Source organism: Astatotilapia calliptera, chromosome 9 (genome assembly GCF_900246225.1).
Source record: "Astatotilapia calliptera chromosome 9, fAstCal1.2, whole genome shotgun sequence".
Classification (NCBI taxonomy): domain Eukaryota; kingdom Metazoa; phylum Chordata; class Actinopteri; order Cichliformes; family Cichlidae; genus Astatotilapia; species Astatotilapia calliptera.
In genome coordinates, this window is record NC_039310.1 from 16,928,678 (window position 1) to 17,072,193 (window position 143,516).

The 143,516-nt window shown below is 41.2% G+C and overlaps 8 protein-coding genes and 2 non-coding genes across 15 annotated transcripts in view; 4 read left to right on the top strand and 6 right to left on the bottom strand.

The window, feature by feature from the left end:
- The window catches only part of LOC113029784 (SH3 domain-containing kinase-binding protein 1-like), a 3,470-nt gene extending 2,131 nt beyond the window's left edge, over window positions 1-1,339 (bottom strand). Inside the window, exons 1-3 of the mRNA XM_026180794.1 lie at window positions 1,172-1,339; window positions 880-911; window positions 259-426 (exon numbers count right to left, since the gene is read on the bottom strand). Coding sequence (XP_026036579.1) covers window positions 259-426; window positions 880-911; window positions 1,172-1,238 — 267 coding nt within the window. The 5' untranslated portion in view covers window positions 1,239-1,339. The remainder of the gene's footprint in view (window positions 1-258; window positions 427-879; window positions 912-1,171) is intronic.
- Window positions 1,340-4,221: 2,882 nt separating this feature from the next.
- rrs1 (ribosome biogenesis regulator 1 homolog) lies at window positions 4,222-5,564 on the bottom strand. Its single transcript, XM_026180793.1, has one exon. The coding sequence runs from the start codon at window positions 5,509-5,511 to the stop codon at window positions 4,477-4,479; it is 1,035 nt and encodes a 344-aa protein (XP_026036578.1). The 5' UTR covers window positions 5,512-5,564; the 3' UTR covers window positions 4,222-4,476.
- Window positions 5,565-33,668: 28,104 nt separating this feature from the next.
- On the top strand, window positions 33,669-35,322 carry crhb (corticotropin releasing hormone b). The gene is made up of 2 exons (XM_026180445.1): window positions 33,669-33,873; window positions 34,437-35,322. The coding sequence occupies exon 2, from the start codon at window positions 34,457-34,459 to the stop codon at window positions 34,958-34,960; it is 504 nt and encodes a 167-aa protein (XP_026036230.1). The 5' UTR covers window positions 33,669-33,873; window positions 34,437-34,456; the 3' UTR covers window positions 34,961-35,322.
- Window positions 35,323-36,455: 1,133 nt separating this feature from the next.
- trim55b (tripartite motif containing 55b) lies at window positions 36,456-41,565 on the bottom strand. Its single transcript, XM_026180444.1, has 8 exons — window positions 40,978-41,565; window positions 40,566-40,735; window positions 39,122-39,299; window positions 38,876-38,971; window positions 37,993-38,226; window positions 37,858-37,880; window positions 37,347-37,471; window positions 36,456-37,251 (listed from the first exon to the last, which is right to left on the bottom strand). The coding sequence occupies exons 1-8, from the start codon at window positions 41,095-41,097 to the stop codon at window positions 37,079-37,081; spliced, it is 1,119 nt and encodes a 372-aa protein (XP_026036229.1). The 5' UTR covers window positions 41,098-41,565; the 3' UTR covers window positions 36,456-37,078.
- A 375-nt stretch (window positions 41,566-41,940) lies between these two features.
- Window positions 41,941-42,013, bottom strand: trnaa-agc (transfer RNA alanine (anticodon AGC)). Its single transcript has one exon. It is a non-coding gene; the product is annotated as a tRNA-Ala (tRNA).
- A 432-nt stretch (window positions 42,014-42,445) lies between these two features.
- On the top strand, window positions 42,446-42,531 carry trnay-gua (transfer RNA tyrosine (anticodon GUA)). Its single transcript is given in 2 exon segments — window positions 42,446-42,482; window positions 42,496-42,531. It is a non-coding gene; the product is annotated as a tRNA-Tyr (tRNA).
- Window positions 42,532-50,808: 8,277 nt separating this feature from the next.
- On the top strand, window positions 50,809-76,917 carry pde7a (phosphodiesterase 7A). Of its 6 annotated transcripts, XM_026179517.1 has the most exons (14): window positions 50,809-50,854; window positions 54,808-54,958; window positions 67,458-67,518; window positions 68,974-69,006; window positions 70,191-70,280; window positions 70,849-71,012; window positions 71,126-71,189; window positions 73,303-73,499; window positions 73,830-73,961; window positions 74,072-74,163; window positions 74,303-74,447; window positions 74,526-74,622; window positions 74,727-74,807; window positions 74,910-76,917. In XM_026179517.1, the coding sequence occupies exons 2-14, from the start codon at window positions 54,821-54,823 to the stop codon at window positions 75,182-75,184; spliced, it is 1,569 nt and encodes a 522-aa protein (XP_026035302.1). In that variant the 5' UTR covers window positions 50,809-50,854; window positions 54,808-54,820; the 3' UTR covers window positions 75,185-76,917. The 6 variants fall into 6 exon arrangements, with proteins under 6 accessions (XP_026035302.1, XP_026035301.1, XP_026035303.1 ...); XM_026179516.1 differs by lacking the exon at window positions 50,809-50,854 and having other exon boundaries at window positions 53,938-54,958; XM_026179518.1 differs by lacking the exon at window positions 50,809-50,854 and having other exon boundaries at window positions 53,938-54,958; window positions 70,194-70,280.
- On the bottom strand, window positions 51,841-54,257 carry LOC113028808 (protein ANTAGONIST OF LIKE HETEROCHROMATIN PROTEIN 1-like). The gene is made up of 3 exons (XM_026179260.1): window positions 54,213-54,257; window positions 53,504-53,709; window positions 51,841-52,965 (listed from the first exon to the last, which is right to left on the bottom strand). Exons 1-3 carry the CDS (start codon window positions 54,255-54,257, stop codon window positions 52,068-52,070), a joined length of 1,149 nt encoding a protein of 382 aa, XP_026035045.1. The 3' UTR covers window positions 51,841-52,067.
- Window positions 76,918-78,390: 1,473 nt separating the features above from the next.
- On the bottom strand, window positions 78,391-85,089 carry mtfr1 (mitochondrial fission regulator 1). Its single transcript, XM_026179522.1, has 8 exons — window positions 84,884-85,089; window positions 84,180-84,272; window positions 83,922-84,020; window positions 83,107-83,240; window positions 82,761-82,996; window positions 82,304-82,547; window positions 80,590-80,770; window positions 78,391-79,601 (listed from the first exon to the last, which is right to left on the bottom strand). Exons 2-8 carry the CDS (start codon window positions 84,192-84,194, stop codon window positions 79,554-79,556), a joined length of 957 nt encoding a protein of 318 aa, XP_026035307.1. The 5' UTR covers window positions 84,195-84,272; window positions 84,884-85,089; the 3' UTR covers window positions 78,391-79,553.
- Window positions 85,090-85,179: 90 nt separating this feature from the next.
- Window positions 85,180-94,238, top strand: armc1 (armadillo repeat containing 1). Its single transcript, XM_026179523.1, has 7 exons — window positions 85,180-85,497; window positions 86,475-86,680; window positions 87,195-87,286; window positions 90,200-90,392; window positions 90,913-91,029; window positions 91,394-91,468; window positions 92,061-94,238. Exons 2-7 carry the CDS (start codon window positions 86,519-86,521, stop codon window positions 92,250-92,252), a joined length of 831 nt encoding a protein of 276 aa, XP_026035308.1. The 5' UTR covers window positions 85,180-85,497; window positions 86,475-86,518; the 3' UTR covers window positions 92,253-94,238.
- The last annotated feature ends 49,278 nt before the right edge of the window (window positions 94,239-143,516 follow it).

Sequence of the window (143,516 nt, forward strand, 5' to 3'; positions counted from 1 at the left end):
TTACCCTTTATAAATATCCCTTATTAAATGTGCAACAATTCAAGACTGACTTAAGGAAACAGCTCTCATAGGCGTTTCTAAATTCTGTCATGACTGTAATATGTTTATGTAGGCACACATTTGGTTCTGGCTTATTTAAAACATACATGTGACAAGCAGAGCAGAGAGGATAATATAATCTGTCATCTGTAAGCTGCAGCAGCAACAGTTCTGTCCACTTTCTCTGCATTACTGAGCACATTCAAGAAGCCAACCAACCTGGCGCAGCTCCATCACGCATGAGGCGGGGAAATAACCTCGCTGCCCATTCTGCAACTGCCCAAACCACCTCCCTTCCTCGTGTTTGGACAGCACCAGGGTGACGTCACCTGGAGACAGCTCCAGCTCGTCAGGCCAGTGGGGCCTGTACCTGTGCACCACTACCATCTAATGGACAAAAGGAGAATTACAATAATTTTTAACTCTAATTTGAATATTCAATATTGCAAGATTAAAATTCAATGCTACATTTATGTTAGGGCAGAACTTGTTCATGATCAGCGTCCAGCTCCTTTTTTTTACAGCCCGCAGATCAGAGTCGGTGAATGGAAAGGATTACGTGTGAAGACTTGGATTAGTTGTTATTTAGTGTAATGGTAACTCTTAATCAGGGTTTACCCTTCATTATGTTACACCTGAATATTATGTGAGAGAAAGTGGAAAACTAAATGCGTAGTTTTGCAGGAAACTGATTAAACTGATGCAATGTCACATTCATATCCATTAGTCTTTGACATATATAAGCATACATAAACCTGTGAATTGAGTTCTCATTTTCATATCAGTGCAGTTAAACATGCAGATTTCTGTTGATGAAAATTAAGAAAAAAGTGAACTTGCCTTTTCAGCTTCTGCTCTGTATCGATACCTCCCTGTTTATCATCAAGAGCAGAAATGAATCAGCAAAAAAGGGTTATTTTCAACATTTTTCATTAATATGCAAATGTCCATAAGAAGACCTCGACATTAATGCGCGCACATAAACATCTGTGCAGCTAAATCTTTATGTACACTGTCCAGAAGGAGGGAAAACAAGGCATTTATCGGTCAGCTGGCACTGGGCTTGCTCTTGCTAACCACATAAATAATGTCCTGCTAAGCCACACTTCCCTGCAGATATGATTCCACTCACCTTGTGGAGCAAGGACAGTGGTGAAAACCTCAAAGTGTTCATTGCTGTGCATGTAGATGCGCTGCATCTTGAAGATCGGACGCTCTCACACTGTCCGGGACTACTCAGCTCTCACTGCAATACCTTAAATAAATGCAGCTGACTAATCCACTGCAGCACAGACTGGAGCTGGACACACACACACAGAGACACACATACACGTGACCAGGGACGAGTAAAATCTTACTTTATGTCAGAAAATGTATGATTGTTAGAATTTTCTTATCACCTGACGCCAATGCTTTTTATTTTGGAATAAGAGGCGGCATCTTTCTCATATGTCATGCTTGACCACTCCATCTTGCTGCCAATGTCTATTGTTCTTTGACCATCTGGCCACATGCAAAAGAAGTTTAGTGCTTGCTCAGATGTGAATGAGAATTCATAATTTCACCTCATCAGGAGTGCTTGATTGATTATTGGCTGTGCCCCACTTTCCTGTGGCCTGGGTGAGCAGGGACAAAGATGATAGGGCTGGGGACAGAGTGCCCGACCGCTCAACAGATGGTGATTGAAACCCCACCACCGCCTCCCCTCTCCAGCTCTGGTGCGAAGGCGCTTGGCTGCGAGCTTGCATTAGTGATAAAAAGGCATCCATCACTAAGATGAGAGATGACTCAGCTGGAGCTGGACAGAGCACCCCGCAGCCTTGGCGACAAAGTGAGGATACAGCACACGCAGAAGGATTTGACTTTTTGTTCTTCTAGACAATCCAAACAGAAATTACGCGCAGTCAATTTTCACAAATAATTACAATCAGTGTCAACAGGAAATAAGGTTGTCAGAGGATCATGGATTATCTAGGTGAACAGAGCAAGAGGTGCGTTTGTGTGCCGTCTGAAAGTGGAAACACCTCTAAATGCAGGAGACTAATAAATCTCATTATCTGAGGCCTTAGCAGTCCAGGAAAATGTCTGACTAGACTGCAACCACTCTGGCTCCAAGACCAATCTCTTTCAAAAGGGTGAAGACCGTGGAAATACACACCTCAATACCACCACAAAAGCAAGACATGCTCAACTGGATGAGAGAAAAATCCCACTCACAGTTTGCTTTGTGTTGTGTTTAAATGTACTTAAGTTGCAGATTCTGGCTTTGTGAGCTATTTGTTACACTATACACTGCTCCTAATTCAGAACGATGGCTCCAGTCTAGACATCAAGCCCAAACCGAAGCCCTTACATAACCAAAAAAAACACAGCTAAGCTGCTAAGAAATCCGATCTGATGCTTCTCGGAAGAAGAAAACTGATGAACACTGAACAGCTCAGAGTCTGTAAAGACAATCTGTGGCAGCTTAAAAAAATATATTCTGAGCATAAAAACCTCTCTGCTGTTACATGAATGATACATCTGATCTGATGCCGACATGCATTTACTGGCTGGAGCTTGTTGCTGCAGTTAACCAGCCTCATTTAATATGAATGGGAAGCTTTGAAGCTATTTCCCAAGACCATGTATATTAGTTAACAAGTATGTATAAAAAAACCTGTTTGAACGTTTCCATTAAATATCTCTGGGAGCACTGGGCCATTGTAGGCCACATTTTTAACTAGCAAGAATGTGCGGCACCAATTTTTCCCCCATATTCTTTCAGAAAATACACCTTATATTACTAAATACACACAAACAAATTATTAAATACACCATAAGAGGTATTGTTGCACATTACCAACCCTGGCTGAGTTTTTCTTAGCTACTGCATGGCTTTTTATGCAGTCTCATATTCTGACATGCATATATGTTCATATCCAGGAGCAGAAAATTCACCTATTAACTCCATTGGTTTTACAATAAATTGAAATAATGATGAACATGCATATTGTTGTACTACTTTGCTGCTGCGTTGGTGAAATGTTCCACAAACTAATTCTAATAAATCAGAATTAGTTTGTGGATAAGTGTATAAAAATATGCTGTAGATATAAACACTCTTGTAATACTTACACTACATGCGCAAAGCTGCAGCAGCTGCCAAGAAGCTCCCACCGTAGTTTTTCTGTGGATGTTAATGCCAGACGAAGGTTGGAGGTCTGCTGTTACTGAGTCAGCAGAGCACCTCAGCGACCTTAACTTCACACAGAGTTCCTGTGGTTCCTAAACACTTCTACTTTAAATGAACTCATTGCATTCCCACTACAGATCCACGGTTAAATTCAGGGAACGACCCACTCTTTCAAAAATGTTTGTAAAGACAGATGCCAGATGGACTTTTCTCCATACAGTCTAATTGGCTAATAAACAAAGCTAAGCAGCAGTGGGAACATATGGAAGCTTGTTTCTGCCAATGAAAAAACAGATTTTTCTGTCATCCATATCTCAAAATTTAAAGTTAATAACTTCAAGTTTTTTTAAGTTACCAAGTTGATAACCTGAATTTTTGACTTATGGGTGGCACATTTTTGTTCTTCTTTCAATTGGAGCAAGAAGCTTCCAAAGGAACGAGTTGATGCAGAGAGCGAGCTAATTAGTTTGACATGATTAGCCACAATCACGTGAAAAGCTTCATTTGAATAACACTTTTTTAATCATTCAGCAGCAAACCTTTATGATTTATAGGAAATTATCTCTTGACCTCCTGGCTACAGATAAATGTGGGTCCCTGAGCCCAATTTAAAGAAATTTATTTTTTAAATATCAAATAGTGCTTATAATCCCAATTTGTTTTGCACAAACACTCTGGTTTTATCAGTACTATTAAAGTATTTCCCCAAAGTTACATAAACTACATTAAACTTCTGTTAAAACTATGTAAATCATATGAAAACGTAATGAAATTAAAAATTAGAAGTCAAATATTTTGAATGTATATATATATATTTTACAAAGTAATATGTAAAGGGTAACAAAAATAGCCTTAAAAACAACCTATTTTCAAATATGTCTCATTTATCAAGGATCTAAAACGCTTTACGATACTTAACGTAACCGTTTCAGACTTGAAGCATCAATTTACTCACACAGAACTAAAAAATCACTTCTGCAATAATTAAAGACAGAAAAACAAGTCACTCGTGTTCTACTCGCTGTAATATTAAAGTATATTTGTGAAATTCTTTCATGAATATTACACATACATCGAAAAGAATCATCATGGATGCTGCAGTCAAAATGTACAGTAAACATAGTTTACATAGATGGAGGGAGCATCCCACCCGTGGGCCACAGATAAACCACATGTTCTGTTCATATTGCATCATGAATGTCCAACACTTTCATGCCAAGGCAGGCACACACACAACCACACACAGGAAGACACAAGAGTCCTCAGCGCTTCCCAGGTTTGCCTCTTCTCTTCCCTCCTCCCCCTCCAGCTGCTTTTCCTTTCCCACCTTTTCCTCTGGCCTTTCCACCCATGCTGCCGCCTTTACGTCCCTTCTTCCCTGCTGCCTTCTTGTGTTTTGCAGCAGCCTCCTCTCGGTCCTCCTGCCTCATCTGTTTATTCACAGCTTTGGTGATGTCCAACTTGGGCTTCTTAGTGTCCATGACTTTCAGGAGCTCCAGCTGCTTCTGCTTTTCATTAGAAAAGTTGCCAATGAGGGGCTCGAATTTCCTCTTCTTGCCCTTCTTTGCTGGGTTCTCCTTGGGCAGGCGGTCCTGAAACCTCCCCAAGGATGCTGTGGAGGTTTTGGCCACACTCTCGGCTCTGGCCAGCTCGTCTTTGGACTGGCTGGCTTTGGGGGTCAGGGTTACAGCAGGGATCTTGACTTTCTGCGATCTGGCGATGTTTTTCAGCCTGTTGAGCTCGTTTTTGGCCACCCTCTCCTTCTTGGCTTTGACGCGTTTGGCGAACTGGTCCTCATTCGGGTCTGCGCTCTCGGGCACCTCGATCAGCCACTCTTTGGTGTCATCGCCGGCCCTCTTGTAGCCCCAGCGCCTCTTCCACTCCTTTGCGGTTTCATCCCACACCAGGTTGGTCTTCTTCTTCTTCTTTATGCCTTTCAGCTTGGCGAACTGCTCCCATTTTGTTGGAGGTCTGGGTTTCGGTGGTAGCTTCTCTCTGGGAAGCCGGGTCGTCGGCTCCGGCAGTTTGGCCACTATCGCCTCCTCGACCCTCTCCGTGGGCTGTTTCCATATTTCGTTGACGAGAAGCTGCGTGTTGTCGCGAGCGAGAGCGCGCAGAAAGTCCTCTCTGCTCTTCTCCCGGAGGTCGCGAGGCTCGATGCGGTTTTTGTCACACGCCAGCAGGTTCCCGATGTCAAACTCCAGGTCCAGCTCTTTCTGGACTGATATGCTTTTCAGCGTTTCCGCCTCTTGCGCCTCAGCTTTAGCCAACAACTCCTCTACACTGCACGCTGCCATCTTGCTCAGTGCTGAAAACCCCACGTGTGAGGCAGGAAAAACACACGGGTCAGTGAAAAGAGCTTCCGGGTCAAAGTCGGCGAGCTGCAGTTTGACATGTGACCACAGGAGTGCGCTGTCGTTTCATTTCTTTGCGTAACAGCGACGCACAGATACAACAGACGGTATCTGAAAGTCATGTCCTCAAGACACATGAAGAAAAATCCACAAAGACCTGATACTGGACCCGAGAGATGGATCTGGCCCGTCAGGTGATCCATTTAGTGTTCACTGAAGCCTCACCAGAAATGGTCTCAGTGGAAGGGTGGCTGTCAAGAAGCTGTTCTTAAGGAAGGGAAGCAGGGAGAAAAGGCTGAAGCATGCCAAATTACACAAGAACTGGACTGAAAATCAGTGGCAGCAGATCTGATGGAGTGATGAATTCAAATATGACATTTTTGGTTCAGATTCTCATCAATATGCAGGAAGGTCGTCAGGAGAGAGGCACGGCAGTGAGTGTCTACAGTTATTTGTAAAACACAGTGGAGGCTCTGTCATGGTTTGGAGCTGCATTTCATCCAGGGGTGTTGGAGATCTTGTCAAAAGTGATGAATTGTGACCTCAGTGGCATCAGATACAGGTCCACCACCAATAAATGGATTGAAAATGGAGTACAAACTCAATCTTTGCTCATATATGCTGTAAATACATGTATTTATATATATTTTCACATGCTTCAGTAAATCACTCTGCCAATTCCCTTTTTTTTCAAGCAAAATATAAAGAAATGAGAAGTGGCACATGGACTTTTTCTCATCACTCTATACAAAAAATGATCCACATGTAAAAACGATCTGTCTTTAACAATAAAAACATTTCCAAAATGAAAAGGTCTAAAGGTGTTTTTAAAATTGGCATGTGCGTGTGAAATAACGAAACAAACAAAACAAAAATAAACAAAACAAAAAACCCATCTGAGGTTCTATAATGTTCTTGTTTTAGATAAAAAATACATTTATTTTCTATAGAAATTACATTGAATTGACAAGAAATGGTGTAAATGAAAATTAATGGAGTCATTCATAGTAAATCATTCATGATTTTAATGGATTATCTATACAGAGGCACAAAAGTGTCTATTATTAGCAGTCATTCCTGTGTTTCAGTTAAACACTGTGTTACCCAATGAAAATTTATTGGGGGCTAATTTATGTTAGCATACTTGAAAATGTTCCTGCTGTTTTTGAGCAGGAACATTTGTTAAATCACATGTGTGGAGGGTTGGAGGGGGTCTAACCTTAGAAAAAAAAAGAAGTGGGAGACCCTGGTGTCTCAGCTAAGCAGCAGAACATCAGATTACATCAGAACCTTGACTCTGAGTCACCTTGCAGCTCCAACTCCACCAGGTTTCTCCAGGTTTCTATATTGTGTTTTCTGTGTATCTCATGTGCTTATGTTTTGCTGTCCCAAGTTTAGCTTTTTGTTAGTTTTTTCAGTTCCCCTTTACTAGTTGTTTTGTAGTATTTTCATGCAGCCAAGAATAAAGGCTATCTATTAAACTCTCGCCTATCTCGCTGTTTGTCTGCCTTGGGTCCACTCTCTCTTCTCCACACGATCTGCCCTTGCAAAAAATCTGACCACACTATGGACCCAGCAGACATGGACCTGTATGAGCGCCACCAACCGCTCAACCGCCTGTGGCTGCCACATCAGGCCACCAACCGCACAACCGCCTGCGACTGCCACGCCACTAACCAACTGCTCAACTGCCTGCGGCCGCAAAGCCAAATACTCAACTGCCTTCAGCTGGCACACTGTGCCACGCCTCCAACCGCTCAACCGCCTGCGACTGCCACGCCACTAACCAATTGCTCAACCGCCTGCGACTGCCACACCACTAACCAATTGCTCAACCGCCTGCGACTGCCACGCCACTAACCAACCGCTCAACCACCTGAGGCTGCCACGCCTCCAACCGCTTAACTGCCTGCAACTGCCATGCCACTAACCAACCGCTCAACCGCCTGCGACTGCCACACCACTAACCAACCGCTCAACCGCCTGCGGCCGCGAAGCCAACTACTCAACTGCCTTCAGCTGGCACACTGTGCCACGCCTCCAACCGCTCAACCGCCTCCGACTGCCATGCCACTAACCAACCACTCAATCACCTGCAGCTGCCGTGAAACCAACCACTCAACTGCCAGCAGCTGGCATGCTATGCCACACCGCCAACCGCTTGCGGCTCCCATGCAATACCGACCATTCCTCAATTGCCTTGCAGCTGCCGCGCCACACCATTTCCGCCAACCACTCAACCGCCAGTGCCGCTTTGCTTCCTCTTTGTCTTATGTGTCAGATTAGGTTCAGCTGTGTCTACCTTGTGTCATATTCTCCCTTCTGTATTCCTTCGTTACCCTCTGTCTTTATTGTGGGCATTTTCCTTTGTTCCTTGTTGGATTATCTGCTCATCATCCACTGCTTCACTTCACTTCTCATGTTTCCAAGTCCCGGGGTTTCTCCAGGTTTCTATATTGTGTTTTCTGTGTATCTCATGTGCTTATGTGTTGCTGGCCCCAGTTTGAGGAAAACTAACAAAAAGTTTTCTATTCTGAAAACTTTTTGTTAGTTTTCCTCAGTTCCCCTTTACTAGTTGTTTTCTAGTATTGTAAATGGGAAATATTAAAAATTTAAAAAATACAGACTTTGGATGGAGGAAAATTTAACAGTGCTAACACAAATGGAAAAGTTGTTATTTTTCCTCAAGCTCAATAAGTCTTTTAACATCAGGGAACACAATATGGCTGAGGAACACTTGAGTGATGGCTGCTGAAAATGGATTCTTGATGAAAAATCAATAAGGATGAATAATTCAATGAATCATTAATAGTCACTTGCATAATTTATGATCAATTTATTGTTATTTTAAATAAATGCAAATGTGTTGTTTGTTCGGAAACACAGATCTGTGTACGTAGTGCCAAACCTTTGAAGGTAACATACTTACAAAACAAGCTAAAATAAAATAGAAATACATGAGAAAAATTTAAAATTTAAGCATTTGTCAATTTGGTTAAATTGATCAACACAACATGCATGATGCACCGCTGATCTCAAAATTATATCAAAGTCGTATCTTCCACTCCCACTTATCCGAGTCTGGATCAGGGTTGTGGAGAAGCAGAGAAGACCTCCCTCTCCTCAACCACCTCCTTCTAGTTCATTCAGGGGGACACCAAGCCACCCGAGAGATGCAATCAAGTTTTCCTCCCAATAGGACATCTCCAAAACGCCTCACCCAAGAGGTGTCCAGGAGACATCCCAGTCCAAAACAACTCAGCTCTCCTTTGGATGCGAAGGATTAATGGCTGTTTCTGCTGAATCACTGAGCTCTGCATCCCATCTTTAGGGGAGAGTCCAGCCACCCTCTGAAGGAAGCTTTTTTCTGCTGATTGTGTCTGCAGTCTCCTTCTGTCAGTCAGTATCAAAAGCTTGTGGGCATAAGTGAGGGTATGAATATAGATCAACCACTAAACTGACAGTTTCACTTTCATCTTCACCAGTTCAGCATCGCTGCAGATCTCCCCTCACTCATGATGCTAAACTGCTCCACTTGTTCCTTACCCAGAGTGGGTACTCCACTCTTTTTCCACCCTCAGACTTGGAGGTACTAATTTTCATCCCAACAGCTTCACACTTGGCTGCAAACCACCCCAGTATGAGCTGGATGTCATGGCTCAATCAATCCAGCTGAAGCACATCAGAGACAAAAAGCAAAGGCGAGATCCTGAGAACCACAATACAGAATGAAACCATGTTGCCCACAGGTGGCATTTGATTTTAGCACCTGCATCTGATCTTTAATCTCCATTAACCCTTCATAGACTATGTCTGTGTAGAAACCTCCTGGATGAGAGGTGAAACATCTTCACCTTAACCTTAAGAAGTCCAGGCACTGTATTTCCAAGCTCCTTAAATTGAAAACACAACTTCTCAATAAACTCTATTACCATAAAATCAGGAATAAGATAAAAAAGGAAAAAAAAAAAATGAAAAAAGAATAACTGATAAATAAACATTTTTCCTGGTCTACAATTAGAGGTTATGTACTCATTAGAACCCCCTCCTCTATAGCCACCTGAAACTTTTTCAAATGTTTCACTCACTAATTTAAACAGCTTTGCCTCACATCACCTCAGGGACAAATTAAAATAATAATTTTCTGTTGACCTAACCAAACACGCCATAATAGGATATATTTTAATTCCAAGAGCAGTAATTCACCAGTATCAGCTAAAATCTCATAAACCTGCTTGTTGGGCGACTTCTTTCATCTTGACAGTGTCAGAGTTAATCATGTGCAAATATATGCTGTTTACAAAGTGATGCACCTTCATTACAGATGCTGAAACAATAAAAACTAAATTGAAACAAACAAACCCAGTCCAGACGCTAATTGAAACTAAACTGAGCTGAAAAACCAAATTAATTAAAAACAAATTAAATTATTAACAAACCCAAATAACTCTGACACAGTCAAACTTTCACTGTTTTAGCAAAACACCTCCTCAGTATGAGACTCAGCTCATACATCGCTCTACACTCTCAAACTAACACAACTTCATAAGAAGTCCTAAGATTAGGTAAATACACCCAGGATGAACCGCAGCACATGATGTATTAAACAGTGTCATTATTTATTTAAGTAAAAATGAAGAAGCAGCGTGTGAAAAACGAAGCACACTCGATGATTCAGTAGCTTGTAGAAGCATATTTAGCAGCAATAACTTGAAGTAATGGTTTTCTACATGACTTTATCAGTCTCACAAGTTGTTCTGGGGAAATATTGTCCCACTTTTCTTTAAAGTGTTGCTTCAGTTCATTGTGGGTTACGAGTGTTTGTTTGTGCACAGCTCTCTTAAGTCTTCCCACAGTATTTTAATCAGGTTGAGGTCTGGACTTTGACTGGGCCATTGCAACACATTGATTCTTTCCTTTTCAGCCACTCTGCTGTAGATTCGCAGGTTTGCTGTTGGACATATGGATCACATTTGACTCTAGAATATTTAGGTATAAAGAGGAGTTCATGGTTGGCTCATCGACTCCGTGGTGTCTGGATCCTATGGCTGCAAAACAAGCGCAAATCATTGCCACTACACCGCCGTGCTCAACAGTCCATATGAAATGTTTTAGCTGATATGCTGTGTTTGTTTTTTGTTCCCATCTGTCCAAAAGACATTGTATCAGAGGTCTTGTGGTTTGTTCAGATGCAACTTTGCAAACCTCAGTTGCGCTGCCGTGTTGTATTTAGAGAAAAGAGGCTTTCAGCTGCCAAACCTTGCAAACAAGCCATACTTGTTCAGTTTTTTTCTGACTGCACTGTCATGAACTTTAACCTTTTACATGCTTAGTGGACCCTGTAGAGTCAGAGATGTAGCGCTGGGCTTGTTTGCAGTTTCACTGAGCACTGCAGCTTTTCTTTCTTTGGCCGTCATCATCCAGAAGAGTTTAATCAGTTCTCATATAATTGCAGGTCTTTCACGTTTTTGAAGGCAGCTTTGCTCATTGAGCACATTTAATACATGGAAAATACAAAGGTAAAGGTATGAAAGCGCATACGTTGCACCAGTATAATGAACAAGCATACATGCACGCATACACACATGTATGCCCACAAGATGAGATTCAAGGACTCATGTATTCTTTGTCTATGTTTGACTCCAAACATGAAATTAAAAGCTCATTTCAGACCTTGACACACCAGTAATAATATCGTTCAATCAACGCTCCACAGCAGTCTGAGTTGCTGTTTGAAGGTCATAACCTAAGTTAGAATCAGAATACAATGATATATAAATTGATTCGTGCTCCTTTTAAATCGCTAAACCTTAAAAAAATGTAAAAATCCAAGCAGTACAGAAGGTGCGCGTGTTTTCTCTTTCTTTAATTACTTTAAGCAGTTCTTCCAGAACATAAAAATGGAAATAATTTGAGGGGAATCCTGTATAATGAACTAGGCAAGTGACAAAAACATCAGGTGTGGGAACACCTCAAGATCCGTGATAAAACTAAAAAATGGAGAGTTGTGTATGCATATTGCATACTTCTCTTTGACTTCTCTTTGCTGGGTGTCATTTTAAAGTTGTGCGCCTGTAATAAACTTTATAATAGGATTACTATAAGTGTTATCGTGAGAGATTAAAATCCTGAATTATTAATATCCCATCCCTTCTCTCCAGTCTGTTCTGAATGGGTCTCTCCCACAGACCCAGGACGATAATGACTCTATTTTTGTCTTTGTCTCATGTAATTTGGAGGAGGGAGGGTGGGACTCTGTTACAATTGACTGGCTGCTGGTCGCTCAAAGACGATGGTGTTATTATTTTGGGCTCCAGTAATTACATTCATCGCCACACTTGCCATGTGAATGCTAACACTCTGACAGGCACAGAGATAAGGTCACAAGCGATGCTGTGTTTGTTAGATGTGAGGAGGAAATGCGCAATTAGTGGCCCAAAGTCCCTGTCGTGATTTAGAGAAGGCTATAAGGTCCTGTGTGACGTGGATATATATCATCTAAAATTACCCAATTTAAGCACAGTCCACCCGTTGGCTGGCTGGCCTCCTGTGCTCGTTTCCTTTCTTGCTGACTTTTGATCCAGGGTGAATTCAGGCAAGTAGGATTACTTTTCCATGGTGTTTCTTTTCTGAGAGGATACACAGTCACAGGCAGGATAAAGTCCTCTATGAGCTGTGACCGTGGAGCAAAGACATTCCCACTTTCAGCGCTGCCATCTCCCCAGATTTTAAATGGGCTTATAGGATAAGATTTAAAAAGAGTTCTCTCCATAAAACATTACTGCTTTCATGTGAAAAAACCCTTTAAGGTTTAGATTTCTTTATTTTTATTTGTTACTTTCAGTCTAATCCCCTTTTTTCTTTCAATGCGTCTGGGAAAGAGAGGCATTTGGGACTTGCAGGGGACATTTGATGTTCTGCAACCGAGTGAGTCTCATCTGAGTTTGTATTCCAGTTAATGCAAAGTGTAAAATAATAGGAAAAAAGACCAAATGAGGAAGTTATTTTTTTATTTTATGACTTCTTAGTCGATGTTTATTTATGGTCCTGATTTTTTGCGTAGTGATTCAGAAACTAATCACTGTAATATACAGATATTATAATAATATACAGAGTGAAACACTGAAGGATATTCTGCGGCTTTGTTATGTTTGAGATAAATCTCACCGCAGAGGTCTGTTCCCACTTGTCTCCTTGGAGAGGGGAGTTGCTACAAATCAATACCCAGTTGCTCTGAGTGATCACCTTTATCTTATGACGTAGAGTCAATGCCAAGATGCAGTTAGGCTGTTCTGGCAGCAGCTGGTGGGCAAGAACACTTTAATTTGTTACCTGTCTGTATTTTAGTTTTAACTGAAAGGAGCTTGTGAAGATTATGAAGGCTACCCCGATGTACCCTTTCAACTTTCTGATCACTTTCTTTAGCATGAACGTCCCTTCATTTTATCCATTCACTTTTTTATCTTATTAGTCTCTATTGAGTGTAAATTGTATGATATTTTGCTCAGAAAGAGCCCATTTAGCACTGTTTTCCTGCAGAAAAGAGGTGTAGTGTATCTGTGGGCACCTTCTGTGTGTAAAAGTTAAATAAATCAAATCAAATTCATATATTTTTCCTGAATTCTATATTGAATGATCTGTTAGTGCATGGCCTCATCTGTCCTGTGTAAGTTGTGTAAAACACTAACGCAACAGATGAGATGACGATGCTCTTTGTATTAAAAATCCAAAGTAAAGTAGAAAGAGAACACCTGAAGTAATAATCACGAGCACAAAAATCTACTAATAATAACAACCTAATTATAATAATAGTTCTTTACTGTAAAATACATCCGGACATGTAATAAACAAAGACCTTGATCACCTTTGCACATTTGTGTTTTTTTATGAATGAGCACGGCTTATGAATGGTTCACTAAGCAGGAACAAACTGCCTGACAGGATCAGTGCCTTGCATTATTTAAAGAGCTTTATAATTTAGCATTACAATATCGCATTCACTGAATTTATTTAAAGGGTTTTTTTCCCCTTTTTTCTAAAAAACATTGTATATGTTCCAGCAACAACGCCGGTTATTTAAAGATCTGCATGCCTCACTTTTTAAGGCATCCTTAAATACTTACTGACTGGTAAACGCTATGATCCATGAGTCACAGGGGAAAAGAAAGGACACCCATTCATGCAAAAATGGGCCTGAGGCTTTAAACTCCTTCTAAAAGTTGACCAGTTAGCATCAGAGAGGTGCGAGCGCTGCGGGCCCAGATACAGAGGAGAAAAATAGTCTCATCAGCATCGTCCCAGCGTAAATCAGACATGATTAGCTGCTGACAGTTTGCTTGTGTATTTATAGTCCTTGCGTTATTACGTAAAATTCTTTGACCTACTTAGCTGGAGGACAGAGGAGGTATTTCGTTAATAGATTTAGTCAGGATTGAGAGGAATGTCGGTTATTTTTAAAGAAAAACATGATTGTAAAATGTGTTTTACAGGGCGAAGTCTGCTTTTTCTACAGGAAACAAAAGTGACTGAGCACGCAAATGAGAAATTTTCAGATTCAACATGTGTCAAAGAGGCCAATGGGAGACTTAAAATATTCCCCAAAGACCTAGCAAACATTTGATTTTATCACCGAGGCCAAAAGAAATACCATCATATGACAGGATTTTTCTGACAAGAATCAATAATTGCCGCCCTTGGGTGCTCATGTCAGACAAAAAATTCAAATGACCTAGCTGCTAAGCTCACACACTATTGTGCGCTTCCTGTTTCATGAGCGTTCCCTTTGCTAACAGAGTTGAGCTGGCTGACAGCCGAGGTCAGAGCTTTTATTGATCTGCTGTAGTCGAGACAGAGACATCATTTGGCATTGAGTAACGCCTCACAGCTACCTGCTGCTCCCAAACTACCGCCTGCACCGCATGGCATCTCACACTCTGAGAAGTCAGAGGATAGACTGCAAAATCTGGGTGAAAGGTGGCAAGTAGTGGCAAGTATTACCCAGCTCTCTGGAGCCAAGACACATCAGGTGTCTCATTTGCAGGTGAGCAGGAAACAAAGCCACAGGCTCCCGGAAGTGCGCCCCCTGTTTGTCCAATTGACTCGAGTGAGACAGTTCACCCCAAAACCTGGCCTGCTTCCTAGACCCAGCATGGTGTGGAAACCGAGTCCTTGAGATATCATTCGAGCCACATTAATTCTGTGTGTGTGTGTTTATGTGAGAGGGGTTATGATGATGCAAGCGAGTGCATTACGCATGTGTTTGTGTGTGTGTGCTGTAGAGGCTTCATGCTGGATGCTGGAAGCCGACAGAGCCGGGTAGTGCCTGGTGTTATGGAAGCTTGCAGAGGTCATCCCTCAGTTTTGTATTCAGCAGCACTGCGGGGGTCTTATCACAGTGACATCATTGGTTATACCTTGCACACTGTTTAGCCAGTTCCCTCACAACCTCTCCTACTTAAGCTACAGCCAGTAATCGTTCTTGTGTCGTTTCCATCAATCATTTAAAGTGAACAAAGAGTATCGTTTAGCAGGTAACTACATCTATCCAGACCAATGAAAGGCCTTTTTATTTTTAGCTCAGGACATTGCAGCAGTACTCACTTCATTACCTGCTGCCTAAATTAGCATAGCTGTTGTGACCATCGTGAAGCCCCAACGTAAAGCTGATCATCGCCGTTTTGTTATTTTGACACTGGATCTGATGAGGGATGGACAGATCTAAAACAAACTGAGTGCAGTGCATCCTCATCGCGAGTTACATGACTTGCAACTGACTAGTTGTTAACTAGTAATTGAGCCCATAAGGAAAGTGTTTACCTACATTATACAGGAAAAGAGGCGACAACAGTCTTTCCATAGACTTCAGTACGACCACAAGTCTTTGTGCAACCGCAGGAGTTGAAAGTTTACGTTATTCACACGTTTGCTTTAGCCTGGACCGGGAATCTGCAGTGCTGTGACAAGTATTTGTCCTCTTTCTTATTTCAGATCATCAAACGAATTTTAGACAAAAATAACCTAAGATACCCCCACATCAAAAATCATGAATTAACTGATTAACCACATTTTTTGGAAAGCTAAGTTTAGCTTCACTGTCCACACCCAGGCAACACATCATGACATAATTTAAATAAACACAGTCACTATCAATCTGGAAAGGGTTAAAGCCATTTGTTACCCTTTAAGACTCTGGTGAACCTTGGAATAGCAGTGACCCTTCCCAGGATTGGCCAGCCTACCAAAATTACTCCAAGAGTGCATCAACAACTCATCCAGAAGGTCACAAAAGAAACCAGAACAACATCTAAAGAACTGCAGGGAAAATAACTTTTTGGAAGGTTTGAGTCCTGTTACGTCTGCATAAAACAAAACAGGATTTCATAAAAACATCATAGCAACAGTCAAAATGTGGTAGTGGTAATGTGATGGTCTGTGTCATGACTGACCCATGAATTCTGCTCTCAACCAGAAAATCCTAAAGGAGAACATCCAGCCATCAGTTCATGCCCCCAAGCTCAAGCACATTTAGGTTATTCAGCAGGACTGCGATAAAAAACACACACGAGCAAGTCCATCTCTGAATGGCTAAAAAACACCGAACTAAAGCAAACAAACAAATAAAAAGTCAAAAAGATGATTTTGGTCTGCCCTAATCAAACTGAGATGCTTTGGCACAACCTTAAACAGAATGTTCATGCTTGAAAACTCTTCAATGTGGCTGAATTTTTTAAAAATTCTACAAAGAAGAGTGGACAAATTTACAAATGTTAAATTATATTTGATGATCTGCAATATTTAAGTGTGACAAAATGCAAAATTGCAAAACTATGAAATTAGGAAGGGAAAGCCTTTGTTTCCAACTTTTCTTTTATTATGTTAATGTATCGTAGCCCTGACTAAGCCCTATCTGCACTGTTTTGACAGCTAATCTTTGCCTTTATGACAGCTGTGCAGGAGGGGTAGAATCACTTTATAGCTGACCTGTTTAAACCCTACAACGGATTGAATGTTGCATCATTACAGACATGGCCACTGTATCTGACAGGTGAGTACCAACACAGGCAGCTATATCTAATTTGTATTACTGCTTGACTGTGTTTGTGATGCCGGTGTGATGTTAATACTCTTATATGACATATTTCCAACAGCTTGTCTTGTATTTTATTTCTACGTCCTTTAACTTGAATTATCAAGAAGGCCTATCGATGTCGTTGGTCGCAGGCTTATGAAAGTAGCATGCTTTATACGTATGCTTTTTACCTTCAGATGATAACTCACCTAAATATAATCTCGCTTCAGAAAAATTAGATTTGAATAGTAAAAATTGAGGCAACAAGAGTTCATTAAATAATAGGTGACGTGACAGTGGCTTTATAGTGTAGTTAGACACAGACATGATATCCATCTGTAGCCAGGACAGATTCACAAGGCACAGTCTAGCCTAGTCCATAACCTCTCCCTCTACACAGATGACCTTTATTAAATGCATTTCCAACTGTCTGCTTTCTCTCACTCTAATATCGTCTAGCCTGAATTCAAAAGGTAAAAGGTTACGAACCAAATAGGGAAAAAAGAAATGTATCTTGAAATTGTTTAAATAACAATAATAACAGTAATAATAAAAATAATATTTTTACATCTGAGAGGATTTGTCAAACTGGGTTCAAACCGAAATATTGTCTACATAAAGCTCATTGCGCCTTTTAATTTACTCCAGTTTGCATAGCCTAACCGGAAGAGGACGGAAAGATATTACAAAGTATAAGAAATAGCTCGAATCACAGTTATCAGTAAAATTTTTAGTGTTTGGCTCAAATGAAGATCCAGTTCGCACCTCAAACAGCACACAGTTTCCCCTGTCCTGTTTAGTCCCCACTGTGCGGTCAGCGGCTCAACAGTACTCAATTCTTTACACAAGGATTTGCTTTCCTTTGTTTTTCATTCACTTCAGCCACTCATAATTAGCTGAAATGTCATTCCACTTCTTTAAAATCAGGCAGTCTGCAAAAGCAGTTCCTCAGTTTCCAACAGCAAACTCCTAAATTCTGAAATCGAAAGATGCCTTAGCTTTGATTAAAAGCACATCAATAACTTGCATAATTGACTCTCTAAATCATGCAGCACTGTATCCCTTAGAGGCTCCTGGGAGATGCCATGTCAAATCATCTCTGACGTGACATACCCTGCCTGGTGCGTTCCTCCTCCATTTGTGGCCAGCGCTTTCCACAATGCTCCTGTCACCAACACTTAATTGGCCATGACAGTTTCTGATAAATGCTATACCTGCAACAGCTGTCACCAATCTGCAGCTGGCTGCTAAAGCCTCTGCAGCTAAAGGACTTTTGGTTAAATTTACTTAATTTCAGAGCTAAAATAATCTTTAAAGGGGCGCTTTATGAAAAATAATGATTGGAGGGGAATACTGACGCCACTCAGGTGAATGTGAGGCTAATGCTAGCAGCCAGTGGTGCTGATAGGCAGATGTATTGTACAGCTGATTAAAATCCTCTCAAGAAATCAAAAAAATATATTAAAAGGTGGCTGAACTATTCCTTTAAATTCAGCGCAGTGCCGACATCATGGCTAAATCTGTGCTGTCACAGGTCCTTTCAGCCTTTCATCCATAATCATGTTAAATCTCCACCGGGCCTGAAGACTCGTAGAGCACCCTTAAATAGTTTGCCATCTTCTTCTGGAGCCTGTGGTAATTTTCACATGCTTATAATCAGTTTGCTTGACACGCATTAATGCAGAAAGAGAGGGAGAGAGAGGAGGAGAAACACTAACTTTTGCCAAACCCTCAGCCTAATGTGTCATCCAGCCCCCAGGAAAGAGCCAGAGAAATCCTCTTTGAAAACTCGGTGCACCCCCATTAATGAGGGGGGTGAATGTTGGGGCCCTACGTGAGAGGCATCCAGGGCCCTTATTGATCCCCTGTTAATTAGTCCGTAGGTGCTCACTGGCGCATAATTAGACCAATACTGAGCTTAATGAATGCAGACAGCCACTAATTCCACAGGGAAATTGTTTTCTGCAGAAGGGATGTAGAATTCGGTCAATCAGACATTATTTAGTGAATAAAGCATGATTACAACAGATATTATGTGCATGAAACCCAGCTGAAAATTAGGTATGTAATTTCATGTGCAGCACTTTTAATTTTTAATTTTAATTTTTTCAGCAAAATTTCAATCACCAATGATGAGCTCGTGTGAAACGTGGCTTCGAAAAAGAAAAAAAAAGCAAGCGAGCAGCCCTGATGACGTACCCTTCACATGCTTTATCAAAGACAAGAGGGCTTTTAGCCACTAAGTGCTATTCAACGTGACGCCAAATGATCTGATGGCAATGGACCATGGGGGAATGTAAAAAAATATTACCGAAAGAAATTGTTTCAAACAAAAATATGCGTTCTGACAAGTGACAAATTGGCCTTTTCAAGATGCGCTGAGATGCCGTGGAAGTGCTGCTGTCTCCCTCGTGGGCTGCGAGTCAAGCACCACTAATATTTCAAAAAGGATCTGCAGAGACATTTCATCTGTCTATTAAACTTCAGAAACTCTTATTCATCTGTGAACGCAGCCGGAAAGTGTTGAGTGGGAGACTCGAGTCGGAAGGACGTAAATGACGATTCTAAGTCAGTGACAACAAAGTGCAAGTTTAGGGATAAACTTGACTTCTCATTTTCATGAGCTGATCAATTTATTTGAGCAGCAGCAGCAGCTTTGGAGTTTGCCTTTTTCCAATTCTGCCTCTTTGTCCACCGACATCTGCAGGAGTTGATGGTCCTGCTCTTTGCGTGTGTGTGTGTGTGCATGTGCATGCACCGCTGTCACAGGCAGAATGGAGTGAGATTCCAAGAAATCCACCCGGGAATAGGGACTTTGTTCCTGCGGCATTCAACAGGAGCCACTCATAGATCAGTCTGTGGTGTTAGAATGAGCCACAGGAGCGGTGCTCATTAACAAAAGGGCAGGAGTCACCTTGCTCCACTCATTCTCTCAGCCTCTGTCACTTATTGCTAACAGAGTGTCAGTTTGTCTCCGGCATGCTAAACATCCCAGTGTGATCACATTCATGCTGGAGCAGAAAATCGGAGATATAATATAAAGTCCACCTGCTCCGTGTGTCTAAAACCAGCTCCTGTCAGCTGCTTCGCTTCGTTTTCCAAATAGTTGCCGGATCAATGGAGTGATTAAATGTTGGTCACACACTGTGGAACCCTTTGGCTCACTAATTGCAAACTACATTCACCTAACTGTCCTCGCTTGTGGCCTGACAGATGCCGAGCAGCATCAGCGTCCCGGGGGACATTCCTGAGCTATAAATAATATGGATCGCATACATCTATGCAAGGACCCTCAAGCCTTGGTATGTTCCCTTTGAAATGTAAATGTAATCTCTACTTTTTTCCCCCTTCCACACCCTGAAGTTTGAGTAAGTAAAGCAATTTGGTTGAGTTTCACAAGGTGTCTGCAGGTTTAGAAAGCTCAAAAAGCACATTTACTTTAATTTTCAGCATTGTTACTGTTAAAATGGTGATTGCATGTTAGCCAACTGATGTGAGGCTACTAACCAGACTTCCAGAAATCAGAACAGCAAGTACCCAAAGTGGACAAAAGTGCATCAGCAAAGCAGCACGCTGGTCATAAATGGACACTTTGTCGTGGTTAAGTGCCTCCAATGTGCCGCCTCAAATAAGACCACTAAATTGAGCCGGCACCTCGGTCGCTCATTCCAGAGAAAACTGTATTTTGTGACCTTGGGCATACAAAGCTCGAATGTATGGTGGTGCTGCCTTTCAGAAACCACTTTTATCTAACGCCTGTGCACAAAGACGAGAGAAACCTGGCGTAAGGAGCTCAAATTCTGCACCCCTGAGCCATGAAAAGATCTGAGCATGAATGAACCTTTATGAGGAGTTTTTGGATCTCAGCGTGCAAAGCAGATTTCCACCTCAGTTATCCTTCAAAGGGGGGGGGGATCTTCTATTGAATGAACAGTTTCAGACTGTGACAGCATCTAAAGAAGGCCCGAATCTGTTTTCAAAGCAAAGCGCGACGCTCCTCCACCTCACCACCCCTCAGGTGCTTGATATCATTTGGTGTTCCTCTTAATTTGTCCACACTTGCTCGCGCTCTGAGGATAGATGCGAGATTGTGGTATTTCAAAGGCGGGACTCCCGCTGCTCTGTTGCCATCTTAGATTCAGCAGGAAGTGAAGAGAGCTATTATAATGAGCTGTGATCAAAATGGTCAAAGTCAGCAATTCTTTTGAGAGGGTCTTTCATTTCCATTATATGCAGCCTCTACAAACACCCTAATGAGAATACATAAAACACACACACACACACACACACATCTGCACTCACATCAACTTTTCTGCTCTGCCTCCTTCCTCGAAGAAGCACCTCAAAGTGAAACCGACTGCCGTGCTGCTTCTCAGGTTTATTCTGAGGGTTTTAAAGTGTTTCCTCCAGAGTGGGGATTTGTGGATAATTTACACTACAGCTTGTTTTACTCCTTCCTGCATACGTGGTGCCGGTCACGGGTAATGCAGAGTGACAGCCTCAAGGCGTCGACTCCATATGCACTTCCAAATAAAACATGATGATTCAGTGTTGGAGACGATTTAGGAAGGATAACAGATGCCGAATCTGTTTTCTTATCCTTTACATGCTCTTACAGGCAGGGTGTAGGGGTGAAACAAAGCAGCATCTTGACTGCAATTGTGTGAATCACCTCAGGCTATGTACAGCCTACTTGTGGTTAGTTAGGCTCCTGATCCTTCTGCCCTGTTTGAAAAATCACTGCCAAACCAAGTTAAACTAAACTACATCCACCCTGAGGCTCAGCGTTATATCACACAGCTCAATCAGGCGGATGGGTGCATATATTTAGTCGTTTTTTGTACTGTAGGTTTATTTATGTGAAGCAGACGAAAGAAATGTGCACATACACATGCACGCCAATGCCAAGACAACAAACCTGAGCACGGTGGAGAGTGATGGCTTCCAGCTCAGTGCAGAAGGAAGGATTGGGTTTGGGCCAGTATCCAAAATCCCTCATCTAATTAATGTTTACATAACTGCAGGTAATGAAATTCACTCTCACTGATGTTGAGAGGGGTCAAGGAGCTTGGGGAAGCCCACCGGAGTTGACAATCGCCTGTGTGGGAGTTGTCTGCACAGCCCAGTGAGCTGGACACATCGGGGAGGGGAATAAAGAAAACACCCTAATTACAAATCATTGGTCACAGAACAATTCAGTAGTCAAACAGAAAGTTCTTGGATGGATCGAGTGTAGCCTTCCAGCTATGATCATTGAATATTTGCTCACTGCAACCTGTCTAATTTAGCTGCCAATAAAACATTTTTTGCACTGAGGTAAGGATGTTAAAGCAAACCTTAAGCATGAGGCAAAGTAATCAGACAAACACTGCTGATTAGTAAAAGTGGAAACAATAATTAGATCTGAAAATGCAGGTACTCAAATATAATGACCTGTGAATGAATTCTTTGCTTTTTTTTCAGTCATGCTGCAAAGAAAAACTCCCATTGGAGAGCACTTAACGAGTTTTTAAAGGCACTGTGATTTAATTGCGAGGAAAGGCAATTTAAGTCGCTGGCTCGACAGGGATAAACTTCACCTTTACTCCATGTGACATATATTATTTTTATTTTCAAGTCACCTCATTAGGCAAACATTGTCACTGTCGGCCAAATGAGAGCTAACTCGACTTAGTACGAAGTAATCAAAGGAAGACTTTGTTGTCACAGTGGCAAAAAATAATGGTGTTGTGACAGGAACAATTTTAATTTGATTAAAAAAAACAACAACAAAATAAAACAAAAAAGACTTACTACATTGTCTGTGCTAATACAACGACTGGCCACTTCATTAGGTATACTTTGCTAGTACCAGGTTGGACCCCATGATTCTTTGTGGGATATTTTCCAAGGTGCAGGAAACATTCCTCAGAGATTTTGGTCCATGTTGACGTGACAGCATCACAGCTGCTGCAGATTTGTTGGCTGCACATCCATGATGTGAATCCGTGTCACCAAAGTAGCGCTATTAAACTGAGATCTGGTGAATCTGGAGGCCATCTGAGGACTGTCACGTTCAAGAAACCAGTTTGAGATGGTTTGAACTTTGTGACATGAAGAGTTTTCCTACTGTGAACAACAATCAGAGGATGGACTCACTGTGTCATACAGGGATGAACATGGACAGCAGGAACACCCAGGTAGAGTGTGGTATTTAAAGATGCTCAGTTAGTAACAAGAGGCCAAAAAACCCCCATATCATACTGTATTGCACCACCACAGCTGCCAGCCTGAACCACTGACACCAGATTCTGACCCTACCATCTAAATGTTGCAGCAAAAGTCAAGACTCGTCAGATCAGCGACATTTTTCTAATCTTCTGTTGGCAAATTTTGGGGAACCTGTGCAAAATGTAGCCATTGTTCTTGTTCTTAGCTGACAGGTGTTACACCTGGTGTGGTCTTCCGCTGTTGTAGCCAATCTACTTCAAGGCTCAATGCGTTGTGCATTCAGAGATGCTGTTCTGCATACCTTGGTTGTAATAACTGGTTATTTGAGTAGGTGTTGCATTCCTAGCAGCTTTGAAGCAGTCTGGCCATCCTCCTCTGAATTGATTGATGATTGTACAGGAAAATCCCAGTAGATCAGCAGTTTTTGAAGTACTCAGACCAGCCCGTCTGTGACCAGCAACCATACCACTTTTATAGTCACTTAAATCACCTCTTTTTTCCTCCATTAAGTTCAGTTAGAACTTAAGCCACTCTTCGTGACCATGTGTACATGCCTAATTGCATAGAATTACTGTCATGTGAGTTGCATTAATAAACAACTTAGTGTAGACTGAAGTTAAAGATCAAAAAGTGCATCTAAAAATTACATTTACAGGTTACGTCAAAAACAGTTATGATGCAGTTTGACTGGGAGTAGAAATTTACAGAAGGCTGCCTATTAAAGTGAACTGTAATGTGTTATGCATGGCAAAGATACAAGTGTGGAGATACTGGATAGGCTTTTTTAAAGCTTAGGATGATGGTATAATGTGAATCATACAACAAAGAGCAGATTTGGAGGTTGAGGCAAGATGTTGTAAGCAGCTTACACATACAGCGACCGGCGTTAGCCAGCAAAATTCAAGTGTTAAATCTACAGATAGAACTATTTAATTCTAACAAAGGCTTCAAAAGTTCAAAACTGGATGCTAAGACAGGCCAAAAGTAGAGAGTCTTGTAGCAAAAATAGGACATACGGTAAGAAAAGGCAGTAAGAAAAAGGACAACAGACAAGTAGAGATCTAGCTTTTGTCACAGTTTAGTTTTTATAGCGCAAAATTAAATTTGCCTCTCACTGGTGCATCGGCTCATGAGTGGCAGGATATTTTAAGGTATGCCAAAGCTGCCAAAGTAGCCGAAGCAGCGATGGTGTATAAACTCAGGCAATATATGTAGAGAAGAACATGAAAAGCTCACGTGATAGCTGGACTCAGACACAGCAGTGCTCAAATGTATCATTATGCTCTAAGTGAAACTAGTTTTGTAGGAGGAGGGAAAGAATCATCACTAATATCAAGGCAGCCCAGAGAAGTAGTTGTAGTCTATGTGCCTTACAGAATACAACTTCTCTTACATCAAAATATAAAGTGCAGGTCATTGATGCCTTCGGCCTGTTGGTGGTTCCTCGTTCCTGACCGAAAGCTAAAGCATTCGAGGTTGCATCTTCTAAACCACAGAATGCACTTCCACTATGCTACATTTGAGATCTATGGACTTGATTTTATTTTAGCTTTAGACTTGACTTGAAACGTGGACAAATAAAGCAAATATTTTTTCCAGGCTTACCAGCAAGCTACACTCACTACACATTACGCATACAGGAGTTGCACAACCCTGGAAACACTCATCATGAAGCTCCCGGTGCACGGTTTTCGTGTTGATGTTAATGCCAGAGGGGTTTGAAACTCTGCAGTCACTGAGTCACCAGAACGCTGGTGACTTTTATGCAGTACACTACAGCAGTTTCTGAAATACCAACCCAACGATGCTACGTTCAAGATCACTTAAATCGCCTTTCTTCCCCATTTCTAAACTCAGTTTCAACTTCAGCATCTGGTATTTACCATGTCTCCATGCCTAAATATAGGTATGAAATTAGATATTTGTGTTAATCAGAAGTTAAACAGGTGTATACTATGAAGGTAGCGAACGGGTGTATACTATGAAGTTGACGCCAGCAAGTAGCTAGGCTAGTGTTGCTAAGCTAGCTTAACTTAGCAAAACGACTGGAACACAAAGTAAACAGTGAGCCTTGAGTCCATTCATTGATAACTTTGCTCTCCCTTTAATCAAAAAGGGTTACAGTGTGACTGGGTTTATTGCTAACATCTGGCAATTTTCATAGAATATCAAAGTTTTCACCATTAACAGTCTCCAATAAAAACTTAGTTTAACTAGCAAAAATACTGGTTGCTCCTGTTTTGAAATGTGACCAGATTGTAGAAAGGTGAAACTCATCTTGCTTACCTCACTGCCCATAATGGCGTACTTATGTCTGTGTGCTTTCTACGTCAAAGGGTGTTTTCTTTGTGCATTAGCAGCACCGGGGGACAGTTACATCAGAACCTCAGTGTTGCTAAATATTTGGATGACCGCCCATCACCACTGCATCGAGAAGGGACCGGTGAAGGACAGTGCAGTTCCTGGCACGTCTCCTCTGTTTGTCAGCTGTTTTGGCGTTGCTCAGACTAACTTGTCCAGTCACTCATGCTGATGAATTTAGTAGACAAGGCTAGCTTCAGTGTCCAACCACCTGCCATAAATGCCTGTATCTTCCTCTGTTTTCTCTAACCCTGTTCCCTCGGACTCTTTCCTCTTTCCCGGGAGGGTTAAGCTTGGTGGTGAGAGGTTTCTTACAGAGGACCTCTTCAGATTAATGTGTGTATCTCTGCTGATTGATTCATTACATTAGTTTTATTCGACTAGTTCAGTAGATTGATGTGGAAGCTCTGGAAGCTTTTAAATTACAGCCACTCAATTGAATTAATCACGAAGTACAAGGTTCACACCAGCAGTGATTCTCTCTGACACAGTTAATGCTCTCAGCATAACAATATATTTATGAAAACATATTATTCACTGTACAGCAACAAAAGCTTTAACACGCTTTTTCTTATTGTATTAGGAGCCGCTTTCTTTCCAAGTTCATTTTTGTGCCAACCGTTTTTAGGGTAACACGATTTGCTCGGGTTTCTGTGAAGAAAGGATGAATATCTTTTGGTTCCCCCCTTTTCCCCCCCGAGTGCTGCTGTCTGGTGTGATTGTCTCATTTTTTATTTTGGCCTGCTGCCACTGTGTGATCAGTGCCTGTTAGCTCCTCAAACAGGCTCAGGGAGAAGCCAAAGAGGGAATATTGACACCTACACAAACAATTAGGGAAGAGGAATACTTCCCAATTTACAGTAGAAAAATCTCAGTCATCTTCTGATGTTAACAAGTAAAACAGGAAAAAAAAGAAAGCAATGGATGAGTCACTCATTTTGCTCTGGGGTAAAACATGTGCGGATGTACAGAATGTCTTTATTTGAGAGACACTCTCTTAATGATCTTCTAATGTGATAAACACCAAAATCAAGACTGTGGGTTCTTTATGGTAAAGATAGTTTCTGCAGAAGGGTCTCAAAATATTTTCTTGACCCAATTTGCTGCTCCATCGTTTTTTTTTCCCCCTCATTAGACTAGCCACTTCCTGAAAAACAACAATGCATCTCATAGCTGATTTCACTTCATCTTCAGTGGCTTGGGTTCTGTCTAATGTGATGGAGGACATTCGTTATGTGTGCTATGGGGCAAATGCCCAGCGTGATCATCTGAGAAGACTCAGTTTGTGCACAAGGCATGAAGAGCCATGAAGACACACACATATATAAAAGCGGACAATCTCTGTTAGAAACCGGGAACTTGGAGTCAGTTTGATGAAGGGGATGCCAGCAGCATGTTTGCTCTCTGTTCGGGAACTTTACTACACTATTGAAAGTAAAATGTGTCTTGCTTGACACATCGGTGTAACTTTGTGCTGAACATTGGGGGGGGGGTCAAGATCTCTGTCTAAATAAATAAATAAATCTAGGTAAATTCCCAGATGATTAAACATGCAACTATTTTTCTGGTAATAACTGAAATTAGTAAAGAAAATCAACAGCCTATTTATGCAACATAACTCATAATATTATTTGGGGGGGTAGGTTGTATTGGTTGAGTCTGATTATTTGGGGGGGGGGGGGGGGGGGGGTCATAACCCCCCTGGAAATTCCCCCTCTGGCTTGACATAGGACTTTCAGCTCCTCAGAAGCAGTAACAGGGCAGTTTTCTGTGTTTTTTTATTTTATAATGTGCCAAATGTTTTCAAAGGTCTTGACTCCAGGCATGCCACTTTAGCACATGGATCCTTTTGGAGCTACACTGACAAAACGTAGTTTGGCATTTTCTTGCTGAAATAAGCAAGATACTTCCCTGTTCTTCTTCATGCATGCCTTCCTCGGTCCACAGATGGTACCCATGCATTGTACATTAATAAATTATGGGCTCTGGATTTTGATCTATACCGTGGTACAACCTTTCAGTCCTCTTTATCTCCTAATTTCCACAAAAGTATTTCAAAAAGTTTTATTTGTAAGACCATAGGGTGGTTTTATATATATGTCTAATAGACTCCAGTTTCTCTATGTGAATGGGGAGTTACTTAAGAAGTTCCACAGGGTTTATGTGCTAGTACCAGTTTTATTTACATCATACATGCTTATACAGGCACGGAAAACATGTTTATTGCTATGTGACATGATACTGAACTTTATCTATCTGTGAAGCCACATGAGACAGACCAATTAGTCAGACTACAAGTGTCACGGGTTGCCGGGGCAAGCCGTGTGTATTATTAAAGGACCCAAGATGCAGGTGGCTTCTGAAGTGAGCAAGCTTTATTGCGACAGTGATATACCAAACAAAGGAAAGGGTGGCAAGAAACAGAACTGAAAACACTCTAAACTGGGAAAACTAAAACTTAAAAAACAAAAAAAGAACATAAATGAGGGTACCTTGCAGGGAGAACAACGTGGGGAGAATGCACAGGAAGATGGAGGAAGATACACAGACGAACCAGCAATGAAGACGAGGGAACTCGTCTGGGAAATCAGGGAATGGGAAACAGGAGGGAGGCACAGCTGGGAATAATTGGACATAACGAGACAGGGGGAGTGAAACTAGAATCACTGACGAGAGACACGAACCTTCAAAATAAAACAGGAAACACCAACTGAACACACCACACACAAGAAAAAAGGAGAGTACAAAAACCCAGAATAAACAAAACCACAGAATAATAATAAACTAAAACATAAACACGGAGTCACAGACAATGCATATAAGATAATGCATATAAGATGTTTCAGCTGGTGTAAATGAATACGCATATTTCAAATAAATATAGGCTCATTGAATTCTGGTTTTATTTAAATAAAACCTTTTTGTTTCCTTTGTTTCTTTATTTGTTTTGCAACAAGATTTTTGCTGTAAATGGTTTAATCAAGAAAAACAGAAACAAAAAACACACAAGATGCAGCAAGCATGCTTAGGTAAAGAAAGGGAGAAAAGACCACACACTTCTATACACTGACAGGTTTTATCTCATTAGCCCACCAGTTGACATAAATAGATGCTGCAGTTTTTGAAACTGATGGCATCTTCTCAGCAAATTCCAAAACACCGCCACAGACATTAAAAATATTACATAAGAAAAATATTACAGGGGTATAACAGCCGTTATAACCATTTGAATCCACTTACTGGGAACTAGCTCTGTCTGATAAACTTCCATTTGGTCATAACCCACATAAAGAGCCCTTATGTAAAAATACCTGAGGTAACCACTGATCGCTGTGAGACAGAGCAGCATGATGGACATTCACAAAGACAAGAAGAAACCTGTTCAACCATTTCAGCCTTTATGCCTCTGATTGCTACATGGTGTGCGGAGAGCTGTGTTGAAAGGAAGAAGAGTGCTTTTAAGGTTGTTAGCGCTCTGAGACAATCCAAGATTAGAATAAAGAAAGCTGTTTGAAATGTTTCTTGCCTGGCTGTTTTCTGTCACTTTGATCTGTATAACTGCCAGCATCAATGTATTTGATGTTTGTCAATCTTGAAAGGAGACGTGACTTTTTATTTTTTTTGAGAAATTCCTGCCACTGATCACACTTTATAGCTGCATAACGATTAGACAAAATTAATGAATTATAGATGATTCGCAGCTTAGCCATGAGGGTGCACAGCGAAGACAGCATCAGCATATATGTTCAGATTAAGTGGCCCCAAAGAGACAATTATGGTCAAAGTGTATTATCAAAGAGAAAACTGGGTTACAATTTTGCTAGAATGGCTTTGGCCTAGATTTCTCCAGAGACAGTTTTTTTCCTTTCTTTTTTTTTTTATCACACTCTAGGATTGGAGATTTGCTGTCTCATGCCTTTGAGTGAAATGTTAGAACAGTATGTCACGTATCACTGAAATAAAGTTTCACTAATAATAACTTGAAATCATGCACAGAAGCAGAACATTTAGTATTTCCTGAAACGGAGACAGGCCCCTAAATATGTCTCATTTCACAGGATAAATCTGAGAAAACTGACTGAGCCAACATATTCAGTTCACATAATGTGACTGCTGGACAAATGACAGGAAATTACCAGTCAAATCAAAGTTTAGCAAAGAATGATGCGTCAACATCTCTGCAAGCATTGTACTAACCCATATGACATGTCTGTGAAAACATTTACAAAGCTGGACCCCCTTCAGAGCTGCTTCATGCTGTAGATTCAACAAGGTGCTGGAAACATTTCTCTGGGATTTTGGTCCACATTGACACACAGCATCACGCAGTTTCTGTGCATTTGTTAGCTGCACATCCATGATGTAACTCTCCCATTCCACCACATTCCAAAGTGCTATGTTGGATTGAGATCGGTGACTGTGTGGTTGTAATCAGTAAGTTACTGTTGCCTTCCTAGCAGCTTTGAAGCAGTCTGGTCATTCTCCTCTGACATCGGCAGGACATTTTCACCCAGAGAAGTGCTGCCCGCTGGATCTTTTCTCTTTTTCAAGTCATTCTCTGTAAACCCTAGAGATGATTGTGTGGGAAAATCCCAGTGGATCAGCAGTTTGTGAAATACTCGGACCAACAACAGCCATGTCACATTCACTTAAATCATCTTTCTATGCCATTCTGATGCTCATTTTGAACTTCAGCTGGTTGTCTTGACCCTGTCTACATGCCTGAATGTAATGATTTGCTACCATGTGACTGTATATAAAAAATATAATTTACAAACCTCCTCCTTGGTCGGCAGTCATATTTAACTGGTTTGTCACACTGAAAGTGACAGTATAGTATGTAGTGTCCAGATTAGAAGATAATCTGGATTGTAATTTACTGTACAGTCTCATCTTTTCCTACGTATAAACAATACAAAAGAATTAATGTTACTAATAAGCCTTAGGATTCTATAGGGCTCTTATTTAAAATGCGTGACCCTCGTGCTCACTATTGCACTGGTTTACACACTCCCTCCTCCTCTTTTACTGTTATTTGAGTGACCTTTGCTGAAAACCTTAGACCTCAGCTGTTCCAGGGAATCACTTAAAAAGAATAATGAAACTACGTATCAGTGACATCTTTAAATATTTTATACCTTTATGGGAGCAAACAGGGTCTCGTGGCAAAAGGCAATGGCAGCCAGCCAGGTGCACAGCTGATTTTGGTGTTTTTATGTGATTTATACAACAAAAAAAAGGCTTCAAACTCTCCAATCGATCCTTTTAATTACAGGTATTAAATATTGTCTATTTAATTTTTAATCGAAATATAAAATTAGCTTTTTAGACGAGCTCTGTGACAAACTGGCGAACTCACTTCTCGATCTATGACAGTGAGAATAAATGGACTAATGGATGGAGGCTTTTTAGATTAAAGAACTTAGTATAGTTTATGTCTTTCTTAACAAACAGAAAAGAGATTCTAAACTTAAAAAAGACTCAGTATCTTTAAGATATCAGGACAGAGTAAGAACAAAGCTGGCAGAATTATCTCTTAAAATGACTATAAGCACAGAATATGAACTCAAACTTTTGGTTTCCCAAAAAGTAATCTGCAGGTATTCTGTAGTTACAAAAACACATACTGTAATTACCAATTTGTTACTTGCTTATTCAACTTAAACACTGGAGCTATTCTGGGCTCTGTTATGAGTTCCAGTATCATCCTTACAGGCATTATTTCCCTTTCACAACGTTTGTGTGACAAGACTGGCAACCACTATGTGAACGAGTAAAAGTGAAGCTTCTGGCCTGCACGTGCTAGATCGTTACAGACAGATGGCCCTCGGGGGGCTTCGCTGCATTACAGAGAACTTTGCGTCACACGTTCTCATACGGGTTACCGTACACGGTCTTAGGAAGAGCCAGAGAAAGCCAGCCGTGTCACATTTAATTTTTCAAGATGTGATGACATTGAAACCTTCAAAAGATTGCTTTGTGTCAAATCCTGAAACATTCATCAAAACAGTTCTTTTCAAAAGCAGCTGGGGTTCACTGAAGAACACTTTAACATTAAGCCACCCTGTGGGGGTACTGGCAGATCTCCTCTTGCATAGCAAATTAAACTTCTTAGCCTTAAATAGCCATGGTTGAAGCGTATATGTTTAACAATATAACTAGTTGGCTGATTGTATGAAAGCTTGGAGTAGTTTTGTGGTCAACTGTAAAACAAGAAATGCCATTTCTGTAAAATTGTCCATGTCTTTTTTCTTTGTAAAATGAAAGGCCAGGCTCTCACTTCTATTAGAGGTGTTTTTATAACAGGTTATATCACTGCACTATAAACCAGAAGGACACCTCAGCAACAAGACTGAGGTCAGGTGGTAGTCTAGCCCTGGGCTCTGCAGTCCCAGCGATCGCACTCACTTAAGCAGCGAGAGTGACTTTGATTATTAAAATTTTGTTTGTGAAAGTCAAGCATGCATTAGGAAAAACACGCTTCTATCCACTGGAGAAAGCTGTCCAATTATTCACAAAGGGAAAGTTCACCGAGAAGCACCGGAAAGGCAAATGATCAAATAATGAATCTGCTGCAGAGGAGAATTTGCTCTTCTGACAGTGATTCTGTAAAATACTTTTTCTTTGGCAATTTGCAGTTTGTGTGCTGTGGAAATCCAATTTCATCTATTCATTTTGAGTGTCTCACCAAAAGATGCCAGCGGGAAAGGTGGCAACATTCCAGTTTTCCAGGACAAATCATTTGGGTTTTATCTAATGTAATCATCTAAAAGACTCGCTCTAATTGAGCAAAGAGAGAGATAATAATTTAAGCCCAAGTCTTTTCCGGGGTTGCATCACAGAAGAGGATTTCTCTCCCAGTGATCTGTCCAGGGACGGTGATTTGAAAATGAGGTGATGTGAATTGACCACGAGCAGTCCCTCTCTCATGGCGGTGTTTTCTATTTGTGTCAGCCAACATGTGTTTCTCATGATGGGACCTGACACGTCCCTTTGAGCGGTAACGGAGCATGAAAAGTGACAAAGTCGAGAGGCTAGGGGAAACAAGGTTTTTGCATATTATCCTCTAATCCACTAAAACCAATATAGGTAATGCATGAATCTTGGAAGACAGGACTTTCTTTCTGAAGAAAAACCATCCTGCACTTCATGACTACATTTACACAATCAAATGTTCCCCCTCTGCTCTCTCTTCCTTTCTCTTTCCAGAGTGGTTGATTTTACTTGAGTGCACACTACCTGTTAGGTCACTTTGACCTCTACATATGTTTGAATCGTACTCTTTCCCGGTCTGAATATCTGAATGAAATGGATTTACTGTTAAGGATTAAATGGAAGGGTTGCCTTACAATGCATTCTAATTTTAGTTGCAAGTATGAAAGAGCCATCTTTTTATCAACATATTTTGCCATATGGGAATCCACATCCTCTGTCTCTGCCTTTGTGGAAGAATTAGTGCTCATTTAATGGCATTGCAAACTAAAAGGCCTCTCTACCAATGCCAGTGTCCTAGCTCATCATTTAAAAGAAGGCCATCTGGATCCAACCAAAGTATAATAGCCAACTTTCCACCAAGTTTCATGAATTTCAGCCAGGTTGTTTTTACTTAAACTTGCTTACAGACAAACTAATAAACAAATGGAACTGAAAAGAAATCATCTGCCATTGTGGAGGAATTGCTTGTTTTAAGGTATTGCACAAATGTTTGGGTAAATGTAAAGCAGGTAAAGCAGACAGAAACACAAAGTTAAAGATTTGAGCTTTTTAACATTCTAATCGCTTTTCTAATACTCGGATAAGCGCTTCATCTTGCAAGTGTGGCTTGGCGGTGGGCCCCTCTGGAGCAAGGTGGCCAAGGCACCGATTGGAAGAGGTGGTGACGTATATATGTGCAGCAGCAATGAATCACTGGGAGACAATACCTCTCTCTCTCTCCCAGCCTGATGTGTTTGCAAATGCACTTTCACTGAATGCAACACAGGGCAGATGGAAAACTGCTTTGGAATACTTGTGGTGTAAAATGCAGAGACAAAGTGAGTCCTGAAGATTGCACCAAAATGTCATACCTGAAACTACCGCACTTCCACAGTGTTACATAACTTTTGCAATTTTGTAGGCAATAGCAGTCACTGTATGGTGTCCTCAGATGAGGAAGGTTTTTTTTCCCTTTGTCTTTTATAAGACACATGATGAAAATGAGCAGTGACTGATAAGAAGAAAAAACATAGTTCCAGACTTATCTCGTCTAAATATTACTTTTTAACTTCTGATTATTTGCCACATGGAGTCCAAAACCCTTGGAATTATTTTTCAACTAACAAACTCAAGTGAAAATGCCGGCAGGTGTGTCACCTATAGGCCTATTCTGAAAGCGCCGAGGTAGACGCTCGTGCACGTGCGCGCGCACTCACATATGACTCATCTCATCTAAACTAAAGCACTTTGTCAGAGGCGTCCATTCACGTTACACCCATGCAAGAACGCGCAGACTCAATCTCAGCTTGGAGCGCGACACTTATAGTGAGGGTGGCTATATAAGTCCATTCAGCATCTATCCTTTAAGTAACTATATACTTGATTCCTCAAAGTGAAGTGAAGGAGGGCGGCATCTCGCCAACTACCTGGCAACCTACACGGCTGTAGCGGACCACCTCTAAAGCCTGAAGGTAAGAAAAGTTTCATTAATTTTACCCACATTTTGAATTCGTATTTTTCCCTCTTTTAGCATTTTAGTTATTCTTTTCCCAAGCACAGCTCAATGCGACTTTGCTTAATTAAAGACTTCTTTGTGCTTCACAGCAAACATTTAAAAACTGTATTTGTAGATGATAAAGTGGATTTGTAGATGATAAAGTGGATTTTTGGCTTTGCTGATACCTTTCTATTCTCATTTCTGATTTCATTTTTGGGGATGGACTAAGTATAATGATAGAAGACAATAATTCCTCATTCTAATCTTCGAGCTTCCTTTACGCGTAAATATTCCACATCGCTGATCAGTTGTACAATATATAGTCTCCTTACTAATAACAGGTGGCAACAGATCGCAAAATATCTTACAATAATAAAAATAAACTGCGGCAGCAATAGTTATAATTTGCCCGTTACATTATTGCAACGTCTCTTTTACGTGCGTAATTGCCTTTTTACGCGGCACATCTCGCGCCACAGCAAAAAAAAACGAGCGTGCCAAAATTAAATAACCCAATGTATTTCTTTTTCTTCCCAGATTCCTGTTGAAATCCTGACATGAAGCTCAATTTATTCGGTACCGCCGTGATTCTGCTAGTTGCCTTCTTACCGCGCTACGAATGTCGGGCTATTGAGAGCCCTGGCAGTACTCTGCGCGTCCCAGCTCTACAAACCCAAAACTCCCAGCAGCTGCAATCCGGCCCGATTCTGGAGAGGCTTGGGGAGGAGTATTTCATCCGACTGGGCAACGGGGACTCGAACTCTTTCCCATCAACGTCCATGTATCCCGGCGGATCACCTTCCATCTTCAACAGAGCTTTGCAACTCCAGCTGACGCGGCGTCTTTTACAGGGTAAAGTTGGGAACATCAGGGCGCTCATAAGCGGCTTCGGAGACCGCGGGGACGACTCGATGGAGAGGGGAAGAAGGTCCGAGGACCCGCCAATATCCCTGGATCTGACCTTCCATCTGCTCCGGGAGATGATGGAGATGTCCAGGGCGGAACAGCTGGCTCAGCAAGCGCAGAATAACAGAAGAATGATGGAGCTCTTCGGGAAATGATTTCCCAGCCCGCCAAAGATCTCCCTTCCCTTTCTTTTTCTTTTACTCCTTCTGTTGTGCATTTTTGCCATCAGCACAAAACATGCTCTGTACAATATAGTGCTGCTTTATCACTTTATTGTTTATAGCTTTAACCTCAAACTATGGAGCATAAACGGGCTTGACTTATAATGAGCCGATTGTACCTTGCCATTTCAATGTTGGTGTCAGATCTGTAGAGATATGCCGTTCTTCATATTTGAGATGAAATACTTTCGTCTAAGACATGAATTGCATTCACAAAATTGGCATTTTGTTTTAGATTATGAATCACTGTATTTATGAAATTTATGTTTGTTAATAAACTTATGTGCAACCAGTCATTTTCTGTTGTGCAACAGAACGTCTTATATCTATATTTTTAATAAAAAAAAAATAAAAGCAATGCTTACATTTCTCTGTGGATATCCTTACATATTAGTTAACACTAACGCCAATAAAAATAAATAAATAATCCCATTAACTTTGACTAGTAATTTGATTAAAACGCACTTTTCTAATGACTTTTAACACATGGATTTGTAGTCCCACATTAAAGAAACTTTGAAAAAAAAAGTAAATAACAACTTTAAGAGTGCACAAATGGCCACAGAATCTCGAGTCTTGCCTATAAATGCTGACTGGTAAAGGTTTGCCTAACTCAGTGCAAACAATTGCATAGGTCTAACCATGGCATTGCTCTGGAGCCAGTTCATGCCTTCTGTCTAACACAGACGCACACAAAAAAAGCTCTAACTGCAGTACTTTGCCAAAAATCTGAACAACCCTTCAGCGCAGTGAACATTCATACAGCGTTCTTCTTCCAAACCCTTAATCCTCAAGAGGCAATTCTCATTATACCAGCAAGAGGCAACCACGCTTAGCTCAAAGATGCACCACTGATAGCTAATTAGTGTCGAAGACACTGTGTGTGTGTGTGTTTATGTGTGAGCGTGTGTATGTGAACGCTGATTCTTGACCCCCAGTGTCAGGCTACGCTAAACAAGAGCCGTGGGTGTGAGTCATCCTATTCTTTTTGGCCCGCGAAGCATCTTGAGGCTTAGTGTGGGATTGAGCCCGTTTGTAAAGGATCCAACTCACCGAGACACGGTGTAAAATAACAGATGGTCGTTGAATGGTGGACTACCTGAGCGGTGGAGTTACAGCAACGTGAGGCCATCGCAGGGCAGCAAATTATTTGCTTTGGTCTAAAAATATGGGAGCACTCATATTTGCTCACTGTGGTCTCATATGTATATGCAGGAGTGTTATCCTGATCATGCAGTGGAGAAGGATGTTAAAAATGTCTGAACAAGCCAAAAAAAGGCACTCACGCATTGAGCTGGATTTCCTTCCACGGAAATATGCCAATAGGAGTGTGGAAAGACGAAGAGGGAGGGAGAGAGAAGGCATTACGAAGAAACAAAACTGTTTTTTTACATCTAGTGTCAAATAGCGATGTGAAAAAGTATGCTGATGGTATTTAGTCAAATCATTTTTAATGTATATAATATGCATGTATCATATATATCATCATGGGAAATAATACCTGTGCCACATTACAATGAAGAATATTAAACATAACGCAAGCAGCCCGATGTAGGAAATACTGAAATGTCACAGTGCTCATTTTATCACTCTGCTACATTACTCACAGAGTTATATCAGTCATCAAGAAGTATACAACAGGGAGGAGAACCAGCGGCTCTCCTATTATGTTTTTTTAATGATGGAGTTTAAGGAGCAAGTCTCAAAAGGTCAACCACATAAAAAAAATATTTGAGTACATCTGAATTCTGCAAAGAGCTGAATGACAGTCAAAGTCCCTCTGTCATTAAGCATGTTCAAAATGAAAAGGAGGAACTAAAGCATGTTTTTTTAATAAGAGAAAAAGAGATTAAATCAGTCCGAATGCTGTGATAGACCAATCACAACAAAAGAGGCAGAAGTAAAACATCTCTGCCTTCCTTAAGATCTACATACACAGATTAGGTTCCCCTCGTGGCTAAAAATGTATCACAGCTGACCTGAGGTCAACATTTAGGAGCAACAATCAATCCTGCTTCTGGTTTAGGTGTTGTCAGGGCCGATGGCTGACAGCTAAGTTGAGGGAGTGCTCGTGGGTGCGCTGGGGGAGGAGCTCATCTGCTGTGGGGGTGCAGAAGGCTGGGCAGAGGTGGCTGAAACAGCACCTCCAGGAACAGTTTGTGATCCTTCTCCTTCCTCAGCACCGGCTCCTGCAGCCTCATCTTCTTCATCCTCATCTTTGTCATCTGTGTGAGAATTAAGGCAAAAAAGGATGAAGGTTAGAGAACTACAACACTGAGGGGTGTGAAGCAAATTAAAGCCGCGATCTCTGTTCCTTTACCTTGGATGAAGTCGATGCTCCGCAGGGCCTTGCCCTCTTTCTTGAAGTCGACTTTGTAGTGATCCATACTCTCGTAGCCAAGCTCTACTTTATCCAGGTGCGCTGCACTGGATGCCTCTTCAATCCTGAGCACATAAGTCTCATTTAGGATATTCACAGGACTAAATGTTGCCTCACAAAGTCATGGTAACACGTCTTAAATATATTCAATCTGTGATGTTTAGCACGTTCGGCAAGTTATTTCAGGATGCCACAGCAGAAGATAGTGATTTGCAACATTTCACAGGATTATTTTCCACAGCTACCAGAGGGGAGGTGTGACCTTGCTCTATTAGAGTTCTGGTTTTATGTGTAAGTGCAGATGTACTCATTCATGAGAATGATTAAAAAACATTAGCTAGAAAGGATTTTGACTTTTACACTGGCGGTGTAGTCTCTCTCTTTTTTGCAAAACCCCTTCATCCTCTTACCAGTGCAATTATTATTATTGAAAAACAAACAGCATACTTACTTTTTGAGGAGAGGCTTTGTGTTCTGAAAGACACAAGGGAGAGTTCAACTGAACATGCACATAAAATACTGATAAACTTTTATGAATTGGCTAAAATTATGTCAAATTTAAACCCCATGTGGTAGCAGCTCTGACCTGCAGGAATAAAGCCATTTCTGGCTCATCCATAGTCTGGATCCCCATCTCCAAGATTTTACAGCTCTCCTCCAGATGGTCTCCATATTTCCTTGTCAGGCCCCGGATATAGTTTACCTTCTCTTCCTGTTCGCCTGTCACCTTCTGACTCATCTCCCTCTTTTTCTCCTCCAGGATAGAGTACAGGTGGTCAAACTTTTCACAAACCAGAGTCTTCTGTCTCCGACTGTTCTCCTGTACGTGCGTGAACAAGTGAAGAAAGCACACACCCACAGGGAAAGATTGTAAATTCTGCAGGTCCATTCTTTATTAATGAGTTCTGGGTGGGAAATGTAGGCAATTCAGTTTCGAAGTACATTAGAATTTCAAAATGAGAGAAAATGCGGTAACTAGTTGTTGTTTTCATTCTTCGGATGTCTAAACACTGCAAAATTCCTTCCGTTCAGTTGGTGCCATGTGCATGACGCCACAGCAGTGACACACAGGGGACTGGAGTCACTCCAGCTTCCTCTCTACTACATCCAACTGTGGCACGTGAACCATAAGAAAGCTGCCTGTTCTCGCCCTATCAATTACACTGCTCGTTTTATTGTCCGTGGAAGTGGGTCGAAGGCAGAATAGGGTGCTCTAACTAGTGTATGTGCACCCAGCGTAGGAGAAAATATGAAAAGGGGAGATTAAAGCAGTCCGTGGAACCAAAACATTTATTTTCCTCTTACTGCCTCTCTGTCTAAATCTCGCAGATGGATAAAAGCAGAAAGAGTGGCCGTGACAAGGACACATTACATCAGTTTGGTTGTCTGTGCAGGTGCATTAGTGTGTGCACGGAGTGAGGCTTGCTGCGTGAGTGAGCGGCCAGGCACTGCAGCAGTCGGACACTGACCTCTATGGCACGACAGGCTTCCTCTAGCTGACTAATGATGCCCTGCATCCTGTCGTTGTTACCAACCACCATGGCAATCCCGTCACTCAGCTCCGTCTAGGGGGCAAGGACACGACAGCATGACTACAGACTCAAATCTGGGGCAAATCTATGATTATACTACGACATACTTCATGATGAAACTGTAAAAAACACATCACCATGGCTGACAGTATTCGTAGCCTTTGTAAGCGTCTCGGGCCTCACCTTCTTCGTCTGGTAGATGCTGCTGAGAGGAGCCACCTCGCACTCTTTGTGGGCTCCAAAGACCTTGCACATGGAGCATATGGGCACACCGTGGGTCACGCAGTAAATGTTGATCTTTTCGTCCTCGTGAATATCACACATGGGCGTTTCTTCCTTTTTCTCTGGTGCTGGTTTGCTGCTGTTGAGGTGCGATGAAAACAGCAGTAGTGTCCTGTGATGCTGCACATTTGACTGCATACTGATGTGACATGCAGTGTCAGTTTGATAATGTCACTGTTACACATCTCGGCATCTCAACAGCTTATCGATGACCCATCAGGTGTGCCCTGCCATTCACATGCACTGCCAGCACTGTAATCAATAGGTCATCATCATTGCTGAGTAGTGTGGGAGCAAGCATACATGATTCATGTTTATATAGCTTAAAAGTTTTCCCCCCTTCCTTATTTCTTAAGTTTATACGTCACACCATCAGACAAAGATAAAAAATGCAGTTTTTAAATAATGATTTCATTTTTTAAGTGAAAAGTTTATCCAAATGCACCTGCCCTGTGTGAAAAAGTAATCGTAAAGCTTTTGGCGATATCTGACAATGAGTCTTTCACATCACCGTAGAGGAATTTTGGCCTGCTCTTCTTTGCAGAATTGCTTTAATTCAAACACATTTAAAAGGGTTTTTTGAGCACGAACAACCTGTTTAAGGTCCTGACTTTGAGTAGGTGGTTCCAAAACCTTACATTTGCTTGTTTTTAAGGATAAAGGTAACTCTTTGGGGGATGCGAATGTTTACATTTTAGACCGAGGAGATGGTTTAAAAGACGATGACGGATCATTAACTACACCAACTGTCAACCACCTACAATGCAGTCTCGAGATCCGTTTCCCACGCGGCTCAACATCCACTCACACGTTGCATCGGTTGAACTCAACGGGTCACATAATGTGGTCTCACGCAAGATCTCACAGTGATTTCATCTGAAGCCTCAGGTGGTAACGACCCACTGCTTTCTTCCCAGTTTGGCTCGTGTGATGATGGACATGACTACTAGTCAGGCAACGATCTCCTCTTAAGGGGAAATCCCCATTAGGGTTTAAATACCTGGCACTCTCTACGTTTTGGTTTCAGAACTGAAGAAGCATCTCGGTCATCCTATAAACTCTACTCAGGATAATTGTAATGAAATAATGTCACAACAGCAAGAAGTGTTGTGGATATCATGTCATACAAGCCTTTCAGTCATCTGCTGGATAAAAAAATCTGTGTGGATGACTACTGCAAGTAGAAATGCCCTCTCACCCACTGCAGATCTCTGACTCAGAAGCCAGTGTTTCACTTCCTGCTATTATACTTTACTGCAGTTTCACAAATGAAAACATCCTCCTGTCAGACATGAAGAATTCTTTTCATTTTCTGTTATTTTGACAAATGTCTGATCTGTCTCACCTGCTGGATTCTTGTTTGAACATGTCAATGATATTCTCAACCAACAGGTTCCTCTGCAGGCCGTAAACACCATGCCTGTCCAGAATCACCTCGTGTCTGCAGGACGGGCATCGGAAACGGCCACCAGAGGTCAACGAGCCGCTTCTTGTTGGAAGGTACGGGTTTGAAGCCTGTAAACAACAAGTGAAGCTCTGAATAATTACATTGTTTCACTCGGCAGTTAGGAAATATTAATCCAGGGGATTAACAGTCCATAACACAAACTTCAAACCACCATCATTAACATTCAGTCCACATGCTTGTAAACAGAGCCTATGGGTGTTAAATTTATGTCACTATTTGGGTCTTTGATATGTGAAAATTCAGACCAACTTTATAAATAATTACCAATTTGAGCCATTCAATAGCTTACCTGGAAAACATCATTGGCACATTTTCTGCACAGGTTGTGCTGGCAGGGTAGGATGACCACAGGCTTTGTAAACATTTCCAGGCATATTGGACAAATCAGCTGTTTCTCCAAGTTGTCCATGGTGTCAACGATTTCAAACACAACTAAACAACTTAAAAAGTCTGAAAAGTTTAGTATGAAGTCCTTTCTAAAAGCAGTCTATCATAGGCCCAGCTTCAGGCTAAGTAGTAGGCCTGTTATGTTTGTCCTAGAGGGTGTAGACTCCTATCTCCTCTGTGTCAGTTCTGTTTTTAGCAGCTACTGCTGTCACGTCTAAGGTTGCCATTTTTGCCTTGTCCATATTTGAAACTAAGTAGGGCAGTGCTGAACAGCAGCCCATCCCCAGCCTCTTATACGCTGGGTGCAATGTAGCTATGCGTTTCATAGGGTGGGGGCGAGTGATTTAGCAAGAGATGCAATCATATGACCCATGTGACTTTTAGATCTAAAATTATTGATAGCATCTGAAAATCTCTACTGAAAACACGTAGTTCTCGACACCTTTTTACCATGTTGCCAATCAAGTGCCAGCTTTGCATTAATGTTAACTTAGCAGCAGGAAGCTATCGAATGTGACTTCCGTCAAAGTTTGGAACAGACCATTACGTTAGAGGGAAGATAACAGCGCACAGGAGAGGTTTGTTACAATAATAGGTTCGCTGGCTAAGTTCCTAATTAAAGGAGTGATCGTGATTATACCTAGCATTAAACAAACTATGGCATGTGTTAAGCGTTTTTTGCACATGGGTATTTACACTTAGAGAACAGCATAAGGACGACAACCATAACATTGGGTGTATTCACCGCATCCTTAAATGTAGGTGATAACTGCTACTATTTTAAAAAACAGAAAAGAACAATTCAGTTAAAACATTTTGGTGTTTGTTAGCATGTTAAAGGCCTTACATTGAATGAAAATGTTATTGGAGAATGCGGGCATCGATCCCGCTACCTCTCGCATGCTAAGCGAGCGCTCTACCATTTGAGCTAATTCCCCGGTACGGAAGTCACTCGTTGTTTGTGTATTTATTGCTCGTGAGATACGTAGTCGGTCCAATCTTGCGGTGTAGTGTTTGATATATTTCGCATATCATGCCGAAATACAGTGCGGTAAGGTAGCATTATTAAGCTGTCTAGGTTAGCTCTAACGAATATGAATAATAACAGGGTTTAATAGCTGCTAAGTTATTGAAAGGCTTGCAATGTTAAAGTTCCTTTGGGGGACACCAAGTTACTTGAGATATGTGGGGAAACTCTTACACACAACCATTTAGCTCAAGTGGAAAACAGTAGCGAATGCAAATTTCCCGAAAACACGTTAACCGAACAGGGCGTCCGCCATATTTGTGACTTTACGCAGAAGCAGAGCATAAAGCGTTTTACGAGCCGATCTTATAAATACCCATGGGTTAGCTGTAGTCGTCAGCTCCCTTCGATAGCTCAGTTGGTAGAGCGGAGGACTGTAGTGGTTTCCCAGACATCCTTAGGTCGCTGGTTCGACTCCGGCTCGAAGGAGAGAGTGTTTTTTTCCCCTCCACCTGAAATTCTGAGCGCTTTTACAAATTTGCTAAGAATTGCTGTTCTATGAAGCTTCTCTAATCATTTCTTTTAATGAAAATGCATATTTCAGATGTTGAAAAAAATGGCTAGTATTGGCAGTTAATGTATTTTTCTAAAAATAAATGCTAATCCATAAAAACAGATTTGATGATTTTCTTAAACTTTCCCACAGAATCGAGTAGATTTTTTGGGTGGATGAAAGATAGAAGTGAGCTTGAAAATGTTTGGCACTGCACTGCCTGCAGTGATGGTCTAGTCAGCACAAATACACAGCATATCCTGCAAATCTGCTGTGCATGTTAAATAAGAAATGATCACACCTGCAAGCACTCTGTTCAAAAAGGGAATTTAAAAGTGATTGTTTAGTGTTTGATTATCTCTCCACTCATGATGAAAACAGACTTTATCACTTTGTTTGACTGTGAAATGACTTATAAAGGTGCTGCGAACACATTCAGATGGATGACTCAGAGACCGTAATTAACAGTTGTGTGGAGGACTGTGGCAAGCGTCACACGCTAATAAAGCGCCTTTGTTTATTTCTGTGCTGTTGCACGATTGTTATTCCTCCGTCCACTGATTCTCATTATTTCAATTACAAATTAAAACCCCTGTCCTCTGCTAATGGAGTGCTCATCTTCATGAATCTGTATGAGTTCCTCACTTTATTTCCAAATATTTGTCACGTCTAAATGTCCCACGCAAACGAAGCAATTAAAGATGCACTTTTTCAAAACATTTGACCTATACAAAAAATATTTACATACTCTTTAATTAGAAACTCAATGTCAAAGCGAACGTAGCAGGATCCTCATAGTGGAAGCTTCTGACCCATTTAAGCATACCTCATCTTTTTCTTTTTTCTTTTCATCTGACTCATACAATATGACATCTGCCTTCCTCGCACCTCTTTTCCTTTTATATAAAGCCACATAGATGTGCACACAGTGCTTTTCATGCAGAATCAATGAGTCATATTTAAACATTTTAGACAGATGTCAATAGTGAAAATGAATGAATGTCTCTCTCACACTCTCTAATTTGTCTCTTTGTTTCATTTAGTGTCCCCTCCGGGGTTTGCAGGTTAGGAATCAACTTTAAGAAATGAGAAAAAAGGTGAAAAAAATAATAATAAAATGGGGGGAAAAGGATGAGAAATATACACATTCAAATAGTAAAGTTCCCATCTCTTGTGATTTGCAAGTCTATGTAAATGTAAAACACCGCTCTTACTAATTTTTGTCATTTAGCTTTTCATGTGTGTCTCACCCAGTTTTCCTTTCTGTTGATGTGTTTTTTCTCTGTGATGTACTACAACTGAAGTTTTTTGTCATTTTGTGATGCTGTGGGCACACCACTTTATTCAGTTTTAATCAGTAACCTCTAAAAAGGCTGAACTAGCATGATTACATATTCATTAGCGACAAGCACAGGCTGCTCAGATGCTCACCATTTAGATAAAAGTGAATTCAAATGAGATCAATTAAGAAGATGTTCTGGGTTATGTCTTTGTGATTGAAGTGAATTCATAATTTTTCAGCCATTACTATCTGACTCATAATATTGCAGCGCCTGTTAGTAAAAATCCAACAAAGATTGACAAATTAAGAGCAGTGTGGAGATTACTTGGAGATGAAAGGCCAATATGAATGCCAGACAGTGCTGCCTTTGAGGCTAAAAGCTGCCAATTTAAAGAGCACAGTGTGAAACTCCTGTTCCCCTCTTTCGCTCGGCGTTGGTAAGCGGTGCTTTGCGTGAATCGTGAAAAAGGTCTGCATGCACTGCCAAGGCCATGAAATACACCTGCGCTCACACATAACCCCACACATAAGATGTCTACAAACTCATAAGCAAGATGAAAGTGTATAAGGGACCAGAAAAGGGAGCAGAGCAAAGGGTGCCATCTGTTCACTTGTATGAATATTTCAGTTAGGTGGAAGTCATATTGTATTCACGCAGATGGCAAGCAGTCAGTGCCTGTGATTTAAAAACTCTCTGCGAGCAATTCCAGATAATGTCCATTTCTTCTTCATCTCCATATCTGTCCTAAATCATCCACTGAGCTGAGAGTCTTTGGGTCAGAAAAAGTATGATCATACCCTAGAATGAATAGTAATTTTAAAGGTAGCAGTAATTCACCGCGGATTCGCTTGGGATGAAGAAATATTAACGTCGAACAGTAATTAGCAAGACTTAAAAGGTATTCCATCTGAAATGAACACAGACACCATCAGCTAGGCTTCACATTATTTTTAAATGCCAAGGATGTAGTTAAATAAAAAAAAAGCAAGGTCAGATCTTTATCCATTTATGCAACTTCTGGATAGTTCAGGTCTGAACTAGTGATACTCTGGGCAGTTTCGAGGATTTGCCGTCACTGTGTTAATGTTGCAAAAGAACAAAATGATAACGCAGGCCTGTTTATGATACTGTGATACTATGAGCAGTACTGCTGAGGTCATACTGGGGTTACATACAAAGAGATACAGCAGCTGTACACCAAATATTTATAGTTGATTTAGCAGCAGCATTCACATTTATTTTCTCCAAGAAATAGAAGATCCAGTGCTCGGTGATTACCCTGATTACATTTTTAGTGAGTCCTCTTAGTTATCCCAGCTAATAGATCTTTTCTCTGGCGTTTCCAGATGCACAGTGATGATAAGTTATAAAAGAAAACTACATGTGGTCCTGTGTACTGTTACAGCCAAGAGTCTGGATAATATAAGAGGTACTTCATTGTAAAAGTAAGCAATCCCCTGTCATATGAATAAATGAGCAGGAACCTTCAACATGCAGTGACCTTTAAGGTTAGCAGTGAGGAGGCGTGCCTCTACTTTTTGGTATTTTTTTTAAAGAATGCATGTCAGATTATCCTCTAAAATGCTTCCAGGTTCACCTGTGCCTGTCGGACTTTAATAGCTTCTGGTCTGCAGATCAAGAGCGCAGTACAGTACCTTATTCTGTTTCTTTTAAATGAACAATATCATGAAAATCTAATTGGGCATAATGGAATATTGTCACACTTTGTAGATATAGCTTACTTGTTTTAATCGTAATAAATAGAAACGTTTTCTAGTACTTCATTGCTGTGTATATATTTAGAAGTTATTTTTGACCATACCTTCAAAACACAAGTAGTAGTGTGTAAATGAATACAGATCATTTAAGCTATGAAAATGTTTTAATATTTCTCTATATTTTTTGTTTGTTAGAGGGATTAATGGAAAAATTACAGACTGGGATCCATGACAATATAAGTAAAGGTCAGGCTTGACTCAACTTAGACGCGATCTCATTATGTTGAGATCACGTCATTTGTGTCATTTGTGATCAAGACACAAACTCACCGAGTCACTTTCCAGCCATGATAAATTACTTAAAAATACTCAAAACAACCCACAAAACTCAAAGAGTGACTCTGAAAAAAAGGCTCAGTCAGCATTTTTCCAGTAGCCACATTATCTTTGGCTTTAGAGTCCGTCCCCTATACAGGCCACTAACATCTGTGTTAAGATCTCATTTAAAATGCACCTTTCATGCTGTTGTATAATATGGCTCAAAATTGCACAACTTGGCTCAGTTGTGTAACAAAACATGTCAACCTACAATGTTTTAGAGCGGAAAAATCCCAATCTTGTCATCCACAAATTGATTGAGCTGGACCGGGTGATCCTGAATCCGTCCTTAGTTATGCTTAGTGTTTGTTCTTCACACTCTTTGTGTCCTCACACACACACACGCACCACTCCTCATTTAACTACTTATTATTACTCCCCTGCTCTCTTCCACAGTGTGTCTTTTGTCCCGTCTTCTTCTGCTCACACCCAACGCGTGGCAGATAGCTGGCCCTCCCTGAGCCTGGTACTGCTGGAGGTTTCTTCCTGTTAAAAGGGAGTTTTTTCTTTCCACTATTGCCAAGTGTTTGCTCTAAAGGAGTGTTTGATTGTTGGGATTTTAACTCTGTTATTCAACATTACAATATAAAGCTTCTTGAAGCGACTGCTGTTGTGATCAGTTCAGTAAAACTGAACTGAACTAAATGAAAATGAAAATGGAGTTAGAGTAAAAGTGTGCCACACTCTTTCTGGGAGATGGATAAACAGATGAACGAGATGCGATAACTCTCACTCACATATAAATGTCTAACATCCTATTCGATAAAGCCACTTGATTAGAGGAAAGATGAAATCAATCAGCCTGATTTTCACTCCTAACTTTATGTAACATCCTCTGCCGTGCGGTGACGTAAAAGAGACGTCAGCCTGTTTTAACAAGCACCGCTGCACCGCATGGTCATGGGAAACTGAGATGCACTCAGCATTCAAGTGCTTGTCTCAGCCTGGTTTAAACCTCACAGCCTGTAAACCATGAACAGTGCAGTCCTTTAAAGCTTTGTTTCATAGGATAGTGAAGCAGGGTGATTTTAACAGCTGGTAGCTGATTGTTCAAATATCAGGAGGTATCTGGTTTAGACGAAGGGTAAAGCATGAACACAGTATAGTGGGATTATTGTGAATATTCATTCTGTCATTGAGGTAATTATTCATGCATCGTTACAGGAGCTTGATCAATAAACTGTTTCTTAACTTCTGTGCTGAGATCTTAATGAGGGGGAAACAGAGGTGCAAGGTGCAAAGATCATTTTGTAGTTTTTAATGCAGAGGCAGACACAGTATTAAAGTATTTGAGACTACCCACTCGCCAGTTAACAAATCAAGTTTTTGTTATGCAAAATACCAGCCTTATGGCCAAATAACTTACGAGGTAATTTCTTAGATAGCACAGTTACAGAGGGGAGAAGCAGAGAACCTTGCAGTTGTTGGCTAATATTTTATCTCCACCTGTGCCAGACAATGAATGTCAGTGTTACATCTAATCTGTTAATTGTTGAGTTTTGATCCAATTGCTTAATAACATTTGTATAATAAATCAGTTTTTACATATTTAAATAAATAAACAATTCAACTCTTAATGGTTACCAAAAAAGGATAATACTGTATCGTACTGTACTTGTACTATGGAGCTGTCACTGTAACTTGTGCAGGCCTTCAACACAGTAAAAGGGTGCTATCTAGTGGCAGAAAGAAAACAGGGTATGTCCAGCATGTTTCACAGCTGCATATTGACATCATTGCAGACGTCAGCACAGCACAGACACTGCAGTCACAATTATGCTGTTACACCTTGTGATTCACACTCTTTTTTTAATTAGATATATTGTGCACAGCGTAGATGGAAACGAGAGATGAGGCGATTGGGAAACATTCGGGCCTCGGTTTAAAACAATTGAAATGATCGTTTTATGTAGTTTGTAGTATTTATCTCGACATATTCTTTTCCACATAAAGCATAAATGTTTAATTAGGTGAGCTATGTTTGTGTGATCTTTGTATTAGCTTGTCATACTGAAAGATTTTGCGGTATTTGTAGAAGATATGCAACATTCAGAAAGCTGGTAGCAGTAACCAGATATTCTATTTTATATTTTTATATTATGTTTGAGATGCTCTTTCGTTTAAATGAACATCATTTTTATTTTTTTGTTTTAAATCTAAAAGCACACTGTCATTGTAATGGCCCTTTTTTACCACAAGATGGCTCCAGATACATACAGCGATACATTTTCAAAAGCATGCTGTTCATTTCTTCAGTTTTAACCTGATCATAAATACAATCCAGAGGATGAGCATTAAAATTACATATGAGCATCATAAGCATCTATCAGAAATCCGCAGTTTCTTTATGTTTTTGTGTTTGTGTGTGCACATAATGAACCTGCTTTTCAAAGAGACCTATAGAGGAAAGAAAAACTGCCAGTAAAGGAAAATAAAATGACTCCAGTGATTCTTGCAGTGTAGTAGAAGATTATTAATTAGGGATACCGTGGTACATTGTCCTCAGGGAGTGGAGTGTTGGGGGTTCTCAGAAGCAGACACTGCACTTGTGGCACCGAAGGGAATTTGCAGGTTTGCACCTTACCTGTTTTATTAAAACTCCTGAGACTGATGCTCAGTGCTAGTATATAACACCATGCATGGTGTGTGGTAGTTTTTGTGTGAGTGTGGCAAAAAAAAAGATGGCTGAGGAGCGAATTAATGAATGAAAAAGCTTTCCAAGATGTATATTTAAAGCAGTAGGGGTAAAGCGTGTGCCGTCGTGTGCTTGCATGTGTGATGTGCCACTGACACCGTCACATGCTAGATTAAGCAGTTTCAGAAACGTGCACTTAAAAACAGTACAGCCTATTTGTGGCTGGCCATCTCTGTAGTGTTTGCAGCGGCGGGTATTTTTTTAAAAAGCAAGGAGTGTTATTTTAGACATTTACACGTGAAACGTCACATTAAAAACTTTTGTGAATGTATTCTCAGCCACGAGGTGTTCCATGAACTCTTCACAATATTACTTTGTTAATCATCTGCCTGGGTTTGCAAAGGCCAAATTTGCTTTGAAAACAAAAGCCCAGAATATTTAAATAGAAATTTCACTTATTTTCTTATTCCTCCAAACAAATCCTCTGAAAACAAGCACATTTGTGTTTCCTACCTTTTTTGTGTTATTTCCCAGAGGTACCTGCACTATCAGATCAGCTCCAGTACCACCATGAATACTAGCGGTATGGGGATACTGCAGTATCCATCCGATACTAAGTAAATATTGTATTGCCAGTATTGCCAATAGCAATACCGATACTGATGCTTTTAACATATAAAGGCAGTGTATGTAGGGGTGAGCAGTGTATCGAGATTTATGGCATGAGTCAGCATAAGTTTGCAAATTCTAAACACATTTTAATGATCCCTGCGATTCTACAATAATCATTTAATAGAATAAAAACACACCTTTCAGCTTTTGATGGGTTTTGAAACTGGGTTTTTGGAGACCCGGAATTTAAATGTGCCTGCCTCTAGAGCACAACTTCTGTTGTTTAAATGAGCTATAAACTATAAATAAATAGGCTCAAGTCCACCCACTGAACTGGATAAGCAGCTAATAAGATGGATGTCTTTTTCAACTTTTTAAAATCCATTTCCATATTTATATTAAAAAAGATATCCCCTTGCTTTTATCATTTAGCCAACAAGTAGCTACAGATATTTTACCATTTAATTGAATGCTGAATATCTGATACTTTTAGGCCAGCCTTTCACTATAGTGAGTCTTTTCTAATCTTGACATATCCCCTGGAAAACACAAATGTACCCTGGTGTATGATGACTCTTTTAGATGAACATATATAAAATTTAAGAGTAACTCTTATTGTGTATTGCTACTGAGCCCTATAGTTTCCTTTAGTAGTGTTAAACACAAAGGAAATGATCTGAAAATAAAACCCCAACCCTTAGATAATGGGATAGCTGTGCTTGAGTTAGGTATTCTGGTACTCCGTCGTCTCCTGCTACTGTCTATGACACATTTGTTGTTGTGTTTTTGCAGTGTTGCCTTAGTTGCCTGGAAAAGATGCCAGGACCTCTCTTTGTGGGGGGTACGGCTGTGGGGAACTGCATTCAGACCATTCAGGAGCGTGAAAATGGGGGATGGAGGGGATTATACATACACTGGCACTGGGCCTGGCTGTTACCATGGCACACCCATTGTCCCCGAGCACACGGGCATGGCGGAGAAACCTCGAGTGAAAATGTGAATGTAGTAATTTTTCACTTAGGGGTTGATTTGAGTAATTGCAGCTACACTGTATAGTGAAAGATAATGAATTGCCAAGTGTGTTAGAGATATCTGGGGTAGACGGAAGGTCCAAACAATGCACGCGGACAGTAAAACACTCAACTCAAAGTCATCCTTTTGTACTGAATTTCCTTTTGTCTCGCAGTCAACACATGCACTCATATATGGCCACTCTTTAACAAAAGATGAAGGTTTTGCAGCTGTTCTTAGGCTGCATTTTAAACTCCCGGTAAGTCTCAGCTCCAGAGTAGTATGACTCATGAGAGGAAGGTAATCACAGGCAATGATGTCGACCGCTGCAGGGCAAGCCCCGTTGTGGAGGAATACCCTTGAGAAAGTCCACGCCGTCTGCAAACGACTGCTCATATAGGTCTTGGGATTGCCCTGGCCTCACAGCTAATCATAGCTGTCCTTCTATACCGTCTAAGCGTCACTGTCCAATCGACGTGTAGCTTGGAGCAGCTGCTTTCACACCATTGGTCGAGCTAAAACAAGGGCGGTTTTTTCCCCCTCTGCTCGCTCCAACAGCACCATCTCTGGCAGGTGGTGTGCGCTCTTAAAGCGTAAAGTAGGCTAATGTGTAGGACGATAGGTAGGTAGTCGTAGTGAAAAAAACCCGCCGCGTAGGGTATTAATTTTTTTTGTTTTTTATTATTATTATTTTTTGAGAGGGTTGCCAGATTTGCAGTGCGCGTCGCTACGTTTCCTTTACACCCAGCGGAGTCGCAGTGAGTGAAATGAGCATCGGGGTTCCCCTCTCTGAGCCATCCAGAATTATACGATGCTACCTATTATGCCGCCTCAGACACGAGAATTCGTGAAATTCCAAATTTATAAATCAGTTTTTGAAAACAGCACAGCTGTGCTAAATTTGGAAACATTGGACCCTAATGATCAGTAGTTTACTGATGAGGCAGCAGCTCTCCAGGGCAGAAACAATGTTCTTATGTTTCTCCTCCTTCTCCCTGAGGCTCTTCCACTCCAAGCTGGGTCCTTTTTATCCCTGTCTCTCTGTAAATAGTTAGATCTCATATATTTATGTTATTTATGTCCTTTTGTTACTGAATTTGTATATTTTATTCCTGTCTGTCTGTAAATAGTTGATGTCATATATTTATCCTTTTGTTACTGAATTTATATATTTTATCAAATAAACATTTATACTGACAAATGTCTTTGTTCTACTACACAGCAAATATTGGCACCGGACTTGACAAAAGTAGAATTTATTTCATATTACACCAATAACAAAACATACTAATACAGTGGGATGCATAAGTTTGGGCAACATTGTGAAAAGTAATTATTTTCCTGTACAAATCGTTGGTTGTCACAATAAAAATTGTCAGTTAAATACATCATATAGGAGACACACAGTGATATTTGAGAAGTGAAATGCAGTTCACTGGATTTACAGAAAGTGCAATAACTTTAAACTAAATGAAGCAGGTGCATAAATTGGCAACACAAAAAAAGAGGAATAACATAAATATGTAGTGTATATCAATGTGTGTGTCTCCTATATGATATATGTAAGTAACATTTTTACTGTAACAGCGATTCATACAGGAAAATAATGACTGTGAACCTTCACAGACACTAATAATAAGGTTGCCCAAACTTTTGCACCACACTGTATATAGGAACATAGTGAAGACAAGTTGCAGAGTAAAAAGAGGTTAGTTTATTTTGGAATAGAGCTCCATTCATTAAGAAAATGTTAAAAAGACAGGAACACTCTTTAGAGGTTTGTGGGTGGCTCTTAAAAGAGCCGTTGTGGGGAAGTCGTTCAGACTTCAAACAGGCTACTCCTTTGGTTGCCAAGACACAGCTCCCTCTGCCGAGAAGTGAGCCATGAACTTCTCCCTCACCAGGACAGCCTCTCTGGAGGAGTTGTTTGCTGCCACACGACCCAGGCCTTGCAACGGCTCCACCACAGCAGGCGCCACACCTCCCACAGCAGGTGCCCCTCTCTCGTCCACACAGCGCAGAAAGTTGTGGAGAACACACGTTGCCTTCACACACTTCTCGGCAATTTCAGGACGGAGCTCCATGGCGCGCCGATACAACCTCCACTGTGAGGAGAGGATACCGAAGGCACCCTCCACTATCATCCTGGCCCTGGAAAGGCGATAATTAAAGACCCTCTTCTGTAAAGGGAGGAGGCGTCCAGGGAAAGGTCTCATGAGCTCACGCCGCAGCGGGAACGCTTCATCAGCCACAAAGACGTGGGGCTGGGCTCCACGGTGTTCTCCACCAGGTAGAGGCTGGTCTGGAGGCAGATGGAGAGTCCCAGCCCGAAGAGCCTGACCAAAGGTGGAGTTGGCCAGGATACCACCGTCGCTGGTCCTCCCGTACCCCCCAACATCAATGACGCGGAAGCGATGCTCTGCATCCACAACCGCAAGGAGAACAATGGAAAAAGTTCCCTTGTAGTTGTGGAACATGGATCCTGAGTTGGGGGGTGCCTTCGTCTGGACGTGCTTCCCATCCAGAGCTCCACAGCAGAGAGGGAAGTTCCAGCGCTCCTGGAATCCCTCTGCAATGGACCGCCAGTCTTGAGTTGAAGGCACAGCCATGAAATCGTCCACTAGACAGTCCCAGATGGCCGTCGCTACCTGGGGGATGATCTGGCTCACCGTGGACACACCGACTCGAAAACTGAACGCGATGGTCCTGAAGGAGTCCCCGGTGGCAAGGAACCTGGACAACAGTGTTCAAAATGAGTATTATGTGTACTTCAGTTACAAAATACATTATAGAAATTACAAAACATGAATCTTGCATAGAAAATTTTGTAAATATAAGGATAATTACATGATATATATTTGGTATAATCTGGAACAATCTGCCGTGATTTTAAACAAATATTCAACTATCCCAGAATTAAACCAGGTCTAGATGTGAAAAGGAGTGAGTATCACTACAAAGGTTAACCCACATTGGTCCTAGTACAAGTTTGATATCAGCAAACACCGAGAGCATACCTATGACACCACAGCCATGCTATCATTCAAACACTGATAACAGCATAAATCGAATTAAATCGGGACCTGATGAGACCGTCAGTGTATCACTACAAATATTGTGAAGTCGTGTCGTACCAGTTTGCTATCGGTAAACACCGAGAGCATTCACTCTTAGCATAGCACATCCATGTTAGCAGTGTATAAATGGATGGTTTAGCATATATTAGCGCAGGTATCATTACAGGACTACCGTATTAAACACTTTTACTAACCTCAGGCAGATGGACAGGCGCTCTGCTGGTGGAATTGAGCGCCTGTAATTGGTGTCTAGGCGGGCAATTCTGGGACCGACGCGGGAAAGCAGGTCCTCAAACTGGCCGAGTGACAGGCGATGATATCGCTGGAATCTGCCGTCATCCAGGCGCAGCTCCTGTAGCAAATGGTGAAACTCACCAAACTGATCACGCGTCTCGAGGACCTGATGGACCCAGGTACGGCGAGGACGTCTCTTACGCCGCTGCTCTGCTCTCCACAGTAAATAAAGAAGGGAGACTCTCTCTTCAAGCGCTAGCTCGACAGCTGCCATCTTTCAAAGATACCGGTCTAGCACAACTTCCTCCCACATCCCTCCCACATTTCCGGTTCACGCGCGTGAAAATATGATATTTTGGGGCGCGGGCGATTTTTCTTGGACACGTGTAGAGGTCGCGAATGTGCAGGCGTCAAGTTAGGGGCGTTTTGGCGTTTTTTTCACGCGCCCATCGCGTTCGGTGTGAACACACGGTTAGTGCTTTACGGTCAGCGGCGAATTTAGACAATTGCTCCTTCATCATGCAGCTCCAGATAAAAAGACGGAGAAGCCCTACGTGTTGATAAAATCTCGCCGGCGGTATAAAGTGTGAATGAGAGAAAGCCTCCCCCCTTCCTCCTTCTCCTCCTCCTCCTCCTCGTCCTCCGGGCCAACGACCGACGAGCTCTCACATCCTGGAGCTGCCTCACTTCGTCCGCCGGCGTAGCATACAACATGATATGTTGATGACATTTTTTGGAAGTGGTCGTGCCTTTTGTTTACACGCCGGGATACGTGATATGCGGATCTGCGAGCGCCACGAAAGCCGAGCGAGCGGGCGTTTTTTTCTGCTTTGAAAATGAGGAAGCAATTTCATAAAGACCCAGAAAATGGCAAGAAGGTCTCGTCGTCCGTGGGCCCGGATTTGAGTAAAATGAGAAGGAAAGAGGCAAATGCAACAGCAGCATGATTTATTACTGTTATCATTATTTTTTAAATCTGACAGAATGACACCAAAGGTGGTAAAACTGGAGGTAGATGAGACACAGCATCAATGAAGGCGATCTGCACAAGTTTTAAGTCGCTCATGATGAACAGAAATACTTTGCAGCTCGATATCAGATCGTTTCCACAATAGTGAAAGATTTTTTTTTTCTTTTTCTTTTATTTCTTGCCCCGGCAGATTTTCTAGTTAATCACTCATCTGCTTTTTTCCGCATTGCATCTGCTGTCTTTTTTCCCATTAAATATTTCATTTTTTTTCCTATATTTTTGATCCGGATTCAGCCCTGACTATTCAATGGAAGTATGTTATCAGCTGCCGGTTTTGCCTCTAGACAGGCCGGTTCCCAAGCATGTCCTCAGCCGAAGGGGAGCCATTAGTTTCAGCTCCAGCTCTTCTCTCTTCGGGGCTCCTGATCCAAGACAGCTGTCACAGGTAAAACACGTATCATTTCCTATCATCTGATCACAGTGGGCTCGATTATTTTATTTTATTTTATTTTTATTTATTTTTTTGGGGAGGGGGGGGCACATGCGTCTTGAAACCCACATCATTTTCAGAAACCATATAAATAATCCACAGGAATCTTGCAGGTGGTTGCTGGATATTTAGGCCCCATTTCTCTCACTCACTCACACACACACACACACACACACACACACACACACACACACACACACACACACACACACACACACACACACACACTGCGAGAGCTCTCCACCAGAGGCATACTGTATATTCTTATCTTCAAGAGCCTAAGACACACACCAAGTCATCACCCAAAGCCAACTTTACATTTGTGTATGTTTCCCCCTGATAAAGGCCTCTTCAGTTTAAACTTTGTAGCCTTCCTCAGAACCATGATGCTGAGGTGTACCAGCTCACTCCTGGGAGTCAGAGGGAACGTGCCACACAGTTATTTATGTTAACATGCTGGGAGGAGAGCTTAAATCATTGAGTCATGCTTGAACTTCCTACTTTCTCAGAGTGTTGAATTCTTGAAAATGTCCCTCTGGTGAGCCTACCTTTGTTTATTCCTCTTGCTTCTCAAAACAGCCTGTGTGTGTGTGTGTGTGTGTGTGTGTAGGGCAGCAGGGGTCATGTTCTGCTTGACTGCCATGTACACACAGACACTGGCAGGCAGCACAGTGCATTTTGAATACATTAGCCAATCGCTGAACCACATTTGAGCACGTGTCTGAGGTAATGGTACCATCTCTTTGGCCTTTGTCCAGCGCACTAGTTTAATCAAGGCATGTGCCTGCGATGCCAGCTCACAACAAAAAGCTGCACGTCATGTCACCAGTCAATGAAGTCCCTTCTCCACGGTGTCGCTCCTTTTTAAAAGGGAAGCATCGTTACTATTGATTCAGTGTTTCTTGACAAAAGTAGCAGCGGGGTATATTCTCGTGCCGTTGGGGTCACATCCTGCTAGTTGCTTGTGAACAGAAACTCCCACGGTGTTGCACGGCACCTCTCAGCCCATTAACTGAGCATTAAGCAACTGTCTATGACTACGTGAGCGTCCTCTTCAATGGGCCATCCATTAGTTCTTTGTACAGGACCCTGCTCCACATATCCACCCATGTGTGTCTCTGCTTTGAGCCTACATCCATCCTCACAGGCAGCCCCTTCAAAGACCGATTCATAGGCCTGTTGTCAGCACTCTTTTTCTTTTTTTTTCTCACTGGGTCATTAGTGTTTGTCCTTTGGTGACCAATATCATGCAATCTTGGATAAGTTGGCTGGACCATGTGGTCACTCAATAACACTCTCTGAACACACTGTGCAAACATCTCTCTCTGAGTCAGTCAGGAGGCTTTTCATAAAACCAATTCAACATCCTCAAACTGTCCTTGCACAATGGTGGTTTCTGGACCATAGTCCAAAGGAGGATTCCTTGGGGGAAATCCTAAATCCTTATAAGGAAATCAATATAAGTATAATGCTGCATTGTTCCTTTTATGTACAAACAGAATCCGTGAAGCCGTTCTGTCTCCTGCTCACGTTGATCTCTCAGTTCGGCCGGTCTGCCTTCACAGCCTTTGCTTCTTTGTCATAAAAAGTGCACTGTTTAGTGTTAAAATCATTTCCCATGAAACTGGACTGGAGAAGGCTTACAAACACTGCAGACAACATTGAGACCAGCCTACGTTGTAGTCATTTGTCTTTATCCCTTGTGAACATCGGCAGAATTGGTGAACCTGCTTGCATACGGCAGTGTCACTCAGCCTTTGTCACCAAGCAATTACACTTCTACAAATATTGTTTTTTGGGCCCTATTTATGACCATAAGGGTGCATTTGTCCTTGGTGGCTGCTGTGTTTTTGTGTGTGGTTCCACAGGCCTGTTGTTTGTGGAAGCGGGGCTGGACTACCATTGCAGAAAGAGGCAGTTAGGCATGGGCCTCAGCTCTGTGGGCAGTGGTTTGGCTTGCTGCCAGGCTCACAGATGGTCGAAGTCTCAGTCCCTTTTCTTTTCTCTGGCTATCTTGTTCCGCTCGCTCACAAGCTCCCTCTTTTTCTTTCTCCGATGCACCCCTCCCCTTCCCTCGCCGATGAAGACATTTCCTCTCGTAAACAGTGGACGAAAGAGTAGGGTCGGAGTCTCTGAAGAATATGTCACTCTGTGACTGTGGAATTGTTATGATTGGGTGTAAATATGCCGTTGAAGAGGCGTTGAAAACAGCAACGGCATTAAATAAACGGGGCCCATTTATCCATTACAATGCCTCCATTGTCTTTAGCACAATGGGTGTTGTAAGTTGATCAAATCCCAAAAGTGGGGTGAAAGATGAATTAGAATTTTCCTGGAATATGGCGTCGCATTGGCTTCTCTTGGAAAAAGAGAGAACCAAAGACACGAATAAGTCAGATTAGGTTGATGCAAAATGAAAGGACCAAGAGGAGGACGCTGCAAAGAGTCATGTGGTTCTCATCTAAACTACAAAGCACAAATGCATTTGCACACAGCTTGACAGTATGTTACTTGTGTTATTACATACATCTCATATTAAGAGATGATGCACAGGGTGGGAACGAGAGTTTCTCATCTTTTTGTTTGGCTGTCGTGAGCTGCTGCCAGTAACGCACGGTCACACGGTTGCGATAAGGCTTTAAACTTTCAGAAAGAAAGATCCTGCAGAGATAAAAGGGGGTCAATAAACAAATACGGAGTATTGATGAAGCCTGAGCAGTGCGATGATTTTTGGTGATAAAGGGAGGAACGCAGCTTTAGACTGGGAGAACTGATCTGCTATCAGTTCGTCATATCACAGTGAGAGATATCATCAGTGCTGTAGTGGCTGCTGACCCGAGATTGGCTCCTCATTTGAGATGTTTACGCACAAGAGGAGATGATGATGATGATGATGAGAAGCCCGTGCATAAGGGTGGAGGCTGGCACTGCTTGTTTCATTGCTGCTGTGGGTGTTTCTGTGGAGAGGTCGATAAGGGAATACAGTGCCGTGCTTTTTTTTTTTTTTTTTTTTTTTTTTGTGGGAGTTACTTTGTTGATTTTAACTGAACCGATAAGGTTTTTTTTGTTTGTTTTTTTTTCCTCCTGTGCAGTGCCATCAGATTGACGTCGTTTCAGGATGTGGTAAGAATGCTGAAGGAGCCGTTCAGACTCTGAGCCTGGTGTTTCACAACCTTTCACAAAAACATTTAACCCCTGCGCCGCCAAAACTTTTCACGCTGAATTCACACAGTTGAGCTGGAATGCACTGTGCTGCTTGCCGATAAGAAGGCGGGGGATTGCGGGTGTTTATTAACCCGCTGATTAATAAAGAGGAGCCAAATATTGCACCCTGTCTTCATTCAACCATACACACTCCTCACCCTTTCTGTTTGCCTCCCTGTCTCTGCAAGGGGCCCCCTCTTATCACGTGACTGATCTGTTTTTGTGCTGCAGCGTCGAGTGCTGTCGGCCACGAGAGTGTGGCTACGCACTTCGACAGCCACAACATCAGCGCTGCTTGATTTTTATTCTTATTTACTGTGGCTTTATTGACGTATGAGCCTATACAGGAAGGGAGTCTATTTCTCAGTGCTACTGGTTTCAAACCTCAGACAGATCGCGCTGGTTGGTGACCTGGGTTTCGTTTGTTTTCCTCAGAAGGCTCTAAGGAGGGACGGGGCATGAAGTTGGCCCCGAGAGGCAATTAGAGCCTGGGGATGATGTTTGAGATGAATGAAATTCCTGTGCAGCGTAGACTTACAGTATGTGTGTATATAAGGCCCTTTTAAGCACTCGGTGTAAAAAAAAAAAAAAAAAAGAATTTATGACACACTTGGCGACTAGTTAAAAGTTAAATAACAATAAAAAATCACTGATTGTGGATATATGACTGCTTGACAGGCAGGCCGCCTTGTAACACTGCTCACTGCTACACTCGTCATCATTTGCTGGCCAAGATATCAGGCCAATTCACCCCAGGCCTCTCCTCCAAAGCAGCGGGCGTCTCGCAAAAACTAACTGCAGCTGCAAAAACTAACAGTGGACACAGTACTCATAAAACACTCTTCCAGCAGGTAGACTCTATCCAGGGTTTTAGTGTATGTAGTGGCTAAAATATATATTATACACACATGCGCACACACACTCCAGATCTGCTTTTGTTTATAGGTTAGCACTCAGTTTCTGGAATTTGGCGTCCCACACAGCAGAGCGCTGCAAGAGGCCATAAGTCAGAAGGAAGCTTTTGGTTTATGAAAAACCCGTCCACCTGCTTTTTATCTCGAGCATTTACATATATGTGTGTGTGTGTGTGTGTGTGTGTGTAGGGTTTATGTGTGCACTGCTTTGTTTTTTGATATGTCAGTTTATTGGAATACTGCTGGCTTCCTCATTTGCTTGGCCCCAGCTGACTTGCTTACTGGAATAGGCAGGTCCTCAGTTTAAGTCAAATTCTAAGATCTTTATAACCTAGTAAAAGCCAGTTTTAGGCCTGTGTTTCAAATCAGGAAGTGTGAGAATGTTTCATTCGATTGTGCCATTGAAAGGGCATCAGGCATCTGTATCTGCTCTTTCACGGTGCTCTGGTGAAAGTGCTTTTTGAGCAATGATTTTGAATTTCTGAGTGTTTTGAAATGAGTGTTTTTGGGTTAATTCTGCATGCATTAATCATACTGCATGTTTTCTGATATTTGTTTGTGTCTGTTTAACTATACGGGTGAGAAAATGACAAACAACGAAGCCCTGGGGGTCAGCCACATAGTGAGGAGTTTTCACATTAGGTCCTGACCTCAGAAACCTGAGTGTTGTGCCCCAAGGCAGTGGCGCTAAGCCGAGATAAGAAACAGAGCTGTATGTAAACGAGCTTAGATGGAATTGCAGGGAGAACAATGGTTGCGCTGTTAGGCCTAGTGGTTAAAACGCCAAACAGAACTAAAGCTAGCTTGTTCTCAGACTGCTACAATCAAAAACCAACAGACTGCAACTCATTTAAAGGCACTGAAAGCAATAGAAGTTTTGTTAAATTTTTAAAGCTATGTTGAAGTAAATTGAAAAAACCTTCAGAATGAGTCATTGTTACTCATTTAAGTTTTAATAAAGTGTATAATTCAGAAGATTTGGTGCAAATTAAAGGGAAAAACCAACATGCGTGTTAGTAAGATGTTAGGCTCACATGTGCCTCAAGAACGGCTTTGGTGCATCTTTGCTACGATGTCCCAAGTCTCTTTAGTCACTGGAGGGATGACTCTTCCGAAAAATATTCCCTCAGCTAGTGTTTTGATGGAATGGAGTGGAGATACCGATCCCTTTGGTATAAAAATTGATAAATTGACCTAAAAGTTACCGAAAATATTTCTGCAAAAGGCATTGTAGAGTTTGTTTTTCCTTTATTTTCTCTTTTGTTTTGCTTAGTTTTTTAACTGGTAAATATCTCTATATATACTCATCTGACACTTTATTAGTTACATCTTGCTAGTACTGGGCTAGACCCTTTTTGCCTTTAAAGCTGGCTCGACACATTGATACAGCGAGGCGCTGTGGTGGAATGGGACATTCCACCACATGCCAAAGGTGCTCTATCTGATTGAGATCAGGTGACAGTGGAGGCTGTTGTGAACCTGTTGTCATGTTCGAGAACACTACGCTGTGGTCATAACAGGATGGACATGATCAGCAAAAACAATTCTCAGTTGAGGCCCAACATGTGCTAAGAAAATATCCCCACACCGTTATAGAGCATCACCACCAGCTTGGACCATTGACGTCAGCTGGGACGCATCCTTGCTTACATGTCGTTTACACCAAATTCCCAGTAATTCAGCAGTTTATGAAAAAATAAAAAAAGCCTAGTTCAAAGTCACTCACATCACCCTTTACCCCATTCTGATTCTCAGTTTGAACTACACCAGGTCATCTTAACCATGTCTGCATTCCTGATTGCACTGTGTAGCTGCCATGTGATTGGCTAAAGAGATACTTATGTTACTGAGTAGTTGAGCAAGTGAACCTAACGAAGTGACCAGTGATCGAAGTGATATGTACTTCTGTAACAACCAGCCACGTTGATACCAAATACTGATACTAGCTGATGAAATCTACCTTTTGACATGCAGACTTGCGTAACTTTCCATGTTCTCATTCCTCAGTGTTTTTGGGCAAGAGTAGCCTGGGGACCTGAGCAACTGTCATTACTTACAGGTTCTTTAACAGCAAGTGGGAACTGGGTAGAAGGGGGTTCATTTTTTGCTGTTAAAATATAATGATTTGTTTTGTTTCATAGGGGCTCTGTGATTGACATGTGCCAGCTAGTCTTTAAACTAGATGTCTATATACCGAAGGTGTGGCCAGCCCTGTTGTTTGTGTGGTGATTTGTTAACGTAAATGTTTGCTCACTCACATGCCATCTGGACTTGTAACTGTCCTCATTTTGCCTCCTTATGCAAAGCTAACAACTTCACACTGTGTTTACTCACTCCATTTGCAGTTATTACAAGTTATTAGAAAATCTAGATGGCAAGATTAGCATATCCTGTACACACGTATCTCTGGTTTTTGGTAGCTATAATGCTCGGGGTGATCAGGAGAGAGTACAAAAGTGTTGTGTAAAACTATCTTGAACACACCAGAAATGGCTGGATGGTGACTTCATGGCTTTCCAGCCCAGTGAGTCACGTTTCACCCATCACACCCCTGTTTTGCTTTAACCTAATGTTTAAAGAAAATGCTAAAGAGGAACAGAAACTTGCAAGAAATTTTAATCTGGGCTCTGCCTTGTTTCATCCCTGAGGCTGTTGGTCAAATGCAAACTGGCACTGCTCCAGAGTGAAGTCAGAGTTTGTAAAGCTGCAGTTTCTTGGAGGACAGCTCGAAGCAGCTTGGAGTAACTTTAACTGTATTAAAGTCATTGGGAAACAAATCAAGCAAGTTTTGGTCATGACATGAAAAAGGGCATTCACTAGTATCTACCTGCCACTCTAAGGCTTGTATTGTTACGTGCAAGAAAATCAAGACCTCTTGTTTTTCTTGTGTGCACCATATACAGTGGGGCAAAAAAGTATTTAGTCAGCCACCGATTGTGCAAGTTCCCCCACCTAAAATGATGTCAGAGGTCAGTAATTTGCACCAGAGGTACACTTCAACTGTGAGAGACAGAATGTGGAAAAAAAATCCATGAATTCACATGGTAGGATTTGTAAAGAATTTATTCGTAAATCAGGGTGGAAAATAAGTATTTGGTCAATAACAAAAATACAACTCAATACTTTGTAACATAACCTTTGTTGGCAATAACAGAGGTCAAACGTTTACTATAGGTCTTTACCAGGTTTGCACACACAGTAGCTGGTATTTTGGCCCATTCCTCCATGCAGATCTTCTCGAGAGCAGTGATGTTTTGGGGCTGTCGCCGAGCAACACGGACTTTCAACTCCCGCCACAGATTTTCTATGGGGTTGAGGTCTGGAGACTGGCTAGGCCACTCCAGGACTTTCAAATGCTTCTTACGGAGCCACTCCTTTGTTGCCCGGGCGGTGTGTTTTGGATCATTGTCATGTTGGAAGACCCAGCCTCGTTTCATCTTCAAAGTTCTCACTGATGGAAGGAGGTTTTGGCTCAAAATCTCACGATACATGGCCCCATTCATTCTGTCCTTAACACGGATCAGTCGTCCTGTCCCCTTGGCAGAAAAACAGCCCCATAGCATGATGTTTCCACCCCCATGCTTCACAGTAGGTATGGTGTTCTTGGGATGCAACTCAGTATTCTTCTTCCTCCAAACACGACGAGTTGAGTTTATACCAAAAAGTTCTACTTTGGTTTCATCTGACCACATGACATTCTCCCAATCCTCTGCTGTATCATCCATGTGCTCTCTGGCAAACTTCAGACGGGCCTGGACATGCACTGGCTTCAGCAGCGGAACACGTCTGGCACTGCGGGATTTGATTCCCTGCCGTTGTAGTGTGTTACTGATGGTGACCTTTGTTACTTTGGTCCCAGCTCTCTGCAGGTCATTCACCAGGTCCCCCCGTGTGGTTCTGGGATCTTTGCTCACCGTTCTCATGATCATTTTGACCCCACGGGATGAGATCTTGCGTGGAGCCCCAGATCGAGGGAGATTATCAGTGGTCTTGTATGTCTTCCATTTTCTGATGATTGCTCCCACAGTTGATTTTTTTCACACCAAGCTGCTTGCCTATTGTAGATTCACTCTTCCCAGTCTGGTGCAGGTCTACAATACTTTTCCTGGTGTCCTTCGAAAGCTCTTTGGTCTTGGCCATGGCGGAGTTTGGAGTCTGACTGTTTGAGGCTGTGGACAGGTGTCTTTTATACAGATGATGAGTTCAAACAGGTGCCATTCATACAGGTAACGAGTGGGGGACAGAAAAGCTTCTTACAGAAGACGTTACAGGTCTGTGAGAGCCAGAGATTTTCCTTGTTTGAGGTGACCAAATACTTATTTTCCACCCTAATTTACGAATAAATTCTTTACAAATCCTACCATGTGAATTCATGGATTTTTTTTTCACATTCTGTCTCTCACAGTTGAAGTGTACCTCTGGTGCAAATTACTGACCTCTATCATCATTTTAAGTGGGGGAACTTGCACAATCGGTGGCTGACTAAATACTTTTTTGCCCCACTGTAGTTTGCATAATGTGCACTAATGCTTTTTCAGTCTCTAAAGCCCTAAAAAACCCTCAAACTACCGTAAGAAATAAAACAAAACTTTAATTACCAATTAAAAAAAAAAAGAAGCTCAGTGCTGGATGTCTTTTTATATGTTGTAATTTCAATTTTGTAGTTAATTAAAGTGAATAAACACTGTTCTTTAAACTTTAATAAATCTGTGTAGGTTCTCAGTCATCCAGGTCATAGTAATCTAATAGTAGTTTAATAAATTAAGTGTGCATGTGACATTTAGCTCAAGTTCTTCAGTTGATATCTTGCATCTGTCTTCGTATCTCAGTCACAGCTGTGAAGCATAAATGCCAGAAGCGCAAAGCTTAAAAAAGTGACTTAACTTCTTGTTGGACCATGACAGGCCCATGGTTGTCTGGCTTTGTGTGTTGGTGCAGCAAGGCGTGTCAAGGGTATGTGAGGGTGTGTGTGTCTCTGTGTGTGGGTGTGTTGTGGGCTGGCCATTTCAAGGGTAAAATTTGACTTTCCCTTCTGTTCACAGTGAGAATGTGATATACACAAAGTGCAGCTCTTGCCAACTTGTTGTACAAGGGAGGTCATGGCAGTAAGTGCCAACTGGCTGCTGGGTGTGTGTGTGTGTGTGTGTGTGTGTGGCCAGGCAAAAGGTTTTGTTGGTGCTAGCTGTGTTAGCAGGGCTGGTCACTCTTCATACCCACTCTTAGCCAGCATTATACAGTTCCCACACGTGTTGCAGCCTATTCCAGCCCCCATCTTACACACACACACACACACACACACACACACACACACACACACACACACAAGCTCCGTGGATAACATACCCACAATCTATAATGCTCACACTAAACACTGCACCATGTGTAAACACAGAGGCCTGTTGACACTAAAATACAGCTTTGCACATTACCCACCCTGAGTCAAGCTGTTTGCTAGGCAGTAAAATATTAGCTTTGGATTGGTGGCTGTCATGAGCTTAGAGTACAGACATTGCTAGGTGTATATCTGTGTGTGTGAAAGATTCACAGTAATCCTAATTATATGAGGTAATGAGTGTACAAGCCAGAGCATTTGTGTTTTTGCATGCGTTTGTGTTTGGTGTGACCTGCCGGCTGTCGTTAAATGGCCACAGATTAGACATATTTATCAAGCCCATTGCTGTACTCTGTAGTTGTGGACCATAATACAGAGCTTCCTAGTTTTGCCTTTTTAAATCTATTTTTACTATAACTTTCCTTTATATAAAAATATGCTCTCTTTTCATTAGAGTGCTTTGAGTGAAGGGTGCCCTGTGTTAACCTGGAGGGTTAAGGATCCAGTAAGGCCCTTTTGTTCTTTAGAGTTGTATACAGTGAACAGGTTGGTTGTCAGTGGACCAAAACATCTTCCTTTTAAAAACAGTTTGTCCTAGTAGAGAGCTGTAAGTCTGGTACCGTGTCAATCAGTGAGGTAATCTTCCAGTTATGCAGGATCTCTGTGAAAGGAGTAACTCTAGACAAGGGTAGCCCCATTAGCGCGAGTGAAGAGTTGACCTGGAGGGGGGCCAGGATGTGTAAAGTGCACAGAGAGGTGAGCCAGCACCTTACTGTAGCCTTGGGCAGCTGTCTGTCAACAGAGCAAATATGTAGTTATGGCAGTCGTGCCTGCTACAGCTACTGCTGTGCAAGTAACACTATTGTCGCAGCTGCCTTCATGCACTGGAATACTAGTTAGGACTGGATTTTGTTTTTTGTGCAGAGAATAAAAGTAAAAATTTTATCCTCTAATGGATTGTTATCCCAGCCCAGAGTGTACCCTGGGATAGACTGCTGACCTCCTGCAACCCTAAGTTGTATAAGCAATTAAGATGAATGGATGGATGCATGGATAAAGAAGTAAACAGGGTTTGCTGGAACATTTTTCAATGTTTCTTCAACTCATTTGCTTCCTCTCTCGAAACCTGAATAACCTAAATGGTTTATTTCCTGGTTTATTCTTCTTTTCTTTTTTCCCCAATGCATTAAAAATGTATCTGCAGCCCGCGTACCAAAGCCGTTTGCTGCACTGCTGACGAATATTGAGGAAGTATTTACATATTTTAAAACATGATGCGTCAAGTGCATTACTTTACAGGAAATGGTATTGTGATTTGTTTGGATGTGATGCTGAACCCAGTGTTGACTGAGAGAAGTATTTCAGGAAGTTACAGCATTTACGTGGTATTTCATGTTCGTGGGTTACAGTAAGCAGTAAAAGTGATATTCCAGAAGAGTTTTGTGCAGTGAAGTTAATTTTGCTTTTGAAATTGCTACTAAATTGCATTTCAGTAAATTTCATGAAACTCTTTCTCTGTCTCTGTGTGCAAGGAACAATAATATGAATAAAGTTCCCTGATGTGCTTTTTATTTTATGGGGAGGGGTATCTGTGTTTGTGTGGGATCTCCCCCGAGTCCTCCTGCTTCCTCGCACAGTTATAAGATACTCACGTTTGGTTAACTGGTGATTCTGAACTGGCTGTAGGTGTGAATGTGGGTGCGATTGGTTGTTTGCCTCTTGTGATGGACTGGCAACCTGTTCAGGGTGTATCACAATGCTTGCTCGTTGACAGCTGGGATAGGCTCCATCCTGAACTGAATGACGGTTAAGTAAACGAATGGGCGTCGTTCAATGCACGTTAAAGATTTATTCATCATAGTGCAAGTCTGGTTGTGGCCTGTCTTAGTCCACTGCTTTAAAGTGTGCTTTTTGGATTATGGAAGGCATAGACCGAATCCTAACACAGGGGTACTATTTAGAAAGGACTGAGTGTTGTTTAATGTTATTTACGCATAATGCTCCCTCTGCTTTTGTCTTGCATTGAAAAGGTTTTTCATCATTTTATTTTTCCTTGGCACACTCTGACATGGAATAAAAAGTCTAAATTAAATGTCCAAATCTAGATTTAGCTCAGACTTTATTGAATAAACAGTTAGCAGATGGCCACTAAACACTTCCTGTAACTGCTTTTAAGAAGACAAAGCAAAAAAAGTCTTTTATGAAGCAGCTGCCAGAAGCTCTGAGTTTAGACTCTTAAGCTGATAAGTTGACTTGTTGCTAGCTGGTCCGTCACATCTGTACAAGCTGTCAATTCCACCATAGTCACTTTTACTAAATCAAAGTGCATTCACGTGCTGACATCAGAATAAATAACTTTAGAAAATATATCTATACTTTTAATACTTCTGCATTTTCAAACTATGCTTTGAGGCAAATCTTTAAGTTGCATAAGAACCTCACACATCAAAAAAAATACTATTGGTGTCTGTGTGTGTGTTTGTGTGCGTGTGTCCCCAAATAGCACATGTGTTTCTCACATGCCTGATAGCAGTGCCGAATCAGGCTGATGACACGATGCTAGAGCATGTTTATCAGTATAACACCAGAGTATACAGAGTACACACTGGAGATTAGAACCTGCAGCAGAAGCATTACACCACCCTCCTCTTATCAAGTCCTGCATATGCATTAAAATGTAAAAAAAAAAAATAATAAGGCACATGTTTCTGTTTCAGAAGAAGTGTTTTGGGGTGCGCCTGTTGTTGCACTGTGATTGTTATAGTAAGAAAACAGCTGCAGGGCTCAGGTTTACAATTATTTATTGAACCAATAAAAAGAAGTGATGTTTCGAGCACCACTGGTCTTTATTGGTGATTAGGGACTGTTATACTTCACACGTGGTTTTGGACAGGCGGGACCTCTTTGTTGTTCGGCAGTATTTGTAATTGCGTTGCACTGTATCGGTTGAACAATAGCTGATGTTTTCTTTTTGTTTCTTCTGTTTTTTTTTTCTCCCGCTCAGAGACGAGGGGCCATCTCCTACGACAGCTCTGACCAGACAGCGCTGTATATTCGTATGCTAGGTAAGTGTTAACCTGCTCTTTCTACATACACACAGTAGAGACACAGTCACACTACTTCGAGACCTCAGAAGGTTTACCTTCTCTGTGATCGTCTCCATTTCTTATTGTTAAAATAAAAGCACTGAGATGCGCATTTAAGGGCATGTCCAGAATCCTTTCAATCCCTGGCCTTTTTTAATCTTCAAGTCACGATAGGGTTCAGTGTGTGTGTGTGTGTGTGTGTGTGTGTCTGCGTGCATGCATGTGTATCGGTAGTCTTCAGTCTTAAAAGTTCAATCAGATATGTGATGAGCATACGGTTTTTATTTTAACTGTAAATAAACTAAAGCGTCTCTGGCTGAGGTTATTTTTTTGTGTACATATGCGTGCATTCGTGCATGTCCATTCGCACTCAGTGACCCTAAAGAGGATAAGCAGCTTAGAAAATGGATGTGAGGATGAAGGTTCATAGCTCTGCCAGGCAGATGGAGTCAAATGCATCTAGGAAGCAGCCAGTTCAGCTCCGTAATCAATAAGGTTACTGGGGATAATGGTGCGATTAGAGGCTGGTTATACCCCTGAGGTATGTGTACTAAACAAGGATGCTGTCTTGCATGGAACTTTTGGCACCTCATATCATACTTGTTGGCTGGGAGGTAGCAGCAAAGAAGAAGAGTAGAATTGCTTGAAGTGTTATCCTGTCTGTATTCTTCTTGGATATTTTAGATTGCTGCTATGAAATGTAGTGAGCGGGCAGGGAGCTATCAGTATTAGACGCAGTTCAGCGTGAAAAAAAAATGTGAAAAAAACCAAAAATAACATATTATTGTCATACTTTGTTTCTTTCCAGCACGATCATGAGTCGACTGCTGCCTAGTCTAGTCATAATAACAGCATTTCATTGAGCTGAGTGAAGGAGCTTTAGCTTTTTAATCATTTTACTTAGCTAAGTATGATGGCAGTCTCATATGTCACAGGCATAAAGCATCTGTGTGTGTAGATTTTCAGATTAAATTAAGTGTAAGGAGAGGCACGCTAATGCAGACGGGTGCTGGCCTGGGCCTGGGTTCAGTCTGCCAAGTTAATGCTGATGTGCTTTCAAATAGCAGGACTCAGAGCTTTTGCCTCATCAGTTATAATGACATGACCTACATTCACCCCAGAGCTCCAGCACTAATGCACCATAGGGAGACGTGGACCCTTTGACACTCAAAACGCACTAATCACGCAAACTCGCGCAGACAGACGCGTTCTGGGCCCGAGCACGTGTGTTTGCATCTGCAGATGTGACAGATGTGCATACATATGGGCATATGACGACTGCCTAAAAGTGCATGAATTGTGGTGTTTTTTTGTTTATTTTTGCAGAATTCATATTGTGCAATCGAAACTAAACATTCATGAATAGCTTTTCAAAGTAATGTTTAGCGCCGCTATGCCGTGAATAGTAATTCTTAGTTTTTGGTATTTTGATAGGAACTTGTGTAGTATTCAAACAGCTGTTTGCAAGTAAGTAACAAGGTGGTTGTGGGAACACACTGGTGTGACTGCTTTTTTTTTTTTGTTGTTGTTGTTGATAAACTGATGCACACGTGACACAATTTAAGTGCTATGCTGGAAGCATACCATCTCACCTTTAATCAGTATACTGCAGTATAGAGTCTTGCTGTACATACAGTGTTGCCTGGAACAACACACTAGCATTTGCTGCATCAGTCATAGCACCATCCTGTCACCTCACTGTGCTCTCACTGCTCTCGACTGCAGCCTACAAGCAAGCAAGCAAGCAGGCCGGCCGCCGTCTGTTAGGTCTGAGTTTGGAGCCTGTCTCTGTTTCTCTGCCTGACTACTAAAACCAGTCACAGATCGGCTATAGATCCTTCTCAGTGGCTCGGAGTACTAATAGTAGAGCAGACATGGCATTGCATGCTCAGCTGTTTGACTTGTCTGTCCGTTGAGTTTCCTCTTCTGGAACATGGGAGTGTGTGCTTGTGTGTGACTGTGCCCGCACATGGATAGTCCACACTGGGTCTTGGTCAAATAGTATTTTCCACAATCTCTTGCTTGTTTTAGCTTGCTGGGGAGTACAGAGATGATGGGTTTTACCACAGCGTCCTGTCACACGTCATGATTTAGTTCCAAAGCTTCACATAAGAAGGATTATTTCCTTGTTTAGAAAAGCTGAGACACGATTGGGGGGGGGGTGGGGTAGGTTTTCTGTCAACACTCTGAGGTATAATAAATGGTTTTCTGTAGGTTTTCTAGAAAAAAGCAAATTTGAAAGATTTTGTTGATTATTTTGTTAGGATTCAGTGCTATGAGGCTATGACAGTGAAGTAAAAGTGTTTGACATTAAAGCAATTTAAGCACAAGCTACTAAAAAGGGCAGGTAGCAAGAAACACGGGGAGAAATAACAGTTTATAATAACAGAAATCGCAAAAATAGCAACTAGTAAGATATAAATATTTGCTCTGTCTTTGGATGTTGCCAGAAAACCAGAGTAAGTTTCAGCTTCTTAAAAATCCAAATGAAAGAAGATTTACTACATTGTCATGTGGTAAAGCCCATCTTTGTGTCACTAAAGCAAGATAAACTCCAGGATATAGCGCCAAAAGATTACTAATTGGATGCACTTCTGGACTTCTTTTCACGCTGTATGAATCTTGAGGAAATAAGTGTTGATTTCTTCTAGGAGATGTGAGAGTGAGAAGTCAGGTTGGATTTGAACCGGAACGTAGAAGCTCCCACCCGTACCTGTGCATCGACTTCCGAACGCTTCACAGTGAGTACAGCCCGAGCATCTTGACTAAAAAAACCAGCCTCCCCGGTAGGAGTCACAGACTAGTCCTGTCCTGCGTGACTGAAAGACGCCTGTGTTCTTGTCTCTGAGGTGTGCCTTACTATAAACCTTGTTTGAGGCTTACAGGTGCACGATAAAGCACCACTTTCATTTTTCAATGAAAACGTTTGAGTGTACTTGTTGACATTTTTGACCCAAGATTAATCCTACCTCACGCTGACGTGTTTCTGGATTGCAGCGACAGTTTACTCAGACACAGTGCCTTTTGTGGGGTGTGTGCGTGTGTGAGAGAGAGGGAGGGAGAGAGACCACTGACAAAGCATGTCTGCTGTGTGATCCCAGACGAAAGGCTTATGAGTGGGCGGCTGTGTCAGCAGCAACTGTTTGTGTATTGCTGTGTTGGTGTCAGATCCCCACCAAGCTTGTCCGAGCCAAGTAATTCTCCGGGCCTAACGAGGTTTAGAAATGAACATGCCCCAACGTTGTCGTCTGTTTTAGATGTTGTATCCTTTGTAAAATATCGTGTGCGTCTGTGTGTTTGTGTGCGCAGCACGGCTGGGCTGCAGCTCCACGTCGGCCAGCTATGATCCTGAAAGGCGGGTCCACAGGCTGCTCAGCTTCCAGAGATACCTGCATTCGTCCCGTCTGCTGCGAGGAGTCCCCCAGCAGATACCCCTCCACATCCTCGATGAAGATTACACTGGACAGGCTAGAGTATGGGACTATTTGTAATATTTGGCACCACAATAAAACAGAAGTGCACATTTTCTTTTTATAATTTATTTTTTCCAAACCTCACGTAAAACTCTCTCTTTTCTCTATCGTAGTGCATGCTGGAAAAAGTCGGGAATTGGAATTTTGACATTTTCCTCTTCGATAGGTTGACAAATGGTAGGTAAAATATAATCTGTAGGACTTCTGAGACGTTGTTCTAAATGCCATGATGCCTTAACTGACATCAATCAGCCACAACGTTAAAACCACAGTTCCTACCTTGTGACCCAAAAACAGCCATCAGGGAACGGACACAAGACGTGCAAAGTGAAGATTTTACTCTGTTGTGGACACAGACGGCACAATGTCGCGCGTGCGCTGTTGTTGCAATGTAATGGCCACTCTACATCCACATGGAGCCTCACGCTTGCAGTCTGATTACAAAATTTGCGTGACTTTAGAGGCCAAGAACTAGAGTGAAGGTGGATCACAAAAAGACAGGAGACCGAGCAGGAGGTGGCAGAGCTGAAAATGCTTCTGTTGGGAATGAGGCAGATTTCAGATCAGATTGAGCAGTTTGGATACAAAGTTAGAGAGGGAAGTCTGAGATTGTTTGGACATGCAAATAGAAGGGATGATGGATATACTGAAAAAGGATTTTGTGACAGTCGGACGAAAAAGAAGCAACCTGGCAGGAGGAAAAGACTGAGACCACAGATGCAGTGAAGGAGGACCTGCAGAGGTTTGGTGTGACACATGAGGATAGATATGGATAGAGTAAGATGGAGGCAGATGATCCTCAGTGGCTATCCTTAAAGGGACCAAGTAAAAAGAAGAAAAGGTGTGCGTGTTCTGACTCTGAAACAATGTTTCACGAGTGGCATTTATCAAAGTAACACCCGCATGAATGAGAGCACTAAAGGTGTTGTAACAAAATGATCAATATTCACTCCACCTGTCGGCGGTTTTAATGTTGTGGCTGATTGTCGTGCACACTGACTGGTGAATCCTGACCTCTGGTTGAGATTTAAAGTGTTGGCGCTGGTGCCATCTATCTGATACCTGGCACAGTTTTAGGATTAGCTCTGCAGCTATGTCACTGTTTTACTTTAAATATACATCAGCTGTTTTATGTCTAAGCAAAGCCCAGGCTTGACAGAAAATGAATATACAGTGCTGTATTATTTAGATTTGTATTAAACTAAACTCAAATTATTTTAAGTGTATTGGTGTGGAGGCCCTATATTTATTTATCTGTGTAATAGGATAGAAGTGCATACTCTTCTGAATTAGCCCCTCCTCCTTTCTGTGTGTACTCCTGTAACCTCTAAAATCCTCAAGAATATTTTTCCATAAGCTGTTTTCACACATGCACTGTAGCCCTAAATTTCTCTAAACCTCACAGACTGGTGCGCTGTCCATACTCCAGCACTCGGCAGTGGTGCGTGGGAGAAATGTCAGTCATTTCTCCATTAGCAGGTCTTTTCATCTGCGTGCTGCATAGTACAGTGTCCATGTGATGTCTGATTGCACCAGTGTGCAAATAGCGCAGCTAATACTCTGGCGTATTGTGCGCTGCCTCCTCCCCTCTGCGTCCAGTAAGATCCCTCGCTCAAACCACCAGGAGTACTTCCTGTAGTGAGAGCATGTCTGAAGCAGACAATTTCCTGCTGTGTACGACATGCGAGAAAGGATAACGGGGGAAAATATTCCAACTCTCTTAAGCTGACGTGTGAAAGGAGCCTCAGAGATTGTGCTTTGTATTTTCATCATACTCCTTTTTTTTGGGGGGGGGGGGGGGGCAGCTGGTCTGTGTGAAAGCCAGACTGCAGCAGTGGAGTTCAGGAAGTCAGTGGTAAACAAAAGTAATTCGTTTTTTCTACATTCTCTTATTTTTGAACCACTAAGTGCGACTCTCGTAATGAGGATGAAAAGGAATCTTATCATGTATATAATTGCACATCCTGCACTGTATAATTGAGGTAACCTCAATCCAATCATCAAAACAGCTTTAAGACATGTTCTTGACCCGTCTCTGACTTGACCCGAGTTAAACTTCAAAAGCAGGAGTTAAGAATTGCAGTGGTGAGAATCACAACTATTAAAAATTAGACCGAGAAGGAGGAGGTGGTGTAGTGGAGGCAGAATTAGGAAAGATGGATGCATCCATAAAAAAAGACTGGCAATAGAAGTGATTATTGTTGAGTTCAGCAGCGTTCAGTTGCAGCTTTTATAGGTGAACTTAAGGGATGAATGCAGAGTGATCATTCTGATTTGATTTCTTGCTCAGGAAACAGCCTGATCACCCTGACTTTCCACCTGCTGAACCAGTATGGGCTGGTGGAGCTCTTCCAGCTGGACATGGTCAAACTCTGGAGGTTTTTGGTCATGGTTCAGGAGGACTACCACAGTGACAACCCGTACCACAACGCTGTCCATGCTGCAGATGTCACACAGGCCATGTACTGCTACCTGCGAGAGCCCATGGTGAGACAAAACACTTGAGCTCTTTTGGGTTTAAGTAGCTAACTCTCACCCAGTCCTTTGCTAGCCACAACAAGGTCTTCTTAAAAAAAAATCTTGCATAGCCAAGGTTTCTTGCTTCAACAGTATTCAACTCACAGTACAGGCTTTCCTCATCAGCTTCTTTCAGTCTAACCAGTGAATGCTACCATTAAGATGTGCGTTTGATAATGCATCCAAATAAGTGCTCTTACAGACAGATTTTGAATAAAAGTATGCTATTTGCAGAGCTGAGAGTTCTTCGGAGAAGGCATTCTTGTATTTTAAACCCTTCTTGCATTATTTTTTGTGCAGCTTGCCAAGTCTCTGACCTCCAAAGACATCTTACTGGGACTCTTAGCAGCTGCCACCCATGACCTGGACCATCCTGGGGTCAACCAGCCTTTCCTCATCAAGACTGACCACTATCTTGCCACACTCTATAGAGTAAGGCAACAAAGCAGTCACTCTTTAGCCTGCCTAACTTATTAGAAGACTTCAGTGAAGGATGTTGTACGATGTATTAAATTAACGTGCACACACAATTTCTCACCTAGAATACCTCAGTTCTGGAAAACCACCACTGGAAGTCAGCAGTGGGTCTGCTCAGAGAGACTGGGCTGTTCTCCCATTTGCCTGCTGAGGACAGGTCAGTCTGACACTGAGAAACACAAAGAGAACTCAAACTGTGCCACTTACAAGGCTGTGCAGAAACGGAGTTCTTTCATAAGACTGCTCTTTGCTTTAAAATGTGTTTTCTTAAACAAACATGCTTTGTAATACCTCAGGCTGAACATGGAGAGGGATTTGGGTTCCTTAATCTTGGCCACGGACATCAGCAGGCAGAATGACTACCTGTCCAGGTTTCGCTTGCACCTGGACCAGGAGAACCTGTGCATGAGCACCGCCAGCCATCGTCATTTCGTCCTGCAGGTCAGTGTTGGTTTAAAAAAAAGCTCCTGCATCTCAGCAAACAGCAGGTTCATATTTATCTTTGCTTTTCCAATGCAGATGGCCCTGAAGTGTGCAGATATCTGTAACCCCTGCAGACCATGGGAGCTGAGCAAACAGTGGAGTGAGAAAGTGACAGAGGAGTTCTTCCAACAAGGTTATCTGTCCATATTTTTCCCTTATTTGTTTTGCTCTTTCTTCTCCAGATTGGAGGTCCTTTCTTTCTTCTTGTTTATTAAAGTCTTTGTTACACTCTTGCAGGAGACATTGAGAAGAAGCACAAACTTGAAGTCAGCCCACTTTGCGACAGAGAGATGAACACAGTCGGCAACATTCAAATAGGCAAGGATTTTGGCTCTGTTTTTATTCCCCCGTTATCAATGGCTTGCGTGTAATGCAAATACTCGTCCTAATCAGCACCTGCCACCCTTTCTCCTCCCTCAGGCTTTATGACATATGTGGCTGAGCCGCTGTTTGCAGAGTGGGCCCGTTTCTGTGACACACGTCTGTCCCAGACCATGCTGGGTCACATGGGGCTAAACAAAGCCAGCTGGGGAGGCTTACAGCAGGAGCCGGCTCCGGTCTCCGAGGAGGCAGAGCCCAGCACGGCCTGCGCAGACACAGGAGACGCTGCCACCGCGCCGAGTGACGGCAGCACAGCTACGACCGCAGGAGGAACCAGCTCCAAAGAAATACCTCAGGGAAGCAGAGAATCCTGACACACTCCTTCTGTGCCATTTCACCTCAACCTCGTGACCCCTGGGGGCCTCAGGGCCTCACAATACACTGAGGGGGTCGGGTGGGGCACCCAGCGGTTTGCGGCCACGCCGCTGCCCCACCCGTTCCGAACACCTAGTTTATGTTTTGTTGCTTTGGCCTCCCATCTTGATAAACCACTGATTTTACTTAATTTATTTAATTTTAATTCCTCTTTTTTTTGGCATAGAGCAATACATAGATACCTCATTTGGCTACTGCTGTATTTTTTCTTTTTATTTGCTTTATTTATTTGTCCTCTGTAGTTTTGGCATTACTGACTGAACGCACCACCTTTTTTTTTTTTTTTTTTTTTTGAAGTTTGTGAACTTTAAGGGGAAAGCAGTATAAGAACTGAAGAAGACCTTTTTTCTGGTATTTTTTTTAAGTGCCATTTGAAAACAAAGATTTGAAGAATGATCTGAACTGTATTGACTGAGACAACTGGAGTGTTCAGACCTTTCTAAGACTTTGGAGTAATGCCGTTGTTGCATTGGTATTGAAGATTCTTCCTCATGTAAAAAAAAAAAACAACAGAAAAAAAAAATGTGACAAGCCCAGTCCTTTTGCTGCCTCTACGAAGACTGTTTACGCGTCTTGTTTGTTTTGTATCTTTCCGTCGAACTGAAACGAATCACGTCGGCCCCACATTTGCCTTCGAAGCACAGATGTGAAGAAACCACTCATTTTGAACTGTTACCCCCACCCCCCACCCCCTGTCAAAGCCATGAGCAGAACCTTATTCAGACACACCAGATGCCATAAATGACTCCACCTGTTCTACCATGTGTTCCTGCACTCCCGAATAACAGCGGCGTTCGATGAGCAGCTTTGTTTCCAAGACATCCTGTGAAGGTATTATAGGAAATAGTCTCTTTCTGATGTTTCCACATCATCCAGTCCTGGTTAAACTTGGGGCAGTGGGGTGAGGGTGGGTGGGAACCTTCCCTGCCAGACTGGAGGGTGGTTAGTCACCGCACATGCATCTCACCTGGAAGTCAACTCCACGCAACTCGACTTGCTCAGGGTTTGCAGACGTTTTTTTGTTTTTTTTTGTTTTAAAAATTTATTTCTTTTTTGTAAAAGGGGAGGAGGATAATGCAAGTTTTTATTATTATTATTATTGGGTGGTTAGGATCTAACTAAGGAGTCTCCCTCTCCTCAGAATGTCTCACAGCCACATGAAACCTAAAGGACTGCTCGACTGATGCCTTACAACTATGCACAAACTATGCTAAGTGACCAAACCAACTCCTGTTCCCATCAACTGCATGGCGTGCTTGTCTTTTGATGCACTGTCCGATCCCTTTGCCTTTTTGTTGCGAGGAACAACTCCAGCTATCTTTTCTTTTCTTCTTCTTTTGTGCGGAAACAAAATTGTCGAGTGAATTTGAACATTCCATTTCTTCGTGTTTGGTTTGTCTACTTTGATTCTGTATAGTGCCACAAGTTGTGTTTGTGTTTATACATTTTGAAAGATAACAGGTGCTTTTTTTCTTACTTTAGCTGATTTGTATTTTGCTGTTAAGTGCTGTAAGACTGTTGACAAAAACTGTTTACAATTTGTTGCGACAGCCATTTTTTGGGAAGACTTCAGTGTCAAGCCAGATTTTGTAAAGGCTTTGCTGTATTGACCTTTTTGATACATGCCTGTTGCAGTTACAATTTGAATAATAAAACCCGTTGTTGACAAATGCTTGAGTTTTACACCAGTTAATAATCACGTCGATACTGGCAAACTGTGAAACCAGTAGGCCCACTCGAGCTCTTTTTAGAGGTACAACTTGCTGCTACTGGGTTACGACCCCTTTTTGCCTTCATATTCTTCATAGCATATATTCAACAAGGTACTGGAAAGATTCCTCAGACATTTTGGTCCACGTTGACCTCATGTCGTCACACTGTAGCTGTGAATCTGCTGCTTCACTATCCCAAAGCTGCTCTGTTGCATTGAGATCTAGTGACTATGGGAGCGATTCGAGGACCGTAAACTCATTGTCATGTTCAAGAAGGCAGTTTATGATATGAGCTTTGTACATGGTGTGTTATCCTGCTGGAAGCCAACTCAAGACGATGGGTACACTGTGGTCGTAGAGGGACGTGGTCAGCAATGATACTTGGGTAGGATGTGCTGTTTAAACAATGCTCAGAAAGTGTACCAAGAAATTATCCCCCACATCATTACACCACTAGCAGCAGCCTGGACCTTTGATACAAGGCATGGTGGATCCACGCTTTCATGTTGTTTAAACCCAGTTCTGACCCCTGAATGCATCACAAAGACCAGGCAACATTTTCCCAATCTTCTACTGACCAATTTTTTTTTACACAAATTTATCCTTAGTTTCCTGTTCCGACAGGAGTGAAACCCGGTGTGGTCTTCTGCCGCTGTTGCCCATGTGCTTCAAGGGTCAACAAGTCGAATATTCAGAGACGCTTTTCTGCATACCTTGGTTGTGCCGAGTGGCTACTTGAGTTACTGTTGCCTTCGTATCAGCTTGCAGCAGTCTGCACATTCTCCTCTGACAACTGCTGATAGATATTTCCTTATTTTCTAACCATTCATTCTAAACCCTAGAGATGGCTTTGTGAGAAAATCCCAGTGGATCAGCAGTTTCAGTCGTGCCATATTACAAATAATTTATATCATCTTTCTTCCTCATTCTGAACTTCAGCAGGTCATCTCGCCTATCTCTACGAGTGCACTAAATTTTTGGCAGGTGTTTGGCTTTTCTGTAGATTTGCATTAGCAAGAAGTTGAACAGGTTTTTCTACTGAAGCGGTTAGTGAGTGCGCAATATCAGTTAAATATGTAAAATGCATGTAAAAATTACCTATAAGTTACATCAAAAACAGTTTGAATGGAAGCTGAAATTTATAGAAGGGCAGGCTGTTTAAGGGTACACTGCATGCAGAGATGCAGGTTTTAGAGGAAGTAAATGGGATTTTGTGGTTTCGTCCATGTGAACAGCTGATTAGATATTTGTTAAGCAGCTGAACAATAATAGGTTTATAAAATGTTCAGTCGGTTTCCAGGTTGACTGTTTGTTTTAAGTCTATTATTTAATCTGAAATCACACAATGATGGATTTTCAGATAAAAACCTCAAAATGACCAAAACATCATATAATTTCTTCAACTCACAACTTCAGCAAAAATGACAACAAAACAGGTCAGAATAGACATTTTATTTATTAGTTTGATAAATTAACTTTTATGTAAGACAACTTCAACAAAAACAATTACTACTGACGTATCCACTCCACTTTCCCCATGAAAGACAATCCAGCTGATGTTCAGCAGCAATTACATGGCATACATAATAGTAACAATGTGCATTCCTTAATTAAACAAAACACTTCCTAAAAACCTCGAATGCCTCTGAATCCAATCCAGACTTGGAAATGTGATGAACCTCTACACGAAAGCAGGATTTATGCAATACTAATGACTTTGGGTACATTTGTTAAAACATGCTGTCAATACAGAGCTTCGCAGTATCGTGTCAGCGTAGTGTTTCTTTAGTGTTGTTGCTGAACTTTAAATCTACGAGAGTGTTTCCTAGCAGAGGTAGAAACAAAACGCTGCATGTGTCCCAGTACCTTTAAGTATCCAGCAGCAGTTAATTTCAAAAAGACAAAAAAAAGGGACATGAAATGCAAAATTTGGTATTGAAAGGCGAAATCCTGAAGGGCTTCAGTGAAATATCTTTGGTTCTTAAAGGCGAATCACACAGAAAAACATATGCATAATTGTGAACCAGCTAAAAGCAAAACTGGCAACTTGGGAAGAAGATGAAATATTATCCAGCGTCACTGAAACCTGACTGATAACACATTAATTTACACTGAGACGAATCTAAGCCATAATTAAGTGTTAAAAACTAAATTATTCACTTAAACCAAAATATAAACAGATCCTAATCATAAAGTAGTCTAAACGTCAGGCAACAAAGTGCACAAGTCATAAAATCTTCCTTTTCTATGAACTCTTCAGCTTTTATGCAGCCTTAAAAGATAGGAAGCTGATCAGCCCTGCTGAGGCGCAGGTTTAACAAAACCCAAAGTTTCAATAATAAAATCAACTTTCACTCGAGACAGACTGAACACAAAAATTAAGACCTTCAGTTCAACGACAACAAATTACAATAAAACGTCTTTAAAAGAAAGAGGTTAATATAAGTTAGAAAAGTGCAAAATCAGTCAGGATGACTGGTGAGACTTGAGGTCGTATTCCGGCAAAAATCCCTTGTCCTTCCAAAGAAACAGATTAGATAAAAAGGAATTTCAATGCATCTACAGAACATCTGGACCTTAGGCTTACATTGTCTGTTCAGACCAACTTTCTTTTTCCAGTTGCTTTCAACATGTGCTGCCCAAACTGTGGAAAAACAGAACACAGCAGAATTAAGTGCATGAGAAATCTGCAGAGCACTTAAACAACTGCATGACAAAAGAATGAATTAAGATCCTGAAATGCTTCTTAAAAATTATATCTGTGCCATCTGAACTGACATCTACAAACACGGAGTTTTAAATATTTTACTTATCTTTTTTGTAAACCGCTAAGTTTTTTTTTGCCCTTTTATAAAAATCAGCTTGTGGTTCTGCTTCAAATTGTTCACTTGTAGCTGAACCAATTAGTGTTGACCGATCAGCATCCTTTAGAGAAACATCAGGTCAGTATGGTTGAAGTTAAAGGATGTTTCAGGTTTGATGAAACATTTTTTTTCCATTCATACTTATAAAAACAGCAGGAGTGGTTTTCCAACACGCTAACTACACAGGCTGGTAAACATTATCATAGTTAACTGAAAGTAAACTAAAGACTAAAACTGAATATAATTTTTATTTTTTTTTTAAATCGCAATTTACTAAAATAAAAATGAGAAAAATTCTAAACAAAAAAAAAAAAAAAAAATGATGTGATTTTGTCAACTTGGAAAACATAGTTGCCAAATACAGTAACATTTCAAAAGACTAACAGTGAAAATAACAAGCAAACCCACTGTGGACACAACTGAACTCATTTAAAAACAAAAAGTTAAAAGCTAATTCCAAAATACAAAACTTTGAGAACTCCACAGCGAGTTACATGTTTTCTCCTCACCACTCTGTTCTGTAATTTACAGATTTGATTTACTGACGTCAGCCTGTGATAGATGGTTCATCCAAACACCTGCCAAATATTCTCTGACAAGGCAGGCCTTTTACAAACTGTTCTGAAGAACAACTTCATGCATGGTTCTGAGTAACAGACCATCTGGGGTGTTGAGTTCACTTATTCTCGATAATAAAAGTTGTTTTTTTGTTTGTTTTGTTTTTTTCAATTAATATAAGCCTCCTTATAATACATCAACATTTCTCACCGGAATGGTTTCTTTTTGAGGCTTCGCTTCTATGACAGGAATTTTGAATTCTTCCGTGTCATCTCGTTCACTGTCGTTTCGATGACGATGAGCAAACTTGCGCTTCAAGGCTTCGGCGATGAGAGATGCAGCATCTGCCGGCTCCTTGGACTTTGTTTTGGCATCATCTTCTACCAGACGACTGTAAACACACACAGGTGATGGGGCATTTACCAATGTTACTGTAACGCACCAAATCACTGAGTGTTTGATTCTTTCTCTGTGAACTCCTCCAAAAATTATCAACAAGCAAACCTGGCAGACAGGTACGCCATCATACATTTTATTGTGCCATATCGTTCTCATCTGACATTCCACTCTGCTCTACAGTGGGACATTCCACTCTGCTCTACAGTGGGACATTCCGTTCGGTCCTCAACTGAACTCTCAAATGCACAAATATGTACGACTGTGGGATTTGTATAAAATATTTGTGTACGTCACACAGGTGCTCTAGGCAATGTTTATGCAAAACCTCATCAAGATTAGTCCACTGATCTAGGATGAAATAGGGAACATATAAACATGGGCGCTACTATCACTATAGTACAATGAGAACGTCATCACGTTGCCTAGCAACATGCTAAGAGGATCTTAACGTTTACGGCCCTACAACACCTTGCATTATTTTCATGATAACATCATCTAATTTGATTGAATTAGTTGAATTATGCTTTCTGTATTATGAAGCCTGGAAACCGCCTAGCAACAGTGACGTGTTTTTAGCCTTTATGCACCTAAAAACACCTGAGGAAAGCATCCCATTGTTTTAATTTCACTACAATAGCCTAGCCACTACATGCCTAGCAACCACCTAGCAACGGGCAAAAATGACCCATTTTTTGGCAAACAACATCTACCACCCCTATTTTTTTTTTCTTTTTTAACTTTTCTCAATGTGATTACACATATCAGTTTTCCAACAGCCTGACCAAAGCACACAATACTGTAATATGGGCATGCAGTAGCTCTGGCACTACATAGGAATGTAGCGTGATAAAAAAATCTTGAGTAGCAGCGGCTTAATAAAACAGAAGACGACACTATGTGTCTGATAACATGAAGTTGAATTTGAAGTAATGCATGAAGTCAATGACTTAATGGAGATTCATCTTGAATTAGCTTATACTTAGCAAGGAGGTGTCAGATTCAGATGAATGTCTTTGTGTCAGACTCTAAAAGCCGTTACACACTGAGCGCAATGCATAAAAATGACAGGAAATTCCAAATTTTATGGATCCGAACTTCACGTGTCACTCACTCACACACACACACACACACACACACACACACACACACACACACACACACACACACACACACACACACACACACACACACACACACACACACACACACACACACACACACACCGTTTTTTGCAGAAAATTTGTCCTCAGAAAACAACTGTAAAAACAAACAAAATAAATAAATCAAGTTTTCTAAATGAGAAAAGTGAAATTATATTGCCGGTGTGAACTGTTGCATTAACAAAAGGTGAATCCGAACAATATTTTTAATGCACAAAAGATACGCCTGGATTTTGTGCGTCTGGTGTGAAAGGCCCTTAGCACTTGCATTCACTAATGAGATTTCAAACACCTCAGAAACACTTCACTGGCCACTTTTCATCACTTCCAAATGTATCTCATTCATGTCTTAAGCAGAGGCCTACCTTTTCACTGATCGCAGCTTGACTTTGTTCATGTCCTTTAGGACATCGAGCATGCTGGGGATTTCGGCAGGTCTTGACTCCAAAACTGTCTGGCCGCATGTCTTCTTCCCTCTACGCTCTTTTATTAGTTCAATGGCCGAAAATGTCCGCTGCAGACTTGCGGGTGGGGGTGGAAGAGGGGGAGGTGGTGGAGGTGGTGGGGGAGGTGGCAGGTTGCCACAGGGTAGAGGGGGAGGAGGTGCCCCTGTGGTAGTAGCAAATGTAACACAAAAGAAAGAGGAAAAAAGAAAGAAAATAGAGTATACGCCATGTGACACTCTGCTGCCATCTAGAGGGACATTTCCATTATTACAGTTAAATATGAAGAGAAAAATAAGAGACTATACAGTCATTTAGTATGTTGCAAAAAATTTAAATACAATTTAAAAAAATTTGTAACAGAATTGTTAAGCAGTACCTGGCTGTGCACTCTTTTCTTGAGCCAGAACAATTTGTGCAATTTGAGCCCTGAGTTTTGCAAGCTCAGTCTCCAGCGCACTGATCTTCTGAATGGCTTCGTTGTTGGCAGCAGCTGACGCCTGTGAATCCAAAGCTCCATGATGCATACTGGGTAGAGAGTTCTGGCGGTTTAGGCGACTTCTGCGAGGGTGAGGCCGCTGGGCTCGAAACATGAGTCCTGGTGGGATCCCCGACCTGTTTCCATTGCAGATTTGAAATAAAACTGTCTGCTTCTAGTAACTCTTTACAAGCGCTTAAGTCTTCAGCCTGATTCAGAGATATCTTTCTACAGACTATAGTCTTACCTCGGCCTGCTAAAGTAGTCGTCTTCATCATCCTCATCCCTGTCGATCCATGCAACATCAGCCAGAGTGGCCACCAGGCAGTTCTGCCTCCTGCTGCCAATCAAGACACCAGCTTCATCATGGTATGGATAAAGCTATCAGAGGAGGAGGATTTAAAAAAAATGCTTAGAGGGAAAAAAAAAAAAAAAAAAGCCTGATGATAGCACACCAGGCACACATACAACAACTAATGTTAGAAAATCATTCAGTAAAAATAAGGTTAGTTTAGAGGAAAAGCATCTACACATTGTTAATCAAAGGTTCAGGTAGCTCAGTAGGAATTAGTCAGCTCAAGGTTGTTGAAGGTTGCTGAACCAACTGACCTACAGCAGACATACTGCATTCCTCATAGCTACGGAGGGTAGCTGGAGACAGAAGAAAAGAAGAGAAAAGCACAGAGTTGAAGGAAAGTGAAGAACAGCGAGCCAGTTTTTAACATTTTTAAAATGGTAATCAAATTCTTAAAGGTTAAAGTCAGTGTTCGAGCGGTAATCAAATATCCCTTCACCCAAACTGTTTATGGTTCTAAAATGAAAACAGTCAGATGAGCAGAGGTAAACAAAAGTTGAAGAGGACATGTGATTTTGTCACATGGCAGTGACTCCAGCAGGTAGGAGAGACGTGCGTGAAAACAGATGAAGAGAAAGGAATGACTCATAAGAGAGACAACATGTCATTGTCTTAAAAGAAAAAGAAAAAGAAAAAAAACTTTCAATTCTAATTTGCCTTAAATAAGACAAAACTAAAAAGCTCTAATGAGAGTAACTTGGCCTCACCTGAAAATTTACCCTGGGACAGGGTTTAATCGGGAGACTTGTACCAATTCTCCTCACAATACTTCTCGAGGACCCATAAGGCTTCACTGATCCAAAAGCCTGAAACAGAAAAAGCAATAATAATTCAATTCAAAGCAATTGAATAATAACTTAACTGGGTACAGCCAAGTTATTATTCAACTAAATACAGCTCAGTCAATGTGGAACAGTCACCTGACTAACAACAAATATCTGTGTTTAATCTAATTTTTCACATACCAGGTCCATTTCCATCCTTGCATACTCTTGGTGCGTTTCAAGGGTACACTGGCACACGTGCCAACATCAACATCATCATCACCAACCAGTCATCTAGAAGAAATACAAAACAAGAGTGAGAAAGTCAGTTTCAACCACCATCAAACACAACACTTTAAACCAACAACCGCACTGGAAGAACTTTGTGGATCTACAGTATAACAGCGTTAAGATGCTCTGGAACAAAAAATAAATAAATCTCTGCTATGTTAAAAATTAGAAACGATCTTCTTTTTTTCCCTAAAATTTACAATGTGTTTTTTCTTTTTGCAATTTGGCTGCTCTTACATTGTAAATCCTCACTGATATGAATATTTATATGTTTCCCTTTCTATATAACATTAATAAGCCACAAATTTTCCTTCTCTTATTACCGAAACAGGATAAGCGTGGGAACAAGCGCTCTGAGCTTAACACAGACCAACGTTTTTATAGAGTGTATGATTAAGCTAAATGAGTGAGTCTCAACTTTAGCGGGCATTTATGCTAACCGGCTAATGATAGCAGCTGGCTAGCTAATACAATCCGATGAATTTTATAAGGATTTGACCTAGAAACACACATTTATAATAATTTATAACTTACCCGAGACAGTTATCACCACGTGTTTTATATTGTATTCACATCCAAAGATCAGTATGTGCCTTACTTCCATTCCAACTTACCGGACTTGCGCTTGTAGAATAACTTTCTCAATTTTTCCACCTTGTCAACACGACGGACATGGACAGCAGATAGTGGCTAACATAGTAGGACCTATGGAATGCATTTTGAGCCAATTGAAAAAAACGATTACGTAGATTAACCTCACGATTGGTTATTATAATTGATTGGCAAAGAAAGTCACCAATTAGCATTGAACTCTAAAACATATCTGTCTCGTGATTTGCTATCACGACAGTCCATTCTGCTAGACCATCCAACCACATGCTAGCAAATATGTGGACGTTCGTTATAGTTCCCTACATTTCCCGACGGAGCTATGTCACAGTTAAACTGTTGGGATCCTGGTGGAAAAATGGGATGTCCTTTATGAAGAAACAGCTGTACCCCATTTGCTCGCCACAAAACACAAACACAGTGCAGTGCACAGCTGCTAGCTAAACAGGCAAAGGGGAGATAGAGGCGCAGGCCTGGCGTTACTGAAATAATTTCGTTTCTCTTGTTTTGGGGTTAGCTGTTTGTAACGTAGGATTTTTGTGGTTGCGCAGTCTTTGAATCCGTCGTAGCCGAAGTCACGGGGAATTGTCTCTTGGTTTCCACGAAAACTGACAGGAAGGTATGCTCCAATTGTCAAGTAATGCCTGCTAGCCTAGCTAGCATAGCCCGGACCGTCTCACAGGGCGTGATTTGAGGTGAGGTTAGGGGTCGTAGAAAGTGTCTTTTCACTGAAAGGAGCATCTGTATTTGGGTTAGCGCAAATTAAAGTACTGGTTCAAGTGCCTCATACAACGCTAAACTACTCGATCTTCAGATAGTATGACAACTATCATACATGTCTAGCTGTGTAGTTATAATCCACTTCTCAGTCAGATTGCACTGTACGTTTTACACATATTATTGCTGATATAGTGTTTAGTAGTTAGAACTTGCCGCCAACGCATAACATTATTAGAAATTGTACCATTAACATAGGTTTGCAGCAAGTTAGTTTAAACGTTGTAAGATTTACAATCAACCCAACTTTGTTTTCTAAAGACATCAAGTTATAAATATTTACAAGTGACTTGGATGCAAAAAAATAAAGCTGTATAGACTTTTATACACTTTAAAATAAAAACGTGAACGAAGAGATCAACGAAATATGACTAGCAAAATGAATACATTCAATAAAGCTAATAAAAATTAAAGTGATATATATAAAATTATATTATAGGTCCAAATTAATAGATTGTTCGTTTACCTGTGTAATATAGATGTTTTTAGCTGCAAGTCTGGAAAGAGCATCACCAAATGTTTTTTGTTGTTCTCTGTGCAACAACAGAAGAATCACATGATCTAAGGTCCCTCCCTAGTTAATGGGCAAGAAATTATTCAGAGAGTTAGTCTAGTGCAAGGCCACACTGTCAACAACATTCACTGCTTTGAGCTTGGCTTTAAATGATCCCAAACCGAATATCTTTGAGCATGTTACCAAATTGTAAAAGATGTGAAAATTAGATTCCAATTAGAAAAGGTCTTTTAAAAACTAAAATTAGCTGCTTCTCTGAGTTGTTCAACATACGCTTTCTAAAATATTCTATCGTTTTATTTTAGGAAGAGACTGTTTTAATGTGTGTGGCATCGAGACAAGAAGCACCATGAGTGCAGAGATGGATGCACTGACTGTGGTGAACCAGTTGCGGGATCTTGCCGCAGACCCCTTGAACCGAAGAGCCATAGTAGAAGACCAAGGCTGTCTGCCAGGTCTTATCCTCTTTTTGGACCATCCAAATCCACAGGTTGTCTACTCTGCACTATTGGTAAGTATGTGGTCACATAAAACACAAAGCACTTGGTTTGTAAGGGAAAACCTCCCCTGCTGTCCTGCAGTGTCAGAACAGGTTTCAGTGACAGTTTAAAGGGCATGTTTTCCACCTGTGTGTAACATTCAGTCACAAGCTTGCACATGGCGCAATATCAAAGAAAAAAAGAAAAAAGGTCCATATTTGGAAACACTGCACAATAGGGACATCTGCTGTTTGATGTGGTGTAAACACTATGCTTTACATAGCCACCCTTCACGACTTCCTCTATAGCCATTCGTTCACATTGTGTGCACACATTTGAAGTGGCTTTATATAACTACTTTTTTCGGTTACCCGGTAAACACAAAGGCAGTACATTTGTATTTATATCGGTTATGTAACATTTAATGTTTGCACATGCATGCCCCTTTTAAAGTCGTGCCTTTTTTTCTTTTTCTTTCTTTTAATATCACAAAGCGTCTTTCAGCTTTTATGGCCAAATAGATAACAGCTGCCCTTGTCCTTGCAGGCCGTGCGCTACCTGGCAGAATGTCGAGCCAACAGAGAGAAGATGAAGGGCGAACTGGGCATGATGCTGAGTTTGCAGAATGTCATGCAGAAGCAAGTCCATGTTCCCATCACACACACACACACACACACACACACATGCAAACACAGAGCACGGACACACATGCTCACAGTGCATTTTCTTTACATGAAACCTTTAACATGTTTTTTTTTTTTTTTTTAATTGTTTTGCATGGACAGTGTTTGCCACGCTGCAGAATTTTCCAGGCAGGCTGATGTCCTTCTGTTTGCCATGTCAGGATGAATGTGTGATGAAAGATGAACTAGAATAGGGTGACAAAGGCTTAAAATGCAGTTTTGCACGTTACAGATTTAAATCCATTTTGTCGTCTCTGAAAGTTCTCTTTGTGCATGTGCTAATTGATGTAGGCGTATATTAGCACTTGTTTTGTTTTGCAGTAAGTAGAATATCTTGCAGACATGGTAATTTTAATTTTTTGTGTTGACTGTCCTTTAAAAGCTTTAGAAGAACATTGCATATAATGAGATCTGCTTTTAAAAACATGATCATAAACATGTCATTTTTAAGAGAGACAACTGCTTTTATCTGATTGAGTGTCTAGAAGCACCTGTGGCAATAGCTCATGCTAACCGTAAAGTAACTCCAGCTTGTAGGTGTTGGCATGAACAGTAGCCCTGCAGGAACAGCAGCAAGGTTCTGAGCTTACAGCCCAGTCATGCTGACTTTGAGTGGAGGTCGATCGTAGCTGGACAGAGTGGGAACACATGGCTAAAGGGAAGTGTCTAGCATTGTTGTACAAAACGGGTGTGAATGTGATTTTTAAACCCTTAAGTCATTAAGCTCTCAGGTAGCCTCATTTTCTTCAGTGATTATTATTAAGTATTAAGTATATTTAATGAATTTACTCATAAGAGTGTTTTGTTTGCTGGAAGGCTTCTGCAGAGCTGCGTTAGGAATGTGTGGCACAGCTCTGTGGACCGTCAGGCTCCCAGAGGGTGGCAGTGCCAGACAGCTAATGTCATATGCGGTTAATATGGAAGGAGTGATGACTTGGTGACACATGAAGCAATATAGCCTGCGGGAGTAACCCAGGATCCCTCATAAAATATAAATTCTGGCACAACAATGGCTCCTGACCTCACATGAATTTCTTGCAAAAAGCTGCTGCCCGTGAAATATTATGCTTTGCTGTGAGATTTTTGCAAAATGGACAGTAGCAAATCTGACGGCAGTGCAGAATAGGCATAATTAACTTGTGTTTCAGTTGTTGTGTCTATACTGGCAACATTGTCTTTAGTTGCACTAAATAGCTGCACAAACAATTTTGGAATAGAGCGATGCAAAGAGGAGTTACCTTTAAAGGCTTCCTGTGAATGTGGGTGCCTGTTAATTTCCAGAATCAGGACAATGGGGATGCTTACAAAGCTTAGAATTAAACCTGCGTAACATAGTTTTGGCATTACCAAAAAAAAAAAACCCAAAAAAACAATAACAACTAGTGACTTCAGCATATTTCTATCTGACTGTTATTAGTGGACTTTAGACTCAGACTATTAAAAACATCAAACATGTAATGAAAGACTTCAGCTACACATAGATCTTGATGTGATGATTATTAAGCAGTGCATGAAACCCACCGTATATACTTTGCTTGTTAGAGGCTTTCATACCGAATTTGGATACCTGCAAGGGGCTACTTACTTTCAAATGTTTAATTCTCTAGATTTCTGTCTGTTGCAGCTCTTAATTAATTTCAGTTTTATGAGTCAGTTCACACTTCCTACAGAGTCATGCAGGCTTTGGCAATACCGTTTCTACTTTCATTCACGTTAATTGTCATTTTCACAAGCCTAAATTAGCTGATTTATTCTTTGCATCAGAATTACTTCATCTTTTGCACCTTTATTTTCAGTACAGATGTACTTAAAAAGACATCCAGAGACTTATCAGGTAGTTTCAGCTCTGCTCTGCTGGGTGACGCTGACCACTTGCTTGGACATCAACAACATTTCACGGTTCTTTGATGGTCTCCTTGCACTGACTTTGGTCTTTAGTTCACTCCACAGATTTTCAGTGGTATTCAAGTCAAAACTGTTTGCAGGCCAGTCAACAACATTCAGTTTGGTCTTCTGGAGGTGGGTCTTTACCAGGGGCGACGTATGCTTTGGGTTCTTGTTGTGTCGGAAGCGACGGCACTGAGCCATTTTGCTGCTGATTGCTTGAGGTTTTCTGTTAAAACCTTCCCATATCCTTCTTTCCTCATAATTCCTTCCATCTTGATGAGATTCACAGCTCCAGTCACAATGAAACATCCCCACAGCATACTTCTACCACAGCAATTTAATGTGTGGGGATGGTGTTCTTTGGGTTGTATGCCTCTCCCTTCTTCAAACATGAGCAGGATCTCTTTAGCCAAGAGCTTCAGTTTCATCTCTTCTGAGTAACGTATGTGCTTCCAATATATATAATCTTTTTCCTGGTTATCCTTAGTAAGTCAGGTCTCTATTTTGCAGTATTGGCGTTTTTGTTGGTCTACAACCTCGCAGTCCATTGCTGTGCAGGTTTCTAGTGATTGTCTCCTTTAAGACTAAAATTCCTAACTTGGCGAAGTCATTTACTAATGTCTTGACAGTTGTTCTGGGGTTAATAGACGCTTCTCACTCAACGTGTCTGTCTCCTGCTTTTTGAGCGTCAACAATTCTTTTCTCAATTCTGAGCTGGCAACATTTACCTTGATTTTATACGCTTTGAGTCTTGAGTGCTATGGCTAAAACAAAACAAAGCTCAGTTTTTTAGGTAGGTAATAATAATGAACCTGGTAATTTAAAGAAAATAGAAATAATTTATGCTTTCTAAAATTAATATAATTGGAAACTATGTTGGAAATCCTTTTTGCACTATTAAAATGCACTTGGGAATTTTTTGACAAAAACTTCACAGGTGGGCTAGTAACTCATCTGTACATGTACTTTTTGTCACTGAAGGAGCACCTCACCTGGGGAGACCAAACTGCTGGCCTCAGAGATCTATGAGATTTTGCAGTCAGCTGGTAAAGAAGAGGCTGAGAAGGCCGAGGCAGCTGCCGCCTCCTGCCGGCGCAAAGCCCATTTCTTCCTGGGCTCCAACAACAAGAGGGCCAAAACTGTCGTGCTGCACATCGATGGACTGGACGATTCTGTAAGTCCATTGAAGTCTTAACACAGCGTATCGTCAGGCTTCTGTCAGGTCCAGACACATACCAAATGTCCACAGTGCACAAGAGTCTCATGTTTGCTGCTGCCATAATCACAGTGTTTGCCAAACATCATAAGGGTGTCTATCTGGCACATGATAAGAGGGCAGAGGGGTCAGGTTGTAAATGTCAGCCTCTGAACAGCAGGACATTGAGCCTGAAGCTGAATGCTGCTCCCCAGGAAGCTTTCACCTAGCCCGATTACATTACAGCAGACAGACAGCCTCTGATGGGCTGCTTCTCTGTCTCCTTAGCAGAAACACACAACGCTGTTGAAGCTAGAGACTAAAAATCTATAATTTGTTTCCCAAAAGTGAGTTTTAAATAGCAGTTTATTATTTTATCATTAAAATATTTAGTTAAAATTGAACAAAATCACATTTTCAAGCTTATAAATGTATATCTAAGAGAGAATTTCTTCTTCTTTCTGTTCCTAATGGTCACTGTGTCCCTTCCTGCTTTCAGACTCGAAGGAGCCTGTGTGAGGAGGCCTTGCTAAAGATTCGAGGAGTCATTAGTTTTACCTTCCAGATGGCTGTTAAGAGATGTGTGGTCAGGATCCGCTCTGACCTTAAAGCTGAGGTAAAATGTCTGTCCGGACACAGAAAATCTCTTTTAGAGTTCAGGGACACATATTTTGACTTTAAGGCTAATACCAGTTTCATTTGGAAAGCATGTATTAATTTATGGATGATTCGTGTTTTATCATTAACAGTCTTGGAAGTGGTTTTTAAAATTGGTATTTTAAATATAAAATAGTTGTCATTCCTAGCATATTAAATCAGAACATATCTTAACAAGTCACATATAAGTAATCACATTTGTTGGATGGCAAATATTTCATGTTGATACTGGTACCAGATGCACTTGTGCACAGGTTAGCTGACCCAGTAGTATCATCACGTTGCATACTGTTTTTGAAATGAAATGCATTTTCTTCTCCTAGGCGTTGGGAACGGCCATTAACTCCACCAAAGTACTGATGGCTCAGCAGGTGGTGAAGACAGAGGATGGAGGAGAGGTAAAGAGGACCGGAGTGCTTAGATGTGGGAATCAAAGCAATGTTAGACTCGCACTGTTTACATTAAACTCCTTTATATAAAACTGATTTCCCCCTTGAAGCCTCCAGCTGATAGGTCAGTGTGCTCGATGTATGTTGTGTTTATCTGTGTACAGGGAGTCTATCCCCCTGCCTGTGGCTGAGACTTATTCACACTGACATGATTAGCTAGTCACATCTCTGCCTCAGCCTGTAGGCTAGTTTGCTTTTTGCCAAAGACATGACTAGTCCTTGTTGCACCTTTTACAGCAAATAGTCCCCATTCTTCAGTGGCCCACATTCAAAGAGCATAAATTTACCAACTCTATAAAAAATAAGCTATTACCCTATAAATATTTTGAGTGATTATTGCTTTAGTAATTACAAGAAAGTAGCAGTTTACCGTGCAGCCAGCAGGGGTCAGACCTGTCTCACTGCTGTATTTGAACCTAAACTGTGGTTTTAGACTCTGTTGCCAAACAGTTGAGCTTTATGCTAACCCACCTAATCTTATGTATTTGCTTAAAAAAGCACTTTATTCACTTTTTTGATTCCCACCCCTGACTGTGTGCAGCTGGTGGTGCCATTCCAGGAGGATTCAGCGGTGGTGGTCGAGGAAAACACAGACATCCCAGACTACCTGCCTGAGGACGAGAGTCCCTCCCAGGAGCAGGACAAAGCTGTCACACGTGTAGGATCTATCACTGACGGCATGGGCTGGCTCAGTACGGCTGCCAACTTCCTGTCACGCTCTTTCTACTGGTGACAGCTTCGCGTGATCTGCTCTTTGTTCCCTATTTTGTCAAAGGTACCATCCAGCTGCAGACTTAGCATCTCTCAGCCTCCTTCCAGGCTCCAGCCTGCCTCACAGCCCTACACTAGTCTAGACTCCCAGCTCCAAAGCACATAGAGCCCAGCCACACGTGTGCAGCAAGAGCTGGACTGTCAGGTGAAGCCTGCAATAATTTGCGTACATCTATTACGAGCTACACATCCCACTACTGGCTGTATGTGCACAACTATATACTAGCTGCATATGTAATTAAAAGACATAGCCAGAGGACTGAATGAAACCAAATAGCTTTCTGGGAGTGTGTCTCGCTGCGTCGACTGGGTTGCAGCAGGTTTATTTTAATTTTTTGAGGCGATTTTTGTGTATCTTGAAAATAGTGATCTCTTTTTTTGTGCATGATTTTTTTTCCCCCTGATGTCTAATTCCAGTCATAGTCCCATTAACACATATTTTTCATATTTTTATCCTGTAATTTCCTAATAATGTAATTTCTGCCTCTCCCTCCATTTTTCTTTTGTTTTTAAAGCATGTTTTTACACTTCTGTGCCAATTTGCCTGATGCTGACCTCCTTGGTTATTGTGTGTGCCTTCTTTGACATTTCACTCTAATTATTATTTATTCATCACTCATTCAAACTATTTGAGAGCTCCGAGCATGTTTAATGTTTGTTGTTTGCTGGCAGCAGCTGCCCCCTCCCCCGGCTTTCTGCCCACTAAGGGACGTCACTTCAGTAGAAATAGTAAATAGACACCAGCAAGAGGACACATTGACTCAGATGTATTAGACTGCATTGCACTCTGGAGGAACAACTAACCGGCCTGTTGGCTGATTAACGAACAAGCCCTCGATGTCTTTGTTTGTGTCTGAAACCAGGACTTTTCTGGTCTTCTAATCAGAAGGAGTGTTCAACCGCGAGCCCTGCAGTTTCTGTCGACTTTAGGCTACGTTTGCTTTCAGCTTTTAGTGGAACCGTGTATCAGCACGGTGAAGACAAACCCATTAGCTGTGTGTTTGTCAAATGCTTCCAGTGTTACCTGTACTTCCACTGACATTTTTTACAGTATTTTAGCGGCTCCTGATGATAAGGTTAGTTTTCAGTTTAGCCAGCAGTGTCCTTAAAGCAAGGATCATGCTGGTGCATGCTCAACAAAACATGCGCGCGCGCGCACACACACACACACACATCCATATAGAGGATTTAGTAACGCTGGCATAGGAGCAGTAGTGTAAGAAAGGTATGGTTATGTATGTGTTGTAAATGGCGACTGATTCCCTAAAATCCGATACATGTGAAGGATTTTTTGAGTTTTAGTAATAATGGTTTTAAGTTGGATTATGAGGTTCAGACGGTTAACACTAATCCTCTTAGTGAGTTTTAAAAGAGAAATTAACCCTTAAAACTAAATCACTCTGTTTTGATATATTCGAGCATCCTGTCTTTTATTCTTTTGATGGAGCGTAGGTGGCAAAGAGATGAACGGCAAGGATTCAAACTGAATAACCTCAACTGATGAACCGTAAACCCTCTGGAAAAGCAATAATCACTTATGTGTTTAATGTAGTTCAACAACAGCCTAAAAATCAACATTTTTGAACAAGAAGGTGTGAGCTAAAAAACAAGACTTGTGAGCAGTATTAAAGTCGCATCATTAACGTGTCCGTTTTCACAAACCTCCATGTGCGGTTTTGTTCTAACGTTTTCTGTCTGGGCTCATACTGGGAAGAAATATTTGAACAATGTTCAGAATTGTCCGTATGTGTTGATCGAAGTGTAAATTCTTTTTAATTTTAGAGTTGCCACAGCTGTACGGTTGACAGAGAACCACTGAGTCCTCAGACATGTAACTTCATGTGTACAGACATCCACTGTCAGCAGATGTAGTATAATGTATGCAGATCTTAAAAATGTAGAATTCCACACACTGTTAATGCAAATAATGATAAAGGTACAAATCAAATTTTGTCTGCTGAGTTTTTATTTATTTATTCATTTTGTAACAGATTTCGTTGACCTATCATCTGCACTCCTCTTCTTGCCATGTGCAGTGCTCACACCAGCGCTCCAGACCTCACTTTGTGAAATCAAATCGCTTAGGGCAGCAAGCATTCCTAGCACAGAATTTCAGTTTTCTTTACTGGTGCATGAGCGACGTGCCCCAGGGCAATCCTGCCCACAACTCTACCCCCCCCCCCCCCCCCCGCCAAAAGCCTCAGTGCTGGTAGGCAGGCAGAGGCAGCAGCCAACCCCAGCTGGAGGCCCTGAAGCCACTGCTGCTGCTGCTACTACTGCTGATGTGGCTACTGCTGAGCCTCCAATGAAATGCTGTGCCAAGCTGTAGAGAAGGCCTTCACTTATCTGCTGTATCATCTGGATGAACAGTGACCTAAAATAACATTTTTATGTTAATGTTGACAGAAAACTTTAGTCTTCTGAGGCTATAATTTATACTAATGCTTTGTTTTTTTATTGGAAAATATCCTGAAAATGAAAGAAATGTGAAATGAAATGATAAAAACCAGTATTAACACAGCTTGTAAATTCAGCATTATTTGACTTTGTTATTCAGGTATGATCTTTGACAGGCAAACAAACAGTATGGTAGTGAAGAACAGAAAGCAAATCAATATATTAGCCAAAAAAAGAGAAACAAATACTTAATGTGGCTGATTTTAAAGGAGGTCAGACTTGTTTATGAACAAATAACCTTCCTGCCTTCGCTGACTACTTAACTAGCTGTTGTTTCTTCCCCATTATGAGGATATTAAAATTGAGACATTTGTACAAATGTGAGTTGGAGCTTTTTTCTGAGCACATTAAAAGCTTGCACATTCTCACTATTTTAATAGAGGCAACAGTTCGGCATGTTACCCTGATTATTTCAAAAGCGAATCTCTTGTATTTTATGCAGACAGCAGTTCACAGGATGGTAGACTTTTGTTATGAAAGGCCTACAAGTCCCTATTTCTCACGCATCACCACTAGAGAGAGACAGCAGCCTGGGGAAGACGACAAACAAGAAAGTGAGTGGTCCCGAGTATAAATCTCATCACCTGATGAAAACGTTGTTTGTAATTAGATGACCTAAGATGATTATTGAAAGCCATTGCTGAAACTCCCTTTCCATCTGGTAGGTTTGAACCTGAGCAAGAATCATCATGACCATTAAGAGACCGCAGCCATTAATGCGCTTTATTCACCTCGGTCTAATATCTGCGAGGCTAACGTAACTAATGCAGCCATAAGGTTGTTTTTTGTAGTTAAGTGCACACCTTTCTCTTCAGTGCCCTTAGTGCTAATGATAAGCCATTTTCAGCTTTACTTCTTTTTTTTTTTCCAAGAGCTGATATGCTTGTCTAACAATGACCTTACCACTCTTAGTTTTTTTCTCTTTAATATAAGGAGATATGCTTTGATATCCTCCAGAGAAAATGGGCGGCACTCACCTCTCATTTTCCAATTAAAGCTTTAGATAATTCACTCTCCTTTAGGTTTTTTTCTCCTCTTCTTCCAATTCCCTCCTTTCTAATCTCCCCCATCAGATAAAACCCAATCAGCCTGTCTTGTGCGCACTCCTTCCCTCATATCAGCCCAGTTGCATAAATGTGCATAAATGTTTTGTCGGTATCACCCTCCCACCTGTGTGTATTTGCATGGTTAATCTGCAAGCAGGGAAGAGGGGTCTGATGAAGGGTAGATAGGTGCATCTCATGGCCCCACGGGCTCTTGAGGAATTTTATTGGAGGTTCAGCTCCCAGTCAATGGGATCAGCTGTAAATCCTGCTCAGAGTGTGGCAGGAAATGATGTGACTCTGGCAATTTATGTCAAATAACTTTTGAGGATGTGTGAGTGTAGCGATCAGCGCTACCGGGGCAGCGATAACTCTTCGGCAGGGGGCCCCAGTGAAGATTTAATTGAGACATTTTTCTTTATCTGGAGCGAAGCGCCTGAGCCGTGTTGTTGTGTAACGAGATGTAATGTCTCTCTTTATACGGGGGTCAACATCCAGGATGAGGGAAGGTCACGGACTGACTGTTTGAGCATCCAATTTGCTCACATAATACCCGCTCTTCAGGGAGCTGGGTAAAGACACAGAGTATTAAGTTACACAGTCCACATATCACACTAAGACCTGAGGCCCTGTGAATGTAATGCTGTGTGAGTTTAAACTGGATGTAGCTTTTGTTAGCGTGTGAGGACAACACATATATAAAAAAATATGTTTGATTGATTTTAATTGTTTAGAGTACTGATGATCTTTTAAAAAAGTATCTTTATATGTATTAATGTGGAATACATCATCTATTACTTTAAATGTTGTTTATAAACCTGAGGACTGCAATACAGCACATTAGTTTCTAACTTTACAACTAAGCCATTATAGTTACATAATACAACCTGGCAAGCCTTGGCAAAAGCTGTGTTAACAATTAATAGACTCTTATAGCTCACGCTGGCGTTGTGGAGCAGCTTTATCAGAAAATTTTACAAATTTTTATTTCAGTTAAAGAGTTTGTGTTACAAGCACATTTTCTGCATTTCCTAGGTTACATATTAAAAATAAGAGCTGCCCAAACGGGGTACAGTCTTGAAAGTGGAATAGCTCCTGTCAGTGTTATATAATACTGGTTAACTATTATGTAAGAACCATATGATGTTAGTGGTGGGACAGCAATGTGCAGGCACATTTTGCAAAATGCATCATAAGCTGCTTTTATGTTTTGTGTGCATCCACATGCAGAATGGAAGACTGCAATGGAAATATAAAACTGAAGCGCATTACAATGTTTCAATCTTTACTACAGAAATATTAGCATATATATATCTATATATATCTATATATATCTATATCTATATCTATATATATATATATATATATATATATATATATATATATATATATATATATCTTATATCTCTATAAAGTAGAATGGCTGCCAGAACTTTTTGTAGTATTAAACTGTAAAAGTTACTTTTTAAGTTGGGATAGACTGTAAATAGGTTTGTGCGTTGCAATAGACGCAAAAACCTATTTACAGCTGATATAATCAAAAACTAACAGTAAAAAGTTGTGATTACAAACACAGTTACTAGGAGCATAATTTTGACATTCTTAAATGGGTGGTATATCATGTTATTACATTAATCATCCAGCAAAAGTACAAAATTCTTTGCACAAAATCAAATAATAAAACCGAACTAATAACAGCAATTTTCTTTTAAGACTAGTTAATTGCATTGTTAGGTCATTTCATTGCTTTTACACGTGTAAATATCTTTTGTTTAATATAGAAAATCAGTTAAAATACAAAAGAATTTCTGTCAATTCAATGTTAAAATAACTATTTTTAATTTAATGTCTTGTAAAAAGACAGGAAATTTCTGTATTTTTACATAAAATATCCGTTATTTATTGAAATATTACCTTTTTTTAAAATTTTTTTTGCAGATTTTCTTGTTCTCTGTGTCCACTCGCTCAAATGCAGTGTTGCGGAAGTTTAAACCAGCATTTTAACCCTTTCTCTTGCACTTTAAGTATTTAATGAAAACAATCGCAAAGCAGCGATTAAGTTATTTCCATTACTGACTGAGCAACTAGTTTAGTATAAGCCCATCCTATAGTGCGTTTTTTAAGATGTGCTATATGTATTTATTTTTTTTACATTGTGCACCTCTGCGTGCTTCCCTCCCTGTAGCAGCTTGCATGGAGTCCTTGATGAGATGCATGCACACACAGGCAACTCGTAATTGTGGCCATAGCTCATTATTGTTCCCCGGATGATTTGGATCCGCCGGGGGGAGTCTCGTCCTCTGACACCGCCGCGTCCGCCCGGCGACAACCACTCCAGGCGCTGATTGGTGGGATGAAATATTGCCGGCGAAAATTAAAAGGTCCCAGTGTCAAAATAATTCATGACATGCATATCTTCCCGGCTTGATGAAATCGCTGATATCTGGATTAGTCGGATAATAAAAGCGATCAGGCTACAGTGAAACTCTTTCAGCACTAGCTCCGTGGAGGAGGGAGAGCAGCTTCCTCGTGGTTTTGCTGGGTCGAGAAAGCCCACAACAAGTGTGTGCGTGCGTGAGCGCGTGCACGTGCACGCACAACGTTGGTCAAACCCCTGTCAGGTCGTGCGTACTGCAGTTCACCACACAGCCAGACCAGTGATTTGAATATCCGCTGTAATTGTCCCAAAACGGCTCATCAGTGGATCTGCCTGCTGCCATTAGGGCCCAACAAAATGGTGTGACATTCAAATTCCCCTCAATGACAGGTTATTAGAAGCCCCAAGCAGCCGGCACATAATTAAGCGCCGTAACGTTGACCTGTGATATGAAGTGATGGCACGCTCGTATAGTGGGCAAGAATGAAATAGGTGCTTTGTTAAAATAGAAGGAGAATTGTATGATTTTTCACACTGGAGCAAAGTAATCATAAAAAAGAAGGCAGCTGTCAATGCATTAAAAAAGCCCACTCAAAATTATAGAGGCAAATAACACAGAGGAGGATTTTACAATGGGGGGAAACTGCATGCCAAATGCCATGGCAACTGCTGTCACACAGCAGAGATTGACACATTAGTCATGAACACCGTTCAAGAAAAAGTGATGAATTCTGATATTATTATTCCTAAATTTGTCCTCCTCTCTCCGGCAGTCCTGGTTTATGTTATACAGTTTGCTTATAAGTCCATATTTATCCCTGAGATAATCTCTCAGTCCAAAGAGAAAGAAAAGAAAAAAAAATCAACCTGATAAAAAAAAGCAAACGTGTGACTTTCATTTGTGACACTAAAAGCCTATTACACAACTTAAGACATGCTGTCTTAGGCCCCCGCTTTCCCCTTTAGAACAAGTGGACGTTGTGATGAGCAATGGACCCATCTGCTGTGCCCTCTCCTCCAACTGGTGTGTGAATATGATGTAGTCTGTAGGTCCCATTTCCAAGACAGAATATAATACCACTGGTACCTGGGAAGTATTACAAAGATAATAAAGTTTGATTTTATGCATACCCGACTGTGCCCCTGGGGTTGAGCAGTTATCACCTCTCTGCATTTAACATCATGTATTCTTTCAGAGTGCTGTTCATGTAAAAGAAATACAAGTGCACAAGTTTTATGACCCACTTCTGCTTCTTTTATTAGACAAAAAAAAACTCACCTTCACGTTACTGGGACAAACCAAGGCTTCATGTTAAACTGTAGGCCAGAGGCCTGTGTAATGGTGGGTCTGTGGCAGGGTTGCCGAACAGAAGGTCTGCACTTCCCTCCCTCCTCCCTCCCTCCATGTCTCTCTCTCTCTATCTCTCTGCTAGCCCCCCCTTCATAACGATGGCAGATGGCTGCAGATGAATCCCTCATAATCATGTCAGGACGGCTCCTCCGATCCCAATTCATCTCTTTAAACACATTTCATCAGACGGAGAATTACACAAAGATAAAGGCGGCCGGCAGACAACAAAAGCACACAAAGATTGTCCTTGCAAACAAGTGTTCCTAGTCCCTAACACCACTTAATCATTCGTGCTCCTGTTATTGCTCCTCACCCTGTGTGCAATCAACTCTGCCCCATTTACCTCCACTGTTTCTCACTCTTTCACTCTTTATTCATGCTTTTTCTCTACTGTTAATTGTCTCCATCCCCAGCTACTGTCTGTCCTCACTAACCATAAATCTTTCCTCTCATCCCTGCTTCTGTCTGTCGTTCTTTCTTTCTTTTTCTTTAAAAAAAGGACAGGTGTGTAAAATCCTTTCCTCTCCTCACTAAGCCCCCCCTCTCCCGTTTTCTTCTGGGTGCCCCTTTTAGAGGGGTGATAATTTGCCACAAAAGTGAATTGTGCTTTCCCACCCCACCTCCTCCCATCCATCCCTCCCCTGCTGTGTCTCCGTGCCACCCATCCGCATGATGCCGTTAATTGTGGATCAGGTGAAGTTTGTCTCACCTCATTTCAGGGCCATGCTCTGCTAGGGCCATTCTCCCCACTCAAAGGCCACATAATTTCACAGCCTCCTACTTCTCATTAATCCCTCCTGAGTGGCTGCTCTCTGAGTTCCAGTTCACAGATTTGTTTTGCTCTTGTTTTCTGACTCGCTGCCCTTCCTGCCCCACCCACTCCTCTCCTCCGCCTTTATATTAACCCGTTTAGGGAGACCCCCCTCCCCCTTCCGTCCAGCCTGCCTGGATCTTCATTCTTCACACTATATTTCATCCATAAAAAGCTTTGTAAAAAATGTGACAGCTGACACTACAATACTCACCAGTTTACCCACATTCCCCACAACTCTCCTCTTCTCTACCTTTGGAATAGAGGCTACTGTATTATAAAGTGGGCATGAAGAGGCGTTTGCTCGTGATGCCAGTATCACCTCTTCTTCCAAAACAACTCCACACCCGGCCGCATTGTACATTCAACTTGCGCAACCTGCCATCTCCATCCTAACAAATACCCAGAGACAAATTGAACACAACAATGGGAACTGAAGGGAAAGCTGCGTGTTTGTTCGTCTCCACACACGTGTGCGTGTGTCTGATCAACACGGCAGTCAGACTTCCTCATTCCTTTCCTGCTAAACTTTTTTTTTTTTGTTGATTCATAAATTATTCATAAGGCAAAAAGCTGAAGATCTCTCATTAACATAAAATAACAATTTGCTAATTTATGGAAACTCCTAATTACTTGCCTTATTTGCCATGACCATATTAAATATTCATAAATATGCGATTATTTCTCTGATTTGACTGTCGTTCAGTTTAATCTACTATTTTTCCTCAACAATAGCGGTGTGCCGGCTTGTGCCGCGTCTACCAAGCAAAGCAAAAACCCAGGAGAGAGCAGTGAACAATACTGCACATTCATAGTAGAGGTCTCTTTTATTTCAATACACCTGTTTTTTGGGGGTTTTTTTTGACATTATCTATTATGTAAATTTCACATCTTCATAGTTGCTGATTTGAAACCCTTTTTATAGGTGGAAAGGTTTTCTGGCTGCATTTTGTGAATTGATCTTTATGGCAATGAATTTGCAAAACTAAAAATAAGATCCTGACATATTTAAAAAAAAACCCAAACAAACCTGTATCTACCAAGCTATCTGTGCAACAGGGTGTACGAACTGAAAAGCTCAGTAACGCATGACACATAAAGTAAAATCACACAGAAATGCCTTCAGACTGCAGGAGCTTGTAAAATGTCTCGTGGTTGCAGCTTCATTTCAGTCAAAAATCAAAAATGCATTCATTCATTTGGCTTCCATCCAAAACTAATCACATCATTTTCCATTCTGTAGCCTGCAAGACAACCTTTGCTTCACTCCCATTTATTCAAAGCTGAAAAAGACCGAAAGGGAATACAAGAAAACGGAATATCTCCTCTTTGATGCAGCAAGCAGTTGTCAGAAGAGTTCTTGGCCAAATTCTCGGGAGAAAGCAGAGTCTTGGATCCCATCTGGGACGACTAGATGAGGTCTCTTGCTGTCATCGCGTCTGTTGTCAAGGCTGCATTTAACCTCAAATTTATGGCTTTGTTATATCAGAATTAATTACAGATATTTCCCCCCAAAGTGAGTGACGTTGACGAAAACGCTAAGCGCAGGCAATTTAGCTCTATTTGCAGATTAATTTGGGCCCACCTGTGATGCTTGGTGTGCTAAGTAGGTACATCAGTTTTAATTACAGACCTCACAGAGTGGGTTTAGTTAAATTACAGTATTAATTATCACATTTACCAGATATCAGAGTGACAAACGGTTGTGGAGAAGCACTTCCCTCGAACCTCCTGTTTCTCCAGACAGTGGCTTCGCTTGTGTCCTTCAAGCAACCTTCAGGAGAACAGATATGATGGAGGGCTTTGTTTCTGAAAGACAAGTGTTTACCTTGATTTACCGCATAGGAGTAGCTGTCAAAGCAGGAAGTCACACCTGAAACGCACTTCTAAATGTGAAGTTTTATGGCCATATGGTGAAATTGGTTGATTATGTGGAAAATGGGGTTTGGGGGGTAGCTGATAGAAAACAGTAGAAAAAAAGTAGTTAATCCCAGTCTAAAAAGAAAATATGTGGCCTTTATCTACACCATTACCCCCTTCATTCACTCAGATACATTAATCTCCTCAAGGATAATATGATTCATGCTTGACTGCCACTTCACGCCTCACGCCACATCTCCATCAGAAAGAGAAAATAGTGATCTTTGACCTATAGGATCATTACAAACAGAAGATATATGGAATGGGTGATCAGTGTGAGACCCTGTGTGTTTATAGTAGGGCTGCATTATTGTTCACACATGAATAAAGGATACCGGAATAGCTTTATGTAGCGGATCCCTAAAAATCTGGTTACATTTAATTGATGAGGATAAAGAGTTACACGCTCACGATTTAAAGTAAGGATAATTGTAGAAAATGTGCTTCTTTGTGTTCTTCCAGAGAGTTAGGTGACAACCACTCTCATCTCGGCACACTTAATACGAAGCCACAACCGAAGCTTATCTCAGGGAAAAAAAATCTAGCCTGACTCTTTCCAAACATAACACACTTGTGGCGAGACTCCACATTTGGCCAAGAAATAGTTGTTATCATAAGCTCAGTGTTTTATTTTCTTTTACTTCTGGTACAGATTAGGCAAACGAGAGATTTTGTTAAAATTACTATTATTACATTAAGTATGAATCAATTGTCTGCTAATATTTGACACACTGTACATACGGAGTGTCTGAAGCTCTTTTCATCCCCACAGAGCTCCTTTTATATATGCTTCTCTTGTTCCAACATTATTGTTTTTTTGTGATCCTTTTATCACTCTCATGATGTCATTTTCTGCCACAGCAGGTACTTGAAGGTAAGAAGAAGGAAAAAACAAACAGTTCATTATCTTCCTAACACAACATGTCATATAGAATTAAGCAATGGCTGCACCAGCACATTTTCAGTACCTGAAAGGTAAAATAGTATCCTCTTGAATTGCTGCAAGCCAACATATTGATAAAAGAAGCAGGAATATTGGATTTACATTTATCGGTGACATGTCAATGCAGACTCTATGTTTAAATACACAGTGTTATTTTGAGGCTAGTCAGGTGGTGCAAACCTCAAAGTTCCTGACTTTGACAAAAAAGTTGGGAAGTTTTAACTTTTTAATTTCTAAGTGATTTCTACAAATGATTTTTACATTGTCTATAAAAAACTGTAAAAATCAGTCTACAGCACAGATTTTTTTTTTAAATATATGCAGTTTTAATACATGCTCCAAAGCTCATTTTAGTCCCTTGGCACCTTATGCCACGATGTCATCATCAGCCAACAAACCAAATTTTGGGTTGTTACGTTGTCCCTTAAAACTTGCTTATTTTTTCCTTTTTGTTTAATGACATGTCACATGTCTTGTGTGTTCAACGCAACGTCCACATCAACAGAATCAACTTCCTGGGAAAACACGTCACCGTTCAATAAAATGAAGGTTAGCAGAAGGTTTGACCTTTGACCCATGGGGGCGGAGCAATCCTTTTAGGAACCACATCTGTGTAGGAGGCATTACCAGCTACTACTAAGACTAATAATTTTTTTACATGTTCATATTGAAATGAATGTATTAAAACTAAGAGCATTACTAAGAGCATTTGGTGTTGCCTCAGGACAACATCAAATAATGATCTATTATCAGGTAACTGTAACAGTTAAAACCCAGCTTATCATCTGAATCCGGTGTGTTGGAGCAGGAATTGGATTCACTGTGTTAACATTGTGAGAAGTGGGGTACGTGGGTCATGCACAAATCATCATTAACATAACATAAACCTGTACTAACTTACATGAAATGGGCAGAAGAGCTTTTTATGGGAGATAAAAATGGGATTGGACAGTTGGGGGTCACTTCCTCAGTGATGAAAGTGACAGTGGACCCCAGAATCAGATTCGAGGAACAGCTGGGAGATCAGGGATCAGTTAAAGGCCATACATAACTGATGGGTGTGAATTAGCAATAGTATGTGTATTTAAAGGATGATGTGTGCGTGTGAGTGAGTCAGAGAGGACATTATGAAAAACACTTATTTCAAAGGTTGATGCTTTGCTTGGGCCAGGAAAAAGAGACTTCCATCAAATCTGCAAACATCTACAATTAGAAAAACGTTTTGAGTTTGAATGTGATTAAACAAATGTCTGCACACTTGATTTGTAACCACCACATGTGGAACTATAACTTTTTATAAGCAATGCCAGCTTGTGCAGACTAAACCTGTTTTCATGACTGACTGTCCTGTTCTATAGATGCTTCCACTGATGATAAAAAAATATATATATATGTGTAGAACTGTACTTTAACTTTGTTATATGTAAGTGTGTATGTAATTTCTGGAGCACTTAAATCACATGAATAACACTTACTTGCTTTTTTTAAGGCAATAGGTTTGCATGGTTTTAATAAGTAAGTGAGATTCCTGTTCAAGTAAATAGAATTTGTCACATTAGTTGTTTAAAATAGTAAAATAGTAATCCTGAGTAGTCTTACTTAAAATATCAAGTACTCGGTACAATTTTATCTTGTTAGTTAGACAGAAGTGTAAGTAAACGAAACTAAAAAAATCTTTGTTAGCACTTCATACTTTTTCTATTCCACTATACTTTTTTCCAAGGCCCTTAGTGGTTTGCAGGCTTTTTCTTAGAAATGTTAGAATTTGCACTGTGATGTTACAGAAGTCCTCACAGAGCTGAAACGCTTCCAGGACTGGAGCCAGGGACAGAGAGGGGTGCCTCATTTAGCCGTTGGCTGATGCTTTCTCCCACCAAAGTACTATATTAATCATAATCACACAACACCATTAGACTATGTCATTCTATTAAAGAAATCACATTATCATACATTTCATTAATTAAACTCAAACACAGTCCACAGTCTGCAGACAGAGAAGGACGTGTGGGGTGGGGAGCTGAGGTCAGAGGGCAGGACACTTCACCACTCCACTCAGCATCTCTCCAAAGGGAAATCAAGGGGACAGATTTGCATGTCATAGGATCCTGGGACTGGGAGCGAGTGGAGGCTTTAGACAATAGCATCTGATGATGGAGGTGGAGTGGAGAGTCTGGGATGAGGCAAAAATCCTTCTGATAAGTGTCTGCACAATGGAGAGAAACAAGAGGAGGAGATGGAGAGGAGAAGAGGTAGGGCCATCTTCATCCTTAAATGCTCATCACACGCCGGGTCATATCATCCGGGGTGATCCTGGATGATATGATGAGGATGCAAGGGATTCGATTCCTCCACCCTGACATACACACACTCTTCCAGTGGCTGTGAAGAGACACGAGTGCTACTGATACCTCTTGGACAAGGAAAGGTGCACCTGTTTGTGCTTAGAAGCTGGCACAAGGCCCTGTTTATCAGGGTGTTTTGCACTCTTAGCTAGTTATGTGTCTATGGTATAGCCTTATGGGCGAGTGATAAGCAATTTGTTTTGCAAATAATTGAGGTTTAAAAAAATGATGCCAAATGTGAGGTGAAAATCATCTAAAAATTGTGTGTTTTTTGCAAAAACACAAGCAGCCAATCCTCTGTGGATATTTTCTTTATTTGGTTTAGAGATCTCCACTCTCTTTTATTTTGCTCCATTTCTTTATCCCTGCCTCCATCTGCCCATCTCTGCTTCTCCCTCTTGCCGTCTCTCTGGGTCTGATTAGCATGTGTAGTGTATGTTCCGTCACGCTGTAGTGTTGACCTGTGCTGTCATCTCCCTGATTACCTCCCTGATTCACTTTCCTTGTTTAGTAATGTGCAATCAATCATAATCAATTAGCCAAAATGTAGAATCATTAAAACCATTATCATTAATTAAAATAATTATCACTTTCTGCCAATGCTTCATTACCACTGTTGTCTAACGTGTCTGCCACACACCACACTTTCCTGCAACACTATTTTTCTTTCTTTCTGAGGAAAGAAGATTTCAGAAGATTTTAAAAAGTTTGCTTTAAAGCTCTGAAGTTATTTGCATGCAAACGATTGCTGATTGCTTTCCTTTTGTTAATAATAATTGTGGAGTTTCTCTAATATAGCCATTTGAAAGTAAACTGTTAATAGTAAAAAAGCTGCAGCAAAAGTTTAGGCTTAGCAACACTGACGTTATTTTACAGAAACTGATTTATTTCAAAGTCTGAATATCAAACATGTCCAAAAGGTTCCTAGCAGAGCACAAGCAGTGCTTCTTGACATGACCTGAAATGTTTTCTCACTGTCTGTCCCACTGCCTGTTTTGTTTCCCTCACACTTGATCAGAAACTGTCTTCTCTTCTACCTCAGACCTACTGCAGCCCTGCTCTTTAAAGGACAGAGATGAGACAAGAGAACCTTAATGATGTGTAAACATCCAGGGAGAGCAGAGCCCTCGTCTAAAAAAAGCCCAGAGGGGGAAAAAGAGAGGCAGACAGACATGCAGCTCACTTAGTTTAGCACACTGCCTCAACCCGAGTGGTAATTCCACATGACTGTCAGCCCGCTTCTCCTCTGTGTGTCTGCTGGAACCTGGAATAGACCTGTCACTCCCCTAACCCCCAATAATTGCTTACATTGAAATTTCCTTGAAAGTGTGCTGGAAGCCCCGAGGGTGCAAAGGGTTCAACTGAGTGTATGCGTGCATAAGAGATGTGCGAGCCCGTGGGCGTCTGTTTTTCCAGCCCAACCCACGGGGCAAAGAAGGGTCTCCTCGCTCCCCTGCCCCGACACTGCAGAGGAGCATCGCTCACTGCCACCTGGGGAAAGCAGGCGTCTCATTGGGGTCATGCCATCCCCAGTGGAATGTGAGTCAAAAGGAAATGGGCCTGAACATTGCACAGTATCCCCAGTCTGAGCTCCATTAAGCCAGGCATCCTCACTGTGGGATGGATGTCCATTATTACGCAGAACACAAGGGCTATCCATTGAGTCTAGAGACACACTGCCTCATGTCCTACATCACCACATTAAAGGAGAGGATAATGAACTTATAAGGGGCATTAAAGGGGACTTTTTAAAAGTCCTTGGCATATTAAAGTGGCTAAACAAATAAAACATCTTCAGTTAAAATATTCAGAAGAAAACATCTCAGTTCTCAGTACTTTGCTCCCCCCCCTTTATTAACCAGTGCCACTCTCAGTGAAGAAGTCTGTCTGGCTGTTCCATCTCTCTCGGCTCATGCCCACGGCACTGCCTGGCATGAAGGGGGGTCCTGCAGAGAGGAACCGCACAGAACAGGCTGTGAGACAGGAGGGGTCTCAGAACATGTGGCATCCCTCTTTCCCTCCATCAAGCGGTTTCCTGAGCCTTCAGTGGAGCCCATCAAGCCCACCTGATTACATTATTTGCAAATGGTCTCCAGGAATAAAAGTAATTGTGTCTCATTAAATTCTATGAAGTGTAACAGGAAGTGACTGAAAGTGTTTTTCCAAAAATATCTTCAAAGGCAACAAAATGTTCTACATCATTTTGGAACCTATAGCTTTATTTTTTATTTTTAGCAAACATTAAAATTATCCATAATGTTATTTACTTGGTGGTTAATAGTTGTCTTTTACAGCCTCTATGAACACTGCTTCCATGGTTTTTGTAAAGTTGGAACTGATGTTTCTGAAAGTTTGCTCATAGTGCACCAATGAACAAATATTGTATGGTTACTACAAGGTTGAAAAATTAGGTTTAAGGGTGTTTGAATGTGATGCCAAGGGTTCCTGCCCCCAAGAGGGTCCAGTGCATCTACTGGGTCCTCCTTCTAACAGATGCTTCTTAAAGGACACCTTGTGCATGTCAGTGCGACCAGCGGCTTTAACTAAACAGCTTTGACGCCCAAATACAAGGTCACTGATCAGTAATGAAAGCTTTATTACTAAACCACAATAAACACTCACCAGCCATTTTATTAGGTACACCTGTCCGACTGCTCATTAATGCATATATCAAATCTGCAAACCACATGGCAAAACTGAATGGATTTAACCACGCAGACATGGTCAAGACAACCCGCTGAAGTTCAAACTGAGCATCGGAATGAGTATGAAATGTGATTCTGACTGTGGAGTGGTTATTGGTGCCAGACAGGTTCCTCTGAGTATTTTAGAAATTTTTGAAAATACCTTTTTGATGCCAAAGATTAAAACAATTAAGCTAAAAAGGAAGTAAACAGTGAGTCAAGTAATCACATGTTATATACACGATATGCAGAAGAGCGTCTCTGTATGCAAAGCACATTGAATCTTCAGATAGATGGGACACAGCAGCGGAAGACCACACTGGGAAGCCACTCATGTCAGCTAAGAACTACAGGTTGATGCTACAATTCTATAAATGATCTTATATCACATAGACTAAAAAATGCTAATGTTTATATGTTTAATACTTTTTTATTAGGGAATATATTTATTTTATTTTTATTAAAAAGTGCTAAAGCTTAATTTGATATCAATATACAATTTATTATCATCATTATTATAATTACTATTACTTTTATTACTACTACTACCACTAATAATAACAGTAATAACCATAATAATAATATTCTCAGTGCAGTTGAATAGAATGAAGCTCTGTGCTTGTGATTTTGTGGTAGAAGGATGCACTGGACACAGCATCTGATGAAACAGTTTAATAAGAACAAGCACCCAGAAAAAGACAAAAAGACATCCTGTTCCGTCCTGGTTGTCTCCATCTCTGCCTGTTTGTGATGAAGGGCTCTTTTTGGTGTGAGAGTGAAAGAGACAGGCTGGGCTGCCTGTCATGTCATAAAGGATGCAGTCAGAGAGAGCAGACATGATTTCATGGATAATGATTCCTGCACTAATATCAGTGTGGGCTGCAGAGGGGATAACCAAGTTGAGCTGTCTTAGCTCAAATGATTCAATTAGGCCAGCTGTCCCTATTTGTCATGGCTCAACTGGCTTCTAGATTACCTTTCCAGAGTGCATACGTGCCTCTGCATTGAACTTACCAGCTCAACAGTTTCACAGAAAAAAAGCGGAAAAAAAAAAGCAAGAGAAACAGAGGGCGACAGCGCCGTGGAGGGGAAGGAATGAAACAAAGAATGCAGTAATAACCACATTATCCACTTAAACATTAGGGCCAATTATCGAGATAAATGTGACTTTTTTGTTTCGAGGACGATCCTCGTGAAATCAGAAGAGAGCCTGGGAGCACGCTAGAGTGACGGGAGAGATGCTAGACATGGAAATCTGATCCACTAAAAGAGGATAGCAGAGACGATGTGAAGGTCAAGAGCTAGAAATAAGGAAGATAAAACGTGAAGCATGATCTTCTGCTGTTTTTTTTTCATTCTAATCTGTTTGTTCTTCATTATATGTCCAATCATTTAAATGCTGAATGACCCAAACACTGCAGAGGTGTTGCCTCATCTTTCCCTCTCTGCTTTTATGTAGGCTGAGCCTCAATTAAGTGTGTGATAAGTATAAAATTCAAAGAAGCATTAGAGTCATTACTGCTGATTGAGTTGATGACTCCAAGGGCGATGTCCTCTTCCTTTCACTTTAACGTTGTTAAACATAAATTTCCATCAACTAACCTCATCAGGTGTAATTAACACAATTGTCAGTTTTGGGTCAAGGAATAGGAGACGAGGATCGGCATACTAAAATGGTCAAATATTTCATTTATTAGAGGTAATTAGTTATGTTAGCATTATTAGTGCTGTCACTTTTCCCTTAATAAGGCACCTACAGCACGAGTCTGTGTCTGTGCAGCACACGCGGTGACGATGTGAGGAAGAGCTCGATTAGACATGGCTTTTTGCAATTCAAAATAAATAACAAGCCATTAAAAGCAGGGACATTACATGCTTTGTGGGTAGTGTGCTCGATGCTTACATGACCATGAAAGCACAAATGATGTTTCATTTTTCACTTCTTTGTGGCTAAACAACATCACATTATCGCTCTCCATAGAAGCAATATTAATACAAGAAATAAAGGGTTTTTATCCTTAGCAGCCTAATGGGATGATATCCCTTAAAGATGCTCATGCACTTCCACTGTACTGCTTATGGCCTGCGAACAATGCAAGTGGTGATAATGAGATAACACTGCTGTGTACATCAGTGCAGCTTCTTAACTCTATATGAATGAGCTTTTGTGTGAGGAGGAATATAGACTCATATTTACATCTGCTGGGTAAGATTTAAAGGGATTTGAATTGAATGTATTTCACAAAAGGTACATGTTTTTTATGCTGCTTTGATTGAAAGTGACCATCAATTCTTATTTTTCAAATTAAATAAGTATACAGTAGTTTATCAAACTGCCTTAAGGGACGATATTGATGACTCGTTGATGTCTAGAAAACTTAAATCATTAAAAATAGGATGGCTGATTTTAAGGTCTTGTCTTTTTTTTTTTGACTGTAAGAGATAAATGAAATGTGCTGCTGTATGCAGTTTGTTGAGCGCTCCTAGATAGGCTGCAGTTTGTTACTCCAATCATTTTGCCAGCTCTTGTGCTGTATAGAAACAGGGCAGCCTCATCTCTGAGCTGTCACAGCTCTGACTGGGATCAGCCTTATTACAATGATTGAGAGAACAGCCCTTTGCAGCAGAAATACCATCCAAGGGGACTAGCATGACCACATTCATACAACCGAGTTCACATATTTGTCTTCGTTAATCCAATTCGCTTCTCTTTTGTCAGGTTTTCAACCGAACAGCTACACAGTTATGCAGTTGGTGAAGACATAAAAGGACCAGATATTGCCAGAGGTTGCAGAATTGATGCAGTAAATGAGAATGCTTCATGTTGTTAGTGATGAAGGTCCCTCAGGTGCTTTTGAGCCTTTAAAGAATGTGATGATGGTGTCATTTAATGTAATGAATCGCTGACTGATTGACTGCTGATGGATTTATGTCAGCACACATTTAATCTGAACACTTTTTATATTATCTTCATGGGAATAATCATCCTTCATTTTCTCTTCTGACCTTCCTGATAATACTTTTATAATAAAAAGAGGGACGCTCAGGAATAAACAATTTTAGATGAATTCAGCATATGTTGTCTGCAGGCTAATTTGCTCTTGGGATCTTTACCACTTTGGCCAAATAGTGACTAACACCCAGGCTCGACAAGCCCAGGAATACAGAACGTCATTACTGCCTTATCTTTAGAGATGGAGCGAGGTGTCAATGACACTTCTGCTGCATGCAGGCAGCAGCTGAGCTGCGAGATGTCCTGGCACACAACGCAGACTTCTTGGCCAGAGCTTTGCAGCCCAACACCCAGAATCTTTACCTTATAATTACAGGAATAATTACTGCATATATGGGTTTCAAACTGTACTAAGCCTGTTTTTAACCAGTTTCATTTGCATGTTGTTTTTATAGCTAAACATTTTTTCTTTGTCTCTTTTTCTAAGAGGTCTTTAAATGAAACCTTCCTATTTCTTGCAGAATAGAAAAATGAAATATTTGTGGTACAAAAATTATATACTTAAATACTCTATTTCTGTCCTGCTAGGCAACATAAACACAAAGCAGTGTGAGAAATGTCTGATAGGCTAAAGACAGGAATAATGAAGGAAATAGTCAGTCTGACTATGAGGTTCTTCAAAGAAAATATAAGAAATGAAGAAACGAAACAGCACCACAAACCACAGCTTGCTATTTTGGTAAGCTTCATTATTGTTTGGCTCAACAAACTACCTCTTATGTTGCAGGTTTTGTCACATTTGACAGAGCCAAGCTGGCCATTTCCCCTGTTACCAGGCTCTATGCTTAATCTACCTGAATCCTACTGAAGCTTTAAATTTAACTGATAGATGAAAGCGTGGTAACAGGATCTCATCCACAACTTCAGACATGAAGTTAAATCATATTTTGCCGGGTACCATTTCTGTGATTTTAGCTGCCCGACCATTTGTAATTTGTATTGATCCATGCCAAACTGGACTTACTGTAGATTTTTTTTGTGTGAATTCAAACCTCCCCGAGCAAATCTGAGTCAACTCTGTGTGCAGTGGCAGTGCCATTAAAAATCTCAAGGTCTATGAGTAGAAAGAAAGAAAATAAGATCTCCAAAAGTCAAACAATTTAAACAAGTTCGTTGTCTTAATTACTTTAAAATTACAAATATTTAAAATGTCAAAACTTCTTGATTAGCAGATTTTATTTATCAATCTTTTTTTCTGTTTTTAACTTGATGTTAATATGTGTCCATTCTTTGGATTGTTGTGGTTCAGTAACATTTAATGCAGGGCAAAATTGTCTATTGTTTATTTGCAGTTTATGCATCAGAAACTGTTCGATAAACAACATTTTTCAGAGATGTTGCAATTAAATTTAGTTCTTTTCAGTGTTATTTATATATTACCAAATCACAACAGCAGTTACCTCAAGGCCTTTGCAGAGAATAAAGATAAGATAAGAAACACTGGAAAATTGTCCGATTGCATCATTTGTGTTTCTTTGGCTGACTTTTGCCTATGTTGGGTCACATATAGTATTCATTTAAACTCAGCCTGATTTTTTTTTTTTTTTACCAATTATCCAAATCAGTGTTAAACTAAGGTATCAATTATGTCCTTTTGCCACCAAACTCATCAAATTCTAGGAAGAAAGCAACTTCTAGCTAACATAGCTACTAGCTAATTACCCTCTAGTAGCAGCTTCCTGGCTAACTACAATCTTCATATGTGGAGTTTTTAGCCCTGTGTTTGTCGTGCTGGGATTTGGTTTTTGTTAAGGTGAGGGATTAGTGGAGTACCTCTGAGCTAACATTTGCTACTGTTAAAGCATAGTGTCAAAGCAACCATCTTTTAAAAAGTTATCCTACAATCATCAGGCAGTGTTAGAGTATTCAGCTCTCGTCTTTGTTTCTGCGCTGTATCTGCCATATCTGAAATTATCCACTATCCGATGCCCCTCTCGGCTAGAGATCAGAGAGACAGAGGGTTCATAGAAAACCTCTTCACCTTCTCCCTTCACCCCTCCTTCTTTCCTCCATGTGTACCTGCAGTACTGGGCTGCACTGCATCACGGGTGCAGCTGAGGCCATGCCAAAACCCAATTTGGAACGTATCCAACACTTCATTGGAAAGTAATGGTTTTCACTGAACTGAGTTATGACCAGCTGTTTGCAGACAGTCTGTGACATACTGATGGAGCAGAACACCGTATGTTGCTTTCCAAATCAAATGATACAAGGAGTGTGACAGTGTGGAGAAACATCTGTCATTAGCAATTTTCAGCACGCTCCACTAATTCTGGACAAAATACGCCTAATGAAGTTACTGCAGGAAACTTCAAATATTGTCAGTGAAACAAGGCCATAAGAAGCCAGTGCTCACCAAGGCCTGTAATCTGATTCATTTGCTGTGAGAAAAATACAGAAGGAGGAGGGTAATTGTTTTTGATCACGATGTTTTTAAATGCAAATCACAAAGATTCTTCTTTAATCCCGGAACAAAAACCCAAGAAATCAAGGACGAGAGGGTGGCTGGCTCGCCTTCACTGATGTCCTCTCCCTTGTAGTGCGGCTTTATACATGCCGTTTCCGTATGGGAGAACACAAAGGCTTTGATGAGCCTGGTTATCAAGTCGCCATATATACAGTACATGAAACTGATGATCGCTTGTGTTCTGTCATCTGCAGAATGAAAGGCTTGGTTCACGGTAAAGAGGACTGTGTTTCTGTCCAAGTTATCCCACAGGTTGTTCCTTCAGTGAATTTAAAATGTGTGAATAAGAAAATTAAATCACTAGGAAATAAGCATATACATATATGTGTACTTTATTTAACTTATTTTAATTATATGTTAATATTTGGGCCACGACAAACCACAAATAGGGTTTCTTCCTCAGTGAATGACAGCTTGATACTGACTTGAAATGTATACTATAAGTCTAGCACTAACAATATTCATTTGGCTTCCCCGTGTTTGCCAGTTTCCAAGAACTGTTCTCAATTTATTCAGACTTTGCTGCAAGGATGAGAGGGTTTGTGACAGGCAGCTCTGCTGAAAGTGGTCCGCTCCTCCAGAACAGTTGTTGTAGTGAGAAGTGTTAGAGACGGGTGGGCGTCTGGACCCAAGTATGCTGCTCAAACACGAGGCCTGTGTCTATCTGGCAGCAATCTCCTGGCGGCAGAAGGGCTATAAACCCGCCTGTGTTAATTCTGCCGTAATTATCATGGGTGCCACATGTTATGCAGGATGTCCTACCACTGCAGAGCCACTCAAAAGTTTGCAGTGAAATCCTTCCACACTGCTGCTTAAAGCTGTGGCAGACGAGCGGATGCAGAAGGTGACAGTTGGCCATTGTGATTAGAAAGGGCTGCTCCTGGAGCCCTGCCCCATATCTCATTTCCTGTCGTGGCCCTTTGTAATGATGTGTTATGCGGTGCATGTTGGTGAATAACTGGCTGCATTGAGATGACAATAATCACCCATAATGCCCCCAGGGAGGGGGAGGCCTCTCTCGGGGACAACATTAGTCATAAATATGCAAAACGGCTGCTGTCCTTTATCGCACGCTACCTCACAAACACACTTTGTTTCAGTTCAAGGTTGATCTAACTGTATTCTTCTATTTGAAAAAAAAAAAAACAACAACCCTGAAACATATAAGTTACCATTAACAGAAGTTGATAAAATCTGATAGCAAATGTGACAGTTTTCGTGTTACTGAAAATCAGAGGATTTTATGCAAGGATGCATAAAGCCCCACTGAGTTCAACCAGAATAAGAATTTTCACTTGGCTGAGCACTTAAATAGTCCACCGCTGATCAATTGCTATTATTACCATTACCCATCACTCTCAGCTTCAGTGGGAGCTCCTCTCCACTACTTCATCTTGAGTCCCTGTATCCCCCAAGAGAGGCACAAGCAGCCCCTCTCAGCCTGCCTTGGCCGTGCTTTGGCAGGACTACATGGTTTAGCACCCTGAGAAATCACCCCCCCCCCCATCGTGATAGAAGGCTTTGTGTCTCTCCCATCGTGACCTTCTCCCACTCCTGCACTGCCGACATCCATCTGTCAGAGAATTCTTTCGTCCTGTTGTCCTGTGATTCTGACAAGATCACCCACGTGTTCCCATCTTGTTACCCGTTTACAGGGAGACAAGCGGCTCATGCAGCCTTTGTTTCTTAAACCACGCAGTAAACTGAAGAGCAACGCTCTCTAAAATATTTGCATGAGCATGCGCATAATCAAACTGCATAGAGTCCTGTCTGGACAGTAATAGCATCCACTCCGTAATATCACAGATAGTAAAATGAAGCCCTCTGTTTTATCCTCTCAGCACTCTAATGAGTATTAACATACCCTCCTGTTTCCAGGAGGAGTTAGAGCAGGGCAGTGACATCTAGACATGTCTGTCAGGTTAGCGGACGTCTCCCCTCCCTAAATCTGCTGACGTTGATTTGTGAGCATAATGCCTGATTATAGGATGGCTGACAGATAAATTTTATCAAAATTAAGGCACAATTAAACATTTCATCTTTGCTAATTGCTGGCTGTAGATTTGGCAAGATGACCATGTGCTGTAGGAAATCAGCAACCATAACACATTTTAATGGGGCACAGCTGTCTTACAGCTTGGTAATATTTGCACAGTGCACCAGAACTGTAATTTATGAGACAGAAAGAGGGGGAAAATCTGCAATGGATTGAGTGCCAGAATAGATTTTGAATTTATATTCTTTAATGAGGTTTGGATTTGTTGCTGATGGTTGTTCTGCATTTAAGATCTATGCAGATGCCGTGGCGTCTTGGACGACACTGTCGCTGTTTGTATTTCCTAAAGTAACGTTAATGTTGTATCTTGCAACTTTGCACCCGCGCCTTTCAGATTTCTTTTGAGAAGCTCACCGCAAGAGAGGAAGGTGGCTGGTTTTTGAGCATGCAGCCTGGGCAGACTTGATGGGTTCACGCTAAAGTAATCAGCCCCAGTATTCACTTCTGCCAACAAATAAGCCTGGGAAATTCACCAAAATGTGGGAACAGCTTGGGAACAGATTGATGCAGAAGGGTGAAAAAGGCTGAGACTGAGTGTGTGCTGAAATGGGTGTGTATGTGTGTATATGCTCTCAGTGCTAATTCCAACGCAAACAAGAGGAAGCTTCTTCTAAGTAACTCAGCTCTGGTGTGCTCCAATGGTATGTCTCCAGTGGGGTCTACCAATGCCTCTTCAATTACATGGAAGTTTGGCCACCAAATCCCCTATAAAACAACCAGCGCATTGTGAGGAATATGAATTTTACGATTTTCCACACTAAAATCATCGGTTTTTATCTGAAAGTAGCTGCTTTGTGTAAGAATTTTCACTTCAGCAGGGCCTGGATGTTAACAATGCTCCATCAGTATGTTTGTCTCATACAGAGGCGCAGTCCTTATAGGAAAATAGCACCATTCTTTAAATGTATTTGACTGGATTGTGGCCTGCCATAGCAAAATGACTGATTGACTTTAAAATATATTCATCTGACTTAACTGATATCATCCCATCACATGGACTGGGCAAAAACTGACGAGGGTTGGGGTGGACTGCGCTGGCATGCTGCGGGCTTTGTTTGGTTGGAGCCCGTGGAGGTTAATTTAACTGCTGTTTCCCGGGTGACACCTTCAGTCTGTGACAGGCCTGCAAGGGCTGGGTGCTTGTGGCACTTTTCATGATACCCCACTGATCTGCAGTTGGGTCCAGTTCAGGTGCATCTCACCACAGTAAACTCCCTGAAGGCCCTGGTGACCTTCTTTTATGAGTGATTATGCTCATATTTACTGTAGTGATATTAAATAGTGACACGTGGTCGTTTAGCTTGTCAGCTGATGATTTTATATGTGAAATTTCAATAGGAAACAGACATAAGCTTGAGGCGTCGTGCCTATGTGTCTAAAAGCATTCCAGGAGCTATTTCCTTTTAATTAATACACATTAAGATGGGCTTACAGTAATTTTTAAAGTTGTCTTGCTTTGATATGATCAAAGTCATATTGCAGGGTCTGGCTGCGGAGAGTTTCTGCTTTGCTCTAAGCTGAAATATGACCACAGGCTGGCATACAGTATGTCAGTTTGTGCACCGTGCTGGAGACTGACGAGGGGGCTCACCCTCACAGATAGCCGGCTGTTGTCCTAAAACTGCAGCACATTGCCATTATTGCTCCAGGACAGAAAATCAGGGACAGCAAAGGACAATGAAGTACATTTGTCTACTGACAGCAACCCACTCTTAACAAACAAGCGCTGAAATTCAGAGGACTTCAGTCACACAAAGGAATTATGCAGATTTTTTTGTGTGGTGATACGCTACAGTGAAGGTTTTGAAGCATTACTTATGCAGGGGAGTGTTTCTACAGTCATTAGGTCAGCTATGCGCTTCAATAGTGCATCTTTGCTGAGGGAATCCAAACATTAGATTAGATGTAATTGAGAGAAATGAAGCCATGCTTCAAGCAGTTAAGCCTTTTGCATTAAAGCATACACTGAAATGCTCTTTGTTAATCTCTGATCAAGTGGGATACTACCTCTCATGAAGAGCTTAGTAATGCTCATTAAGGCATTACACAGTAAATGCCTGAATAATTATGAATTCCATTTTGCCTCCCTATATAATCACACAGTTTACCAAACAATGAATGGCATTAAAGTGAATGAACTTTTGGCTTCTAAAGGAGCATGACAAATGAGTGGTGACGTTACACATGTCAGTTTTTAATCCTGAACATACTCTTCACCCTCCTGGTCATGCAGTACATATGTCAGGGATAGGGACAACAGCCTCCTGCCAATGTCTCATACCAGGCTGAATCTGTTTGAATCAGACTCATGCATGAATGGACATTTGTGCACGCAGACTCTATTGCGCAGCATAGTGCTCTGATTATTTTTTAATATGACAATTTCCAGGCGCACACACGGATGCCTCTTTATAGGCACTTATTAGTGTTGATCACCGGCCCATGTGGTCACACAGCTTTTTTCCACGATCCTGCAGGATACTGTTGCTGTATTTTATAAAGGTGTGACATTGACACCATATGTCAGTGCTCCTAGAAGTCACACATTAAATGACAATGTCTATTACATGACAATGAATACCACCAACAGCCATCCCACCTAACATTTTGCCACATGCCATATTTTCCTATTATTCAGGATTAGAAACAGGTGTTTGTGTGTGCATGCATGTGTGTGTGTGTGTGAGTGTGCAGATGTATTAACACAGCCATCGAATGCCCTGAGTAGATCTGTATTTGTTTTTTTGACAAGTGGTCCTGTGTGCTATGTGTGTGCTTATGCGGGTATGTGTGCGTGACAGCTGAAGAAGAGGACTGTATTTGTGGAGGAACAGCATGGCTGCAGAGAGGAGTGGAGATCCTGAGGGAGGCCTAATGGTTCCACTCCTTCCTGCACAGAGATAAAGACTCATAATAAGCGTGTATGCTCACCATCTGGCCCTGTGCATGTGGCCCTTATGGAGGCGAAAGCAGCACAATCTGTAAACGATCAGGAGCCATGGCGCTCCCCCTAGAGAGGCCGCCATGCAATCAAGGTGACAGATGGCAGCACCACTGCTGTGGCCTCATGGAGGAGATCAAAATCACCTTCAATAAACTCTGACTGGAATGGGCACAAGCCCCTCAAAAAGTCAGTTTGTCAGTCAAACTGTGGCAGCTTGCTGAAACAGGGGGAACACACAGCGGTCCGTCCGTGCACCGCCTGATTTCCATATTTTCCATGTGACTGAGCCTGAACTGTGATCTTTCTCCAGTTGTCCTCTCGACTCGTGCCGGCGTGGGCAAGCTGGCTGCCAGGATGAGCAATGCTACTGGGGGAAAATTGAGAACATGATGCTGCTAATGTGGGACAATATCAGCCGATGGTGGTAGTAAGACATTAAATAACTGACTCGTAATCTATTTTTGACACGACAGGACCCCCTGTGATTTGCCTCTATGTGCTTATCTAACTATAGATTTACTCACACACAGGCAACCACACAAAGCCTGACACAACTGTGCAGCATATAATACAACTCATTGTTGTAAAATAGCCTTACAGTGCGAGGAGCATTTGTCCTGAATTTCTTCCCTCTGATATTTTTTTTGTTTAAGCATCCGATGAGGCAGCATGGTCCGGCCTCCGCACCTTGCCTGCATGTGCGTGTTTGTGTCCTGAGCATGGAGACAGAAAATGCTTGGGAATGCTATTTCACACATCCCCTTCATCTGATGTGCAGCTTCTGTCAGTGATGTGAGAAAAACAGCCTGACTCTCCAAGCTTTTTTTGCACCAGTGCAAAAGTTCAAAATTGAAAGCCATCTGTTCAAAAAAAAAAAAAAAAAAAACTAATCTAGGCAGAGAGAGCTGCTTCCAAGGCGGCCCTGATTGGATACGTTTCTTGTCTTTGAACTCCCTGCCACACGGTTCACAATCAGCTCAGGATATTGTCATTTGCAAAAATGTTGGGCAAATACAAACACAGTAAGTCTTTCCATTAGTACTAAATTTTTCTGCTATGCTTTTTGAACTTTGCTTTTAAACATTGCTCTGCCTTTATCTTATAAATTCAGCTGTGGGCATTTTTATTGTACATAGTATATCTGGATTCGGGGTCCTAACCATCTTCACTCTTTAGTTCTAATAAAATGTGAGGCCTTAAGTACTTTCACAGAAAATCAATTGTCCTCTCTTCCACTGCTGCCCTTAAGCACTCACTTAGTTAATTGCCGCACTTATTTGATTAATTGGATGTGTTCCATTGTAGTCTCTCTTTACCTCCTATGTTTTATAGAGGTGTTTCAGAGTACTCTTAATCATCCACTTTTAAACATCTTACCAATGTTAAATATGTGCACTTTAACTAATAATTAGATCAATTACACTAATTAGTTTCATAAGTTGAACTGTAAAACACTGAAGTGGCTTTTATGTCTCATATATAGAGTGTGCTATCTTTGTGACTACAGTTTTAAATCTGCGACCTGTGGCTGGTTTGGACGTTGTATGAGAACATCAGAGCTCTCATCAGGTCGTCACGCTTTAGGTTAAAATAATAGTACTTAAAATTAAGCTAATCTCAGTTGGTTTTATTTTGCTGATAAATATCAGATGTAAGATTATAGTCCATAAAGCAGAATTATGTCTGATACTGTTGATGTGCTTCAAACTGACTCCTACGTAGCTAAGTTCTAACTATGGCTCTGTATAGTAACCAGTTATCGATCCCTTATTTATTCCATAATTTATTCCAACATCTCTGCACCATTGCAGAGATGTTGCTATTGTCTGTACTGAAAAAGAAAAAGACTGAAAAAGACAGCCTTAAAATAGGTACACTTTTTAGTTTTGCAATTAATTGTAACACAAAGTGACAAACCTTTTAATTTATTTACTCGTTTTTCAGATATAGAAATCAGTAAGTTTAAAAGTAAACACCACCTACTGGCTATTTGTTTAAAATGTGAATTTGAACAAGTGAAAGTTATTGTGAAATTAGGAGATTTACAGCGTTTTAATAACGTAGCCTTTAATAAAGCCACATAAAAGGCCGAGAACAGATTCCACACTCCTCTGACTCTATTTTAAACTGAAGTATCATTGATATTGTAAAAAAAAGACCAGATGTTCCCTGTATCTTTAAAAAATTAACAATCTTTATGTGCAATATTTTCCAAAATGTCATTTGCATAATAGTGAGCAGATGAAACATCGGTATCAAACTGACTGTAAACTTCTCTCCATTCTAAGTCTAGATGCATGCTTTATTATTCAGGTGAGGACAGTTTGTTGCTAGTTCTGATCTAACAACTCTGTGCCTCACTCAGAGTCATAGGAATCAATGATCATGACAAAGGTATATCTTTGGACTGCCAGGACTACAGTGTTTCTGAGATTAGTTTTAGCAGGCAACACACTGAAGCCATAATTCCTTGGGATGGCTGTTGGTGTATGGCATAACACAAACCATTTAGCCAACAAAGACACAAAAATTATCTCTGCCTTTACATGCCGAGCTGCAAAAACATATCTCATACTCAGGGGTTTGGTTTTTTTAAGGACCAGTGAGATAACAATCACCTCTTGATAAACATTTGGCTTTAACTTGCTAGTAAAATCAAAGCTATTACCTTTAGCTTTTTAATAAGTGTCCTTTTTTTAATGACTAATATTGTGTGAACTTTTAATACAAAAACAACAACATTAAAAATAACTCTGACCTATGAAAATAGCAGACAGATGATAAAAAACCAAAAATAGCAAAATTAAATTTTACCAATCCTTCCACGTTTTCTTTTGAGGGTCTGGGAGTGGGCGGGGCTTGTTAATTAGCTCACCGTTTAGCCAGAGCAGAGCCGTTTTAATCTTTTAATTTTCTGAACTTCTGGTTGGAATAAGTTTAGAAAAATGTCCCTTAACAGCACACGTTTTTATTTTTGTGTTTTTGTGTTTTTTCTGCAACATGATAAAGTCCCGCTTAGTTACAGCAAATACCAGGCAGTCCAGGTAAGCCAAGTTTCGACTATACACCGCTGTCGTTCTCACGCCTGCTTCAAACGTGTATCTCAGATAAACACCCTTCTTTTTTGTCAAGACTAATACACATTTAGATTTTTTTCCTATTAAATACAACCTCCCGTTCTTCTCGCCTCTTTTTACGCATATGTCTCATTTAAAGTGGAGCCCATATTGTATAAAAACATTACTGTACTGTCCTTGAGCTTCTGGCAAGTCATGCGACGCCACGTGTTTATCGTTGTAAACGAAGGGTTGCTCTTTTGATGCTGTAAGCATTTTACTTGACATTTCTCAGAGTTCTCGTTTATTCTGCAGTGTTTCTGCTATACTTTAGTTTCATGAAATAATGCATTTTGCACAAGGAGTACAGTTATGTGCATGTCTATTACCTTCTTCTGTAGGTACTGCTGAGTATTTTGCATGATGACAAGAGGCTGTAAAACATAAAGAAGCTCATGTTTCCTAAGGCCTTGGTTGATCAGAGGCTCATGCCTCACATCCTGTAAGCCCCCCTATGAAAATGCAAGTGTTTTTGGTTGGATCTAACAATATGCAAAATAGTCTTCCACCTCCTTCTCCACTTGCTTGCCTGAAGTCCACTCCCACAATGCCTTTGGGCACAACCCCCTCTCACTTATATGTTTTCTTGTTACATGGAGGGAGCAACTCTGCTGGTTGCAGGTCCACACTGCTGAAATTTGTGTGTTTTGTGACTCACAGTTTTTTGTGAATCAGGAGGATTGGACAGGGAACTGTCTTCAAGAAGTCATAAAAGAAAAAGTCAGAGCACTTTGAAAAAATCCACAGTGCCTGGAGCACATTGGACACTGGCAGGTGCTTTCTGTTAAAACTAAACAAAACTAAACACAACATTTAGATTAATACTTGTTTGGGAGTTTTGTTTGTACTTGAAATAGTAGAACGAGTGAAGTTAATATGATCATTGTGGGTCTGCTTCACTCTGTGTGTGTGTCTCACAGTGAGCTCTGCAGATGAGCAGAGGATTAACAGGCACGCGTGCACACAGTGAAACAGAGTCAATGAGAGCAGCAAACCAGCAGCAAAGACTCTCACGCTGAGCTGAAGTGAAAAGATAGAGCAAAGACAACATCCTTTGATTTGACTGGTGTTGTCAGCAGCTAATAATGTGTTGCCCATGTTAGATGAACCTTGTTCTGTAATTGCCAGCTCTGACAAGTTGGCCTTGCCCCTCATGTTGTCAGGATTTGATCCACTAGTTTGATACTGTGAAACCCTATCTGTCTTTTTAAGTGTTTTTTTGGGGGGGCTGTCTTTGGTGCAGCCTTGACTGTAGTGTTCACTGCTTGTTTCTCTCAGGATGTGTCATTAAAAACCCCCAACAACAACAAAAAAGCATGAGAATATGTTAACATGTTAAGAGTGTGGAGGCAATCCTTAAGAGAAATGTTCAGTAACTGCCAGCTGGGTTTGTTTCAGCAGGCGATCCACTTGACCTCAGAGCAGGAGCAGTGTTGGTGCTAGCAGATTAATAAAGCAAAGTATCATCAGCTGCAGCGGTAGCTAATAGGCCTTTCTCAAACCAGACATTTTGTCTGCTTTGGGGAGACCATAGGTGGGATTAATGATGGCTCAGTTGCATTAAGTGTCCCTGTCAGCCATGACAGTTAACCAGCATGCGCAAAAGCATGACCTCCTCTAAGTAGAACGCAGCCCTCATTAATAGACCCGAGGTTTCCCTACTGTGACAAAATGTCTGGCATGAAATAGATCAGCGCAACCCCTAGACGGTACATAAGGCTACAGTGCAACACAGCCACTGATACATGCGCTAACGATGAAGCCAGGACTTGTTTTCCTTTGCGATTGTGTCTGAACCCTGTCTGGCTTTCAGAACCACACATTCCCTTCAAGATTTAGTGACAGAATGTAAAGAAGGGGCAACTGGGTTAAACCTTAGTGTGAGTTTTGGCTTTGAGGCCGTCTTATGATTGGCTTAAATCACACTGATTCATGAGTGAGCTCGCACATTTCCCATCGCTTTGTCAGATGAGGATTTTAATTTGAGCATCACCTGATGGATGCTAGTAATTTATGCTGATTAGAAATAAAGCGTCATATTTTCCTTTATCTTCCCCCACCCATCTCAACAGAAGAAGACTTTTTTTTTTTCCAGAACGGTACAGGGAGAGCACTTGATTAGTTGTAATGTGACCGCTGTACCCCACAGGCTGAAATTTATGTCCTCCATTTGAAGTGTGGCTGCGCGTTCTGTATACATCAGGTTTGTTAATGAAATTTGTCGCCAGGAGGGAGTCGGTGGTGGCGGTCGTTGGGCGCTTTGGCACATAATCGTGTGAAATCTAACCTTTCAAACATCAAGTCAGCACAACTTTAATTGTAGCATTAATATTATCCACATCAAAACATTACACAGTGTATTACTTTATGGATTATTGCTGTCAGACTGTTGCAGAAGGAATTAAATTACCAGTGTTTTATTTAATAATTTCCCTGTTTGCTTTAAATGCTACACAGCCACGTTAGGAAAAACCGTTTGTTCACAGGGGCCACATCAGGAGTGTCACAGTGTGGCAGCACTACCTGTGCACTGTGTGTGTGTGGATGAGTGGTAAAGTGAGGTCAGTACTACTCTGCTCTAACATGTGGACCTGTGTATGCTGCTGTCCTCTCCATCCTGTCTGTGAGTGCATGACTGACAGGTGTCAGGCTTGTCATAGCAATCCAGGCTGCTGTGGGTGAGATGTTTGGGGAGAGTGAGAGATGGAGGCAGTGGAGGAGAGGGATGGCGAGAGAGTCTGTCATTTCACTCAGGCTTTTCTCTTTTATGACACGCATCCTCAACCCCGTATTGTCTATCAGTATCAGCAGATGACTGACAAAGGAACTGCTCAGCTACAGACAGATACACATCGTGACTGTGTTTATGCCTGCGTGTGTGTGTGTGTCTTTGAACTTTCATGGATGAATGCAGGAGTTGACGCATTAAAAACAATGGCATGCCCTCACTTTGCGAGATCAGCATATCCTCACATCCTCGCAGTTATGATGAGACCTTGCAGTATGTGCACAAAACACCAAACAACTGTCCCTGCTGCCTTTCTGCTGCCTTCACCCCTTTGCACTTGCTTCAGCCTGACCATCAAAATGCTGACTGCTTTCCAAAAACTTGATTTCACAAATGGAAAAACAGCATCTGCTTTCCTACAGCTTCACATATGGCAGCCATAGCTTGCTCATATTAACTGAAGCAGGTAAGCAGGGTAGGGGGTTGGCCCCTGGGGACCTTGAATAGAGGGCCTGGCCCTGGAGACTGTAGGGCCACTCTGCAGCAAGGACCCACGCTTGTCCAGAGCCAGATGAACCTGCATATGAAATGAGGCCACAGAGAGCTGGCGACCATGAACATGGAGAAAAGTGGAGGTTGTGCATCTGCTATGGTTATTTTAGTAAATAACCAGAGAATATAGATTCACTCATTAGCAAATTTAATTTAGATTTGCACACCTATCATTCCCACATAAAGATTGTTTGCACAGAAGTAAAGCCACTAATATTTATGAAAATATTAGTGGCTTTAAATCTTTTAAACCCAGCATCTGTGACAGGATAGGATAGATTGTAAAATCACTCCTCAAAGAATCCTGTGCTTTATTTATGGAGCCATAATCTTCAAGCTCATGCTATATTAAAAAGATTTGAAGCTAGCTGCTGAAACATAAAGTGATCAGGAAACTGTTTACTGAGGTCATAAAACAGATAAACATTAGAGTCATTCTCTCCTAGACAGTCGAACTTATTTTTGCAACTAGAGGAATAGCATCCTCCACTCGTGAGTTTGAGGAATTTCTGCATTGGCTTCTCTTTTCAGCTCCAGAAGCAGCATCCATCTTTAATATACAGTCTGTTGTTTGAAGGTTTTTCATGTCATTGTAAGATCAGGGCTTTTAAAAAAACATGTTGTCCTTGTAGTATAGTGCCCTTGCAGACATTTCATAATAAAACAACTAACATATTTTGAAAAATTAGCATGTTGGCTGTGTTTGTGCTCTGACTGATGTTATGGTTCGGTCAGTTAGGTTAGATGCAGATGTTTATAAAGGTGCTGTCAAACTGGACCTATGAAATCATCCAAATTTAATCAGATTAAATTAAATTTGATTCAGGAAGTCTTCTTTGTTTCTTTTCCGTTTTTATTTATTTATTTTTGCGTGGTGAAATCATGCCAGCTGCACAGAGGAAGGTTTGGCTGTATTGAGTGCAAGGACGTTGACAGAGGTCAGTAACAGTGTTTGAAGCTGTTTAATTAACAGCTAGCTTTGTGAAAAGCTGCTTCCAACCTGCTAGCCACACTAAATGCTCGTAGTTTATGGCTATGTTTACAACCTGGGCTGGTTTCTGGCGTCCGCTGCTTTTTTGCCAAGCCACATGACTAAAGTTGTTAGGCAAATTTTAACTGTTGCACTTGCTCTAATGTAACCAATTCTGTTTTATGTGTAGTTGTCATTTAGTTGTCAGGAGTCTCGTCTCCCTTCCCTCTGGTCTGCTCTGGTCTCCCAGTGGCCTTACCGGTGATTGCAGTGTGACAGATCGTCCTTGGGGAGTAGGGAGCACCGTTTATAACCCTTTTTGGTGTCAGTGCCTCCTGTCTGCTGTAATTTCCACCTAACTGCTTTACCTGAAACACTTGCCCCGCGCTCACCTAAACTATGCAGATATTGGAGATCTATTATGCACATAGGGTTAATAAGATATGGCAGAGGGAGTGGTGGCAGAAAAATAAATTTTTCGCCCAGGATTCAGGATTCCAACTTTTATGCATATCTTATTGTCTTACATGTGCTCTCAGACCCATGAATTGTAGATTAAATAATGTGGTGAAATCATTACCAGTATCTGCCTGTAGGCCACCCAGAGTAGAAATTTGTAATGATTGCTAATTGCCTTGTTAGTATGAAAACAAAGCAGCATTTTTTTTCTCATGCTGAAGGGCTAAATTACCAGGAAACAAACAAGTGGAGGGGAACATGTGAATAAGGATGTTTTTACATGAGCATCTGTGGATACAGCTGCTGCTTGCTCTGACCATCCTGCCTTCTCCTCTCTGCTTCTCTCAGGCTCAAACAAACAAAGCCAAACAAGACAGCATCCTCATGTGCCTGTTTTTGGGTAAGTGTTGTAATCTACTGGCTGAGTTTTTTATGACATCAGTTCGTGGCTTTTTTCTTCTTCTGGTGAGCAGATAAAATCCGTCACAATGTACCAGGGTAGCAAGTCTCCTCTGTTTTATGGGTTTGCTTTTATGTTTAGAGCAAGTATAGTGCAATGTTACCACTACTGTATCTTCTGCTAATGATTGAGGCAAACAGCACCCTGGGTGTTTCTTTCCTCTTCAGTGAATCACAATTTCTGCTCTGATTAAACACACTTGCTTGTTTCCACTGTGTATTACCCCAAATCTTCCCTGTGCCTTTCTTCATCCCAAGAGAACTGTGTTTACCTCGGCAGTCACCTGCTACTGCGGGAGGCAGAATGAGATTCAGGGGCCTTTTGTCCCAATCAGCTTTTCCTATCAGGCTAAATGCTCCCCAGAGACCGGGCTTATTACCTGACACAATTCCCAGAGTAGATAAATAGCTGCCCATGTCACGAGTCGAACCCTGCTTGTGGGGGCTGGGGGTGTGAGTAGTAGACAGACAGCTTGGGGCCCCAAGAGATGAAAGGAGCCCACAGCCTTATTGACATTTTAATCAAAAACAGTTAGCACTGAATCAGACTGTTTGCAGGCAGCGAAGCAGGGAGGCTTTTCATCCGGGCCTGTTGAAAATATGCAAGGATTGAAATGCAGACCTTGCTGACATACAATTTACCTGCTGTCAGTCTGTATGGGCCTGTTTTATCATGAGGGCTTGTTGTGATGTCTCCCACACCAACTCTCCCTACTCACCCACCCCTTGCATCTCCTGCCACCTGTTTTAACCTCAGCTACGTAAAGCTGCACGCTTGAGTGTTAAATCTGCGTGCAGTTGTCTTTCAGGCTGATGAGTCTGTGGAGAAGTATTCTGAGGCCATCATTTTTTAACTATAGCAAAATCCCGTGATCACAGTCTCTGAGGACAGCATCATTTGAAGGCTCTGCTTTGCAAAGAGATCACAGAGGTTCTTGGAGTTATTTGGCTGATTATGTCTGAGTGCTTGGACGCCTGCTATAACCTTTTTCACACATTTGACATATTACTGATAGCATTAATAATGGCTCGGTTGTACTCAAGCGGTACTCTAAGCCATGAAAATGTGATAGTGACTCAGCGTCAACTTATAATAACCTATGAAAATTGTTTTTGCATACTTGAGTTGGTAACGGGGTGTAATTCTCATATCTTTAAAATATCGGGCTGAGCACAGGTCTGATAAGAATGAGTGTGACATTTGTGTGCACATATATGAGTCACTTCATTAACAACAGCAGTGTTTGTTGTAACATGAACTCTGTATTGGTCCTGCACTCTGTATCATCTGTATTGATGTTTATTGGTTCCATGGTCAAAAGTAGCCTTCTGGCTGGAACATCCACAGTACTGAGCTAGAGTGAAACGTGGGCTTTATCTTTGACTTGTAGTTTGTCTATTGTTTATTAGTAAAAAAGTAACAAAGTTTCATGCCATCTCCTCCTTTCCATTAATCCTGATGTGCATAATAGAGAAATTTACACTGGGACAGGTTAACATTAGTAATAGTGCGCTTGTGGTAATGAGGCTGCAACAGAAGGCCAAAGGAATGAAAAGCGCGTTCAGTTAGAGATTTGACTTGAACTACTTCCAGATAAAACCTGGTTCAATATAATTCAGTGCATTGGAGTCACATGTCTCCTCATTTATTGGTTCTTTATATCAGTGCTGACAAATTGCAAAACAAAAGATGACAGATGAAGCCGACATAATAGATGAAGTTAATTCAAAATGTTAAATTTCTATTTAATATCTTTCCACTAGAATGTTAAATACATGTCCCCAAGAGATATCAGTGTAAGTCTGGGAAGCAATTATTAGGCTAAAAAAACCAAAAAAACTCAGAGAGCAAAGATTTGAACAATCTGGTGCATTGCTGCCAGCTCAGGACATTCAAAATTTCTGAAAGACAACAGAAGAAAACTAAAGCGCATGATGACAGAATTATTTCCATGGTTAAGAAAAACAACCTCACAAAAATATGACCAAGTGAAGAAGACCCTCAAGGAGGAAGGCATACTGTTGTGATGCTCTGCAATCAAACAATGTTTTCCTGAATATAAATACAGAGCTTTTACAACAAGGTGCAAACCACTAGCTACACTCAAGACGAGGAAGGCCAAATTAGACTTTACCAGAAAACATCTAAAAAAAGTCTCCATGGTACTGAAAATCTTTTTGAATAGACGAAACCAAGATCAACTCGTACGAGAATAACAGGAGGAGAAAAGTGGGGAGAAGGAGAGAAACACTTCATGATACCATATACCACATTATCCTTTAAACATGCTGGACGCATTGTTGTGACATAGGTATAAAGGGCTGCCAGTGGAGCCAGGTCTCTGATTGGTCAAAGCTTCAGAGTGCCAGTGGATAATTACCTAAAGCATACTGCAGAAGCAACTCACCTGCTCTCAACTCATTGAAGAAGCATCAGGTTTTGTCCATAGGCTCTATGCTTCAAGCAGTCATTGACTGCTTATATAAAAAAAGATGTGCGATTAAGTTTGAGTATAAAATGACTGCAACTCTCAAATAGTTGTTCTTTTGTCATATCTTGAATGATTTAAAATCCAGAGATTTTGGTGTGCAGAGACGAAACAACAAAAATTGTTTATATCCAACAAATCGTGAGCCTTAAGCTGAAGTTGATAGGCAAGTGGAGGGGAAGTAAGTTTAGCAGAGATGTAATTTCCAAGTTTCATGTGATTTTGTTTTTTTAGTTGTTTTTTTTTACCTTAAACTGTTTTGAGAGTATGAAACATTTATACAGTCAATAAATTAAGAATGCAGCCTTATAGAAATGTATTTCTCTTGGGATAATGTGTGAGCATATTTTCTGTGTATGTCCATTTTTACTTTATAGTTTACATCACCATATGAAATATTTATCATAAAATCCTGCTGTTTACCGAGTGGACACCTTCCAGCAGTTCCCCTCAGTCATGTCGGATCTCTCCCTCAGTATTAGAACATTAAAGGCCAGCAATCTCAAACATTTGCATTTCTGTTATTTTTCATTTTGCACGCTTTAGTCCGACTCTGAAATTGCAGCGAACAATTTTCCACAGTCAGAGCTACACAACTAATTGTTAAAGACACTCCACTGAGTTTTAAAGATGTTGTCACAGACTTTTCATCAGACATTAACACGTGCACTGATGATTTCATGCAACGCGCTCTTAACATCGAGCTTTTAATGATGCTCAAAAAAAAAAAAACCTTTAAAACTAATCATGAATTACTGAATGATAATGGGAGGAGGGAGAGCAGGAAAAGGCTCTGCTCCCCGACCGGTCATAAGTTGATCATCTTAAGCTCCGAGCTGCAGGTAGGCGGTGACAGCTGCTTAATTTGGTTTTGTCACCAGGGTGACTTAATCCTGTAGCGGGCCCCGGTGACAACGGCCTCACAGACGGCTGAGAGACGGAACGGCACTCTGGTTGCCCGTTTACAGATGCAGCAATAGACACCAAGGTCACTTTAATTAACTGCCAAATTACAATTTAAACGATAATACTAATCACTCACTTTTGCAGTAGCAAGAAGCCACTGGCTGTCACGATAATTTAAGGCTGTGGGGGAAAATGGACATTTCCACCTCTGCCTCTCAGTAGGCCTGAGTCTGTGCTGCCATGTTTTCATTTGCTCTCTGTGTGGCTTTCAGATCACGAGCAGGGTGACCTAACTTGTCTCTGCGGCTTTTTATTACTTTTGAGTCTTCATCACTTTCTGTGCCTGTCTTAGTTTTTCTCTCCCGATGAATTTGCCGTCTTTCTCTTTCTTTCTACATAAAAATCTTTTTGCTTCTCTCTTCCTCAAAATTCTCAAACTGAAATAGGTGGTACTCGGCGACGTCCTCCCCTGTGTTTATAGTTTTAACTAATTACATCAAATCAAAATGCTTAATCACTCAGTGCCTCAGATGGACACCTAACACTGCCTCCATCTCTGTTCATCCACTTAAAGATAAACTTATCTATTTTTTAACACTGTTTTCTTAACAGGGCGTTTGAATTTTATGACTATCTAGACATCTACTAGTACTAGGTCCTTCTTAATTTTTAAGGTACTATGTTTCTGTTAATATGGACGCTCGGGGTCTAAAGAATGATGCTTAAAGATAAGAGAGCGCACCATCACAAATTTTGATGAAACTGGATTTTTCTAAAAAGCCCTAGCTCTCCTCCTGCACGTCTGCTTTTCTCTGCTGCACTAATAACCCTGTGAGGTTTAAATCATCATATGTGCAAACCCTAACCCTACTCCTACCCTGCACTTTGGGAAAGTTGCACCAACTATTGCTAGCAAATGGTGCTTTGCAATATCAAAGTAAAACAAATACCTGAATCCCAAATATCTAAAGTTAGTATGATCTAAAATATCATACTAAATGTGATTCAGAGCATTTTTATGTATCATGATTGTTATTTTGTTGAACGCAATCCACATAATGGCACTGTTAGTTGGAAGTCCACACTTTTGACACAAGTTAAAATTAAGAGTCAGTGAGGCTGCATCTTGCTGCTAGGTCACTTTAAATCCTTGTCCCCCTCCACTGATTTTCTCTAATCAGCAAATCAACCCAGATACTCCTTGTTTTGTAGTCTTAACCTTTCTTTTGGCATAGGCTCATCATGAAGCCTCCATGGGCAGTGTATATACTAGGTAAGCTCCAGACTATGGGATATTTATTCAGGCCAACCTCCACCCCATTACAGTTACTGCCCATCTGCCACAGCTGCCACTCAGAGCCCTCCTAAAGGTTACTCATTTACATACGGGGAGGAAAAAGCCTCCACTGATAACAGAGTTTCAATCAATCAATGATTCATGATTAGTCCCATGTAAAATCTCAGCAGTGGGTTAAAACTCTGCCTGCTTGCCTCGTTGCCACTTTTCAAATGAGCTCCTGGAATGCCATGACAAGTAACTGGAAACAACTGAATGGAAAAATTCATAATATCTTAGATAAATTATGACGGGGTGCCTAAAATTGATTTATTATTGTGATCGTTAGCCATATGGCACAGACTGCTTTGCTCCCCCCCAGCACCCAAAAATCGGTGATTACAGGGCTAGGTCAGTTCAACCTTTACCATTCTGCAAATGAATCTCAGTCTAGTCAGAAACAAAGGACAACAGAAATGTGAGAGTTTGGGGAGTCACAATGAGAAGTGCACAGATACAGATATAAAATATATTTCATCAAATTGCAAATAGTAGTTCACAAAATAATGTCACCTTCATTCAAGAGCCATTTTTGGCTGGAAAACCTAATCTTACTAACTTGCATAGTTACATCTCTTACTTACCTACTAGGCCTACACTTCCTTACATCCAGATTATAAAGATAGACAATTATGCAAAATTATAGATTATATTTTTGAACATGATTGTCATGTGCATTTTGCATCTGTTGCATTTTTGCAAATATTTACAGGTTGTCAATCCTCTCTTCCACACTGAAGGCAAAGGATTAACAAACTAAAACACCAAAAAAAAGGTTGCGGTGGTCAGACTGCACCCACAGGCAGTTTAAACCTTCTGAGGAACATTTCTGCCATCACCATTGGCTACAAAACCAGATATGATCATTGGCTAAAGACTTGAGCCACACTTAAGTCACTCGTTAGTCACCCATTAGCCAATGGGTGTCCGCTTTCACGACACAGATAATTCTCCATTTTGAAGCACAGGTTGACCAAATTTCATAAAATATTCATAGTTTGAATTCTGTATGACCCAAATGAGTTACTGTGCCCATAAAGCCAACAGGAAAGTGTTTACAAAGGTCAGGACAGAAAGATGTTTCCCACTGACATCTGTTGGGACCAAAAGGTTTTTAGCCATCGCTATCTGGTGGTCTTTATGTAGAATGCAGGTCAAAGGTGTTTCCATTCTGTCTTTGTTTTTATGCTTTGGAATCTATATCCATATTTTAATACTGTCTCTGGACTTACCAAGCAATCCTTCAGTTGGTAGTTACTTTTTTTCCATTGTGTAGCCAAGATGGTGAACATTGAGGGTAAGAAGTGTACAGCATCAATTTTTTGATACCCGCTTTTGTTTTTAAGCGTGAATGCACTCAAATTAGCAAGTTTAAATATGGATCAGTGAGATTTAAGACACAGCAGTTACACTGAATTAACAAAATTGTTTTCAGGTAATGAACAGATACTGGGATATATTAGCATTCACTAGGAGTCATACTTCAAGTCACTCTGTGAATGTAGATGTTAAAATATTCACCCTACTTTTATTTTAGAATTTGTCTTAGAGGTTTTTGGTGCTTTCCAAATTATTTATATGGTTGACATACTAACACACCAATTACTGATCAATTTTCTTTCAGTTAATTAAATTATAAGTCAATTATTATTGTACCAACAGGGATATAGTTTGATGTTTTGTTATGCGTGAAAGTCTTGAACCGCCCCTAATGTTTTTATGTGTTGCTAGGAAAATGGGAAATAGGTGGAGCGACTTTTGAAATGGGAAATAAATGGAATAAATGGAAATATAATATATTAGGCAAAAGTTGGTGCAGTTCTAATTAGCTTGAAAGTAGATGTGTAGGCACGAGTCTGGTTGAGTTGGGTATCTTTTTATGCTTGAATGATTCAGGGCACGATAAAGTGGCTTTTTAAACAAACAAAGACCACTCCTATGAAAACGGTAAGGCACAAGGAGTGAACGGAAAATGAGTGAAAAAAGCCAGAAAGTCTGGCTACATGGAAGCAAAGTATGAAGCATGAAGATGATATTTGAATAACGTCCGTCTTTGTCTTTATCTTTGTGTTGAATCTTTTATGTTCTTATGAATTTGCCCTCTTGAATCATCACCCCTCATACTGCACAGACAAAAGTCAAACCTTTAGGAAGAAATGTCCTGTTTGTAATTATTTTCATGTGACCTGCCAACATTTACATTACCATCGCCGTGTCATAATAATTGCCTGCCCCTCCCATTTGCTCAGGGCAGTGTTGTATTAGATTGTAATCTTCAACACTGTTTCCTGACACAAACTTGATGTGTCACCGTGATTGGCATGGAGGAGATGACATGACAGAGCTGGTTTTGGGAAACTGACAGATAGTTGGCAGGTTAAGGCTCCCCTGTTGGGCGCTGCGCTGCCTCAGGACAGTCACCTGTCAACTCAGGTGAAGGCTCGTCATAGCTGATGACTGGGAGCAGCAGAGTGGATATAATGGGATGAGCAGACTGACACAGACGTAGTGAAGGACTCCCTTTGTCTGTTGGCGAAGGAGGAGACCTTGCTTCAGTCAAGTGTGCCGCCATGCTGAATTAAGAGTATGAAGAGTTTTAGCACTGTATGTGATGTGTTGGCAATTATGTTCTGAGTGCACAATCGATCCAAGTTATGCTCAGACCCGTGAGGTAGAGTGTTTATAGTCTGCTGCACATCTATTTGTTACACTAACTGAATAACACTGCAGTTATTTTGATAGATACAGCAGCAGTTTGTTTTCTGTCAGGTATTTATCATTGTATATGTTCACCTAACTTTTTATATGATAGATATAAATACAAATAACTTTTACCAATGTTGTCAAGGTGATTGTAAGTTGAAGTGCTCGGGTCTTTCTTCACGAACCATCACCTAGTGAAAAAACGGTGTGCAATTTTCTTTTTTTCTTTTCTTTTCTTTTGTGTAAGGGGGCGGGGAAGAGTGTCGACCCGATCACTGTTGCCATTTTTGTTCAAGTTCCTCAAAAGACCGTCCTGCCAAGCACAGGGGGACCATGTGTCCATCAAAGTCAGGCTGATATGAGATGTGAGGGTGAGGCCTCCACGAGAGATGGAAGGATGGGACTGACTCATGCAGAAGCTCAGGAATCAGGATGTCACTCTCAGCACAGCACACTGCCATAGTGCATCAGCCCACACTGATCCTATGGAGAAACTCCTGGATCAAGTGCAGTATTTACCAGTGTCAGGTGCTGACAGGTTACCATTTATTCAGGAGGTATTTCAAACAGTTCTTAATTAAGACACCCCAGAGATGATTTAAAACACTGTTAAATCTGCATTTCATAGCATAGCATCAACTACAATTTCTTATAGAAATAGACTATTAGAATCTGAGTTTGAAATACAAAATAAAACGAATAAAATGTAAGTAACTTCAACTGTAAAAAATAAACATAAATCATCCCATTTGTCCTAAAGAACCTTTACTGTAAAAATGATCCTTGTCAAAGAAAATTATCGCATGTCGTTTTTTGCAAGTTGCATTTATAAATTGGGCAATTAATAGTAAATCCTGTATGAGCTAAACAAACTAATGAGCTAGAAAAATAGCTTTTCAGTGTAACTTAAACTTGTGTGGTGTTGATGACCTTTTGTAGTTCTTTTAAAGATATTTTTTGATTTTTTTGATGATGTGTGTTGCAGGTCTCACATTTCCCCCTCATTGACAGCACAGCATACTAAACCAGCTGGCGCTCACGTGCCCACCGTCCACCTTTTCTGTATTAGCAGCTCGAGCAGTTCTATATCTCGCTATCCGATGATTTCAGTCCCAGAGGCCCTGAGTGTCCATAAGTGTGTCCTCCGAGCCGCTGTGAAGACGATCAGCGGCAGGAGCAGTGTTTAGTAATCTGGATATAATCTGTGTAACCTGCTCAGATTATCCATCTTAATGGGTAGATACAGACCTGCATCACTGAACTGCTGCTTCACTGTACCCTTTGTGAAGGTGTCTAGATCTAAAAAGTCATGAGTCACACTAACCCCAAGCTTTCAGGTCTAACCTTGCTTCCTCTTACTGATTGATCAGTATATCATAAATTACGAATTAAGTCATATTAAGTCATTTAGTAACCAAGACAGTTGTACATCAGTGACCCTTTATTTACCTGGTGGGCCTATTTTACAAGCACTCTTTAAATGGCTGTTACTCCACTGCCGTTTGTGCTAGAGGCCAAATTCAAACAGTTTGGGAAAGAAGGCGACCTTTACGGGCATTTTCAGTGTGTCACAGCAGCACAAGGTATTTGTAAGGTATTGCTATGTGTACACAGACAGAAAGAATTGGCTCTGGATAGATTTTACCATGTGTGCTTCACATTACTTTGTTCCTCAACCAGTTTTGGGCTGGAGGAAAAAAAATCAAATGGTTCCTGAAAGATGAGAATTACATGTTTTCCTTTTACAGTCAGAATTACAGAGTAAGTCCATCAGGTCTGTGGGAAACTTGGCCGATGGAGGGTTAAGGGATTTCTCAAAAACAAATTAATTGTGGATTAATTTGTGCGACTCCTTGCTAGCTTTTTTAACATTGTGGCCTCCAGGTAGCAAAACAATAATATATGCAGCAGGCAGAAAATACAGCAGTAATCAGAGGTAATTGTGTGGTAATTATTACAGATCGCGTTGTGAAAAGTATGTTTTCTTTTTTAAAAAAAAAAAAAAAAAAAAGAAAAGTATGTTTTCATCTGTTCTCTGTCATCCCGTATTGCTGCAGGTGATTTTTCATTCCTAGGTCCTTTGGTCAGGGGCAAGCTTCAAAGAGGACACCTGCATTGTAAATATTGAGATAGGCACTTTTTCTATTGTTTGTAGGAGCTCCTGAACAAATGTAGCTAAACCCAGCCAAAGGGAATCACGGTTCTCATTAGAGCGCATAAAGGTGTGGCCATATTTTGCTTTTCCCTCTGAGGGAATCAGTGTGCCGTCAGAAACCTCTTAATTAATGAGACCTCCATGAGAGATTAAACAGGCCAGAGCAGATTTAGACCTTCAAAACAAAATAGTTTGCAGGAGACAGGTCAACAGTGGCAACAGCGGACGCCTCAAGGCTGTGCTGGGCACTTATTTGCTGTTTTATTTAGCGTGGTGTTTTCGCCCGATTGGGGGCATCTTAATTCTCTAAATGACTTTTTAAGTAGTGCCCCTGCACTGCGTGACCCTGATGAGTGACAGGCCATTCTAATCCTTTTCACCAGGGAAAACAGGCTTTGTTGCAGCCTCTGGTCAGTTTGTTTTGCCTTTACAGCATTTAACACACTCGTAATTAAAAGGGTGAAACCAAAACGCTCTGTTCAGTCTGCGGCTTTGGGCTCGCGTTGGCGGACATCAGCGGGGGATCGCTGAGGCCCTGCAAACATCATAAAATCCTTTTTTTAATATTACATTGATAATAAACAGACATGAAATGATGCAGAATGACTCAAAATAAATAACTGCGTGCTATTACAGTGTTGATTGTTGCATTAGCAGGTCAGTTTTCATCAAACAGAGCGAAATTAACAGAACTTAAGCACTCAGACACAAAATTACATGTAATGTTGGGGATTCTTGACGGTGTCCCGGCTTGCCGTTTATCCTAGTCTTTTCTAGCCAACTGGGTGAAGGATACTCTGCCTGTTTCCCCACCCAAACTCTAGGTCCCATCTGCTCACAGAAAGGCACAGCATTTGTCAAAGTAGACTGGATAATGGCTTTGGCATCCTTATTATAATCTCAGCATAATCTTCATTTGTCCACTTTTGGCACCAGGACACTTCTGGGTTTGAGAAATCGGTCAGGACTCTTAAGTGTCCTCGTTTCGTTTTCATTAGCTCAAATCTAGGCATGAAAGCTCATTTAATTCCAATTTAAAACATGGTGGTTTCTGTATTATTTGGAGGCACAGAGAGCTGAGGTTGTTTTCCATCCTGCTGTGATTAGCCTGAATAAAACTCCCCAAATTAAAGCGGTCATAGAAACAAACTCTCATCAATCTGTGAGTCTGATTTTGACCTGATCGAGGCTTCTTCCTGACACATTTCAGGCATCTACTGTAACGTCACGATTGAGGCATTAGATTAAAATCAGATCCTTTCATCTCTAGGTTACCACTACAGCTACAATTAGAGTGCAGCAGTCATCAAGTTGCTTGGATAGTATTCATGCTATCAGGGAGTAATTAACAGCAGAAAAAGCAATAGAATACAAGCTAAAAACAGCTAAACTGGCTTTATTTTCAACTTCATGCTTGTAAAGACAACAGAGGGACAAACTTCATATTATGTCTCGCTATTCTCCATTAAGGTTGTGGCTCTCAGTTGACTACTGCTCCCCCTGTATGTGGGTCACATACACTGTTTCCAGCTGCGTAGCCCAGTCAGCTGTGCCTTTTGCCATGCCCGCCAACATCTGCTCCACAAAAACAATATCCAGCTTTTAGCACTCAAATGGAGGTTACACCATATGCCAGCAAGCCACTTAGGTTCTGCCAGGGGAGCTGGGGCCTGGCCGCAATCGTCGAGGTAACAATGAAGGAGAGCGGTGCTGGAATATGAAGGAGAGCTCATTTTCCTCTTCTTTTTATTTTATTTTTTTGGTTTATCCCAATTCGTCATTTTGGTTTCTTTACTCAGTCTTTTGTTTTAATTGGATTTTTTTCTTTTTGTTTTATTTTTGAATTATCTATCCTTTTCCTTTTGCATTGTTCCCTCTTCAGCTGCTCACTCAGACCATCAGTGTGTGCCAGTGTGCATCTGCTCAAGGTGCTTTGGCAACATCACCTTCTGAATATTAATGCATCACCTAAAAACAGTTTGCCTGCAAGGTCTGCCACAAGGTCTGTTGCGGTGTGTGTCTACACTCTAATACCTGAGAATCATTTGTTGTAACACTGGTGCACTTTTGCCAAGGGGGGTTATTTTTTAAAAACGAGTCCAAGCTACTTGCAATAGTTTGACTTCCCCTTTAAGAAAACTTGAAGTCCGGTTGCATGAAAATAAATTTAGCCATTTAAGGCCAATTAGGAGTGCAGATCTGTATAGTATAGGCTGAAGTGCTGCTCGCTATGCTAAGAGGTGATAATGGATTTTTAATTAAATGTGGGAACCAAAGGTCCCAAAATGGAGCTTGCAGCTAACCAAGCAGTAGCCATTTGGTGACTGTACAGACAAGGTCCATTATTGTCTCTGAAGCCTTGAGTCTCTTTTATTTTCTGTGGTCTAGCCAGGGTGCAATCCTTCAGGACTTCCACAACTGCTCCTTTTGTGAGGAGAAGTATGGAGTAAAGAAATAATCAGAAAAAATTAAAGAACTTCAGTTGTTTTTAATTTGCTTAACAAACAAATCAGCGATCTTTTATCACGCACGCCTACGCTTTATAGTACCGTGCCAGCGATTACCTTATTCATCTCTTGCAAGCTCTTGTCCTTGCTCAGTCTTTGGGGGTGGGTGGGAGAGTAGGGGAAGACAGACAGAGCCACGTGCTCAGGGGGTGGATCCACTGAGTCGCTCCGGGACGGCGGGTCGGGGCTGCCTTCTGCAGGTCACGGTTTTACTTGTGGGTATTAATTTGGGAGGGACAAGCACACAACAGCTCTGTGTGTGTGTGTGTGTGTGTGTGTGTGTGTGTGTGTGTGTGTGTGTGTGTGTGTGTGTGTGTGTGTGATGGCCATGGTGAGAGCTGTTGGAGGAAATGGTGAGAGGTGAGAAATCACCTTGACAGGGGCTGTACTGTATATCATACTTAGAGCCGATGCCACTCATGAATGCTGATTAGAGTCTACTGGGAGTTTAATTACTTTCTGCTTAAATGCTGAAGAGCAGTTTGTACAGGCTTGGAAAAAAAGATGGAAAATGTATCCGTTTTTGGCCACTAAACAACTTTGAGTATCATCAAGTTACCAGCTGGTTGAGCTTAAAATAACAACACCACCAGTCAGAATCTAACCAAAGGGCTACGCTGGCAAATAAGATATATTTTTCCTGTTGAAAGATACTTTTTTTTTGTTTGCAGCATAGCAACATACTGTGAGTTATTTTTCAGGTTGTTTATGCCCACCTCTAGCTTGTATTTATTCAATCTGATTGCTATTTTTTGTCCAAATTCACACGTTTTTATCACGTCTATTTGATCGGATCACATCCGTCTGAGAGTCACTGCTTGTGTCGTGGAAATGCCAGCGCTTTTGGCAACGGCAGCAGATTTCTGTCAGCGTCTATCTTTGAACACCTCCCACATCATGTTCTGAGGAAGTGATTCCTGTCTAGTGCCAAAGGGGTGCAGTCCAACAACAAATGGCACTGGATGTGGTGGTGATGGGGGGATGAGAATGGGGTGGGGAGGACTCTGCTCATCCACCTTCTGCAGGCTCTTTACCAGCAATAAAATTAATCTTGAAATCATCTTTGCTTTAAAGAGTGTAATGACTCGGAGCAGCGCTGATGAGTAGCTGTATGGACTGTATGCACTTCCTTGGACAGTCAGAGGAGGGCAGTGCTTAAGTGCAAACAAAGCTGTCAGGGTGCAATCGGCTTCATGTGTTTGAAGTGTGTGTAACTGTGTTTATGCAAAGGTGTATCTGTGTTTGTATCATAGTGTGTGGCTCTCTCACAGCTCAGTGAGAGTCTGTGGTTTGCTGTTATCTGCAGCTTGTAGCATTCTGCTGGGTGTCTCTATTGTGCTATACGTTACAGTAAGTAACACAGACAAACTAGCACAGAAATTATGCTAATGAAGACAATGATTATGTTAATTTGCCTCTACCAGTCCAGTGCAATGATGCTGAGCCTGCATGATTATTAATAGGATCACAACATGTTAGATCACAAAGCGGTTAAGTTATGCTTCCAGTTCTCCGGTCACTTTTCTTTGACACCAAAATTTTAACCATTTTATCACTTCATAAAACAAAGCTAATATTTCAGCGTGTCTATTTCTTAAAATATAGCAAATTTTACATCTAATGAAATTACTTTAACATGATGTTTTTGTAGGTTAGCGGCTCTCATCTCTGCTCCAGCTGTGACTTCTCAAACAGACAACTTCTGTAAAGGCCGTCGCATGACTACCTCAAGAACGAGAGTGATACCTCGACAAATGTGTTCAGTCAGCAACCACGAATGGGCATCACGGGGACACGTCAAAGAACTGTGATCCTGATCAGTGTGAAAAGTGTAGACGAGGATGTAATATTGAACGTCCAGATGGTTTCGAGGCAGAGACAGACGTGCTGTGGCTTGGCATTATCTTTAATTCATATCTGCTCAGCCGTTCTCCCTGCGTTGTTAGGCGCTGGGAGACGTGAAACTAATTTTATACGGAGGACCAAACAAAGTAAGTTTAGTCAGTGTCACTTTGGCTGGCACTTCAGCTAATTTGTGTAAACAGTGTTGTGTATGATATAGTTCAACATGGTGAATGCTTTCTCTCGCAATTGGAAATGACTTTTTTGGGGTGTCTTGCCAACAGCTTGATGATGATGCTCAGAAGCCCCACTATGGTTCACGCCTCAGTGCTTTAAAGCAATTGTTAAGCTCTCTTTAATGACATGACATACACCATTATTGTGGTTGTCTCAGTCTCATATACTTGTTTATGTATTGTCTAAAGTTGTGAAATGTCAAATATTACACATGCTATCCTTGCCTGTTTGAATTTCATTCTTTAAGGGTTGAAATTCATATGAACTCCATATTGTATACTTTAAATAAAGGCTTTTAGAACAGACAAAGCTTACCCAGGACTGAGCTGGGCTGAAAGGTAAGGGTCTACTTCTCTCTTTTCTTGGGCCATTTTTAATCTAAATGAGTTTAAAAGTGAGGAGGTGGTGTAAGACTCAGAGCTTGGTCACACTCTTCAGCTATCAACGCTATGCAGATGTGCTTGCATGTGTCGTTGTGACTGACAGAAGATGAGAAAGTCACGATAAGGGAACAGCACGGGTCCCTCACAAGAAAGCATGAATGCATTGCAGGTATGAAAAAAGTACCTAATTGACCTAACGAGGGGGAGTATTCTTTATTAAGCTAATTTTCAGTGGGGGGAACGATTTCAGTGTCAGTATTGATCAGATGTTGAGATGATGAACTTTTCTCTCCTCGGAGGATAGCTAGCTTCTAACATTCAATGCATCTGCTCTTCAGAAGCAACTGACAAATGTATGTTAATGTGTTGGCAGGATTCAAAAAGTGAAATGAGGCAGCCCATCTTTTCAGATCAGTCATGTGTCACAAAGCCAGAGCCTCAGCTCTTTCCTCTCTCCTCCATGGGGCCGGGATGACCTCAATAATTAAGGGACAATTTTAAAATGCATTTCTAATTTTCTACCAGACTGAAAAGCTTTATCACGGAATAGCTGACAAAAACCCTCCCCTTGAATGGGGGTGACTCCTGGGCTTCCACTAAACTGGTCATGAATGCACAAACCATCTGTTTTTCTGGCCGTTTGTCAGTGTGAGCGTGGCGGAGGCAGCTGTCGGAGTGGCCCCGGTTTGAATGATGGAGCACACAACCTTTGTTTCACTCTGCAATGGCTTTGTGAGGTCTGGCTCGTCCTGCTCACGATGCCCTGCAATGAAACCAGGCGGGAGACGGTTTCTGTGTTTTGCCCCACCAGTCGCCACCAAGTTGGCAGAAAGACAGAGTCAGAGCAAGAGAGACAGACTTGGAGAGAGCTTGAGGAAATTAAATGAACGAAGAGAATGAATGAAGGGGAAAGAAAAATGAGGGATTGGACAGAAGGGATGTGGTCAGAGAGTTAAAGAGAAGGGAAGGTGTATGGCCGGTGAGTGCATTGTGTTGGTGAATGAGGATCTGGGGCATTGTGTGCCGGCCAATCTGTAGCTCAGTGGGTGAGGTTGTCAAGAGCCAGAGCCAGGGATTAGGGCCAGAGGGCCAGGAGAGTGAGGTGAGAATGTGAGAGCAGCCAGCAGGGTTGGGGGGTACTGCAGGAGAGTGGAAGCATGAAAATATCGCATGGCAGTAAAGACGGGAAACATTATTAGGAGCATCAAAATGTTGATTTGTTTTAGTTTTGTGCACTGCTTGAGTGAGCTGCTTAACTCTAAGAGTTTCAAATGTATGTTGGTAATTAAAAGCAACACAATTTTGTCTTTAATTTCCATTTTACTTGCATGAAAAAGGTGTTGCTGGTGTTGGTGGGAGTCCATGGTTGGCAGCCAGGAGTGCAGAAGGAAAATTCCTGTTAATTTGAGGCTCATGGATGCTCAAGGTTTCTGCCAGGGTATTGCAAGCTTGTAAGCACGCTGTGCACAAGTTGACCAGTGCCAGGCCAAAAGACCTATAACTGTTAACTTAGCTAATATTTCTTATTACCCTGCTGTTCCCATCAACTGTTTTACACACATGTTATACGCCACAACTTTTCTGGTTGCACTTGCACTGTGCTTTTTTGACATACCAAATGTGGATATAATCATGAATTCTCTAAAAAAAACAGTTGAAACAGCCATAACATAACTCCTGTGATTCTGTGGTCGGTCTTATTGTTTGCGGCTGTCCTAAACCTGCCGCTTCTCCCACTTTGCAATCATAGTGAAACACAGAAATAAAGAGATCATTGTTCGTTACTTGGCTTGGACTAAGAAGATTGGCTGGGACTACATGAATACATTTTGGTAAAAACAAAAAAATGCAACAATTTCATGCGTTTGGAGCAAAAGCAGATTCATTCAAAACTAGATATTTCTGCTTATTTTGGGTTTTTAATAACACTGATTTTATTGCTCTGCATTTATATTTAATATGTAGGTTTCCAGAGT

Bases quoted from the DNA above. Each gene is read 5' to 3' on its own strand.
- rrs1 (XM_026180793.1), bottom strand. From the start codon at position 5,511: ATGGCAGCGTGCAGTGTAGAGGAGTTGTTGGCTAAAGCTGAGGCGCAA.
- crhb (XM_026180445.1), top strand. From the start codon at position 34,457: ATGAAGCTCAATTTATTCGGTACCGCCGTGATTCTGCTAGTTGCCTTC.
- trim55b (XM_026180444.1), bottom strand. From the start codon at position 41,097: ATGGACAACTTGGAGAAACAGCTGATTTGTCCAATATGCCTGGAAATG. The intron at 40,736-40,977 runs GTAAGCTATTGA...TGTTGTTTACAG, and splicing joins GTGCCAATGATGTTTTCCAG to GCTTCAAACCCGTACCTTCC. The intron at 37,252-37,346 runs GTAAAGGAACAG...ATTCTCACACAG, and splicing joins GAGCATCGACTTCATCCAAG to ATGACAAAGATGAGGATGAA.
- LOC113028808 (XM_026179260.1), bottom strand. From the start codon at position 54,257: ATGTTGTATGCTACGCCGGCGGACGAAGTGAGGCAGCTCCAGGAT. The intron at 53,710-54,212 runs GTGAGAGCTCGT...TGGGTCCATCAG, and splicing joins AAGTGAGGCAGCTCCAGGAT to GTCCTCGAGACGCGTGATCA. The intron at 52,966-53,503 runs GTTAGTAAAAGT...ACTGTTGTCCAG, and splicing joins CGCCTGTCCATCTGCCTGAG to GTTCCTTGCCACCGGGGACT.
- pde7a (XM_026179517.1), top strand. From the start codon at position 54,821: ATGGAAGTATGTTATCAGCTGCCGGTTTTGCCTCTAGACAGGCCGGTT. The intron at 73,962-74,071 runs GTAAGGCAACAA...TTTCTCACCTAG, and splicing joins ATCTTGCCACACTCTATAGA to AATACCTCAGTTCTGGAAAA. The intron at 74,448-74,525 runs GTCAGTGTTGGT...TTTCCAATGCAG, and splicing joins ATCGTCATTTCGTCCTGCAG to ATGGCCCTGAAGTGTGCAGA.
- mtfr1 (XM_026179522.1), bottom strand. The intron at 82,997-83,106 runs GTAAGACTATAG...CAATGGAAACAG, and splicing joins GACTACTTTAGCAGGCCGAG to GTCGGGGATCCCACCAGGAC. The intron at 80,771-82,303 runs GTAGGCCTCTGC...GTGTGTTTACAG, and splicing joins AAGCTGCGATCAGTGAAAAG to TCGTCTGGTAGAAGATGATG.
- armc1 (XM_026179523.1), top strand. From the start codon at position 86,519: ATGAGTGCAGAGATGGATGCACTGACTGTGGTGAACCAGTTGCGGGAT. The intron at 90,393-90,912 runs GTAAGTCCATTG...TCCTGCTTTCAG, and splicing joins TCGATGGACTGGACGATTCT to ACTCGAAGGAGCCTGTGTGA. The intron at 91,030-91,393 runs GTAAAATGTCTG...TTCTTCTCCTAG, and splicing joins GCTCTGACCTTAAAGCTGAG to GCGTTGGGAACGGCCATTAA.